This window comes from Prinia subflava, chromosome 24 (genome assembly GCF_021018805.1).
Source record: "Prinia subflava isolate CZ2003 ecotype Zambia chromosome 24, Cam_Psub_1.2, whole genome shotgun sequence".
Lineage (NCBI taxonomy): Eukaryota > Metazoa > Chordata > Aves > Passeriformes > Cisticolidae > Prinia > Prinia subflava.
The window spans coordinates 2,023,822-2,132,709 of NC_086270.1; the positions used below are offsets into that span (position 1 = coordinate 2,023,822).

Here is a 108,888-nt window from a genome sequence, read left to right on the forward strand (position 1 = left end):
GCTGGAAGTGGCACCACCCCCGTGTCGTGGGGGGTCTCCCTCTGCTGGCCTCACCCCAGGTGGGCTCTGTCCCTCTCAGAGCTGGGAGGAGCTGGGGACCCCGATGCTGAGCACCCCAATCCTCTCCTGGACTCACTCCAGGTGGGTTTTCCCGCTATAAAAAGTGGGAATGGAGCTGGGAAGAGATGGGGACCCTGATTCGGAGCACCCCAATCCTCTCCTGGTGGGCTCTGACCCCCTTCGGATGTGGGAAGGGATCCGGGAGAGGATGGAGACCGTGATCCTGAGCACCCCGAGCATCCCAATCCTCCCCTGGCCTCACTCCAGGTGAGTTTTCCCCCCAGAAAAAGTGGGAAAGGAACTGAGAGGAGACGGAGAACTCTGAAGCCGAGAGTTCTGAGCATCCCAATCCTCTGCTGGCCTCACTCCAGGTGGGATCTGTCCCTCTCAAAGTTGGGAAGGGAGCTGGGAGGAGATGGGTACCCTGATTCTGAGCACCCCAATCCTCTCCTGGTCTCATCCCAGATGGGTTTTCCCGCTATAAAAAGCGGGAAGGGAGCTGGGAGGAGATGGGCACCCTGATTTTGAGCCTCCCAATCCTCCCCTGGCCTCACCCCAGGTGAGTTTTCCACACATAAAAAGTGGGAATGGAGCCGGGAGGAGATGGAGAACTCTGAAGCTGAGAGTTCTGAGAGAGTTCTGAGCATCCCAGTCCTCTGCTGGTCTCATCCCAGGTTGGATTTATCCCTCTCAAAGTTGGGAATGAAGCTGGGAGGAGATGGGCATCCTGATTTTGAGCACCCCAATCCTCTCCTGGCATCATCCTAGGTGAGTTTTTCCCCTATAAAAAGCGGGAATGGAGCCGGGAGGAGATGAGGACCGAGCTGTCGAGAGTTCTGAGCATCCCAACCCTCTCCTGCTTCCCCGAGAAGGTTTCCCCGGTGGCAGGGGGGGTTTGGGGCCGTGCCCAGGCTGGGGGTGGGACCCGGCAATAAAAAGAATCCGGTAATAAACGGGAGCGAATTGGAGCCGCGGGGATGTGAGTGACAAACGCCGCCGTTTTCACGTCCTCACAAAAGCCCCGAGTGTCAGCGGGGCTTTGCATGAGTAATTCCATACAATTTTAATGGAGGGCCTCGGGGGAAAATCCATCAAGCGATGGAGTTCCCCTCACGCCAGGGAGCACAAAGAGGTTTGGGTGGAGAAGGCAGAGCTCCAAAACCTCCTCATCCTCCCCGTTTCCCTGGGAAACTCCCCCTGGCAAAGCCCCCGAGGTGCTGGTGGGGTCCGGGGAGGTTTCCCGGCTGTTTTTGGGGTGGTTTGGGCATGGTTTGGTGCTCGGTGTTGGGCTGTCCCCGCTCTGCAGGTGAGGCTGTGGCTCTGCCTGGTGGCAGCCAGGGATTTTGGGGTCATCCCTGGGATTTGGGGTGGCACCTCCCCGCGGGTTTTTGGGGTCATGGAGCTCCTCAAGATTCACAGAGAACCCAACCCAGCCCGGGAGAGGGAGAGTGACAGATCCTGCCAAGAATTAGGAATTTTTTTGGGGAAAAAAATGCCCTTATTGCTATTCCAGACCATCCCAACTCCATTCATCTCCCGTGGCAGGAGATTTAATATGGATTAACAGAGCTCCCCTACGGACGCAGCACCCCTGGTACAGCAGGGTGGTGACACTTGGGGACCTGGGACAACTCAGGACACCTCACCCATCCTCTGCCACTCCCTGGGAGAGGTGGCAGGAACCCGGGAAAGCAGCAGGGTGGGGGGAATTTTGGGAAGGAGCTGCATCCCTGCAGGATCCAGGGGCTCCAGGGGGCCTCTCCAAACCCGTGCCTGGGACACGGAACACCTCATTTATCGGGATATTTCCTCTGCAGGAACGGGAGGAAGCAGCTGCTATCTGTACAAACAAAATTAGGCCAAAGGAGGAAAGTAATTTTGCCAAAGAAATAGGGAGATGCAGGGGGAGATGGAGAGGAGACAGATGAATAAACACGATCTACATAGGAACCGATAAAAATTCAATTTCTGCTCACACACGTCCCGGTCTCACTCACACCCTTCCTCTCCTCCTCTCCACGCGCTCCCCGGCGTTGTCTGCAGCCCTCGTGCATCCATCTGGGATGTGGGAGGCAAACACAATGATCCTCTGCTGTCTTCAGCATGCTGGAAACATTTTTTCCTTTAATTATGGGGCTTAAATTCCCTGTCATTCCAGCTTCGGATTCCGAACTTTTCCCTGGTGAGCAGAGGCAGCCTGGGAGAGGGGTAAAAACCCCTTTATTTGGGGTTAACCCAAGGGTCAAAACTCCATATTCAGGGTTAAAACCCCTCTATTGGGGTTAAACTTCCTCTATTTGGGGTTAAACCCCCTCTATTTGGGGTTAACCCAGGAGTTAAAACTCCATATTTGGGGTTAAACCTCCATATTTGGGATTAAACCTCCATATTTGGGGTTAAACCAAGGGTTAAAACTCCATATTTGGGGTTAAACTTCTTCTATTTGGGGTTAACCCAAGGGTTAAAATTCCATATTTAGGTTAAACCCCTTTATTTGGGGTTAAACTTCCTCTGTTTGGAGTTAATTCAAAGCTTAAAACTCCATTTTTGGGGTTAAAACTCCTTTATTTGGGGTTAACCCAGGAGTTAAAACTCCATATTTGGGGCTAAACCTCCATATTTGGGGTTAAACTTCCTCTATTTGGGGTTAACTGAGGGGTTAAAACTCCATATTTGGGGCTAAACCTCCATATTTGGGATTAAACTTCCTCTATTTAGGGTTACCCCAAGGCTTAAAAGTCCTTTTTGGGGTTAAATCCCATCTATTTGGGGTTAAACCCCCTCTATTTGGGGTTAAACCAAGGCTTAAAACTCCATATTTGGGGTTAAAACCCCTTTATTTGGGGTTAACCCAAGGCTTAAAACTCCTTATTTGGGGTTAAACTTCCACTATTTGGGTTTTTGAGCCATTCCTCTCCCCACTCCAATGTCCCTGTGCCCATCCTGGTCCCCAGTCCCTGCCTTCTCCAGCTCCTCCAGATCTTTGGGAGCTCAGCCCGGGCTCCTGGAGACTTTTCCTGTCCATCCCTCCATCCTCTGGTCACGGAGGGAACCTCTCGCTGCTGCCAGGCCCCTGAGGGACAGGTTTTGGCCAGGCTGCCGTGGCCACCCGGTGCTGGTGGCGGTGGCACCTCTGCCCTTCCTGAATCTGGGACTCTGAGCTCACCTGGAAGGGCAGGAGGCTCTTCCAAGCAGGAGCGGGGCTGATTGCAGGAAAAGATATTCTGCAAAAAGATATCGATTTTTGGAGGCTCACCCCAAAACGTGATCAAGCAGACCACAAAGAAATCGAGTTTCTTCAAGCTGAAATCGAGTTTCTTCCTGCTTGGAGGAGCAGGGAGCGCTTCCAAGCAGGATTGGGGCTGTCCCAGGGCTGTGCAGGGCTGACCCTTCTCCTTTTCCCCCTGACCCCTTCCTCTCTTCCCTTTTCCCACCGTCCTGGCCCCTCATCCCGGTGCTCCAAGGTGTTGCAGAGCCACGCCTGGGACACCTGGGACTGGGGAGGTGCCCGTGGTGACACTGGGAGGTGTCCCGTGTCCCCAGGGAGCAGGGGCTGGCTCGGGGCCAGAGGGGATGGATCGATGGCAGCAAAGCGGAGGCGCTTTCCCATCTGTTCCCAGGGAAATGGAGCATGGAAAGGGCCCTGCCCACGGGGCCAGCCCGGGCTCGGGCCCCTCCTGCCTCCCTCCCAGCCCCGGGAAGGCCGGGCGCGGTTCTGAGCACCCCTGGGTGACACCGGAGCACCCTCAGGGGTGCGGGGCCTCCATCATCCCCAGGGATCCCCGCTCAGGGGACACCCAGGGGTGCGGGATCTGCTCCGGTCCCTTCCTCGGAGGTTTGGGAGGCTCCGAGGAGAGCTGGGAGAGGACACAGAGGGTGCAGGGCACCCACAGCCCTCCCTGCACGCCCACGTTTCCCCTGCACACCCACGGCCCTCCCTGCACGCCCACGTGCGCGGAGGCTGAGCCGAGCTGCAGCCTGGTTTCCCTAGGAAACCAAGCGGAGCCCAAAATCCCGCAGGGAAGCGCTGGAGGGGCTCCAGAGCGCGGCTGGAGGAACTCTGTGCCCCGGCCCTCCCCTGACAGCGGCAGTGTGGTGGCACTGGGGTGGCACTGGCGGCACTGGGGTGGCCGGGGTGGTGCTGGTGGCACTGGGGTGGCCGGGTTGGCACTGGTGGCACTGGGGTGGCCAGGGCAGCACTGGTGGCACTGGGGTGGCGCTAGTGGCACTGGGGTGGCCGGGGTGGTGCTGGTGTCACTGGGGTGGCGCTGGTGGCATTGGGGTGGCCGGGTTGGCACTGGTGGCACTGGGGTGGCCGGGGTGGTGCTGGTGGCACTGGGGTAGCTGGGGTGGCACTGGTGGCACTGGGGTGGTGCTGGTGGCACTGGGGTTGGTGGGGGGCGTTGGGAAGGGGGATTTGGGAGTGAAACATTTCCGGCACTCCCAGGGGTGCCACCCGGGCTGTGGCGTGGCTGTCCCCGATGCTGCGGGGCTGTCACCGGTGCTGGCGTGTCCCGGCCATCACCAGCATCACTCAGAGGGTCCCCTCCCGATCCAGAGGGGTTTTGGGGCTGTTCCTGCAACGCTGATCCCCAAATCCTGCAGCCACGGGGGCATTTTCCTGGGAATACCCTGGGATGAGGGGGAGGAAGGCGTGCCTTGTTCCAGGACTGATCCCCGAGGACCGGAGAGGAAAGAACCTCTCGAGGGTGATGGGGTCACATCCTCCCCCCGTGTGCTCCTCCGTTCCTCCTCCTCCTCCTCCCACACCTCCTCTTCCTCCTCCTCTTCCTCCTCCTCCCCTCCTCCTCCTCCTCCCCGGGCCTTTCGCACGCTGCCAAGCAAGGATGCATTTACCGGGCTGCACGCTCCGAAAGCCGCTCCGCTCCCCTCCAGGCAATTACAGGGAAGCTATTTCTCCTCAATCAGGCGTATTTGAATATGGAAATGATTTTTAATTACTCAGAGTCAATATCATTTTATCACCGAAATGTGTTTGAACGAGGGTTCGCCCGTATTTGCAGGGCGTCTAATGGGCGGAATGTAAATTTGGAGTGTCGTGGTGAGCCAGGGGAAGGCGCTGCCCTTCCGAGGTTTCACTCCCTGACAGGGTAGGGAATCCCGGCTCACCCCTGCCCCGCTGGGAAAACCCCAGGGAAGGGACACAGGGACAACAACTCGTGGCCGTCCTCGTCTCTGCTGGCCCCGAACATGCCCGGGGTCAGCTCCACGCGGAGCCGGTGACAGCTCGGCAGCCTCAGATCCCCGGCTATTGTCTCCTGATTAATTTGCTAATTATGTTCTGCTTTAATCCGAGGGCCTGGCGGCCGTGTGGAAATGTCAGGCACTTGTTTATGCCCCGGGTTGCTGGCGGAGTGACAAAAGGCAGCGTCCCGCAGGTGTCACCGCGCGTCACCTGGCCCCGCTGGCTCCGAGCTGCTGCCACTGCCACCTCCCACAGCCCCGGCGCTGTCCCTTTGCCTCAGTTTCCCCCCACAGGAGCCGGGAATACCTGGATCCATCCCCAGGGCGGGGAGCGCTGGCACGGCAGCCTCAGTGCCAGCTGTCACCGACACTGCGGGGCTGTCACCGCTGCCGGGCATGTCCCTGTCCTCGCTGTCGTGCCTTTGTGCAGGGCTGGCACTGCTCAAAGTCCCCTCTGGGGCCACGGGGGGGTTGGGGGCTATTCCAGAGCCCCCATCCCTGTGCAGCCACACCCAGAGGGGACAGGGCTGTCCCTGTGCCTGTGTGGGGTTGTCACAGGGGGTGCAAAGGTGACCAGAGCACCCTCCCTTATCTCCCAGTGTCCCTGTTCAGATCCTACTGGAAAGCACCGGGGCTGCAGCCCCTGGGGAGGTGCCACCCCCTCGCTACCAAGGGGACAAAGGACGTGGCCGAGCGCTTTCCCAGCCTCCAACCTCCGGCTGCTCCTGCTGAGCAGAACCCGTCAGGTGCCGGGGTTGAGCTCCTTCCTGCGGGGCTGAGCAGGCGCTGACACCCCGCTGCAGCCGGGCTTTCTGCAGCCCTCATGTTTATTAATCGAGATGAATATTTATGCCGAGCTCCTCGCCTCTGGAGCGGCTGCTCGAGTGCAGGCGTGATCTGGCCACGGGCTGGGCAGTGAGATGGCTCCAGTGGATGGAGCTGGAAAAGGGGCTGAGGGTGGGATTGATCCCTGCCAGGCTGCTCTGGATCAGGGAGGAAAAAAGGAGGTGAAAATCCCATCATTGTCCCTCTGGTGCTGTGCTCTTCCCTCAGTCCCACAGGCCCAGCGGGGAGGTCAGCACCTGACCTGGCAGAAATTTCTCTGATTTTTCCCCAAAAACTCTCCCCAGCCAGCCTGGCCTCGGGTCCTTCGTGCTGCCCTGCCCCGTGCCACGGCATCACCTGGCACAGACGGACAAGGATCCATCCTCGGCTGCACAAAGAACCTGGGAATACCAAAACCGGGATGCTGAACTGAAATCCATCCTCCTGGACCACATCCAGAGGCCCCGGAGCCGCTTGGGAGGGGCTTTTCAGTCCAGAACAAACCACTGGGTGAAATTTATTCCACGTCCTTCCTCTGCTCCTCATCACCTGCCCTTCCCTCGCTCTTTTTTCCCGGCCTTTTCTCCCCGACACCAGCGGGAGGAAACTCCACGTGAGGGTCCCCGGGAGGGCGCGGTGGCCTCGGGCAGGGCAGGTCCCTCCGCCGCGGTGGCGGCACCGAGCGAGCGAGCACAGCTCCTCCTGGGGCTCTCCCATCACAGCCGATTATCCTGCAGCCCCCACTCCCCTGTTTGTGGCTGGTTTTGTTTTCCCGCTGGAGCAATTCCCCGCCGAGTTTACGCGAAGCTGTTCCGACAAGCGGCCGTGGTTCCCGGCTGCTCGGGGGCTGCTCTCCCCTCCCTGGGAGGGTCTTCCAGCCGAGGTGCTCCCGATGGAAAGCCGCCTCTCAGGGGAGACAATCCCTGAGGGGATGGAGCCCACCGGGGGCTGCATGAGCGTCCCACACCCGCGGCCAGGAGCTGGGCTCGGCTCTTCCCTCAACCCTCAGCGGGCACAGAGCAGCTGCCACCTCGGTGGCTCTCCCTGTCCCTGATTTCTGTGCCAAATGAAGGGGAAACGAGAGCTGTGCTGCGCTGGAAGCGGCAGTGCCGGGTGCCCGGGGAGGCCCCGTTCGCCTCGGGGCGGGGGGGCTCGGCGGGTGCTTGGCTGTCCCGGTGCGCCCGGTCCCCGCGGCGCTGTTAATGACGGTGGTGGCACCGGCGACCTCGTGTCAGCCTGGCGGGTTATTATGGCTTTAATGGACGGCTCTGATTCCCAGCGAGCCATCAAGCCCCGGTGTCACCACCTCCGCCGCGCCGCTCTAATTACGCCCTGCCAGGAGCTCCGCTCCAGCTCAGCCCCCGGATCCAGAGAGGCCCTGAGCGGTGTTTTCCCGCATCCCAGCAGCTCCCAGGGGTGAGGAGGAGGATGGGGGCTCAACGCCCTCACCCTGGACAGCTGGGGACACCCCGGGAGGGGTCTCCAGCGCTGTTCCTGGGGGGGATGAGCACCCCCCTGGCTGAGGGTTTGGTGGCAGCGGCGCTCCCGCGGTGCTGGGGGAGGTTTGCAGGGATGCAGCGGCAGCAACGAGAGGCTCCGGAGAGCACCCAGTTGTCCTGGTAACAGTGGGTGCCTCCCACTCCCACAGCTCAGCCCCCCGGAGCTGGAGCCCCCCCAGAGCTCCTCTTTGCCCCCCCTAGGGCAGAGGGGGCTTGGCAGGGAGGGCGGGGATGGCTCCGGGGCTGGACAGGTGGCAACAGGAGGATGTGGCCTTGTGGGACAGGGTGACACGAGCCAGGGTGCGCCACGGCTTCAGGGAAGGCCCCACGGGCATCGCATCCCCTGTGGCATCCCGGGCTGCACCCTGCGCCACAACCTGTGCTGCATCCCCTGTTGCATCCTGCATCCCGCGCCGCATCCCCTGTTGCATCCTGGAGTGCATCCCACGCTGCATCCTGCATCCCACATCGATCCCATGCTGCATCCTGCATCCCACAGATCCCATGCTGCATCCTGCATCCTGCATCAATCCCACGCTGCATCCTGCATCCCACATTGATCCCCTGTTGCATCCTGCATCAATCCCACGCTGCATCCTGCATCCCACATCGATCCCACGCTGCATCCTGCATCGATCCCACGCTGCATCCTGCATCCCACATCGATCCCCTGTTGCATCCTGCATCCCACCCCGCATCCCTCGCAGGGCAGGGGCAGCCGGCGCAAGAAGATCCCTTTGGAAATTCCCAATTCCCTCGACCTTGCCGGGCTGCTTGGCCGAGGGAGCGAACACCTCGTGGGACGCCGGGAATGCCGCGGGGAGCGGCGGTTTTGGGACTGTTCATCCACGGAGCTGTGTTTACAGAGCCGGGGCCGGGAATCTCCTCGGGCTCCGGCGGAGCTAATGCTGCTTTTCTGCTCGGGATAAAGAGCAGCCTGCAAAGCTGGTTTGCTTTGACCCGCAGGGGATGAGCGCCTGTCTGGGGACGCTGGGTCAGGCACCCAGGGACTGCAGGGAAGCGCTGGGAAAAGGGAATGCCAGGAAGGGAAGGAGCTGAGCTGCAGGAAGCTCTGGGGTGGATGTGATCCTGCACTTCCAGCGGCGCCGGGCTGGATCGGAGCCGGTGCTGAGCCGCAGCTCCCCAGGGTGCGGAGCAGCTGTCCTGGAACTGCCTCTTGTCCCCTCCACCCACAGTGTCCAGCCGGGGTGGAGGGGACAAAGGCCAGCTCTGAGCACGCCCAGGCCGAGCGCAGCGCCGGGCAGGATGTGTCCGGCAGAGGTGGACAGGCAGCGGCGGGGACGTGCTGCATTTCCAGCTGCGCTGCTCCCGCAGCGTGGCAGCCAGGCCGTGCCGCATCCTGCCGAGCTCCTCCTGCACGGCCGGGGCTCGATGGCCCTGACACCCCGTCCCCTGCGAGCCAGGGCTGCTGGCGAGCAGCAGGAGCCTCACGCCGGTGGCTCAGTCGCCCACGGAGCACCAAAATCCTCAAGTTTACACTGCCTGTGCTTCCCCTTTCGGGGTGGAACCGCAGCTCTGCAGCCCCCCGGGTGCTGGGGGTCCGGTGGGCTCCGTGTCCCCCGGCTAGTGCCACATCTGTGTGTGTGACAGCCCCATTTCTCAGCGTCCCCGAGCCCCACAACTCCCCGAGGAGGCCTGCACGCGCGTGGGGACACAGACGGGGCTCACACTCAGCCCCGAGCCTTGCACACGCGTGTGCAAACCCGCACCACCGCTGCCGAGCAGCCTTCACGCCCCCCCCAAGCCGTGCACACGCAGCCCCCCGCCCCCCCTCCGTGCCCGTGTGACACGACCCACTCCCCGCGTGTGACACGGGCGGGATGGGGGGGGAGTGACACCGGCCACCCCCCCCCTCCCCCCGCTCCGTGTGCGTGTGCACCGCTCCCCCCCCGCCCCCCCTGCGGCCCCCGCCGCCCCCCCAGCGCTGCAGCAGCAGCAGCAGCCCGGGGGTCACCTCCCCCCACCCCCCTCCCTCCCCGCACACACGGCGGGGGCGGGAGCGGCGGAGCGGGGAGAGGGGAGGGGAGGTGTGGGGGGGTCCCCCCGCCGTGCCCGGTGCTGTCACGCCGTGCCCGGTGCTGTCACACCGCCCCGCGCCCGGCGCATGCAGCAAGTGCCCGAGCAGCGCGCGCCGCCGCCGCCCCCGCGCCCCCCGCTCCCCCGGCCCCCCCCCTCTCCCTTCCCTTCCCCTCCCCACCGCATCCGCCGCCGCCGCCGCCACCGGGGCCCGGCGCGCTGCGCGCCCGCTCCCGGCCCCGCGCCCGCTCCCGGCCCCGCGCCCGCTCCCGGCCCCGCGCGCTGCCGCCGCCGCCGCCGCCGCCGCGCTCCCCCGGGCGCGCCCGGGCACCGGCAGCCGCCGCCGCCGCCGCTCGGGGATGGCCAGCCCGCTGCTCGCCGCGCCGCGCCGGGGCTACACGCGCTGCTAACGGAGAGCAGGTAAGGGCGGCCGCGACCCCCTCGGCCGGTGCACCGGTATCTCCCCCCTTCTCCGGTGCACCGGTTCTCGGTGAACCTCCCCCCCCCCCCACCTCTCTCCCGGTGCGGCGGCTCCGCTCCCCCCCGGCGCGGCGCAGCGGGGGCGGCAGCTCTCCGCCGATGCGGGCTGCGGCGCCCGGTGCTGCCGGTTGGCAGAGCCCCGGTTCTACCGGGGAACCCCCCCAGGCAGCCGCCCCAGCTCCCCCCACAACCGCGGCCAACTTTCCTGCCCCGGCGGTGGGGCTGCGGGAACGGGAGTTGCAGCCGCGCCGCGGCACCGCGGGTGCCCCGCTCCCGGTGTTCGGGGCGGGCAGCGGCGGCCCCGGGGCGGCCCCGGCCCTGCCGGGAAGTTGCGCGGGGCTGCGGCGGCGCGGAGGGCTCGGCACCGGGGCTACCGGAGAGCCGCGGCGTGCCCGAAGCTGCCGGTCCTTCCCCGCGGGGCTGCCGGTCCCCCCCTCTCCGGGGCTGCCCATCTCCTCCTCCCGCTCTGCCGGTGCCCCCTCGCCGGTGGCTGCCGGTTCTTCCCCTCTCTGCCGGTTCCCCCGGGGGTCCCGCTCCCCCCTCAGGACTCTGGTGCCCCCCGGGGGTCCCTCCCTTGAAAGGGGTGCCAGGCTTGGGCAGCTCCGCGGCGGAGGGGCGGCACAGGGGGGTCCGTGGGCACACGGGGGTCTGTGGGCACACGGGGGTCCGTGGGCACACGGGGGTCTCTGGGCACACGCGTGTCAGCGGGCACACGGGAGTCCCTGGGCACACGCGTGGCACCGCGGTGCCGCGTTGCACGACAAGGCCACGGGTGGGTGCAGGGCTCCCTGCTGCGGGCACACGCGTGGATGGTGCCAGCGTGGCGAGCGTGGGTGCTCGGTCACCCCGCGTTGTCACCCCTCGGGCAGGGCCCTGGGGACCCTGGCACGCTCCGGGGGGTGCGTGGGCGGGCGCGTCGGCGGTGGCAGGGTGGGTGGGTCGGTGGGTGGCTTCGCAGCCCTCCCCTGCGTGCCGGGGCTTTGTTCGGTGCCAGCGCGGGGGGGCCGCCGTGCCGAGGCACCCGGGGCCCGTGGGCGTGCGGGAGGGCACACGTGGGCACCCAGCGTGTGCCACCGCGGGCACGTGTGGCAGGCAGGTGGCTTGGGGGGAGCTGCAGCCCCTCCCGGGGAGGGGGGACCCGCCAGCCTGGCGGTGCCAGGTGTGTGCCCCACGCGTGTGGCAGCGCCGGTCACTTGTTGAGGAGGACGGGGATGTTTTTTTTTCCCGCAGCCGTGGCGGGGGCAGCGGGGCTGGCGGCGGCGCGGGGTGTGAACAACCCCTGGCTTTTCTAGGTCATGTCACAGCCGGCTGTGCCGGCTGGCAGCCGGGGCCGCCGGTGACGCGGGGAGGTGGCCCCGGGGTGGCCGGGCTGTGGCACAGCGCCCTGGCCGGGGGTTCTGTCCGGGGCGCACGTGGAGTGGGGCCGGCTCTCAGCTGGTGGCACTGGGGCTGTCCCCAGCGGTTGGGGACAGGTTTGTCACTGCCTTGAAGGCCTTGTGGCTGAGCTGAGGGAGGTCGTGGGGAGGCACCCGGCTCCGTGGGCTCACGCGGGGAGGAGCGGGGTGGCGCAGCTGTTGTCGCTGTCACCGTCACTGTCACCTGGCTGCTCTCTGGCCGCCCTCGGCGGGGAGGGTCTGCTCCCCATTGCCAGCAGGGCTCCTTGGTGATGGCACGGTGGCAGGGGATGTGGGGCTGGCTGTGTGGCAGCGCCAGCCCCGCTGTGCCAGAGCTCAGATCCTGGCAGCAGCTCCTCTGCCAGGCCTGCCCGGTCGCTTGTCAAGCCTTGTCACCAGCCCCTGCTTTGATCCGAGGAGCCAGGATCCTACAAATTTGGGCTGTGCTGGAGAGAAAATGGACACGGAGCCGGCACAGCGGGCGCTCGCTTTCCGGCCGGGAGCCGCGTGGCAGAGGGGCTCCAGCACCGGCTGGCACACGCTGCCAGCTCTTCCCAGCTCCCTCTGGTTCTCCTCAACGCCTCCAAGGATCTTTGGCAGTGGAATCTTCTGCCTGGAGTCGCTCCCTGCTGTGCTGGGGATGGCACCGGCGGTGTCCGGCTCTCCCCGGTGGGCTCACGGCCGGTGGAGAGCTCTGCCCTGCACCAAGCTCCTGCTCACCGCTGTGGAACTGATGGGACTTCCAGGGTGTCCCCACTGCTGCCAAATCCCCGCACCCCGCGTTTCTCAGGTGGGATGGGGGCAGCAGGATGGACCCCCCATTTCCCCGTGCCTGGAGGAGGACGATGCTCCAGCCTCGCTCCGGCCCTGGGCTGCTGTGCTGCCTCCAGGCTTCTCCATGGGAATTTGGACTGAGGCCCTGCAAACTCATTTCCTACCACGGGACCATGCCCTGATGGGGACCGGGCTGGCTCGGGGCCACCTGGCTGGGTTGCCAATGTCAGAAGCTCTGTAGCTCCTCGGCGCTCACGAGGGCCATCATGTCCCCCCTGCGCTGCTCCTGTCTGTTCCTCCTTGATGTCCTCCAAGAGCAGGACGGAGCCAGGCCCCTTCTCCTCCCTGGAGCACCTCGGAAGCTGGGGCTGGCTCTGGATGAGATGATGGGTACAAAAAAATCTCCTTTTGGGATGAGCACAGATCCTGCTGCCAGCGCTGGGACTCAAAACTCCCCTTTGGAGCATTCCTGGGTCTCCCAACCCTCCAGAACTGATGGAAAACAAGGACTCACATCCCAAGGATGTGATGAAACTCCTTGCAAGAGGCCGTGGGAGCACCGTGGCTGCTGCAGCCCCTGCAGCTCAGGGGGGGCTTTTCCTCCAGGAACCCCCCCCCAAAGCCGTGCAGGGCCGGGGGGAGGCAGCACCCGCCGTTCCCTGGCAGAGCAAACCCCTAATCCCGGAGGAGATCCCTGTGTGCTGTCTCCCGGCCTTGCTTTTGGAGTGGAGTTTTACCAACAGCAGTTAAGTAAAATAAATAAAGGGGCCTGTGCCTGCCAGTGCTCGCGAGGCCGCGCCAGGCATTGGCAAAGCGGCACCATTAATTACAGCTCGGCACCGCTGCCAGCCCGCCGGCTCCGGGAGAGGCTGCCGGGGGAGCCGGAGCGAGAAGGGAGACGTGGAATCATGGAAGGGAGGGAAAACGTGGCCCTGGACACCGAGGGAATCGTGCCGGAGCTGGAGGAAGCAGCTCGGATGTTGCTGGGTGCCTGTGTGTGCACACGCGTGTGCAAGCGTGTGCCATGCAGGGTCTGTGTTTTCCGGCTGGAGGATGGGATTGCAGGGAGGATTTTTTCTGATCTGTTGGTGGAGGGGCTGGGAAGGCTCAGGACAGCCCAGCTCAGCCCTGGGGGTCCCCTTGGAGGAGCTTTGGAGCCTGGGGAGGGTCCGGGGGGTTGCAGGGTGGGGGGCTCTCGGCGGGAATGGCTCGTGCTGTGCTGTGCCTGTCACTGTCACCTCTGGGTGGGCAGGGATGGGGTCCCATGGGATGGAGCTGTGCCAGGAGCCAGCCTGTTCCTTTTGGCAGGGAAGCGAGGCTGTTCCACGGTGGATCAACCACCCAGGACTCCCCAGCCCTTCCTTACTTTTAATTCCTTTATCCTAAGCCATGTTCATGTTAGGAATTTTCATGCATCAGGCCTCTTTTTTTTTTTTTTTTTTCCGGGGATTTTTTATTTTCTACAGCCTGTTAAAAGGACAATTGGGTTAAACCCACACCCCTCCAACCCCAAACCTCCTTTGCTCTGCCATTAATCCTTTCTCAGATTATTGCTGCCGAGGGGCTCGGTGCTGCCCATTTATCACTTTTTTTTTTGGGACTGCTTGGTTGTCCCTGGCTCTTCCCGGCCGCAGACTGTCGCGATCTGAGCTCCTGCCGTGCCGGGCTGATGGAGCTGGACCGCGATCCAGCCAAAATCCACGCAGAACACCCTCGGGGAAACAACCTGTTCGTGCGTGGGGAGCAGTGCCGTGCCGCGGCCGCATCCTGCTCTTCCCGGAGCGATATTCCAGCAGGGATGCGCCGCCAGTGATGGAGAGACACCGCGCTGCGAGGACGCGGAGCCCGGGCTGCGGCTTCCGCCCGCCCGGCCGCTTCCCGGCTCTGTGATGGCTCTTTAAAAGCTTTAATTAAAGCTTTAAACCCACCCCCTTCCCTGCGCCCGGGCGGGAACAAAGGCAGATGGAAGGGGCTGGAGCGGGCGCCCGCGGCGGGCGAGCGTGCCAGGCTGTGCCCGCCGCGCTCCGGGTGACATCGCGGTCCCCAGGGAGCACCGGCCACCCCCCGGAGGGGTGAGGGGGGTCCCTGGGCGGTCACCAGCTGCCCCCAGGGACCCCGCGGCGCTGCCGGGATGCTGCCGGGCGGTTCATCCCGCACGGAGCGAGGCGGTTCGGGAGGCAGCGGGGGTGATGCCAGCGCGGCCGTGCCCCGGCACCGCGGCCGGGCTGGGCTCCCCCGAGCCGGAGAGCGCAGACGGTGACGCTGCAGGGCGCCAGGTCCCCGCCGCGCTGCCGGGCGGGGGGTGATGGTGACCCCCTGGCCGTGCCACCGCCGGCAGCTCCCGCCGGGTGACTCGGTGGCCCAGATGTTAAAGATCTCCTCGGCCCGGCTCGCAGCTCAGTGAAATATTTTCACTGCAGCAGCGGCAGCAGCAGCGGCGGCGGCTCGGGCGCTGCAGGGAGCGGGGCTGGTGCCGAGCGAGCTCCGGTTCAGCCCCGGCCGCGGCTCGGTGCGGTGCCGGGCTCCGGGCAGCCGCAACCCCGGCGGGTTTTGGGGCTGGGAGGAAGCCCCCCATATCCCAGAACATCTGGATCATGCGTGCCTGGAGAGGTGAGGAGGGGGCTGCGTCCATCCCCGAGCCTTGCAGCGGCCGGCCGGGCAGCGGGCGGGTGGATGGATGGATGGATGGATGGATGGATGGATGGAGGGATGGATGGATGGAGGGATGGATGGATGGATGGATGGATGGATGGATGGATGGACGGTGCTGCCGGAGCGTCCCTGCTCGCTGCTCCTGGGCGAGGGAAGCAAGCACCATCTTGTGTCCCTGCCAGGCTGCGGGAGCCCCAGGAGCTCGCTGCAGAGCAGCAGCGTGTCCCTGCCTGACCTCCTCCTCCTCCTCTCCCTCCTCCTCCTCCTCCTCTTCTCCCTCCTCCTCCTCCTCCCACCCCCACCCCGGAGCAGCGGAGGGGGCTGCGACTCTCTGGGGCACCGCGGGTCCTTGGTGGCCGCTGGAGCAGCTCCGGTGGGGGATGCCCGTGGTGCTTGGAATTTGCCGTGGTGCTTGGAATTTGGTGCTTTTTGGGTCTCTCCTGTTGCATTTCCTGGGGTCTCTGGCTGGAATTGGGGTTTTCTTCTGCCCCAGACCCCCCTGCTCGCATCGGGGAGCTCCAGCCCGGTCTGCCCCCGCTGGTTCCGTGCCAGCCCCTCTCTCCCGTGCCCTGGAGGGGGGGAACGCGAGCACCGAGCCCCCCCTGCGCTGGAGCCAGCCCGGCCTGTTGCATGAGAATCGGGATATTTTTAGCTCTCTGATGTCCCCGGAGCGGCTCCAGCGCAAGCTCGGCCAAGGCTCCGTGTCCCTCCCGAGCCGGGGGGGGTGTCCCGGTGTCACCACCGCTGCCAGGGGTGGCTCGGGAGCAGGATTTGCTGTTTGGGGATGGACAGGAGCATCCCCCGTGCCGTGCCAAACCCTCGGCGTCCCCAGCACACGGCGAGCGGCGACCTCAGCCATTCTGGAATCAACCCCTGCCACGGCACCTGGCCCTGTGGCCGCCTCCTGAACGTCCCCCGGTGTCCCCAGGGCTGTCCCCTTGCCACCGCTGCCCCGGGCACAGGCTGAGTGATGCTGACACGTGCACGGCGGCCTCGGCCTCTGTAGAGCCGCGCTCCGGGCTCACTTAATAAGGCCACCACGTGCATTATTTTATTAATGAGGTATTAAAAAGCTTTTCACGGTGATGCTCTGCGTTCCCAGAGAGGTATCCAAGAAATCTGTGCTGAGCCGTGGCTGCTCGCCCTGTGCCTGGCTCTTGGGACAGCTGTGGGGACACCACGCTGCTGGGGTGTCACCGTGCACCCCCAGCGTGTCACCCCGGGCTGCCAGCCTGTCCCCACCAAGCTCCAGCACAGCAGAATTAGCTCCAAGGGCTTTTGTAGCCTTGTTTGAAGTTGTTTGGTGGCTCCTTGCCCAGGCTGTGCCCTGGGGGGGGGGGGTGAGCTGAGGGTGGCTGTGGGGTCCCTGAGGTGGGGACCTGTGGGTCTGGGTCTCTGCTCTGGTGGTTTTGGGGTGAAACCCTCGCTCTGTGCTGCGCTGTCCCCAACCTGGGGACTCACTGGCACTGCAGGGGGTCTCCTGCAAACGCCACAAGGTGTCCATGGGGACACGGACCAGGTGGGGACATGAACAGGGAGGGGACGTGGGGTCACCGGGCCGGGCTCAGGGCAGGCTGCTGCCCCCCAGCCAAGCCCCTGCCCATGTGTCCACCCGTCTGTCCGCAGGGCAAATGCCATAGGATGACCGCTGCTGGTCCCCTCTTACTGGCTGTGATATCGTCTGTCCTGTGGCTCACGCGGGGCTTCGACCCGGCTCCCAGCGCCTGCTCCGCCCTGGCCTCCGGCGTCCTCTACGGCTCCTTCTCCCTCAAGGACCTGTTCCCCACCATCTCCTCGGGCTGCTCCTGGACCCTGGAGAACCCCGACCCCACCAAGTACTCGCTCTACCTCCGCTTCAACCGCGAGGAGCAGGTGTGCACTCACTTCTCTCCCATGGTGCTGCCGCTCGATCACTACCTGGCCAACTACACCTGCGACCCCCGGGGCGAGGCCAGCCCAGCGCCCTCCCGCCAGCACCCGGAGCAGCAGCAGGACGAGGAGGAGGAGGACGAGGAAGCCGAGCTGGAGCTGTGCGAGGGCGCTGGGCCCTTCACCTTCCTGCACTTCGACAAGAACTTCGTGCAGCTGTGCCTGGCGGCCGAGCCCGAGGCGGCGCCGCGGCTGCTGGAGCCGCAGGCGCTGGAATTCCGCTTCGTGGAGGTGCTGCTCATCAACAACAACAACTCCAGCCAGTTCACCTGCAGCGTGCTGTGCCGCTGGCTCGAGGAGTGCCTGCAGGCTCCCGGTGCCCGCCGCTGCGGCTTCACCCACGCCGGCTGCAGCTGCCAGGCCGAGAGCCCCCCGGTGCCCCGGCGCGGTGGCACCCGAGCCCCGGCCCCTGCGCCCACCCCCGCGCCCCCCGACCCCGGCTGCTGCCCCACCGAGCTGCATTCTGCCAGTGCCGACGAGCTCGACCTGCCCGAGGTGCCGCACGGTGAGTGGGGAGTGGGGAGTGGGGAGAGGGGAGGGACCCCCGCCTGTGCGGTGGGCGGGGGTCCCCTGGGTGCTGCTGGTGGTCGGGGAATGGGTGGGTTCTGCCCGTGCGTGGTCTGTGGGGAATGGGGGTGTTGGGAAGAGTGTGTGGGGTGGGGAATGGTGTAGGGGAGGGGTCCTGGGGATGGAGGGTGCCAGTGGGCACGGGGCACAGAGCAGGGAATGGTGTAGGGGATGGATCCTGCTCTGTGGGACTGGAAAGTGCCAACTGGGAACTTCGTATGGAGCAGGAAACTGAGAAATGGATGGGTCCTGGGGCTGGAGGGTGCCAGTGGGGCACTGGGCACGGAGCAGGGAATCTGCAATGGACTGATCCTGCTTGTGTGAGCTCTGTGGGACTGGAAAATGCCAACTGGGAACTGTACGGAGCAGGAAACTGAGAAATACATGGGTCCTGGGGCTGGAGGGTGCCAGTGGGGCACTGAGCACAGAGCAGGGAATGGTGTAGGGGATGGATCCTGCCCGTGTGCACTCCCCGGGTAGGATTGGTGCCAGCTGGGTGCTGGGCATGGAGCAGGGAAGTCCTGCCATGGATGAATCCTTCCCATAGGAACTCCATAGAGCTGGGGGGTGCAGCTGGGTGCTCTGCACAGAGCAGGAAAGCTGGTGCATGGAGCAGGGAATCCATGGGATGGATGAATCCTGCCTGGGCACACTCCTCAGGGCAGGAGAGTGCTGTGCATGGAGCAAGGAATTTATGGAATTGGATCAGTCTTCTCTGAGCCCACTCCCAGGCCGGGATGGTGCCACTTGGGCAGGGAGCAGGGAATCCATGGGATGGATGAATCCTACCTGAGCACACTCCCAGGTGGGGATGGTGCCACTTGGGCCCTGGGCATGGAGCAGGGAATCCATGGGATGGATGAATCCTGCCTGGGCACACTCCTCAGGGCAGGAGAGTGCTGTGCATGGAGCAGGAAATTCGTGGGATGGGTGAATCCTGCCTGAGCACACTCCCAGGTGGGGATGGTGCCACTTGGGCCCTGGGCATGGAGCAGGGAATCCATGGGATGGGTGAATCCTGCCTGTGCAGATTCCTAGGCTGGGATGGTGCCACTTGGGGCCTGGACCTTGGGCACGGAGCAGGAAATCCATGGGATGAGTGAATCCTGCCTGAGCGTGCCCCCTCAGGTCTAGAAGTTTCCAAAGGGACTCTGTGCATGGAGCAGGGAATCCATACAAAGCTCAGATCCATGGAGCTGCGGCTTGGATGGCTCAGCCAGGCCTGGGCACCCCACGGTGACCCCACCTGTCCCAGGGCTGATGCCACGGCTGCTCTGGCACACCCCGCGTGGCTCCTGGCCTGGCACGGGGCAGGAGCGGGAGCGGCCGCGCTCTGCCTTGGCGGAGCCGCAGAAAACAATTTGCAGGTAAAATGACCCTTTTCCTGTGGCAAATTACCCTTGACTGCTGCAGCCCGGGCGCTTGTTATTCCAGGCAGGATGTCACGGCACGGCGGCCGGGCTATTAACCAGGCGGAATGAGGCCATTTGCTCGTTCCGGGATTGTAGGAACCGGCTGAGGATAAAGCACCGGGACGGCGCTGCCCGCCGCGGGGCCGCCGTGCCCTGGTGCCCCCGACGAGGGGATAGTGGGATTTTGGGACACATCTGGCCAGATGTTCCCGTCAGCAGCCTCGGGGTGATGCGCAGGCAGGAGCAATCCCCAGCTGGGCTGCGCGGGGTCTTTATCCGGCAGATTAGGTGGAGGGGCCGGGCTCGGGGTGTAGAGATAATTTCATCGGGCTTTAGCGTTTATTTCAGGGGCTAAATGTCATTACGGGCAGATCCCCCAGTAAATCCGCGGTCCGTTACAGCTGCAGGGCTGTAAATCGCCTCATCCCGAGGGGAGATGCTTGAGCTGATTCCGTTCGATGGTTCCCCCTTTGGCGGCCGCTCCCCGAGGGTGATTAAGAGCTCAGCGCCGGGGCCAGGTGCCAGCCCCAAGGGCAGCCCGGCTGACCCTGTGCCCGAGGGGTGACACCTGCGGTGGCCGGGGGCTGTCTGGGGACAAATGGGACCCGGGATGGGAGGGAGAAGTGGGATGCAGGATGGGATGGAGGAGTGGGATCCAGAATGGGTTGGAGTAGTGGGATCCAGGATGGAAAGGAAAAGCAGAATCCAGCATGAGATGGAAAAGTGGGATGCTGGATGGGATGAAGAGGCAGAATGCAGGATGGGATGAAGAAATGGGATCCAGGATGAATTGGAGAAATGGGATCCAAGATGGGATGGAAAAGCGGGATCCAGGATGGGATGGACAAATGGGATCCAGGATGGGATGGAGAAATGGGATCCAGGATGGGATGGAGAAATGGGATCCAGGATGGGATGGGGAAATGGGATCCAGGATGGGATGGAGAGGCAGAATGCAGGATGGGATGGAGAAATGGGATCCAGGATGAATTAGAGAAATGGGATCCAAGATGGGATGGAAAAGCGGGATCCAGGATGGGATGGAGAAATGGGATCCAGGATGAATTGGAGAAGCAGGATCCAGGATGGGATGGAGAAATGGGATCCAGGATGGGATGGGGAAATGGGATCCAGGATGGGATGGAGAGGCAGAATGCAGGATGGGATGGAGAAATGGGATCCAGGATGAATTAGAGAAATGGGATCCAAGATGGGATGGAAAAGCGGGATCCAGGATGGGATGGAGAAATGGGATCCAGGATGGGATGGAGAAATGGGATCCAGGATGGGATGGAAAAGTGGGATGCTCCAGGATAGGATGGAGAAGCAGGATGCACCAGGATGGGATGGAGGAGCAGGATCCAGGGTGGGATGGAGAAGGAGGATTCTCCTCCAGGGGATCCAGCACCCCCCAGGGGTGGCTCGGTGGGGTTATTTCCCCCCAGCCTGGCCTGGGGCGCCGGCCATGGGGGTCCCTGCAGAGCTGGCAGGGCTCAGCGCCACCTCCCGCGTCTCCGGCTGCCACGGCCGCAGCGCAAGCTCCGGCCCCTTCTCCAAATTACATTTGACATTTAATTAAGGGCTGGAGCACCCGGAGGTTCGGTGTTATTGCGGCGCCGGAGCCACGGGGGGCCACGCGCTGCCTCGGCCACCCCTCGCGCCACGCCGCTGCCACCGTCCCCCCCCCGGTGTCACCGCACAGGGCCACAGCACAGAGCGCCCTTCATGCAGCGAGGGGGGGTCCCGGGCTCCCACCTGGCCTCCCCCCGGCCCCCCGGGGCGGAGAATGGTCCCCTTTCAGGGGGATGGTGGCACGCAGGGCCGGGGGGCTGAATGGCGCCTGTGAGCCGAGGCTTGGCGGGCGCCCAGCGCTGATCTCAGCGGCTCCTCCGCCGCAGCGACGTGGGGCTGGCACCCGCCCAGGGCCTCCCCACACGGCGGTGACCCCGGGGTCCCCTGCGCTCGCGTCATCCCCGCCACGGGGAGGCTCTGCCGCGGGGGCTCGGGGGTGAGGTTGGAGGCGCGTGGGCGGGGGGCGTGGGTGGGTTGTGGGGTGACTTTGGGCGCGTTCAACCCCGTGCCCCCTCCAAAGACCCCCCAAAGGGGTGACCCACTCTTTTTGATGGCCTCTGGGTGACCCTGCCGTGCCGAGGCCAAATCTGATTTTGGATTTCCCTCGCCCCAAACCCATCCCTGTCCAGGCACCAACCCCCCAGTGAGGTGCTGCTGGGACAAGGACACCGCCAGCCTTGGGGTTCACCTTGAGATCCCCCAAAGGAACAGCCCTGGTGTCCCCAAAATCACCTCCTACCCTTGCACCCACCGTGGGGTGCTGGGGGACCCCCCGGGCAGGTTGGGGTGCGGGGCTGGCCGCAGCCTCCGGCGGTGACAGCCGAGGATTTAGTGCTCTCCAAAGGAAATTGAATTTGGTGTCTCTGTCGAACACAGCCAGCGAGAACGCCCTCGTATATCCTCAGGATTTATGGTTTTCCCCGGGCTCTTGCCGTGCCGTGTGTAATTCTGCCGTGGTGCTCCCCGTGCGGGGGGAATTCAGCCCCACAGACCCCCCCTGGGCATCCCCTGCAGTGTCCCTGGGTCCCCTCTGTGTCCCCAGGCCACCAGGAATTGCTCTGGAATGGGAGGGTGCCAGCGGGGAGCCCTGGAGGGTTACCCTGAGTTAAGGCAAAACTCGGTAAATTTGGGGCTTTTTGACAGCACAGTCAGTGCCAGGCCAGGCTGTGCTCGCTGCCCGGGGCTGGGTGTCCCCGTTCTGTGTCCCAGTGGGAGCCACCATGTGCCCAAAGCACCCTGCCATTGCCAGGTGTCCCCATGCCACCTCCCCTCCGTCCCTTGGGGACATGGCTGCGTTTGCAAGGCACTTGTGCCATCCCTGGCCTCTCTCCTGGCTGTCACAGCAGTGCAGTGACCACAGCGTTTTTGGGGGTGACATCCCTGGGGTGGCACCTGTGCTGCTGTCCCCCATGGCACATCCAGCAGGAGCAGCTGGGATGGATCCAGGGGATCTCCAGGGTCCAGATTTGGGGACAAGAGCCCCTGAGGAGGACAGGGAGGTGGCCAAGGGAGGCGTCCCCTGCGCCTGTCCCCCGCCGAGCCCCGCACATGCCAGTTAATTTCACGCCAAGTGCTCTTGATGGATCGCTTGTTATTTTTGGTGAGCTGGGCCATAAATTTGTGCCACCTCACTGCAGCGAGCTGATAAGTGGGGACAGGAGAGCACCACGGCCTGGCACGGTGGGGACACCCCGGGCTGGGGTCCAGCTGCCACCCCTGTGACACTTCTGGGGTAGCTGTGACACGCGTTTGGGGGTGTGTGCTCGGTGATGCTCGACCTGGTCTTGCTCTCAGGGGTGCTGTGGGTGCTCAGCACGGGGCCAAGCATCCCTGTATCCCCCTGAAATATCCTGTGGTGGGCTGTCCCCATCCCTGTCCCCATTCTTGTCTCTGTCCCCATCCCTGTCCCCTGCCCGCTCTCATGGGGGCGTTTCTCTCTCCCAGGCAATGCGGTGGAGGAGAACCAGAAGGTGAAGACCCAGTGGCCGCGGTCAGCGGATGAACCCGGGGTCTACATGGCCCAGACAGGTACCACGGACGGGCTGGGGGACACTGGTGACACCGGGCTGGTGCACCTGGGCAGGGGTGACAGAGATGGAGCGGCTCCCTTTCGCTTCCTGCCCGCCGACTGCCTTAATTTGCTCCATTTATATATTTTTTTCCTCTGTGCTTTCCTCCGAGGGTTGTAAAGCAAAAAAGCAAAAAAAATCTATTAATTGTTTCGTTCAAATGTATTTATTTGGCAAATCCATCTGGGTAATTTGAGCGTGCTGCTCCCCCCTCCCCAGCCTCGCTGATTTATGGTGGGAGGGCTCGGAGGCGAGCGGGAGATGGATGGGCCTGGGCTCTGCTCCGTGTGCCTGGCGTGCAGAATTCCCGGCCACACTCGGCTGCTCCTGGGGGTTCTGCCCCACTGGGAGCTCCTGGGGGACCCCAGTGGTGACCCTGTCCAGTCTCGGGGTCCCTGTGTGACACAGAGCAGCCCCAGCACGTTGTCACCGCCGCGGGTGACATGGAGCCCGCGCCCTGCCTGTCTCCAGGACAAATGGTCCCCTCTGGAGCCCTCCCCCATCTATCCCTGTTTAATTTAAACGGATGGGCTCTGCTGCCGGGCTGTCCAAGAGCCTCAGAGACATCATCAACCTTAATAAGAGCCGCTTGTTGGAAATGTCACCGTGGGACGGGGTGGGGAGAGCGAGCCATGGAGGGCTGCCCGTGCTGCTCACCCTGTCCGTGCTGCCCCCTGCCCACCCTGCTCACCCTGTCCGTGCTGACCATTGCCCACCCTGTCCGTGCTGCCCACTCTGCTCACCCTGCCCACCCTGTCCGTGCTGCCCCCTGCCCACCCTGTCCGTGCTGACCATTGCCCACCCTGTCTGTGCTGCCCCCTGCCCACCCTGCCCACCCTGTCCGTGCTGCCCACCCTGTCCGTGCTGCCCACTGCCCATCCTGCTCACCCTGTCTGTACTGCTCCCTGCCCACCCTGCTCACCCTGTCCGCACTGCCCCCTGCCCACCCTGTCGGTGCTGCCCACTCTGCTCACCCTGCCCACCCTGTCCGTGCTGCCCCCTGCCCACCCTGTCCGTGCTGCCCACTGCCCACCCTGCCCACCCTGTCCGTGCTGCTCACCCTGTCCGTGCTGCCCCCTGCCCACCCTGTCCGTGCTGCCCACCCTGCCCACCCTGTCCGTGCTGCCCACCCTGTCTGTGCTGCCCCCTGCCCACCCTGTCGGTGCTGCCCACTCTGCTCACCCTGCCCACCCTGTCCGTGCTGCCCCCTGCCCACCCTGCCCACCTTGTCCGTGCTGCCCCCTGCCCACCCTGTCTGTGCTGCCCACCCTGTCCATGCTGCCAGTGCTGCCCACTGCCCACCTTGCTCACCCTGTCCACTTTGCCCACTCTGTCCATGCTGCCCACCCTGTCTGTGCTGCCCCCTGCCCACCCTGTCCATGCTGTCCATGCTGCCCACTGCCCACCCTGCCTGCCCTGCCTGCTCTGCCAGCACTTCCCGGGATGGACCCTGTCCCTCACCCCAGCTGCCACCCCCTGCCCCAATCCCTTCTCCAGCTCCATCTGGTGCTGACCCCATCGAGGCCTCACCTCCCTGCCACCCTCAGTGCCACCCGTGTCACCCACACCACCTCATCCTCCCGGGTGCCACCCGCCCTCTCCCTGGTGTGTCCCGTGTCCCCCACGGGCTCTCAGGGTCCCTGTCTCCCCCAGGGGACCCCGCGGCGGAGGAGTGGTCGCAGTGGAGCGTGTGCTCGCTGACCTGCGGCCAGGGCTCCCAGGTGCGGACGCGCTCCTGCGTCTCCTCCCCGTACGGGACGCTGTGCAGCGGGCTGCTCCGGGAGACCCGCACCTGCAACAACACCGCCACCTGCCCAGGTACGGGGGACACCGGCGACACCGGGGACACCGGGGACACGGCAAGCTGCACTGCAGGGCGGGTGGGGACAGAGGGATTGCGCTGCTGGGGTGTCTGCGGGGTGTCCTTGGGGTGCTGTGGTGGGTGAGAAGGGTGGCTTGGCACGGTTGTGGTGCCCACCCTGCCCTGGGACGCTCCGAGTGCTGCCGGCATCCCTCCATCCTCTGGAGTCCCTCCAGGAAAAGCACAGGGCCTCGATGGGTGCCCTGTGCCCTGTCAGCGGTGCTGCCACCTCGGCATCTCCTTTCCATCCTCTCTCCTGGCACACTGTGAGCTCGTCCTGGGTGTCCCCGAGGCTTTGTGCTGGAGCCTGGGGGATCTGGAGCCTGGGGCTCCCCCTCAAGTGGGGCAGGAGGGGGCTGAGCTGCTCGGCGCCCCGGGGCAGGTGACAGGCAGGGTGCCCAGGGTCTGTCTGTCCGTGGTGGTGTCCGTGCGTCTCATGTGGGACACGGGAATCGGAGGGACCTCAGGGTGCCCTGCCCTGTCCAGACCTGGGGTGTTCCGAGGGATTTTCACCTCCAGGACATGCAGTGTCCACTCCCGTCCGTTCTGGGGAGTGCAGCCTTGTCCTGGCACCCCGAGGACATTGGAGCTCGAGGAGGAGCATCCTTTGGGATGGTCCCTGATCCTTTCCTGGGAGCGCTGAGCTCCCACGGATGCGAGGGGCAGATCCTGCTCCGTGTGCTGATGGATTGGGGTGACCCGTGCGTGGCTTTGGGGGGACGTGCGCCGCCAGTGCCGGGACCCCAACAGAGGGGCTGGAGCAGCGCTGCCAGCTCGGGGATTTGGGATGGTGACGGGGCAGGCAGTGCTGGGAGCTGTGCCTGGCTGAGCCTGGAGGGTGATGCCAGGGGTCACCGGGCACGTCCCAGCTGGAGGAGCAGGGGGTTGGCCCTGTCCTTGTCCCGGGTCATGATGGGGACCCAGTGCCAGTGACTGCAGATCCCGCCGTGCTTTGGGCTTGAGGGAGCTCTCACAGCCCTGGGGACGGCTCTGGGCGTGGAGGACACTGGGCAAAGGATGGACCACGGGGTCCTCATCCTGCCCTTTGAGCCGCTCCTCGCTTTGTGGGAGAGGTCGTGGCAGCAGTGGCAGCACCCCTGGGTGCCAGGAGGAGGAGGAAGAGGAGGAGGCTGGAGCCCCTGGGCTGTGCTGTGTTGCAGTTCCCGGCGCGTGGGAGGAGTGGTCCCCGTGGAGCCTGTGCTCGGTGACCTGCGGGCGAGGGGCCAGGACCAGGACGCGGCGCTGCGTGGCCTGGCGGCGCGGAGGGAAGGCCTGCGAGGGCCCCGAGCTGCAGGCCAAGCCCTGCAATATCGCGACCTGCCCGGGTCAGTACCTCCCTCTCCCCACGCTCCTTCTTCCCGCCGGGAATGCCAGGAGAGGGCCAGGGCCGCGCTCCTGGTGCTGCCAGGGATGGTGGCATCGCCGTGGGGACACAGGGGTGCCGTGACCCTGGGTGCACCATCCTGTTCCCACTGGAAATCCCAGTGGAAAACCGGAGCCGTTGGCTGTGCCGGGGTCTCAAGACCCCAGCATGGGCAGGGGTCCTGGCTGGGGAGCACAGAGGACGTGGCTCCTTCCCTACCTCTACCTCACCCTGGCCCTGTGGTGGCGCAGGGACACTGTGGGGCACAGGGAGGTGACAAAGAGGGTTGGCTGCAGGGTCTGCCTGCACACAGGTGGCAGTGCCACATCTGTCCCTTCCTCCTGCGTGCCAGCAGTGGCTGTGGTGGCGGCTGTGGCGTTTCTGCGGTGATGGGCAGCGATGCCATGTCTTGGACGGTGTCCCCGTGGGGACGCCACGTGTGACATGGGGCAGCTGGCAGGGAGTTCAGGGCAGGAGGGAGCACGGGGGCTGCTCCTGCAGCAGCTCTGGCAGCGACGTGGCACCCACGGCAGCAGCTTTGGCCACGGCAGCCCCGTGGAGATGCTGCTGGAGACCTGAGCTTGGCAGGGAACGATGCCAGGGATGTTGGATTTGGCAGGACCGATGCCAGAGATTCTGGGTTTGGTTGGAAGCATTGCCAGGGATGCTGGATTTTGGTCAAAAGCAATGCCAGGGATGCTGGATTTGGCCAGAAGTGATGCCAGAGATGCTGGATTTGGTCAGAAGCATCGCCAGGGATGCTGGATTTGGCCAGAAGCAAAGCCAGGGATGCTGGATTTTGGTCAAACGCAATGCCAGGGATTCTGGATTTGGCCAGAAGTGATGCCAGGGATTCTGGATTTGGCCAGAAGTGATGCCAGGGATTCTGGATTTGGTCAGAAGAAATGCCAGGGTTGCTGGATTTGGCCAGAAGTGATGCCAGGGATGCTGGATTTGGCCAGAAGCTATGCCAGGGATGCTGGATTTGGCAGGACCAATGCCAGAGATTCTGGGTTTGGTTGGAAGCATTGCCAGGGATGCTGGATTTGGCCAGAAGTGATGCCAGGGATGCTGGATTTTGGTCAAAAGCGGTGCCAGGGATGCTGGATTTGGTCAGAAGCAGTGCCAGGGATGCTGGATTTCATTGGAAGCGATGCCAAGGATGCCAGAAATGCTAACTTTGGTGCCAGCAGCACCCGGGTCCCCACTCTGAGCGTGTCCCTTGTGTCCCAGCCGGTGTGTGGGCCAGTCCCAGCCACAGCCCAGCACTGCCTGCCCAGTCCGGCACTCCCGTAGCTTGGACCCGTTGCCCGGCGAGCCCGGCGCGGGTCACGGCGAGCCGGTGCCCGCGCGGCCGAGCGGCCGGCGTGCGGTGGGAGCTGACAGCGCTCTCCTTGTCCCCGCAGTGGAAGGGCAGTGGCTGGAGTGGGGCGCCTGGAGCCGCTGCTCCGTCACCTGCGCCAACGGCACCCAGCAGCGGACGCGCAAGTGCAGCGTCTCGGCCCACGGCTGGGCCGAGTGCCGCGGCGCCCACGCCGACGCCCGGGAGTGCTCCAACCCCACCTGTCCCAGTAAGGCCCCGCGCGCTGTGGGGGGAGTGGGGGGATGGCCGCGCGTCGGGGCGCGGAGCCCGGCCCGGCCGCGGCGCCGCCGCGGTGTCACCGCCGGTGACACCCGGAGTGCCGGCAGCCCCCTCCGCCACGGGGGAGAAGGAGCTTGAGGGTGATGCCAGGGAGCGCCGGGCACTTCTCAGCTGGAGGAGCCGGGGGTTGGCACTGTCCTCGTGTAGGGTCGTGATGGGGACCCGACGGCTGCGGGTCCCGCCGTGCTTTGGGAGTGGAAGCACGAGGGAGCTCTCACGTGTGCACACGGGGCTGGGGATGGCTCTGGGCGCAGGGAACACCGGGCAAAGGATGGACCACGGGGTCCTCATCCTGCCCTTTGAGCCGCTCCTTGCTCTGTGGAGAGGTCATGGCATCAGTGGCAGGGAGGTGGCGGCCGTGCCACGGTGCCCGTGGATGGTGACAAGGCATGAGGGGCATCTGCACCAGGATGCTCTAGAGGAGATTTAAATCACTGATCCATGGATTTCACACCCCGCGGGATTTCGGCTCACAGCGCGCGGGGCAGCGCCGGTGGTGCCCCGTCCCCGTCCCCGCGGGTGCCACTCCCTGTGTGCAGAGTGTCCCACAGTGTCCCCATCCCCACAGCAGACAGCAAGTGGGGCCCCTGGAACCACTGGAGCCTCTGCTCCAAGACCTGCGACACCGGCTGGCAGCGGCGCTTCCGCATGTGCGAGGGCACGGGCATGCAGGGCTACCCCTGCGAGGGCACCGGCGAGGAGGTGAAGACCTGCAACGAGAAGAAGTGCCCAGGTACGGGGTGCCCCCCACCCCAGCGCCCCTCACCCCGCACCTGGGCAGTGCTGACCCCCCCTTCCACCCCCAGCCTACCACGAGATGTGCAAGGACGAGTACGTGATGCTGATGACCTGGAAGAAGACGGCTGCCGGGGAGATCATCTACAACAAGTGTCCCCCCAATGCCACAGGTGACCCCTGAGGCCCCCAGGGCTGGAGAAGGGCAGGGGGTGGTGGGGTTGAGCACCCCAAACTCCAGGAGCAGAGGGGGGCATTAGGGTGGAGCCACCTGGAGCAGGACAGTGGTGGTGGGTGACATCAGTGACAAGCTCCAAACCCCAAGGACAGGGGGTGGCAGTGGGGTCAAGCACCCCTAAACCCCCCTGGAGCAGAGCAGGGTCTGGTGGGGTCGAGCCACCCCAAAGCCCCAGGGGCAGGGGGTGACATTGGGGTCAAGCCACCTGGAGCAGGTCAGGGGGTGGTGGGTGACACTGGGGTCGAGCACCCCTAAATCTCCTAGAGCTGCACAGGGGGCTGTGGGTGGCACTGGGGTGTCAGGAGGTGATCCCAGTGCCCGCCACAATCCCAAATCTCTGTCACAGGGACTGCCAGCCGCCGGTGCCTGCTGAGCCCCCACGGGGTGGCCTATTGGGGTGTGCCCAGCTTCGCCCGCTGCGTCTCCCACGAGTACAGATACTTGCATCTCTCAGTAGGTGCCCGCTCTGGCACGGCCCCTTCTTTCCCCTGTCTCTGTCCCCGGGGCTCTGTCCCATCCCTGGCACCCCAAGAGCCACCTCGCCTCTCTGGCGTGGGGAAACTGAGGCAGAGCTCCCTGGGTGGGCTGGGAAAGGGGATCCCATCCAAGCTGTGTCCATGGGAAATGGTTCTTGGGATGGGAAGGTTCCCTCAGATCCTATCCCAGGTCTGGAGGGGGGTTCTGGTTGGAGTTGCATTCCTGTGTCCTTGGGAGAAGGCTGTTGGGATGGGGAGGATGTCCCCTGACCCCCATTGATGTCCCCAGACCCTCCTGGATGTCCCCAGATCCCCTGGATGTCCCCAGACCTCTGTGACCACCCACAGATTTCTGTGGGCTCGGAATAACGCCCCATTCCCAGAGCTGGAGAGCTGGAGTCGTGTTCCCATGTGGTTGGGAAAAGGCTGCTGGGATAGGGAGGATGTCCCAAGACCCCATGGATGTCCCCAGACCCCATGGATGTCCCCAAACCCCACGGATGTCCCCAAGCCCCTGTGACTCTGCCCAGACCACCCCAGTTGTCCCCAACCCCCTGTGGACCCCGCACATCCTGCAGCAGCCTTAATTAACACAATTAGCTCTGCAGTGTCCCGGGCGCTCTGGGGACGACAAGGGACAATCAGCACTCTGGGGGGGTGGTGACAGCAGAGCGACAGCGCTGTCCCCTCCCTGTCCCAGCTGCGGGAGCACCTGGCGAAGGGCCAGCGGGTGCTGGCAGGGGAGGGCATGTCCCAGGTGGTGCGGAGCCTGCTGGAGCTCATGGCCCGCAAGACCTACTACAGCGGGGACCTGCTCTTCTCCGTGGACATCCTGCGCAACGTCACCGACACCTTCAAGAGGGCCACCTACATCCCGTCCTCCGAGGACGTGCAGGTAGCGGGCAGGGGGACGGCCAGGGTCCCCTCCCCGGGGGTCGGCTGGTCCGTCGGTCGGTCTGTCGGTCTGTCGGTGGGTCCCCAGCCCCGCTGAGCCCCGGCCCCGCAGCGCTTCTTCCAGGTGGTGAGCTTCATGGTGGACGCGGAGAACCGCGACAAGTGGGAGGATGCCCAGCAGGTGAGCGGCGCACGGGGGTGGTGGTGGCCGGGATGTCCCCGCCGAGGTGGCGTCCCCGCGGCGGTGACACGTGTCCTGCTGCTCCTGTCCCCCGCAGGTCTCTCCCGGCTCCGTGCACCTGATGAGGGTGGTGGAGGACTTCATCCACCTGGTGGGGAACGCGCTGAAGGCTTTCCAGAGCTCGCTCATCGTCACCGACAACCTGGGTGAGCGGCGGGGCTGGGGGCCTGGTTTAGGGCAAATTTGGGGGGAACAAAAGTGACAGTTGGGGATGCAGCCATCAAAAAGTCACCCCAGGATACGTTGGGGGGACCTGAGGGGACACAGGTGACCCCTGTGTCCCCTGACAGTGACCAGCATCCAGCGGGAGCCTGTGTCCGCCGTGTCCAGCGACATCAACTTCCCCATGAAGGGGCGGCGGGGGATGAAGGACTGGGCCCGCAGCTCCGAGGACAAGCTCTTCATCCCCAGGGAGGTGCTGAGCCTCGCCTCGGCCGGTGAGCAGGAGCGCCCAGGTGTGCGCACATCTGGCAGGTGTGCACATCTGGGAGGTGTGCCCGTGTCTACGTGAATGTTCCTGCACATCTGGGACATAGAGGGTGTGTGTGGGTGTGTGTGTGTGGGTGGGTGTGTGCCTGCACATCTGGAGGTGTGTGTGTTGTGAGTGTACACATCTGGAGCATGCAGATGTGCACGCAGGTGGGAACACACACGTGTGAGTGCACATCTGGATGTGCACCCGTGTGTGAGCCTGCACGTGCGAGTGCACACCTGGGAGTGCAGAAGTGCGTGCACATCTGGAGGTGTGCGTGTTGTGAGTGTGCACATCTGGAGCACGCAGGTGTGCACGCAGGTGAGAATACGCACATGTGAGTGCACATCTGGATGTGCACGCGTGTGTGAGCCTGCACGTGCGAACGCACACCTGGGAGTGCAGAGGTGTGTGCACATCTGGAGGCGCACATGCCTGCACACATCTGTCTCCCTTTCACACCCACATGCTCCGGGGCCATGCGCGTGTGCCAGCGCACATCTGGGCGCACATCTGGCAGCCCTGTGCGTGTCCCCTCCCTCCCGCGTGTCACCGAGCCTGTGCCTCTCCCCGCAGAGGCCGAGGAGTCGTCGCACTTCGTCATCGGGGCGGTGCTGTACCGCACGCTGGGGCTCATCCTGCCCCCGCCCAGGTGAGTGGCACCGCCCGCGGTGTCCCCCGCTGTCCCCCGGCCTGTCACAGCCCGTGTCCCTTCCCGCAGGAGCCCCCTGGCCGTCACCTCCAAGGTGCTGACGGTGACGGTGCGCCCGCCCACCCGGCCCGCCGAGCCGCTCGTGCTGGTGGAGCTGTCCCACATCATCAACGTGAGTGTCCCCTCCCGTGTCACCGGGAGTGTCCCTTCCTGCACCATCAGTGTGAGTGTCCCCTCCTGTGTCACCGGGGATGTCCCTTCCCACATTATCAATGTGAGTGTCCCCTCCCGTGTCACCGGGGATGTCCCTTCCTGCACCATCAGTGTGAGTGTCCCCTCCCGTGTCACCGGGGGTGTCCCTTCCCACATCATCAGTGTGAATGTCCCCTCCTGTGTCACCGGGGATGTCCCTTCCTGCACCATCAGTGTGAGTGTCCCCTCCCATGTCACCATGGGTGTCCCTTCCCACATCACCAACATGGATGTCCCTCTTCCCATGTCATCATGGATGTCCCACCACCATGGATGTCCCTCTTCCCATGTCACCAGTGTGAGTGTCCCTCTCCCACGTCACCGTGGATGTCCCTTCCCACATCACCAGTGTGTCTCCTCTCATGACATCAATGTAAGTGTCCCCTTCCAGTGTCACCAATGTGTGTCCCTGTCCCCATGCCATCAGCCTGTGTGCCCCTTTCCACATCCATGTGACTGCTGGTGTCCCTCGTCATCGCTGAGTGTCCCCTTCCCACGTCACTGTGAGTGTCCCCCTCTGTGTCATCCACACAAGTGTCTTTGTCACTGTCATCGTGAGTGTCCCCTCGCATGGTGCTGCCCTTCCTCGTCATCAGCCCTCCTGTGTCATCACACCATGAGTGTCCCCTTCCCCTCCCACACCGTCCATGTGTCACCCTCCTGTCCCACCGCTGTCACCTGCCAGCCCCACGTGGGTCCCTGTCACCTGCAGGCGCTGGGAGCCGGCAGTTCCCAGTTTTTGGCACGGTCCCTGTGCCCACGGCAGGGATGTGCCAGCCCTGGGAGTGTCCCCAAGGGCCACATGTCCTCGTGGGGTGGGGGCAGGGCTGGGGGGAGCCCTAACCTGTCCCTGTGTCCGCAGGGCACGTCCCACCCGCAGTGTGTCACCTGGGACTACTCGAGGACGTGAGTGAGGGGCACGGGGACACAGGGACACTCTGGTGACAGGGAGGGGCTGGCAGTGCTGGGAGGGAGGGGAGCAGGGACAGGGAGCAGGGATTGGAGCAGGGATGGGGAACAGGGACAGGGAATAAGGACAGGGAACAGGGACAGGGAGCAGGGGTCGGGGTACAGGGACAGGGAATAAGGACAGGGAACAGGGACAGGGACAGGGACAAAGAACAGGGGTGGGAGCAGGGATGGGAACAGGGACAGGGAATAAGGACAGGGAACAGGAACAGGGAACAGGGGTGGGAGCAGGGACAGGGGTGGGAGCAGGGACAGGGAATAAGGACAGGGACAGGGAACAGGGAACAGGGACAGGGGTGGGAGCAGGGACCGGGAACAGGGACAGGGAACAGGGGTGGGAGCAGGGACAGGGGACAGGGGTGGGAGCAGGGACAGGGGACAGGGACAGGGACAGGGAACAGGGACAGGGAATAGGGAGGTGAACAGGGATGAGGGAACAGGAATGGGGAACAGGGATGGGGAACAGGGACAGAGAACAGGGCTGGGAGCAGGGACAGGGAACAGGGACAGGGAACAGGGACAGGGAACAGGGATGGGGAATAGGGACAGGGAACAGGGATGGGGGAACAGGGACAGGGACAGGGAACAGGGAGGGGAACAGGGGTGGAAACAGGGATTGGAGCAGGGATGGGAACAGGGGTGAGGAGCAGGGATTGGTAAAGGGGTTGGAGCACTGATGGGAACAAGGATGGGAGAGCAGGGATGGGAACAGGGGTGGGAAAAGGGATGGGAGAGTAGGAATGGGAGCAGGGAAGGGGGAACAAGGATGAGAGCAGAGGTGGGAGAACAGGGGCGGGAGCAGGGATGGGAGCAGGGATAGGGAGGAGGGATGAGGGGCACTGACAGGGGAATAAGGGTGGGAGCAGGGGTGGGAGCAGAGAAGGGGGAGCAGGGATGGGAGAGCAGGAATGGTAACAGGGATGGGAGAGCAGGAATGGGAACAGGGATGGGAACCAGGGTGGGAGAGCAGGAATGGAAATGGGGATGGGAACAGGAATGGGAACAGGGGTGGGAGAGCAGGGGTGGGAGCAGGGATGGGAGAGCAGGGACGAGGACCAGGGACGAGGAGCCCGGGACCGTCCCTCCCCGCATCCCAGCCCCACTGGCACGGGTGAACTGAGCTCCCACGGGATCGATGTGGCCCCGGAGCCGCGGGGCCGCCCGCGCCAGGCTGCCAGATGTGATTTGTTAGCGCTGGCAGGAATGAGGGAAAGTAGGGCACGGAGGGGGGCGGGCAGCGCTGCGGGCTGGGGGCGGGCACTGCCAGCCCCCCTGCCCAGGTAGCCGCGGGTGCCCCGCGGTCCGGGGTCACCGGTTCCAGTTCCTCCCCCAAACTGGTCGGGAGGTGTCTGTGATGAGCGTGGCAGGTCTCAGCCAGGCCCCAGCGACAGTCCCCAGCTGTCCCACAGGCACAGCTCCCGGTTTTCCTGACGTGCTGGGAGCTGTGGCTGCTCTCCCTGGGCATGGCAGTGTCACCCCTTCCTCCCTGCTCCCTCCCTGGGGGTGTCCCCATGGCAGGGGGGTCCCCATGGTGGAGAAATCCCTTTTACAGGAAGGGTCCCCACGGCAGGAGGGTCCCCAATGGGGGCGGGTCCCCATAAAAGGAGGGGTCCCCATAAAAGGAGGGGTCCCCATGGTGGAGAGATCCCTCTCACAGGAGAGGTCCCCATGACCCGAGGGGTCCCCATAATGGGGGATCCCCATGGTGGGAGAGGACCCCATAAAGGGAAGGGACCCCATGGAAGGAGGGATCCCCATGGAGACAGGGAATCACCGCCCCCTCGGGAGGGGACACGGGTGCCAGGGGGCTGCTCCCGGCACTGTCCCCGCCCCTCTCCGTGGGGTTTCTTCCCCTCCCCAAACCTGTGTGGGATGATTAAACCTGAAGCTTTTCCACCGCTCCCAGCAGGATCGGCCTGGGATGGCTTCACTCTCTCCCCGAGCTCGGGGGGTGCCCTGGCAGTGCCCCCTCCGTGCCTCCCCCCGGGCAGGACCAGGAACGGGTTAACTCCGGAGAGGCGCGAGGGGCTGCGTGTGTTTGATCATTTCAAATTGCTCTCCCTCGCTCTCTCCCCATTAATCAGGGATGCTGGCTTGGGAAACTGGGACACGGAGAGCTGCCAAACCCTGGAGACCCTCCCGGCGCACACCAAATGCCAGTGCCGCCAGCTCGCCACCTTCGCCGTCCTCGCCCAGCTGCCCAAAGACCTGGTAGGGGACAGCGTGGGGACAGCCACGAGCCTGCTGGGGACACAGGCTGTGGGTGGGGGGTGACCCCCGGGCTGGGCGGGGATGGGCATGGAGCATTCCCTAGTTGGACCAGGTGGGCACTGGAGGGTGGGGGTGTCCCCCACCAGGCAGGGGAAGGGTCCCAGCACCCCCAGCACCCCCAGCACCCCCAGCATCCCCAGCAGGGCGGGTTTGTGTGGGCAGGGGCTGCCTTGGTCCCCAGAGCTCACTGCTGTGTGCCAGGAGGGGAGGGGGCAGCCCTGGCCCCCCACCCCTTTGATTTTCCACCCTCATCCCCCCGTTGGGGTGGAGTCCCCAGGAAGGCTGTGCCACCGCTGTCACCCCGGCGGTCCCCAGTGAGGGGGTGGAGAGCCCAGAGGGGGCAGAGGGCTGGCAGGGAGCAGTGGGGGGACGGGGGGCCTGAGCCAGCTGTCCCCGGTGTCCCCCCCTAGGCCATGGACCCCTCGGGGACGCCGTCAGTGCCACTGATGATCGGCTGCGCCGTGTCCTGCATGGCCCTGCTGACCCTGCTGGTGATCTACGCCGCCTTCTGGAGGTGACACGGGGCACACGGGGACCTGGGGGACACCTGGGGCGCGAGGCCCTGCGGGGAGGGGGTGACCGAGGGGGACACGGCCCCGGGGAAGGCTCAGCACCTGTGGGATTAACGGGAAGGGAAAACCTGGCCGGGAGAGGGTGCCCGGGCTGCCTGGCACTGCCCCTGCCCCAGGACAGCCCCACCCTGGGGTGGCAGGGGACAAGGGACAGGGACAGGGACATGGGAGCAGGGCAGGGACAGGGACATGGGAGCAGGGCAGGGACAAGGGACAAGGGACAAGGTCAGGGACACGGGATAAAGGATAAGGGACAGGGATATGGGACAAGGGACAGGGACAGAAACAAGGGACAAGGGACAAAGGATAAGGGACAAGGATATGGGACAGGGACAGAGACATGGGACCAGGGACGGGGATATGGGACAAGGGATGGACATGGGACAAGGGACAGGGATAGGGACAGGGACAGGGATATGGGACAAGGGACAGGGATAGGGACAGGGACATGGGACCAGCGACAGGGATATGGGACCAGGGACAGGGACAGGGACAGGCTGGCCCCCTGGCCCCACGCCGCTCCTGCCGCAGGTTCATCAAGTCGGAGCGCTCCATCATCCTGCTCAACTTCTGCGTCTCCATCCTGGCTTCCAACATCCTCATCCTGGTGGGCCAGTCCCAGATGCTCAGCAAGGTGGGTGCCACCACCACCCTGCCACCCTCAGCGGGGTCCCAGGCCACTCTCCTCGTCCCCTGCTGGCTCCCGGCAGCAGATTGGATTTGGATTAACTCGATCCCGGGATTAAATCCCACGCGCCGCCGGTGCCTTTGACACAAACCTCGCCGGGCGTGGGGGTTTAACCCCCACGGGGCCGTGTCCCCCTGATGTCCCCCATGTCCCCGCCCTGCAGGGCGTGTGCACCATGACCGCCGCCTTCCTCCACTTCTTCTTCCTCTCGTCCTTCTGCTGGGTGCTGACCGAGGCCTGGCAGTCCTACCTGGCGGTGATCGGCCGGATCCGGACACGCCTGGTCAGGAAGCGCTTCCTGTGCTTGGGATGGGGTAAGAGCCCGGCCTGGGTGGGAGGTGGGCACCCCCTGCCCGCCCCTGGTACCCCCCAGGCTCATCAAAGGGGAAACTGAGGCACAGCAGAGGAAAGCAGTCCCAGGTGTCTCAGCTGTGGCACCCTCAGGCCATGGGGAGCTGTCAGAGCAGCCCCACCGCTGTCACCACCCCTGGGGCTGGCACGGGGTGGGGACAGTGCCACTTTCCCCCGGCTTCTCCAGCCTCGTGTCCCCTCCCCAGGCTTGCCAGCCCTCGTGGTCGCCGTCTCCGTGGGCTTCACGCGGACCAAAGGCTACGGGACAGCGAGCTAGTACGTGGGGAGAGGGGACACGGGGGCCGCCGCGGGCTGGCTGGGAGCAGGGGACAGTGACAGGGCTGTCCCCTGACACGCCACCGTCCCCTGCAGCTGCTGGCTCTCACTGGAGGGCGGTTTGCTCTACGCCTTCGTGGGACCCGCTGCTGTCATCGTGCTGGTGAGCTGCCCCCGAGAGCTTCGGAGCCCCCCAAAACCCACCCGGGGTGGGGAGCTCGTGGTGGCTGCTGTCCCCAGCAGGGGGGTCCCCAGCAGGGGGGTCCGTGCCAGCCCTGAGCCCCCCCTCCCGCAGGTGAACATGCTGGTGGGCATCATCGTCTTCAACAAGCTCATGTCCCGCGATGGCATTTCAGATAAGTCCAAAAAGCAGCGAGCTGGGTAAGTGCCCTGCGCCCCGCGGGGGGGTCCCTGGGGCTGCCCCCCGCCCCCCTGCGCCCTGCCGGGGGTGGGCATGGAGGTGCCCCGGCAGCGGGCAGAGGGGGGGGCAGATTCCACCGCAGCAGTGGGCGGCGGGGCCGAGCCCGGGGTGAGCGCAGCCCCTTGTTGGGGGCTGCTGGAGGGGCAGAATTTGGGGGGCAGCCACCCCACGCCCCCCCGCTCCTTCCCGCGGGGAAGGGCAGCCCGCAGGCCGCAGCCCCCCCTCCGTGCCCGCCCCCTCCCCTGCCGCTTGGCCACCCCCCCTCGCCATTAACAGCTGCCGCCCTCGACTAACCCGGCGCTCTCTTTCTCTCTCTCTCTCTCTCTCTCTTTCTTCTCCTCCTCCCATTCGCTTCTTGCCTGTGTCCGTCCATCCATCCCTCCATCCATCTGTCCATCCATCTGTCCGTCCCCCTACCCCCGCCTTGCTCCCCTCCCTCTCCCGGTGCCTGCATCCCCCCCTCGCCCACCCCGCGTGGCCCGGTCCTGGCCGCGGGGCGCCGGGGGGGCGGTGGGCTGCTAGCTCCAAGCCCCCCCCGTGCGGCAGCCTGCTGCTGAAATGCACCAAGTGCGGCGTGGTGTCCAGCGCGGCCATGACCTCCGCCACCGCCAGCAGTGCCATGTTAGTGCCCGTCCCGCGCCCGCCGCGCCCCCCGCCCCGAGCACAGCGCGGGGAGGGGGTGTGGGAGCTCTGGGAACCCCCCAGAAGGGGTTTTGGGGGGTGGGTGGGGGTCCCCGAGGGGGAAGGAACACAGGGACGCTGTGTGCTCGGGGCGGGGTGCGTGTCCCCATCACGTCTGCATGGCATGGCTTCCCATGGCAGGTCACCTCATCGCTGGGGGTTGGGCGGGGGGCTCTTCTGGCCTGGGGGTGGGGGGCGCGGGCTCGGGGGCGTCCCCGGGACCCTCATCCCGGCGTATGAGGCTGCAGAGGCTGCCGAAGTCCCCCCGCTCGAGGGGGTTTAGTCGCAAAAGAGGCAGCCCCAAAATTCACAGCTAAAAAGAAAAAAGAGAAAAAAATTTCCAAAAATTAAAAAATCCCCCTCTCTGCTGTTCTGGTGGCCACGGGAGGGTGGCGGTGTCCCCGCGTCCCCCCCAGCACCCTGTGGCTGTGTGGGGACAGGGACAGGAGCCCACAGGTGCCCTCAGGTCCCAGCCAGCGCCGGCTCGGGGACACCGAGGCAGAGGGGACAGCTGTGTCACACAGCCCCGGCCACGCTTGTGGGGCGCGGGGCGAGGCTCGGGGGGCTGCCGCGGGGGAGTGGGGCGGCGCTCGGGGGGGCTGCCCCGGGGGCGGCCGCGCCCCTCGGGCTCACCCCGGCCCCTCTCTCCCTGCGCCAGGGCATCGCTGTGGAGCTCCTGCGTGGTCCTGCCTCTGCTGGCGCTGACCTGGATGTCGGCCGTGCTCGCCATGACCGACCGGCGCTCCATCCTCTTCCAGGTCCTCTTCGCCGTCTTCAACTCCGTCCAGGGCTTCGTCATCATCACCGTGCACGGCTTCCTGCGCCGAGAGGTGGGGCGGCGCCGGAGGGGCGCCGGGGGACAGCCCTGGCCGCGGGGCCGTGACCGGCTCTGTCCCCGCAGGTCCAGGACGTGGTCAAGTGTCAGATGGGGGGGTGCAGGAGCGAGGAGAATGAAAACTCGCCCGACTCCTGCAAGAACGGGCAGGTGCAGATCCTGGTGAGTGGGTCCCCCCTCATGGAGACCCCGCCGCTGCCCCTGCCGGCCACGGTGCTTCATTTCCCCGTTCTCTCCCGCTCTCTCTCTCTCCTCTCTGTCTCGCTCTCTCCCCCTCTTTCTGGATTTTTATAGACAGATTTTGAAAAGGACGTTGACCTGGCGTGTCAGACAGGTGAGCTCTCCTCTGTTGTCGCCGCGTCACACCTGGGAGGGACGGGCAGCACGAGCCGGGGGGGGTCTCTCCTGTGTCCCCCACCCTCCGTGGGACCCTCAGGACTGGCCCTGACCCCCTCTCCCCTCCCACAGTGCTGTTCAAAGAGGTGAACACCTGCAACCCCGCCACCATCACGGGCACCTTGTCCCGCATCTCCCTGGACGGGGACGAAGACCCCAAGCTCAACACCACCTCGGAGGGCGGCCTGGGCTTCTCCAGCCTCCCCGGGAACATCCCCCCCGCCAGCATCCTGGTGCAGGTGCCCAAGATGACTCCCAACGTGGTGGCCGGGCTGGGCGAGCTGGGCGAGCCGCCGGCGCAGCAGCTGGGCCTGGAGGCGCCGGGTCCCGTTTACCTGTGCACGGAGAGCAGCCTGCGGCCCCTGGAGTACGGCTGGATCCGGGCCCCCGAGCCCCCCCGAGAGAGCGATTACATGATGCTGCCCCGCCGCACCGGCAGCCTCAAGCCCTTCCCCCGGGACGAGGCGCAGCTCGGCGGCGGCGCGGAGGAGGCGGTGCCCGGCGGGACGGGGCGCCCGGCGGCAGAAGGGGACGCCTACCCCGGGTTTGTGGCCGTGGATCACGTTAACGTGAACCTGAACCAGCCCTACGCCACGGTGAAGGCTCCCTACGGCCTGCAGTTCAAGCAGCATCCCACGGTGAGGCAGATCCTGGCCTCGGAGCTGTCGGAGCGCAGCCGCACCATGCCCCGCACCGTGCCCGGCTCGGCCATGAAAGTGGGGTCTCTGGAGGTGAGCGGGGGGCTGCTGGTGCCCGTGTTCATGGGTTTGGGGAGGGGTGAGTGTGCCAGGACACCCGTGCATGTGTAGGGTTGCTTGAATTTCCCCCGTGCTCCTCCCTGGCCATCCCACCCTCGGCGGGATGAGCGCCGTGTCCCCAGCCGGGCATGGAGTGGGGCTGGCATGGGCCCCCAAACCCTGTTCCCCCTCATCCCGGGCCTGCAAAGACTTTTCCCTTCTCTTCTCCGTCTCCTCCCCCTGCTCCTGCCTGTCCCCCTGCCAGAGGAAGAGGTTGCGGTACTCTGACCTGGATTTCGAGGTAAGCGCTGCCACCGAGGTGTCACCAGTGCCACCGTGGGGGACTGTCCCAGTCTGTCCCCACTCCCTTAACCCCGCTGGCAGCTCCTGAGCTCTGAGGGGTTTAGACCAGGCAGTGACAAGCTCTGGATTAAAGCACCGATGATGAGCGTGGAGGGGGCTCTGCTGCTGCTCTGGGGTGCCCCAGGAGGGCAGGGATGGGGACAGGGACAGGGACAGGGACGGGGACAGTGCCGAGGGGCGGCGGGCAGCGCCGATGGCCACAGGCCCCGCTCTGCCCCCGCAGAAGGTGATGCACACACGGAAACGCCACTCCGAGCTCTACCACGAGCTCAACCAGAAATTCCACACGCTGGACCGGTACCGGGCCCCATCCACCGGCTCCTCCAAGGTGAGGTCCTGGAAGCTCCATCCTGCCCTGGTCTGCACCCTGCAACCTTTTACCTCCTCCTGCACGGACTGTGGCACCCCGGGGGGATTGGGGGCACCCAGGGGCGCTGCCGGGGCTGAGCTCTGGGGTTTTTCCGCAGCGAGAAAAGCGGTGGAGCGTCTCGTCGGGAGGCGGGGACAAGAGCACGGGCAACGTAAGTGCTGAGCCCCTCCCGGGGGTTGTCCCATCCCGTCCTGGAGGCGGCTGTGCCCCGGGGCTGCGGGCCAGAGCCACGCATCGCCGGCCACAGCTGCCCCTCGCCCCGCAGGACGTGACCAGCCCCGAGGAGCAGCGGCCCAAGGCTCCGGCCGCGCCGCCCAAGCCATGGAGCACATTCAAGGCGATGACGCTGGGCTCGCTGCCCAGCGCCCAGCGGGACCGGCTGGAGCTGTGCCGGGCAGACTGGGACAGCCCCTGCGCCGGCCTGGACGCGGCCGACGGCGATTTCCAGACGGAGGTGTGAGCCCCGAGCCCGCCGCCGCCGCCTCCGCCCCGCCAGCCGCCGCGCTGGGTCCGCTCCGTGCTCCGGGGCAGCCGAGGGGGGGTCCCTGCCTAGCCGGAGCCGATGTCCCCCCCTCGGGAGAGCCGCTTCCCACTCGTCCTCTCGCGGTTCCTCCTCCTGCCACCCCCCGGACGCGGGTGTGGAGGGGACCCGCGCCCTCCTTCCCCCCGTCCCAAAATGCTCCCCCACGCTCACGCCTGCACCCTCCCCCCGGGGCAGGACCGGCCGTCGAGGCCCTCAGACCTTCGTTCTTTTCTACCGGGATGTTCCTTCACGCCGTGCACCGTGTGCACGCGAGCGGCCGCCCCCCGGGACCCCCCCGCCCCTCCCAAAACCCCGGGACCCCCGCGGCCGCCCCCTCCCAGCCCTCCCCACCGTCCCCACCCCACGGGGCAGGTGCTGTCGTTGTTGGAAATAAAAGTTCACTCTCTGTGGTGCCGTGGGGCCGCCGCCGCCGCCTCGTGCTTCGCCCCGGGGGTGGCTGTCGTTGTCACCCAGTGGGGACCACCCCCTTCTCCGTCTGCACCCCCTGCCCCCCAAAAAATCCCCCCACCCCCGAGCGGGGCTGACCCTGCACCCACGCGCTGAGAATGATCACGGGAGCTGGGAGCAGTAATTATACAGTAATTAATCTGTGAGCTAATTAGGAGCTTTGGAGGCCGCTCCAGGTGGGCTGGCCGGCACTGCTGGAGCATCCAGAGGTGGAGCAGGGGCAGCAGCTGTGGGTGGGAATGCGGCAGGGGCTGTGGGGACAGCGGTGCTGCCGGAGGGGACATCTCAGCACATCTGGGACGAGAGGTTTTGATCCAGGGAGTGAAACCCTCCCGCCGTGAGTGCCGCGGCTCTGCCGTGGTGGGAGCAGATCCTTCCCCTGGGAAAAGCCTCCTGAGGGCTTCCCTTGCACAGGGAATGGCAGGAAAGAGCAAAGGGCACTGCCCAGTTTGGGTGGTGGCCGCTGCCCAGTTTGGATGATGGGACAGGACGGGAGATGCTGCTCCCAGCCCCAGCAGTGCTGGGGACACTGGGACAGGATATGACAGGAGTGAGGGGCTTCACCGCAGCCCCCAGGGCATGGAACCCCCGAGGGTACTTCCAGTTAAGATGGAAGTGCCGATTTCACAACCCAGTTCATCCCAGTTGGGGTTTGGGGCACGGGAAGAAGCCCTTTGGGGGTTCCAAAGGTGGCGATGGGAGTGAAGAGGAGGGGGTGGAAGGAGCCAAATTATTCCAGTGCCTCCTCCTAAGGGGGATCCAGCTGTGTGGGGACGAGCACGAGGGGTGCCCGTGCCAGGGGTCAGGACTGGGGGTGACAGGTCCTGGCACAGCCAGGGGGTACCGTGGGGCTCAGCCCGTGGAGGGTCAGGAGCACCGTCCCCTCCCTGCGGTGTCCCCACGCTGGTCCCCAATCCTGCTGGGAAAGGCAGCCACACCCTCCGGCTCTGGTTTCTGGGAGCCGCCAGGCGCTGGGATCCCCCCGCCCCCAGCTTTGGGGGATCCGGGGCCTGCTCCAGCTCCCCTCCCCTCCTTCCCAGCCAAACACAGCGCCAGGGTTTCCTGGGGCATCTGTTGGCAATTAGCAGCTTTTATTACTCATGGAGACGCCAGATGGGGCGAGGGAACGGAGCCCGGGCGGGAGGCACAGGCTCGTGGTGTGTCCCAGCATGAGGGGACAAGGGACAGCCCCCAGTCCCGTGACACGGGGGTGGCAGCGTGGGACAGAGCAGGTCCCAGAGCTCTGGAGCCATTTTCCATCTGCAGCTCCCGTCGGAGCCAGGCTGAGTCCCCCCAGCGCCAAAAATGTGCAGTTTGGGGGGCGGAAATGATGGAGAAGCGTCTCCGAGGCTGCGCGGCCGCGGGGAGACGGGAGCTCCGGGAAAGAAATTTCACCAAAAAGAGGCAAAAGTGCTGTCCTAGCACCGCGGGCACAAACGGCCCGAGGAAGCTGGAAAGAATTCCTGCAGGCGCTCTCCTTCCTGGCTGCAACGAGGCGGTGTGGGGAGGGGAATTGTGCCTGGATCGGTGCAGGAATTAATGCTGAACCGCTGAAATCCTCACCGCAGGAATTCCCCCCTGAGCCTCGTCCAGGCCGGCAGCTGCCTCTGGTCCGGACGGCGTCACCCCAACCCTCATTCCCGGGATTTGGGGAGCCTTTGGGGGGGAAGCTGAGAACTGGGGAGCCCCAGGGTAACGCAATCGCCGCGGTGACGTTCGGGGCTCCGAGGCAAAATTGTCTCCAGCCCAAAAACTGTCGGGCTCTGCTGCGGCTCGTGTTTCTTGGCAGGCGGCGCGGCAGTTTCTTGGAAGCGCAGCGTGCCTCTGCTTTTTCCATGCTGGGATGGTGGGCAGGGGCTGCGGGATCCTGCGTTCCATCCCCCCGCTCGGCTCCGCTCCAGGCAGAGTCCTGGGGAGGCGGGATCGGGCCTCTGGAAATGCCTCTTTCCCCTCTGGAAATGCCTCTTTCCTCTCTCCCCTCTGGAAATGCCTCTTTCCTCTCTCCCCTCTGGAAATGCCTCTTTCCTCTCTGGAAATGCTTCTTTCTCCTCTGGAAATGCCTCTTCCCTCTCCCCTCTGGAAATTCCTCTTTCCTCTCCCCTCTGGAAATTCCTCTTTCCTCTCCCCTCTGGAAACGCCTCTTTCCTCTCCCCTCTGGAAATGCCTCCTTTCTCTCCCCTCTGGAAATTCCTCTTTCCTCTCCCCTCTGGAAATGCCTCTTTCCTCTCCCCTCTGGAAACGCCGATCCCGCGCACTGCAGCAGCAGCGGGGAGCAGGAGTTGCTCCGAGCGGGGTTTTCCACCCCACTGCCACCCCCGGGGCTGTCGGGATCGCTTTGTGCCACCGTGTTGGGGACAGCCGACCCAGGGGAGCGGTCTGGGAAGCGAGGGAAACTGAGGCACGGGGAGGATGCCTCGATTGAACTCCCTCCAAAGCGTTTTGTGGATGAGTTGAGGATCCTGGGAGCTGGAGAGGGCGGGATGAGGCCGCCCTTTATCCCTGATGTTCTATGGGGTTGGGGTGGGGTGTGGGGCCAGTTTTAGGGCCGTGCCCTCCACCCACAGGACACATAAACCTCCACCTGCCCCAGGCTCAGGCCCCAAAGAACAGCTGGAGGTGAACAATCATCCCAAACGCGGGAATGAGGAAAGTTTCGCTGTGTTTTCATTGCCGCTTGCTCTAATTACCCTTAATTACCGCAGCAGGCACCTCGCGGGAGCCTTGTCACCACGTCGCCGCCGCTACTGGCGGGGCCGAGCCGCTGGGGTTGCCCACGACAGCTTATTTACCGCCTCTGCCTAAGCAGCAGTTGTTAATTAGCGAGTTTATGGAGATCCGTGTGCCTGTGGAGCTGCAGCCTGAATAGATCCGTCACAATTTGGGAGAAAACGCAGCTGAGCCGTGCCGAGGGTGCTGTGCCACCCCAGCACCGGGACGCAGCCCTGGAGATGCTTTGCGCTCCCCAGACCCGAACTGGCATGAACTGGGCTCGTTCCCTGCCTGTTTTGGGGGGGATCAGGGCGGCCTGGCACGCACGGGGGTGGCGGGATGGGGCAGAGCGGGGCAGCCAGGCCCCGGGGCGGCATTCCGGGCTGGCACGGCGCGGTGGCGCGGGGCTGGGCGCTGCGGGGGCGCCAGGAGCCGGGATGGGCGCCGGATCCCCCCGGGGCTTGGCAGGGAGCTGGGAAATCGGCAGCTCTGCTGCTGCTGGGGACGTGGGAGCAGCGGCAGGGATGGTGGCAGCGATCCCGTCTCGGCGCTCTGACCCCGGGCACCTCGCCCTGAGCCAGGCTGTCCCCAAGCCACCCCGAGGGCACACCAGCTCGGTGTCACACACAGCGCGCTGGCTGCCTCCGAGCCTCGGGCTCTGCTCGGAGCTGGGGTCGTGTCAGAGGAGGAGCATCCTTGAGGGGACACGCTCCTTCCTGGGGACAGACAGCGGTGCCACCAGCGGTGCCCGGGTGCCCCGTGGGGAGGGAGAGCTGCTCCGCAGGGATGGCAGCCAGGGAAGGGGCTACACCCCACCCCCGGGATTGGGGTTCCCCCTCCTGGGCCGGGATCCAGCGCCCGGAGACGGGGAAGGAGCGGGGGAGGGAGGGAAGGCTCTGCCGGGGGAGGCGCCCGGGGGTGGAGGAGGAGGAGGAGGAGAAAGGCGGGGATGCGAAGGCGGGCGGCGGCCTGGGCCCCCCCGGGTTGTGGGGGGTGGTGCGGAGGGCGGGCAGCTCTTGGGGGGGCGGCTCGGGCCCCCCCCGGAGGGAGGCGGGGAAGGCGGCGGCGGCTCCCGGTGTCCCGGAGCGGAGTTCCCGGTGTCCCGCGGCGGAGTTCCCGGTGTCCCGCACCCCCCCGTCCCCACCGAGCCCCGCGCAGGTGAGCCCCGGGCAGCCCCGCACCGGCGGCGGGCGGAGCCCGGCGGAGCTCGGCCCTGCGGCGGGACGGGACGGGACGAGAGGGGATTCCCCGGTGATCACCGGAGTTAATCACGCCCCGGGGCCGCGGGGATCCGCCGGTGCGGAGGGTGCGGCGCAGGGAAGGCGGGCGGCGGGCGGGGGGAGCTGGGGAGCGGAGCGGGGGGCGTGCAGGGTGCAGGGCTGGGTTCAGGCAGTGCCAGGCCGGGGGAGCCGGGGGACAGCGCAGGGGGCAGCCGGTGAAGGGGTCGCTGTTTGGGAAAGAGGGGCCGGGAGTCTGGGAAGAGCTGGGGGAGCGGAGAGCCCCGAGCAGGCAGGGCAGAGCCCGGGGGTCCCGGGGGCTGTGCGTGGGATGAAGAACAGGGATGCACGTCCCGCTCTGGCAGCAGCCCCTGAGCCGAGCGTGTCCGGTCTGCCCCGGCCCCGCTCCCTGCCTGCAGCCCGAGCCTGCCTCGTGGCAGGAAGCAGGAGGGAGGCCAGGTCGGGGTGACCTGCAAGGACCCCCGGGATCCACGCGGGACCGGGAGATAAATCGGGAGGCACCGAGACCTTCCTGAGGGGTGGGTGCAGGCAGGAGGTGCCCGGTTTGAAGTTCAGTCACTGCATTTCCCGGTGTCTGGAGGAGATCCCGGTGCTGGGGTTTGACACCCAGGGGTGCCGGGATGCCGAGGCTTGGGGTTGGTGTGCAGCAGACACGTGGGGGCCGCACTGACCCCCCAAAACATCACCGAGCAGTGGCCGGGAGGGTCAGCGCCACTCCGTGCTGGTGGCTTTCCTGGTGTGGGCAACCTCGCGGGCTGGTGGCCGCCAGGTGCCCACCCCGCTGCTGCCCGGGGTCTCTCTCTTGCAGGGAGCCCTGAGCCTCTGCCCCGGGCACCATGAGGGGTCTCTGGGCCCTGGCGCTCGCCGGGCTCGTCAGCGCCTGCCGGGGGATGGAGCTGCTGCCAGAGGAAGGTGAGGACCACCGGGAGAGAGGGCTTGGGAGCCCCTCCCTCCTTGCGTGCCCCTGCGGCGCTGGGTCAGAGCCAGGGGTGGCAGAGCAGCTCAGGGACACGCCGGGAGCTGTGCCAGGACACGAGTGCCAGGACACGAGTGCCAGGACACGAGTGGCGGCTGCGGACTGAGCGCCGGGGCTTTGCTCAGCATCCCATGCAGGGAGAGCGAAGCCGGGCGAGCCCGGCCGCGGGGAGCCAGCCCGGGACACCCCGACAGCCCTGGCCACCGGGGAGGGATGGGGACTGGCCACTCTGCGGGCCAGGGGACACTCGGTGGCAGCGCGGGTGGAGCCGGGGCCGGGCGGGGCAGGTGAGCCAGGGCGGCTCCGGGCAGGGTGAGGATGCACAGAGCTCCCGAGGGAGGTTTGGCCCCCATCTGTGAATGGGGAGGAGATTTGGTGGCTGATGGAGGGCTGGGGGTGTCCACGTGCGGCTGGGGACAGCGGGACAGCTCTGCCGGGGTGTCCCCGGCCTGCTGCGGGTCCCGGGGCGGGATGAGCTCCGGGCTCCGGGGGAGGAGCCGCTGGAAGCGGCGCCGTGGTTGCATCAGGCTCGGTGGGGGTGGAGCCCGGGGGGCCCGGGTCACTGTCACAGGGAGGGGACCCTGTCACTGTCACCCTCTCCTGTGCCCGGCACGGCGTGTCCTCCCGCGCCCCGGCCTTTCCTGGGGGACAGAGGGTCGGCCAGGCGAGGCTCCCCCTCGGGATCAGCAGAGAGGCTTCAAAGGGACCGCCCCGGGGTGATTTATGTGTCCCCTGCCCTGCTGAGGGTGATGTCAGCGCCGGCGGGAGGGGACTCTGCCCCCGGCTGTGACATTCACAGCTCCCGCTGCTGTGGCCGTGTCTGGGGTCCCCAGGGCCGCAGCATGTCCCCACACCGCTGCTGGCCCTGTGGCACAAGCCACGGTGGTGCCAGGCTCTTGGAAAGAGGTGGGCAAGGGCTGGGGGGGGTCAGAGACCTCCAGGAACATCCAAGGAAGAAGTGGGAGAATCCTCTGTGCCCATCCTGCTCCAGGCCCGCTTTGAGTGCAGACAAAACAAATCCCTCTCTCTCCCCCCCTTTGTTTACTCCTTTATCTCGCACCTCCCAACATCTGGCGCATCTGGAGGTGCTGCTGGGGCCGTGATTTATCCCCGCAAGCAGCAGCAGCACCCCCGTGACCGCGCCTGACGCGGCATTTCCTGCGCCTCAGCCTCCGGCTGCAGCCTCCTGCCTGTCCCCGAGGGCCGCCAGCTCCGAGCTGCCACCGGGATGGGACAGGGACAGCTCCCGGTGGCACTGTGGGTGTCCCTGGCACCCGTCTGAGCCTCCTGATGCTGATTCCAGCCGCGGGGCTGGGAAAGCATTTCACCTGTGGGAGGCAGCAGGGTGTCCCCTGTCCCCTCTGTCCCCTCTGAGCTGCTCCTGGGGCGTTCCAGCTCCGCTCCTGCCGGCTCCCGGCAGCTGGTTCTGGGATTTGCTTGGTCTGTGCTGCCTCGGGGGGCTGGGCCCAGCTCCTGGCAGCACCCCAAGACCCTCCTGGGCTTGGGGAGCTGTGTGTGGTGCCACCCTGCTTGTGCCACCGTGCCTGGGGACGCTGCGGTGACAGGGATGTGCTGGTTTGCCTCACAGGGGAGCTGTGCCCGCCGCTCTGGGACGAGGACCTGTCTGGGGACAAGTATGAGAATGTCACAGGTAAGGAAAGGCCCTCTCAGGGGTCCCCTGCCACCCCGGGATGGGCTCTGTGCCCTGTCCCAGGGCCAGCTCTCATGTCTCCCGCTGTGTCCTGCAGGATTTAACCTGATTAAAAGGTTCGACCTGATGAAGATCTCATCCATCAAGAAGATCCGCAGCGCACGGGGGCCGGCAGTGCTGCGCCTGGGCAGCGTGCCCCTGATCCAGCCCACACAGTGAGTGGCCTTGGGTGACCCAAGGGGTGGCCTTGGGTGACCCGTGAGGTGGCTCTGAGTGACCCTCAGGTGACCCAAAGCTCCTCCAGGCACCATCCCTGTAAAATTGTAAAATTGGGGTCTGGCAGAGCTGGGTGTGCCTTGTCCTTAGCTCATGCCAGGGGTGCCAGGTGGCTCTGTGTCACCCGTGGGGACACTGGGGACCTCGGGGGCTGCCCCAGCACCTTCCTCCTCGAAAGTCAGCCCCGGCCTGCCACGGTCCTGCTGGGTGCTGGCCAGACCTTGCGCAAGCAGGGCTCTGTGGCTGCTCTGTGGTTGCTGCTCTTGGCAGAGCCCGCGGGGTCCGGACCAGCTCCAGAGGCTGCTCAGCCCCAAGCAGCGCTGTGGGGCTGCTGGGGGGGCACGGGGGGCCCTGTGGGGCTGCTGGGGGGCAGGGGGGGCCTGTGGGGCTGCTGGGGGGGCACTGGGGGCTCTGTGGGGCTGCTGAGGGGGCTCAGGTGGCCCAGGGGGGGCACAGGGGGCCCTGTGGGGCCACTGGGGTGCACGGGGGGCCCTGTGGGGCTGCTGGGGGGGCCCTGTGGGGCCCTGTGGGGCTGCTGGGGGGGCACAGAGGGCCCGGGGGGGGCTCAGGGGGCCCTTGTCCCCTCCCTCGCTGGTGCCCACGGTGCCAGGGCTGGCAGGGACACTGCGGCGTGGCAGAGCGGGAGCGGATCCACGTCCCCGGGAGCTGTTCCTGCAGGAAACGGCTGCGGTTTGTCCCCACGTCCCCCCGGGGCTGGCACAGAGCTGGGCAGGGCACGGGGCTCTCCCGAGGGCCAGGACATCCCGGCTGGGCAGCCAAAGCCTTGGATGGCCTCGGGATGGATGGTGGATGCCCCGGGCTGGTGTTGCTCTTGGCTGGAGCCTTCTGGAATCTCAGATCCAGTCTGGACATGGGGACAGCCCCAGGATCCAGGCTGGGAAATGCTGTGGGTGCCCCCCACCCTCCTCAGTGTCCAGCCAGGGTGTCCCTGTGCCCCCTGGAGAGCAGAGGGCACCGCTGGCCGTGTCCCAGTCCCCATCCCTTGGTCCGGCTCCAGAGCAGTGGCTTGGAAAGCCGTGGGTGTGGAGCCAAGGCCGGGAGCAGAGCAGAGCCCGGAGCGAATATTTCCAGAGGTTTAATGGGCTGTGGGCGAGCTGGGGAAGGAAAGGCTGCCACAGCTGCCTGGGGGATGATGGATGCATTTCCTGCCTTCCCAGGGATGAAATTCTGGGATAAGAGCACGGCCCTGGGCGCTGCAGCCAATCCAGCAGGGGCATCTTTGGGGCTGAATCCACTGTGGTGGCATCTGGGGTGCCACCAGTGGGGCACAGCTCATGGCAGGACCCCCAGGGGGGGTTTTGGGGTGATGCTGCCACCTGAAAAGTGCCCTATGGACAGGTGCCACCAGCCTTGGTGCCACCCCCAGAGCACCCCAACACCTGTCCCCCCACAGGCAGGTGTTCCCCCGGGGGCTGCCCCCCACCTTCACGCTGGTCCTCACCTTGCTGCTGAAGAAGAACAGCACCGGCGAGCACTGGTACCTCTTCCAGGTCACCGACCGGCAGGGATACCCGCAGGTAGAATTCCCGCCGGGAATGGGGCTGGACACAGCAGGGAAGGGCCAGGAGCCGGCTCTGAGCGTGGCGCTGTCCCCTCTGTGCCCAGCTCTCGCTGTCCGTGCACGGCCCCGAGAAGAGCCTGGAGTTCCAGGCCAGGGCGCCGGGGGCCGGCTTGGTCAGCGCCGTGTTCGCGGGCAGAGCCGTGGCGTCCCTGTTCGACGGGCGGTGGCACAAGGTGGCGGTGGCCGCGCAGGCCCGCTCCGTGTCCGTGCACCTGGACTGCGCCTCCATCTCCTCCAAGCCGCTGGGCCCGCGGCGAGCGCTGGCCCCGGAGGGCAACGCCTTCCTGGGGCTGGACGCCGTGCGGGGCAGCCCGGTCCGGGTGAGTGCCCGCGGGGCCGGGGCGGGGCCGCTCCGCCGTGCCGGGGCCGCCCCTGACCCGCTGCCCGCGTCCCGCCGCAGTTCGACATCCAGCAAGCCCAGATCTACTGCGACCCCGAGCTGGCCAGGCTGGAGGGGTGCTGCGAGATCTCGGCCAGCGGGGTGAGTGCCCCTGGGTGCCCCGAGTGCCCCTGAGTGCTCCTGAGTGCCTCTGAGTGCCCCTGAGTGCTCTGTGTCTCTGGGTGCCCCTGAGTGCTCCGTGAGTGCCTCTGGGTGCCCCCAGGTGCTCCCGAGTGTCCCCAGGTGCCCCCGAGTGCTCCCTGAGTGCCCCCATGTGCCCCTGGGTGCCCCCGAGTGCCTCTGGATGCCCCTGGGTCCCCCTGAGTGCCCCTGGGTGCCTCTGAGTGCCCCTGAGTGCCCCTAAATACTCCCTGAATGCTTCCCGGGTGCCCCCGGGTGCCCCCTGAGTGCCTCTGGGTGCCCTCAGGTGCCTCCGGGTCCCCCTGGGTGTCCCTGGGTGCCCCTGGGCGCCCCTGGGTGCCCCCTGGGTGCCTCTGAGTGCCCCTGGGTGCCCCCTGGGTGCCCCCTGGGTGCCTCCGGGTGCCTCCGGGTGCCTCCGGGTGCCTCTGGGTGCCTCCGGGTGCCCCTGAGTGCCCCTGAGTCCCCACCCCTATCCCGGCTGGACCCAGGATCTGCCCAGTGCACTCTCAGGGTTTTCCCCACAGGGGAAACTGAGGCGTGGGTCTGTCCCCTTTGTGTCACCGCCCCGTCCCGCCTGTCCCCACGGCAGCCACCCCGCTGTGTCCCTGCAGTGCCAGGCGGAAGCGCCCAAGACTCGCCGGCAAGCGGAGCTGGCGCAGAGCAGCAACCTGATCGAGGTGGTGCCGCAGCCCGAGGGCCGGGTGTTCACCCGCTGCTTCTGCCTGGAGGAGCCGCTGGGCACCGTGAGCTCCGCAGCGCCGCCTCGGCCCCACCCCGCTCCCGGGCCTGGCCCAGACCCCATCCCCACCCCTGGCCCCGGCCCAGTCCCATCTCAGTCTCCATCCCCATCCTGGACCCATTCCTGTCCCTGTTCCCGTCTCTATTCCCATCATGGATTTCCGTTCTGGGTTCCCATCCTCTTCTCTGTCTCTGACCCCATCCCCATTCCCGTCCCCGTCCCCATCCCCATCCCCATCCCCATCCCCATTCCCATTCCCATCCCATCCCATCCCATCCCATCCCATCCCATCCCATCCCATCCCTGTCCCCATCCCTGTCCCCACGTTGATCCAGCCCCTGGAAAATCCCTGCCTCCCTTTCCCCCGCTGTGAGGCTCGGGAGGGAGGGGAAGGCTCCCGCGGTCCCACCGCAGCCTCATCCCTGCGCTCCCGGGCGGGATAACCCGGGATTCACGGAGAGGGAGCCCCCAGGCTGGGATAATCCAGGCAGGTGCCACCCCCTGCTCTTCCCTCCCGACAGGAGCCAGGGAGACCCTCGGGAAGGACCAGCCTGAGGGACGAGCCCAAGGACAAGGTGAGGCTGTCCTAGGTCCTGGCACGCCCAGCTCTGCTCCGGTGCCACCCCAGGGTGCCACCCGCTGTCCCAGCCCCACTGTCCCTCTGTCCCTGCCACGTTTGGGATCTCCCGGGTGCTTCCAGCGCTGCAGGAGCGCCGGGAGGAGCGGCTGCTCCTCTTCCCCGAGCGGGGACTGAGGCCCCTCTTGCTCTGTGCTGCTGCTGGAGCCATCCCAGCCACGGCCAAGGGCCTCTTTGTTCCCTCCGCGCGGCTCCGGAGCACTGCCAGAGCCGGGGAGCATCTGCAGCGCTCCTGTTCCTCATCCCCGATCTTCTCTGGGATCCCTCATCCCACCCAGGGATTCACTGGATCCCTCATCCCGCCCAGGGATTCACTGGATCCCTCATCCCACCCAGGGATTCACTGCAGCCTCCCGGGGGTGGGATCCTGCCAGGGCTGAGGGCTGCGCGCCACCGGGACACAGCCAGGTCCTGCCTGTCCCCAGGGCCACGGGGACACAGCCAGGTCCTGCCTGTCCCCAGGGCCACGGGGACACAGCCACGTCCTGCCTGTACCCAGGGCCACGGGGACACAGCCACGTCCTGCCTGTCCCCAGGGCCCCGGGGACACAGCCACGTCCTGCCTGTCCCCAGGGCCACGGGGACACAGCCACGTCCTGCCTGTCCCCAAGGCCACAGGGACACAGCCACGTCCTGCCTGTCCCCGGGGCCACGGGGACACAGCCACGTCCTGCCTGTCCCCAAGGCCACAGGGACACAGCCACGTCCTGCCTGTCCCCGGGGCCACGGGGACACAGCCACGTCCTGCCTGTCCCCAGGGCTGTGGGAGCAGCCTGGTTTGGCCTGGCAGAGCCGTGGTCAGGCCTCAAACCTGCAGGGAGAGCCCTGCAGCATCCCCAAAGCCCACAGCACCCCAAAGCCCACAGCACCCCAAAACCCCACAGCACCCCAAAACCCCACAGCATCTCCAAACCCCACAGCACCCCAAAAGCCAGGCCAGAACCCTGCCGCCTCCCCAGGGGGGAAACACGGCGGCTTTTCCCTTCCCCATCCAGGAATTCCCGGTGCCCAAGGAGCTTCAGGCTGGGGGATCCCCACGGGTGTGGGGTGCCCAGGGGAGCGGGGCTGTGGCTGTGGGGTTTGGGGTACTGTGGGGTTTTGATGCTGTGGATTTTGGGTTCTGTGGGATTTTGGGGTTCTCTGGGGTTTGGGGTGCTGTGGGGTTTTGGTGCTGTGGGGTTTGGGGTGCTGTGGGGGTTTGGGGTGTTGTGGGGTTTGGGGTGCTGTGGGGGTTTGGGGTGTTGTGGGGTTTGGGGTGCTGTGGGGTTTGGGTGCTGTAGGGTTTGGGTGCTGTAGGGTTTGGGTGCTGTGGGGTTTAAATGATTTGGGTTTTGGGGTGCTGTGGGGTTGGGGTGCTGTGGGGTTTGGCTTCTGTGGGTGTTGGGGTGCTGTGGGTTTTGGAGTGCTGTATGGCTTGGGGTGCTCTGGGGTTTGGGGTTCTGTGGGGTTTGGGTGCTGTGGGGTTTGGGTGCTGTGGGGTTTTGGTGCTGTGGGGTTTTGGGGTGCTGTGGTTTTTGGGGTGCTGTGGGGTTTGGGTGCTGTGGGGTTTAAATGATTTGGGTTTTGGGGTGCTGTGGGGTTTTGGTGCTGTGGGGTTTTGGGGTGCTGTGGGGTTTGGGGTGCTGTGGGTTTTGATGCTGTGGGTTTGGGGTGTGTGGGGTTTGGGGCGCATGGAGCTGCTCCAAGCTCCCATTCCTGTCTCTTCCAGTGCCCTCCCTGCTCGCCCCAGATGGCATCAGGAAATGTGAGTGTGGCACTGGCCATGGGCTGATCTGTGAGCGGGGGGTGACAAAAGCCACCGGGGGTGCTGTCACCAGCCCCCCACGACCCCACAGCTCCTCCTGGCCTAGGGCCCTGCAACATCTGGAAGGCCCCTGATCCTTTCCAGATGTGGCCCCATTCCTACAGCAACCGCTGGCTGCGCTGTGGGGGGGTGGCAGGGGGGTGGCAGGGGGGTGGCAGGTGTTTGGGACCCCTGGTGGCCCCTGGTGGCACTTGGGGACAGAGTGTGGGGAGGATGGGGACCGTGGCGGGCTCAGGGCTCTGCTGCCCTTGGGGGACACGTCTGTGCTGTCTCCACAGGCCACCCTCGGTCCCCCAGGCCCAAAGGTAGGTTTGTCACCCCCCAGGACACCCAGAGCTCCAGTGGGAAGCTGTGGGCACACACGGGGACGTGGGGACACCCTGTGCCCCTTTGTCACCCACCCTTGTGCCCCTTTGTCACCCACCCTGTGCCCGTTTGTCACCCACTCTGTGCCCATTTGTCACCCTCCCTCTCTTGCAGGGCACCAAGGGCGAGCGGGGCCTCCCTGGCACCGCCGGTGGCAAAGGGGAGAAGGGTGACCGTGTGAGTGTCCCTGCTGTCCCTGTCCCTGGCCTGTCCCCTTCTGCTGGGGGGTCCCTCCCTGTGGGATCCCCAGCACACGGGGGTCCCTCTGCCCTGGGGGTGCTCCCGTCCCCCCAAATCCAACACCCCTGAGCCACCTCCCCCTCTGCAGGGCATGGACTGCGTGCGCACCCACCCCGGCGGCCCCGTGCAGGTGAGACCCCCCAAACCCTCCCCAGACCCTCCCCAAACCCCCCTCCCCATCTCTGCCTCCCCTCTCACCTCCTCCTCCTCCTCCTCTTCCTCCCAGTGTGCCGAGGGGCCGCGGGGCGAGAAGGGGCAGCGTGGGCAGGTGGTGAGTGACACTCAGCTGTGGGGACACTGCGGGGACACTGCGGGGACACTGCGGGGTCCCTCCGCCCTGGGCTGGCCTGGGGGGGTCCAGCTCTGTGGGTCCAGCTCCGTGTGGGCATGAGAGGAGCAGGAGGGGCCCAGCTGGGCAGGAGCCCCCCTGGGCACCTGCAGGAGCCGCCCTGGGCACCTGCAGGAGCCCCCCTGGGCACCCACTTTGTCCCGTTTTTGCCGTGCAGGGACTCCCGGGCCCAGCTGGCTCTGAGGGGCAGAAGGTGAGCCCAGCCCACCTGAGGGTCCTGGCATCGCAGCAGGGACACCTGGTGTGGTGGCAGAGCTGCCAGGACCTGCCAGTACCCACCTGGGTGGTGACACCACGGTGACATCTGTCTGTCCTGCAGGGCCAGAAGGGTGAGAAGGGTGACGGGGGACTGCAGGGCAAGCCGGGGCGCCCTGGGCGTGATGTGAGTAGTGCTGGGTGGTACCTGAGCACCCTCTGCCACCCCCTGGCACCCCCTGGGCACCCCTGGGCATCCCCCAGGCAGGGGGTCCGGCCACAGGAGCCCTCACATCCCCCTCCCCTCCCGGCAGGGCCGGCCCGGAGAGATCTGCGTGGTGGGGCCCAAGGGGCAGAAGGTACGGGAGGGGTTTGGGGGTGATGGGGTGGGAGATGGGGCCCCTGGTGGCACTGCCAGCACTGGCACTCCTCCGCTGTCCTCCAGGGTGACCCTGGCCTCGTGGGACCTGAGGGGCTGGCCGGTGAACCGGGACCCCCGGGCAAGCCTGGCTCTCCAGGGATTGGCTTTCCAGGGAAGCCGGTGAGGACCCCTGTGCCAAGGTGGTGTCCCCACGGTGGGCACTGCCGTGGGAGGGGCGAGGTGCCACCCCACAGCCACAGCTGGCCGAGCAGGACTAACGTCACCCTTTGTCCCTTTCAGGGTGACCCCGGTGGCCCCCCGGGTCCGAAGGGAGAGAAGGTGAGTGGAGGGAAGGGGGTCCCAGCTGCCCCCCATGCCATGGCAGGGAATCCTCCAGGGCTGAGCTGGGGCCATCAACCACTCAAACTCTGCCTGGGTGGCCCAAGGACCTGGCCTGGGGGGCAGGAACCCCCCTGGGGGGACAGGGGTGTCACAGGCGGCCCAGGGCTGCGGTGCTCCCCCGTGCTGAGCTCAGGTTTTCCCATCTCTGGCTCCAGGGCAGCCCGGGAGCTCCTGGACCCGGAGGATCGCCTGGGACACCCGTGAGTAGCGGGAGCCGGGAGCCAAAACCCGGGGTCAGGGCCAGGTTTCTTGGCTCGGGGTCGGGGCTGTTTGGCCGGAGAGGGGACGGGATCCGAGCCCGGGAGCCGAGAGGGATTTGGGAAAACCGGGAGCCAAGAGGGCTTTGGGAAAACCGGGAGCCACACTCAGGGCCAGGAGCATCCCATGACACGGCTGGTGGCCGGCTGAGGGTGCTGGGTGACACTGATGGGGCACCCATCAGCAGCCCCCTCCCCACTTTTCTCCTACAGGGTCTCCCTGGAGTCCCGGGGCTGAAAGGAGACAAGGTGAGTGCGGTGACAGGGACAGGGTGGTTGTGGTGAAAGGGACAGGGTGGCTGCGATGGCAGGGCCAGGGTGGGTGCGGTGGCAGGGCCAGGGTGGGTGCGGTGACAGGGACAGAGTGGCTGTGGTGACAGGGACAGGGTGGGTGCGGTGACAGGGACAGGGTGGCTGCAGTGGCAGGGACAGGGTGACAGGGATGGGGTGGCTGCGGTGGCAGGGACAGGGTGGGTGCGGTGACAGGGACAGGGTGGCTGTGGTGAAAGGGCCAGGGTGGCTGCGATGGCAGGGCCAGGGTGGCTGCGGTGGCAGGGACAGGGTGGGTGCGGTGACAGGGACAGGGTGGCTGCGGTGACAGGGTGGCCTGGGTTGGCACATCCCTCGGCCTCGGGGCTGCCCGGGGGTCACCCCCAGCCCCCCAGCCGCGGTCTCACCGCTCCCGCCGGGCAGGGCGAGCCGTGCGAGGTGTGTCCCACTGTCCCCGAGGGGATCCCACTCGGTGCCATCGGAATTCCCGGCAAGCCAGGCCCGCGGGGAGAGCCCGGAGCGCCCGGCAGGGACGGGACCTCGGTGAGTCTGAGCCCGTGGGCTGGAGGGCAGAGCGGTGTCACCTCCGCGTCCCTGATGTTCCCTCTGTCTCCCCCTTCTCAGGACACACCCGGCCCAGCGGGACCCAAAGGAGACAGGGTAGGTGACACGGGGTGGTCTGGATTGTCCCCAGCTGGAGCTGGGGGACATCAAGCACCGCCCAGCCCCTGCTTTCCCTTCCCAGGGGGATCCCGGCATCCAGGGGATGAAAGGGGAGAAGGTGAGTGTGTGCCCCTCTGTGCCACCCCCCCAGCTCGGCCACTGCAGCCCCTGAGCTGTCCCCTCGTGTCACCGCAGGGGGACTCGTGCCACCCCTGCGATCTCCGCGTGCTCGCCGCGCTGCGCCGCGGCCCCGCCGAGGGGCTCCAGGGGGAGCCGGGGCTGCCGGTGAGTACCGGGGAGGGACCCCCCTCTCCCGTGCCGGGGTGACACCAGGGGGAGCTGTGGGGACGGGGAGTGACCATGTGAGTGTCCAGCAGGGAGAAACGGAGCTGTCCGGGCTGGCTGGGCTGAAGGGAGAGAAGGTGAGTGACCGCTGTCCCCCTTTTCACATCCCTGGAAGGAGCGGGAATGGTTGGATCATCCCATGGGGACGGGGCAGGCTTGGCTGATCCTGGTCCTGGTCCTGGTCCTGGTCCTGGTCCTGGTCCTGGCCCTGGCCCTGGCCCTGATCCTGATCCTGATCCTGGTCCTGGTCCTGGTCCTGGTCCTGGTCCTGGTCCTGGTCCTGGTCCTGGTCCTGGTCCTGGTCCTGGTCCTGACCCTGCCTCTGTCCCTGCTCCATTCCAGGGGGACAGTGGCCCTGTGGGACCCACGGGCAGACCGGTGAGTGGGGACACTGCGGGGGGCTCAGGGTGGGGCTCAGCCGAGTTTTGGGGACCGTGGTGTCACCCCTGCCGTGTGTCCTTGTGCAGGGAACCCCGGGAGAGAAGGGAGACCCGGGCGTGCGGGGGCTCAAGGGAGAGAAGGTGAGGCCAGCACTGGGGACAGCCCTGTCCCCGCCCTGTCCCTGCCCTGTCCCTGCCCTGTCCCTGCCCTGTCCCTGCTGAGACCTGGGCATGGGACAGCGCTCAGCCGGGGAGGGCAGGGGGCCGTGAGCCCTCCTCTCCCGCCGTGTCGCGGTCCCCAAAGCCACCTCCCAGCCGGGCTGTCCCTCCGCAGGGCGAGCAGTGCGGGCAGTGCCCTCCCACCCCCCAAGCGCTCCAAGGGACGGCGGCACTGGTGGCAGTGCCGGGGCCACCGGGAGAAAGGGGTCCCGGTGGCCCCCCGGGCAGAGCGGTGAGCGCCCCCCGTGCCCTCCGCGCCCGTTTTTGGGGGGGATGCCCCACCCTGACCCGTTCCTGCGTTTCCCCAGGGCAGACCCGGCGACGCTGGCGAGAAGGGACAGAAGGTGAGAGGGGCTTGGGGTGGCAGAGGGCGCTGTGACCCCTGTGCGCGGTGTCCCCGTGCCACCTTTGTCCCCTCTCTTTGCCAGGGCGACGCTGGCAGCCCCGGGGACCCGGGCACCCCGGGCATGGCCGGTGTCCCAGGGCTGTCAGGTGAGCCCGGCCTCAGGGGACCAGCCGGCCCCAAAGGCGACAAGGTGAGACCCCAACCTTTTGTGCAGCTGTCACCCCTCAGCGCGGTGTCACCCGCCCCTCCACGCCTCTCCTGTCCCCTCCCCGCAGGGAGACGCGTGCGAGCCCGGCCCCGCCGTGCCCGGGCACCTCTCGGACGTGGTGGGCACCCCGGGAAAACCCGGCCCCAGAGGGGAGCAGGGCCCGCCGGGCATCGGCCAGCCGGGCAGACCCGTGAGTGTCCCCTCCCCGCGGCCCCCGGTGGCACCGGGGTGTGTACTCGGGGTGACCGTGCTGTGTTTTAGGGGAAGCCGGGGCTGCCGGGGGTGCAGGGCCCTGCCGGGCCCAAGGGGCTGCAGGTGAGTGGGGTGCAGGGGGTGGGGGTGGGGTCCTGGGGACACCTCCCTGTCCCTTGGGGTGCAGGTGTGGGGTCCTGGGGACACCTCCCTGTCCCTTGGGGTGCAGGTGTGGGGTCCTGGGGACACCTCCCTGCCCCTTGGGGTGCAGCTGTGGGGTCCTGGGGACACCTCCCTGCACCTTGGGGTGCAGGTGTGGGAGTCCTGGGGACACCTCCCTGCACCTTGGGGTGCAAGGGTGGGGTCCTGGGGACACCTCCCTGCCCCTTGGGGTGCAGGGTGTGGGGTCCTGGGGACACCTCCCTGCACCTTGGGGTGAAGGTGTGGGGTCCTGGGGACACCTCCCTGCCCCTCTCTGTCTGTAGGGTGAGCCAGGACCACGAGGGATCGGCCAGCCGGGGCCGCAGGTGGGTTTTGGGGTGCCCGTGTTGTCCCCCGCTGTCCTCCGCTGGCTCTGGTGGCTTTCACACCCTCTGCTTTTCCCAGGGAGACCCCGGGAGCGCCGGACCCCCCGGACCCCCCGTGAGTAGGGTTTAGGGTGGGTTTTTGGGGTGCCCAACCCTGCCAGCCCCCTGTGTGGCTTGTGGTGGCTTTGGGGACAATGCTGTCCCCTCACCGAGGGGAACCAACACCCCGTCCTGCCCCCAGGGCCCCCCCGGACCGCAGGGACCCCCGGGGACGGCGGCAGAGAAAGGTGCCAAGGTAAGGGAGTGACCCCCAGCCCTGGGCGTCCCCCGGGCCCCCCATTCCTGCTGTCCTTCCTCTGCAGGGATCTCCGGGCCCCAAAGGTGCCGCGGGACCCCCTGGACCACCGGGGAGCAGCGTCACAGGGCCACCGGTGAGTCCTGCCCTCCGGGACGGGCAGTGCCACCCTGCTGGCGCCCCGGTCCTGGCTGAGCTAGGGACTTTCCTCACCCTCCTCTTCCTCACAGGGCCCCGAGGGGCAGCGGGGGCTCCCCGGATCGCCGGTAGGTGCTGGGGGGGCACAGGGGGCTGTGCCAGGGTTATGGGTGGTCACACGGTGGGTGGGGGGCACAGGGGGCTGTGCCAGGGCTGTGGGCAGGGGGCACCGGGGGCTGTGCCAGGGCTGTGGGCGGTCACACGGTGGGTGGGGAGCACAGGGGGGCTGTGCCAGGGCTGTGGGCAGGGGGCACCGGGGGCTGCCCTAACTCCCGTCTCCGTTTTCCTCTGGCAGGGGGAGAAGGGAGCCCAGGGACAGAAGGTGAGTCGGGGTCCGGGTGGAGCCGTGCCCCCCATGCCGCCCCCTGCCCGCGCTGCCCTCACCCCCTCTGCCCACAGGGAGACCCCGGGGAGTGCTCCTGCCCCTCCAGCCCTCGCCAGGACCCCAACTACAACGGCATGCCGGTGAGTGTCACCCTCCCCTGGCTCAGTGTCACCCTCCCCTGGCTCGGTGTCACCCTCACGGGCACCTCCCGGTTTCACCCTCCCCAATCCTCTCATCCCCAGGGAGCCCCAGGATTATGGACCGGGCTGTCCTGGCAGCCCCAGCCTGGCCCGCAGGTCGGTGCCACCCCCGCCGTGCCCCTCTCACCCCACCCCCGTCACCCCTCGCCTCTCTCTGATTGTTTTTTGGGGTCTCGCAGGGCCCCCCCGGAGCTCCCGGCCCCCCCGGCCCGCCCGGTGCCCCCGGCCGCCAGGTGAGCGATGGGAGAGGGGAGAGAGGGGCCGACCCCGATCCTCCAGGGCAGGGTTTGAACATTCCCTGCTGGGTTTAGGGAATGCCGGGACACAACGGCTTGCCCGGACTGCCCGGACCGGCTGGAGACCTGGTAGGTGGTGACAATTGCCACGGCAGTGTCCCCTGGCCTGGTCCCCCATGGTGGGGACAATCCCTCCCTCCTTCATCATTCCATCACTCCATCCTTCCATCCTTCCATCATTCCATCCCTCCCTCCTTCATCATTCCATCATTCCATCATTTCCTTCCTCTATCCCTCCCTCCTTCCATCATTCCATCCTTCTCTCCTTCCATCCCTCCCTCCTTCCCTGCCCCATTCCTCCCTCCCTCCCTCCCTCCCTCCTTCCATCCCTCCATCCCTCCCTCCATCTCTCCTTCCCTCTTTCCATCCTTCCCTCTCTCCATCCCTCCCTCCTTCTCTCCCATATTTCTCCCTCTTTCCCTCCTTCCATCCTTCCCTCTTTCCTTCCCTCCCTCCCTCCTTCCCTCTTTCCATCATTCCCTCCTTCCCTCCCACATTTCCCTCCTTTCCTCCCTCCCTCCCTCTCTCCTCCCTCCCTCCTTCCCTCCCTCCCTCCATCCATCCCTCTTTCCATCATTCCCTCTCTCTCTCCCTCCCTTCCTCCCTCCCTCTTTTCCAGGGCCCCCTGGCCGTCATGGCCGAGAGGAACATCGAGGTGCTGAAGGTGAGAGGGCGGGGATGGGGTCCCCCTCCTGCCCCGGGGGTCCCCTCGGGGCTCCCCTGACCCCCTTTTCCCCCTCCCCAGACTCTCTGCGGGGACTGTGCCCAGCTGCAGGCAGCCCTGGAGGCTCCCGGGGGTGAGAAGGGGGACGGGGGCATGCCAGGCGCCCCCGGCACCGAGAGCTGCGCCCGGGTGAGCATCCCGCAGCTCCGGGCGGGAATTCCGGTGCCCGACACCCCCTGGAGCCACGGGGGTGAGGCTGGAGAGACTCTCCCGAGTCCCGGGGAGTTGGATTTTTGGGGAATTTGGGGAAACGCCGCGCTCTGGGGGACTCTGGGAATGCGGGCAGCCCCAGCGGGGCTCCCGAGGAGGGGCGGGCTCACCCCCTGCCCCTCCTGGGTGACCCCGGGGTTCTCTTCCAGTGCCTGGCGCAGTTCCCGCGGGCGGAGGAGGCTCGGGTGAGTGACGCTGCTGTCCTGGTGCCACCCCCTGGTCCCCCGGGAAGGTCCCTGCTGGGCACCCAGGACTGTCCCCCGGCCGGGGGGGCTTTGGGGGGGCTCAGCGAGTGGTGGGCAGTGCCATCCCTGACATGTCCCCGCTCCCTGCAGGGTGACAGCCCCGACTGCGCGGGTGACCCCGGCCTGCCGGGTGCCCCGGGAATCCCGGGAGAGAGAGGAGAGCAGGTGGGTGAGCTCAAACCCACCCATGGACCCTCTTCTGCCATCCCAGCCCTTCCCGGGGGGCTGTGGCACGTCCCGCGGTGTCCCTCGGGGCTGTCCCCACCTGTGTGGTCACGCCTGGCGCCCCCACCCCTCCCCAGGGCTCACCGGGACTGCGCGGACCCCCAGGACCACCCGGACCCATCGTGAGTACCCCTGCCCGGGGCGGGGGGCGGTTCTGGGGGGCTCAGAGCCCCTAAAAGCCGGTTGCCAAAGGGGCTGGCGCCCCGCCCCGAGGCCGTGGGGACGGGCAGAGGGACGCGGCTGTGGCCAGGCTCAGGTGGGACAGGGCACGGCGCGGATGTCCCCAACCGAGGCTGGAGAAGGAGCTGAAGGTGCCACCAGGCCGGAGGTGGAGCAGGAGCCCTGTGGCACTCCCAGGGCTCAGCCCAGGCTCCCCGGCGCCTTTTCCAAGCTGTGACCTCCCTGTTTCTCCCCTCAGGGCCCCCCAGGCTTTCCTGGAACGCCGGGCGCACCCGGACTGCCCGTAAGCTCCGCTCTGTGCCCTGTGTGGCTGCCGCTTGGTTTGGCTGTGTCCCTTGTCCCTGTCCCCGCCGGCAGCAGCCGCAGCACGGCTGCCCCTCCCCTTCCACTCCATCTCCATCCTGCCATTCCCACTCCTCCATCCCGAAGCAGAGCCGGGCTCTGCGGATGATCGTCCTCAGCTCGGGGACCTGGTGCTGGCACTTGTCACCTGCCGGGTGCCTCCAGCACCACGAGACCCGGCGCGGCTCCGCGGCTCCAGGTGTGCCAGGCATCTGCCACCTCTGCCGGGTGACCTGTCACAGCTGCCCTGATGGTCACCAGGGACACCCCAGGTGTGGCCAGGAGGACCCCGTGTGTGGCCGGTGCTCCTCGTCCTCCTCTGGTCACTCCTCTGTGGTCACTCAGCCTCCATCGCCATCTTCATCTTCATCTCCATCTTCATCCTCGTCTCCATCTCCATCCTGCTCCCGCCCTGCTGCTCCCCACAGGAGCCGGTGGTGGGGCTGTGCCGGTGGCTCTCGGAGGATCCTGCGCTCCTGCTCGTGTCCCCTCGTCCACTAATGTCACCGTCCCCCCACGGGCTCTCCGGGGCTCTCTGGGGCTCTCTGTGGGCCGTGCTCTGCCGTGTGCCAGCGTGTCCTGTCGTTCTGTGTCACCTCGGCACCACGTCACCCCACTAACCCACCCTGGAGGTCCCCATGGTGCTCCAGGCTGTCCCTGTGTCCCCCTGGGATTTCGGGGGGCTCCAGGCTGGACCCAGAGCTGGGCACGCCCCGCAGCCCCCCAGGGCTGAGCTTTCCATGTCCCCAGGGTCACAGCGCCAGGGTTTGAGCGTCCCCACCACGCCTGGGCACTGCCCCTGGTGCCTGCAGGGGTGGAGGGAGCCCAGGCAGGGTCCCGGCAGGCTGGCACAGGTCACAGACCCCGGGGGCTGTGCCCAGGTCCTGCTGCCAGGTGGGCACAGCCCCGGGAGGGGCTGTGGGAGACCCCCCTGCATCTTCTCTCTTCTCCCCACAAAGGGACTCCAAGGGGAACGCGGCCCCACCGGGCTCGCCGGAGCCAAAGGGGAGCCGGTGAGTGCTGGGGGGCCGGGGGACAGGGGGACACTGGTGGCCCGTGGGGGCTGGCACCTGGCTGGGGCACTGCGGGTGGCTCAAGGTCACCATCCTCACACACAGGGACCTCCAGGACAACCCGGCTATCCTGGGGCCACGGGGCCCCCCGGCCTTCCCGTGAGTACTGGGGGCTCCAGGCAGCCCCTGCCAGCCCCTTGTCCCCTCGGGGGTCCCCATGGCCCTCCTGGTGCTAAATGAGACCCCCCATGTGGCAGCTGGGGGACCCTGGTGGGCACAGAGCGTTGTGTTCCTGCAGGGCTCATCCCATCCCATCCCATCCCATCCCATCCCATCCCATCCCATCCCATCCCATCCCATCCCATCCCATCCCATCCCATCCCATCCCATCCCATCCCATCCCATCCCATCCCATCCCATCCCATCCCATCCCATCCCACGCATTCCCAGTGCCCCATTCATCCATGCCACGACCATCTGCACCCTGAGCATGCTCTGTGTCCCCACATCTCCTCTTCTCTGCCCCAAATCCCATCCGTACCCCAAATCCCATCCATACCCCAAATCCCATCTGTATCCCAAATCCCATCCATGCCCTGAATCACATCCATGTCCCATGTGCCACATCCACCGAATATCCCATGTCCCATGTCCTTCCCATGCCCCATATCCCATCCCTGCCCCATATCCCATCCTTGTGCCATGTCCCATCCAAAGCCCCAAACCCCATCCCGTGCCCCATGTCCCATCCCTGCCCCATATCCCATCCCTGCCCCATATCCCATCCCTGCCCTATATCCCACTTATGCCCCATGTCCCTTCCCTACTCCAAATTCCATCAATGCCCCAAATCCCATCCCTGCCCCAAACCCCACCCATGCCCCAGGTCCCACCTCCCTTCCCCAGGGCATCAAAGGCGAGCGAGGCTACGTGGGCCCCCCCGGAGAGAAAGGGGAGCTGGTGAGTCCCCCAGCACCCTGCTGCAGCCCGGTGGGGCTGGGGGCTCCCCTGGGTGCCCCCTCTCTCCGTGGGCACCGGGATCCCCCCAGCCACCCCCCTCTGATCCTATTCCCGTCCTTCCCAGGGACCCCCCGGCGTGGACGGGCTGCCTGGGCCCGTGGGGCCGGCGGTAGGTGCCCACCCTGGGGGCTGTGGGGAGGGAGGGGGCCGGCTGTGGGTGCTGTGGGGTGCTCCCACCGCCTCACCCCGAATCTCCGCAGGGCCCCAGGGGTGAGCGCGGGCTCCCGGGAAGCGCCGGAGAGAAGGGGGACCAGGTGAGTGTCCCCAAAGGGGGCAGGACCGCCCAGGATCCCCGTGGGGCAGGGGGTGGCTGTGGGGTCCGGCTCAGCTCTTGTCTCCCTGCAGGGTTTCCAGGGCCAGCCTGGCTTCCCGGGACCACCGGTGAGTAAATCCCACCGGGAATTTGGGGTGCATCCCGCTGGGAATTCCAGCACCTGGGAGAGGGTGGCCATCCCTGACTGTCCCCACAGCACCAGGGATGGGGGGACAAGGGGACACAAGTGGGATGAGGTGCAGGGAGCAGCCCCAGATCAATCCTACTAAAATAAGCCAGGAAAGAGCGTGATTTATGGGATTTATAGGATTTATGGGATTTATGGGATTTATGGGCTGGGCTCTTCTACTGGGATCCCCCCGTCACCCGACACCCTTCTTCCCTTTAGGGTCCTCCTGGTTTCCCAGGAAAGGTTGGTCCAGCCGGGCCACCAGGGCCTGTGGCCGAGAAGGTGAGTGCCAGGGACAAGTGCCGCCAGGCCACGGCTCTGTGGTGTCACCGCTTGTCCCTCGGGCTGTGGCCCCTGCTGTGCCTGTGACCTCCCGTTGGCTCCTGCAGGGCAGCGAGGGCATGCGAGGCCCCACGGGGATGCCGGGACCCCCCGGGCCCCCTGGACCCCCGGGAATCCAGGTAAGACCCCTCTGTGTGTCACCCTTGGGTGCTCCCGGGAGCGCCACTGGCTGTTCCCATTCCCTGGGGACCTGTTCTCATTCCCAGGGATCTGTTCCCATCCCCAGGGATCTGTTCCCATTCCCCGGGGATCTGTTCCCATTCCCATTCCTGTTCCCTGGGGTGCCCTGAGCATGTCCCTTGGGGTCCCCAGACCTGTCACCTCCCCCTGACACTGTCCCCTTGTCCCCACAGGGCCCTGCTGGCTTGGAAGGGCTGGACGGCAAGGATGGGAAGCCAGGGCTGAGGGTGAGGCTCTGGAGCTCTCCGGGTTTTGGGGCAGGGGACAGCCACCCTGAACCCCCTCCCAGGACACCCCTAACCCATTTCTCTTTCTCCCCAGGGTGACCCTGGTCCCCCAGGGCCACCAGGGATGATGGGTCCTCCGGTGAGTGACACCCCTCCTTGTCACCCCTCCTTGTCACCCCTCCTTGTCATCCTTGCAGCCGAGACCGGGGTCCCCTCAGCCGGGACTGTCCCCCCGTGTGTTCCTGGGGACACTGAGCTGCGGGTGGTGGCCCTGGGCCAGCACTGCAGGGTCAGGGTCACCTGCTCTGCTCTGCTGGCACCACCCTGGGACCCCCACCCAGCTCTTTTCTCTCTCCAGGGCTTCAAGGGCAAGACAGGACACCCCGGGCTCCCAGGACCGAAGGTGAGCCATGGTGGCACCCGGGGGTGACACCCCCAAGGCCCTCGGGTCTGGCCAGAGCATCCTGTGTGTTTTGCTCTGCCCCTGATGTCCCCTCTCCCTTTTTTAGGGTGACTGTGGCAAACCCGGTCCCCCGGGGAGCACGGGCCGGCCGGGAGCTGAGGTGAGCGAGGGCTGGGTGACCCCCGGGCGGGCTGGACCCCCCCCTTCCTCCTCCTCACCTTGCCTTCCTCAGGGTGACCCCGGACCCATGGGACCCCAAGGCCGGCAGGGACCCCCAGGGCTCATCGTAAGTTGGAGACGCGCCCATGGGTGGGGTCTCAGCGGGGACTCGCTCTGGTGCAGGGGGGTGGGGACATGGCCTGTGTCCCCCATCTGAGCCCCCTGTCGTTGTCCCCAGGGTCCCCCCGGCAGCCCGGGACAGCCGGGCCCCGCTGGCCTCGCTGGAGTGGTGAGTGCTGCCAGGGCCGGAGCCCTCGCTCCGGGATTTGGGGTGGAGATTTGGGATTTTGGGATCCCCGTTCCCGCCCCGCGCTGATCCCGGCGCTGCCGCCTTCCTCCCGCACGCAGGGGCTGAAGGGCGAGCGCGGCTCCGCGGGGGAGCGGGGTCTGCCGGGAATGCCAGGACAGCCGGGACCCCCGGGACACCCGGGACCACCGGTGAGTGCCACCCGTACCCCGGAGCGCTGGCGACACTGCGGGGTGGCCCCGCGGTGTCACCACCTCACGCTGCCCCTCCTGGACCTGGCAGGGGGAGCAGGGAGCGGACGGACCCATCGGGAAAGAGGTAGGAGCTGCCTTCCCTGGACACAGGGATGGATCGTGGCATCCCCTGGCCTGGCCAGGGTGTCCCCAGGGTGGTGACATCCCTGCCACGCTGCTCCCGTTTTCCAGGGACCCCCAGGAAAACCGGGCATGGCGGGACCGGCCGGACAGAAGGTGAGGGGGGCCCGGCTGTGCCACCACGGCCACCGCGGTGTCCCACGGCTGTCCCGGCACGCCGGAGCTGAGCCTTTCTGTCCGCAGGGTGACGCCGGATCCCCCGGCGAGAGGGGATACCCCGGGGAGAAGGGCAGAGCCGGGATGCCCGGGGGGCCGGGGAAAAGCGGCGCCATGGGGCTGGTGGGGCCGCGGGGACCCGCGGGAGAGAGGGGACCCCCGGGCTCACCGGGCCCCGCGGGCAGCCCCGGGCTGCCGGGACCACCGGGGATGATGGTAAGGACGGGGGGGCGTGCAGAGGGGCAGGACCCCCGTCCCGGCGGCGGGGCGCGGTGGCCGTGTCCCCTCGCGTGTCCCCTCGTGTCCCCGCAGGGAGATGTGGTCAACTACGACGAGGTGAAGAGGTTCATCCGGCAGGAGCTGAACAAGATGTTTGACGGTAACGGGGCGGGGACGGAGGGTGGGGACGAGGACCGGGGACCCCTCCCCGTGTCCCCGCCGGCGCTGAGCCCGGTCCCTGTCCCCGCAGAGCGGATGGCGTACTACACCTCGCGGCTGCACTTCCCGGTGGAAATGGTGGCATCCCCGGGCAGGCCCGGTCCCCCCGGCAAGGATGGGCTGCCCGGGCGGCCGGGACCCCCCGGCTCCCCGGGGATGCCGGGGCAGATCGGCAGAGAGGGGCGGCAGGGCGTGCCGGGCATGCGGGGTACGTGCTGCTCCCCGGGGCTCTTCCCGGTGTCCCTGGGGTTCTCCCGGTGCTCCCGGGACGTTCCCGGTGTCCCTGGGGTTCTCCCGGTGCTCCCGGGACGTTCCCGGTGTCCCGGGAGCTTTCCCCGTGTCCTGGGAGTGTCCCCATCAATGTCCCTGTGGTGTTCCCGGTGTCCCCAGGACGTTCCTGGTGCCCCTGGGGTTTTCCCAGTGTCCTCATCATGTTCTTGATGTCCGTGGGGTGTTCCCGTGTCCCCAGGACCTTCCCCGTGTCCCTGGGGCATTTGCAGTGCCCCTGCGGTGTTCTCGGTGTCCCCAGGACATTCCCGGTGTCCCTGGGGCATTCGCAGTGCCCCTGCGGTGTTCCCGGTGTCCCCAGGACATTTCCGGTGTCCCTGGGGCATTCCAGTGTCCCCGGGGTGCTCCCGGTGTCCCTGGGATGTTCCCGGTGTCCCTGGGGCATTCCCGGTGTCCCCGGGATGTTCCCAGTGTCCCTGGGGCATTCCCAGTGTCCCTGGGGCATTCCCGGTGTCCCCAGGGCATTCCCGGTGTCCATGGGGCATTCCCGGTGTCCCCAGGACATTCCCGGTGTCCCCAGGACATTCCCGGTGTCTCCGGGTCATTCCCGGTGTCCCCGGGTGCTGCGGCCTTGCCGGTGTCTCACCCCTCCCCATCCCCCTCTCCCCCAGGTGAGCCGGGAGCCAAAGGAGAGAAAGGCGAGAAAGGTGTGGGGCTGATGGGGGACAGCGGCCCCCCGGGACCCCCAGGTGAGCGCCCCCAGCCCCAAGCTGGGCTTTGCTGCCACCCCCTCCCCCTGCCACCCCACCCCTCCTTCTCTCCCTCTCTTCCAGGTCCCCAAGGGCCACCGGGCTATGGGAAGATGGGTCCCCCGGGCCCCGTGGGGCAGCAGGGCATCCCCGGCATCCCCGGTCCCCCCGGTGCCACGGGGCAGCCGGGCAAGGCGGGGCACTGCAGCCCGGCCGAGTGCCTGGGCGCCGTGCCCATGGAGCAGCCGCTCTTCCAGCCCAAGAACGTCAAGGGTCCCTTCGGCTGAGGGGTCCCGCACCCCCGCGCCCCCCAGATTTGCTGTTAATATTGTTAATATTGTGTCCCCGCTGTGCCGGGGCCGTGCCCGTCGCGGGGGGCTCGGGGGTTGTACAGCTGTGTGGCAATTGTGGGGGCGGGTGGATCCTGCCCCAAAAAATACACCAGTGCTGGTGACCCCCGCGTCCGGCTCCGTGAGTGGGCACGGGGGGCTCTGCCTCCCCTGTCCCCTGCCCTGCCACCCAGGGGTGCTGCTCGGGACGGTGCTGAGGCCACTCGGGTTGGGGACGCGGTGGCCCTGAGCTCCCTGTGACCCTGGGACTGAGGGGGGAATCCCAGTCCTGAGGGGGGAATCCCAGTCCTGAGGGGGGAATCCCAGTCCTGATGCCAGGGGGTCCTTGCTGTGTCTCAGGGGCGATCCCAGCCGTGATTTGGGGATATCCCTGCCCCGTTCCTGGGGACACCCCCGCTCTCATCCCAGTCCTGGGTGATCTGGTGGGATCCCAGCCTTGCCTCTGGAGGAATCCCAAACGAATCCCCGTGGACATCCCAGCTCGCGGCTTGTGGAGATTCTAGGCTGAGCCCAGCCCTGCTCTTGGGCTGAGCCTGAGCACGCCTGGAATTCCTGGGAATCCCAGGCCACCATCCCAGCCCTGCTGCTGAGGGATCTCGCTCCTGCTGCCAGGGGAACCCCCGCCCTTATTTTGTGGGGTGGCCAGTCCCATTCCCAGGCTGGCCCTGGCCGCATTCCCGGGCTGATCCCGGATGAGCTCCCGGAGAATTCCAGCCCCGATCCAGGATGAGCTCCCAGAGAATTCCAGCCCGGATCCCGGGGGATCCCCAGAGAATTCCAGCCCCGATTCCGGGTGAGCTCCCGGAGAATTCCAGCCCCGATCCCGGGGGGCTCCCAGAGAATTCCAGCCCCGATCCCGGATGAGCTCCCGGAGAATTCCAGCCCCGATCCCGGATGAGTCCCTGGAGAATTCCAGCCCCGATCCCGGATGAGCTCCCGGAGAATTCCAGCCCCGATCCCGGATGAGCTCCCGGAGAATTCCAGCCCCGATCCCGGGGGGCTCCCGGAGAATTCCAGCCCCGATCCCGGGGGGCTCCCGGCGCTATCCCCTCTCCCTGTGGGCCCCACCCCTCCCAGGCGCCGTTGCCCCTTTAAGGCCGCCCTCGGGCGCGCGCTTCCCGCGCGTCACCGCTCTGACCCGCCCCGTCCAGGGGGCGTGGTCACCGCCAACGCAGCCAATGTTTGCTGTGTGTTCATGTGACGTCATTAGGGCGTGGCCGGGGCGGAGGAGCCGCTATGGCGTATCCGGGGCAGGTGCGGAACCGGGACCGGGACCGGAACGGGGAGCGGGAGTGACTGCGGGGATTGGGACCGGGACCGGGACTGGGACCGGGACCGACACCGAGACTGGGACCGGGACAGGGACCGGGACCCCAATGGGGACCAGGAGTGGCGGCGGGGACCGGGACCGGGATTGGGACCGGGACCGGGAATGGGACCGGGACCCCAATGGGGACCAGGAGTGGCGGCGGGGACCGGGACCGGGATTGGGACCGGGACCGGGAATGGGACCGGGACCGGGACCGCAATGGGGATCAGTAGTGGCGGCGGGGGACAGAGCCGGAACCGGGACCGGCACTGAGACCGGGAATGAGAGTGGGACTGACACCGAGACCGGGACCGGGACTGGGACTGGCACCGGGACAGGGACAGGGACCGGAACCGGCACCGGGACCAGGGGAGTGGGAGCGGCGGCGGGGAGCCCGACCGGGACCGGGGGGCGGCGCCAGGGACCGGGATCGCGACTGTGACCAGGACCGGGACTCTGACCGGGGCGGGGATCGCACCGGGGGCCGGGAGAGGCGCGCAGGGGCTCCAGGCTGAGCGACACCAGCTCCGTCCCCGTGCCCGTCTCGGTGCCCGGTGTCCGGTGCCCGCCTCACACCGGCTCTGTCCCCTCCGCAGGGCTTCCCCGGCGCAGGACAGCCCCCCCCGGTCGGCCCCTACCCCGGGGCTCCCTACGGCGGGGGACCACCCCCGGGACCCTACGGGCAGCCCCCACCGGGGGGTCCCTACGGCGGGGGGCCGCCCCCGGGATCCTACGGGCAGCCCCCGCCTGGGGGTCCCTACGGAAGCCCCTACGGTGGCCCCCAGCCCGGGCCCTACGGCGGGGCAGCCCCGGGAGGTGAGTGCGGGGCGGTTCCCGGGGCAGAGTTGGGGTCCCCAGCCCGGTGCGGGGTCGGGGGGGCGCTGGGGAATGCCCCGGTCCGGTGCCCGGGGGAGAGGTGGGGGTTGAGGGGGTCCCCGGCTCAGCAGGAGCCACCACGAGAATGAAACTCAGTGTCCCGGTTTATTATTTTGAAATCGTGGAGGAGGAGAAGGAAGAGGAGGAGGGAAAGGAGAAAGAGGAGGAGGGGAAAAGGAGAAAGGAGGAGGGAAAAAGGAGGAAGAGGAGGAGGGAGAAAGGAGTAAGAGGAAGAGGGAAAAAGGAGTAAGAGGAGGAGGAAGAGGAGAAAGAGGAGGAGGAAGTGCCAGGCAGCCCTAAAACTTTACAGCCCGCGTCCGTCTCCCGGTGCTGCCGGGTCTGTGGGGCAGCCCCGCAGCTCCGTGTCCATTCCAGAGCTCCCCCCGGCTCTGATCCCCAGCCCATCCCCAGCTCCAGCCGTGCCCTCCCTGCCCTGCTTTCCCGGGGTTTTACGGGGCTGTAAATCCCGTGGGAGGAGAAGCCGTGCCTGGCTCTGGGAGCCGCCCCTGGGGCCAGCCCAGCCCGTGGCTGGTCCGAGGGGAAGGTGGCAGCGCCGATGGCCTCTCCCCACGCAGGGAATGCCCCCCCGGGGGTGGATCCCGAGGCGTTTTCCTGGTTCCAGACGGTGGACACGGATCACAGCGGGTTCATCTCCGTGAAGGAGCTGAAGCAGGCGCTGGTCAACAACAACTGGTCCTCGTTCAACGATGAGACCTGTCTGCTCATGATCAGTGAGTCTGGGGTCTCCTTCCCCCTCTTCCCTGCCGTTAATCTGGTTTGTTTGGGTTTGGGGTGAAGCCCACCCCGGCAGAATTCCCCTTTTCCCTGGGCATCGCTCCCGGCTGGAGCCGGGGCTGGGCAAACCGAGCAGCCCCCAGCTCACACGAGTGAAGGGCCCAAAATCCTGCCTGGAAAAGGAAATCCCAGCTCTGCACAAGAGGACAGGGAGGAAAGGGAAGGGAAAGCCCAAAAAATGCAGAGACTGCCCCAAAACCTCAGCTTTTGGTGCCGTTCCTTACCAGCCTTGGGGGCTGAACAGTCCCAGTCGATCGCAGTCCTGGCGAGGGGGGGAATTTGGGGATCACAGCAGGATTCCAGGGAGCCGTGGCGCGGATCCTGAGCTCTCTGGAAGCTTCTGCAGCTTCCCCACTCCTCCCTGCCCTGCTCCTGCCCCTCCCTGCCCAGACATGTTCGACAAGACGCGGTCGGGGCGCATCGACGTCTACGGCTTCTCGGCGCTGCTGCGCTTCATCCAGCAGTGGAGGAGCCTCTTCCAGCAGTACGACAGGGACCAGTCCGGCTCCATCAGCTTCAGCGAGCTCCAGCAAGGTGGGTGAGGGCCAGAGGCACCACCCTGGCCTGGCCTGACCCTCCCAGAGCCACTGCCTGGCTCTGTTCCCAGCTGGGAACTGGAATTCCTCCCGGAGTGGTCGCTGCAGCCAGGCTGGGGGGCTCTGAGATCCTTTGGGAATTATCCACTGGATGAATCAGGCTGGCACGGAGCTCCCCAGGGCACAGGAGGTGACAGAGCTGCAGCAGGGCTGGGGCACAAACTTCCTTTGGGAAGCCCAGAATTCCCCCTCAGCGATGAGTGGCTGGTTTTTTGGGAGGAGCTGTGGGGTGTGTGTAAAAGGGAAAAATGCCTGGAATTTGTGGTTTGATTCCTCTGGAGAGCCCTGCCCGTGCACACCCCGAGTGGGAAGGGTGGTGGGAGTGGGAGGAGGTGTGGGACACAGGGGAGGAGGACACAGGGGAGGAGGACACAGCCACTCTCTGTCCCTTTGGGAAGGATTAATCCCATTTTTAATTGCTCCCAGCTTTCTCCCAGATGGGCTACAACCTGAGCCTGCAGTTCAGCCAGCTGCTGCTGGCCCGGTACTCGCAGCGTTCCTCCAGCCCCAGCATCCAGCTGGACAGGTTCATCCACATCTGCATGCAGCTGCAGAGCCTCACCGACGCCTTCCGCGAGAAGGACGCGGCGCAGCAGGGCAGCGCCCGCCTCAGCTACGAGGATTTCCTCACCATGGTGGTGACACGCATGCTGTGACACCCCCTGCTCCCGAGGATGGGGATTGTGGAGCTCTCCAGGAGCTTCTGCCATCCTCATCTTCCCTCTGGGGAGGAGTTCACAAGAGTTTCCCCCCGCCCCGGGCCAAATTTCCAGCTTGATGCGCCCCAAATCCTGCCGGGGTTTTGGGTTCCGTGTGCCAGGGAGTTGGGATGAACCCCACGCCAAACTGGGGCAGCCAAACCAGCTCAGATCCCCGTGCCAGCCCCGAATTCCCAACTCATCCCGAGGTGCCTGCAGCAGGACATCCCTGTTCCGGGGAGGAAGAGCTGAGCCTTGGGTTGGGAAGCAGCAGGAAAGGGGAAAAATGAGGACAAAGCCCCTTCCTTCCCTCCCTGAGCGCCCTGGGATCACATCCTGCCCCTGGGAACGCTTTCCTAGGGGTCTCATCCCAATTTCTGGGAGGCTGCAGGAATGGGATGCGCTGCTGCAGCCCCATGGGATCTGTTGCCAATCCTGAAGCCAAATCCAGACAATTCGAGCTCAGTTTTTCCAGCTTTGGAATAAAAGGCGTCGTGCTCCAGCTGCTCTGTGGTCTCTGTGTGCAGGGGGGCTCCGGGGGACATTGGGTGGCTCCTGTCCCCCTCGGTGGCACCAGGGGACACGTCCTGTGCCTCTCTCCCTGCTCCCAGGGCTGGACACCATTCCCTAAAATCAATTCTTGGGAATTTCATGTCAAAATATAGAAAATGAAGGATCGGGGCACAGAAAAATCCAACCAATGCCAAAGTTTTCTTCCCAAGTGACGTCCAGGGGACGATCCTGGAATTTCCCTTGAGGAATCTCCAAGAGATTTGAAGGAATTTTTATGGAATAAAAGGTGAAAAGGTCTGAGATGAGAGGGGAGAGCCCGAGGTCGGTGTTTTCTGTGACCTCGGTGTTTTCCAGCCCCGGGCAGGACTGGCTGTTCCCAACCATCCCCGAGCATTCCGAGGATATTTCTCCCCTGAGCATTTCCAATATTTCTGTTGCGTCAGAGCTCAGCCCTGCTCGGGCTTGAGGGCTGTAAATATATCTATAAATATATAAAGATGTATTTTATAGAGGTATTTTATATATTTTATACACACCTTGATATGTATTATATATTTTTATATGATACGTAAAAATTATATATTTTTATATATCATATATAAAAATATAAAACACATATCTGTAAAATAGATATAAAATCCATATATAAATATATATATACACAGCATGTTTTTATATTTATACACACATGCATGTGCATATATATACATACATATAAACATATTAAACTGTTTACATGTATATATATACATTTAAATAGATATAAAGGCATGTTTATATATATGTGTATATGTAAATACATTGATACACTTATATATGTCATATAAAAATTTTATATATAATATATAATATATAATATATAATATATAATATATAATATATAATATATAATATATTATATATAATATATTATATATTATATACTATATACTATATACTATATACTTACTAATATGTTCGATTCTATATATAATATACACTATAATACGTAATATTAAAAATATATAATTTATTATTTTATATCTATCTAATATATATATTATATATAATATATATTAAATGGGTGTGGTTATGGATATGTACACATAAAAATCTATACAGGGTGTTTTTTGCAAATATATCAACATACAGATATATATACACACAGAGAGATGTATATATATATAGATATATTGATATAGATATATAGAGAGATATATAGATATATCAGGGGGGTGTTCATATCTGAACTCAAACAGACACATGTATAACTATATATATATATATATATATACACATGTACAGATATATTTATACACATCTATTCCCCATCTATACATATAAATACGTATTTTAAATATATATAAATATATATTTTAAAAAAATATAAATGTATCTGCACACATCCCTGCAGTTTCAGGAAGGCGCCACCAGGTGGCCTCGCACCCCGCGCTGCGCGTGTCCCCCTCGGGACCCGGGGGTGACACGGGGAGGGGACACGGGAAGGGCGAGGGACGGCCAGGAAAAGGCGACAACAGCCCCAGCGCCACCCCAGGGGTGGCTGCGGGGACGCGGGGACTGTTGGTGACACGCCTGGATGCGCTGGCGCGTCTCACCGTGGTGGCGTTTGCAGTGGCACATTTCGGCCGCGGTGGCACGGCCAGCTGCGCGGTGGCTGTGGTGGCAATGCCCGGCTGTGGTGGCACAGCTGGCCGCGGTGACACAGCTGGCCGAGGTGACGCCCTGACCACAGTGACCCCCCCTGGCCACGGCGACCCTCCTGACTGCGGTGACCCCCTGGCCGAGGTGGCACAGCTGGCCCTGGTGACCCTCCTGACCACAGTGACCCCCTGGCCACGGTGACCCTCCTGACAGTGGTGGCACAGCTGGCCGTGGTGGCACAGCTGGCCGAGGTGACCACTCTGGCCGAGGTGACCCCCCCTGGCCGAGGTGACCCCCCTGGCCATGGTGACCGCCTGGCCATGGTGACCCCCTGGCCACGGTGGCACAGCTGGCCATGGTGACCTCCTGGCAGTGGTGACTCCCTGGCCACGGTGGCCCCCCTGGCCGAGGCGGCACAGCTGGCCGCGGTGACCACCCCTGGCCGAGGTGGTGGCCCTGGTGGCCCTGGTGGCTGCGCGTGCCCGCGGTGTGTCCAGCGCTGGCCGCGGTGACCGGAGCGGCGTCGCCGGAAGGTGGACAATGAGCGGGGCCTTATCTCACCCCCCCAGCCCTTCCCGAGGCCACGCCGGGCCCCCCACACGGGGGTGACAGAGGCCACATGTCCCCCCCCGGAGCACTGAGCGCACGCTCTGGGCTCTGAGGCTTCCGTAACTTTATTTACAAACCATAAAAAGCAAAATAAATACACAAAAAAAAGTCTTAAAAGTACAGCCCTTGTGTTGGGGGGGTGTGGGGGAGGTCACGGGCTGTGCTGGCTGCGGGGACCCCACCTGTGCCACCACCAGGACGGGGACACCACGGGGCTGAGCCCTCCCTTGTCCCTGCTGTCCCCGGGGTGGGGGGTGGCAGGGCCATAGCACCATAGGGACGGGCTGGGGGGGACGGAGGGGACCCCATCCTGGCGACACCCAGCCCTGGGGGCTCAGGGGACCCCCTCGCTGGGGGATTTACACCCCCAGCTCCAGCGCTGCCCTGCTGGGAGGAGCTGGTGGGGCCCGGACGGGAGGGGCAGGGACATGGGGGTCCCCTCCCAGCCCCCTCCATCGGGGAAAGGGAGGGTCCAGCCGGGATCGGGGGGGTGCAGCTGCCTTTGAAGAGCCCCCCGCCGCCACCGCAGCCCGGCCGAGCCCGGGGCGGGGGGATTAGCGGGTCAATCCCACGGGAGATGGGAGCAGCCCCCGGGGCTCCCCCCAGGCACGTCCCGCTGCACCCAGCCGCTGAGTCAGCACGGCGGGGACGCGCAGCCCCCGGCCAGGGGACCCAGGGGACAGCGCCAGCCCCCCGCCCGCCGTGCCATGCCCGCGGTGGGGACAGGGACACGGCGGGGCTCACTTGTGGGGCATGTCCTCCATGCTGACGCGGCCCCAAACGCCCACCACGAAAGTCTCCACCTCGCACTCGTTGACGCCGCGGGCGATGCGAAAGTGGCCGCCCTCGCCCCACCCCGTGCCCCACGAGTTGGCCGCCGTCTGCGGAGGGGACAGGGGACACGCTCAGCGTGGTGACCCACCCCACGACATCAAGCTGGACCCCACACGGGACCCCAGCTGCCCCAAAGCCCCCCCGAACACTCACCCAGTATTTTTGGGTCTGGCCATCAGGAAGCTGCTCCTCTCCCCACCTGCAGCGGGACACGACAGTGAGGGGGGTCCCCAGGCCCCCCCAGACCGTGGGATGCCCCCCCCAGGGGATGAGGGGGGCGCTGACCCTGCTCGTTTCCTGCCCCCGGCACGTCCCGAGGGCCAGGCCGAGGTTTTGACATCCGCTCCAGGAATAGGGGCAGGAATATTTAGCCGCAGCAGGAGGAAGGAAACAGCGGCACAGGGCGGCCGGCCCCGGTGCCCTCCCCGGGGTCTGCACCTCCCGCCCGGCCCCGCCGCCCTCCTCGGGGTCCGCACCTCCCGCCCGGCCCCGCCGCCCTCCCCGGGGTCCGCACCTCCCACCCGGCCCCGCCGCCCTCCCCGGGGTCCGCACCTCCCGCCCGGCCCCCTCCTCCCGAACACCTCGCTTGTGTCCCCTGTGCCACCGTTCCCCCCCCAGCCCGGGGACACCCCAAGGGAGCATTTCTCCCACTCAGACCCCCCCTCCCCGCACCCCCTGGAGCCCCCCCAGGCCGCCCCCGCACCCACCCGGTGATTTTGACCGAGTGGGTCCCGTGTCTCTGGTGCTTCGGGCCCTTCCCCTGGGCCACCGGCGTGTGCCGATAGATCCCGCTCTTGTACATGAAGAAATCCTCGTGCACCTCCAGGATGGCTGCGGGGAGCGGGACAGGGCTTGGGGACACTGCCACTGTCCCTAAGGAAGGGGGGACACGGGCACAGGGGGGCACAGGGGGGCACGGCCTTCCCAGCGGGAGGGAAGGCAGCGGCCGGATCCTCCCCGGGGCGATGCAACAACACTCAGGGGAGGTTTCAAAAAGAAAAATAAAGTTAAACAAACGCAGCTGCCAAGACGGTGATTAAATCTCAGGAGTTAATGAGCAACCCGGTGCCCGCCGGGGTGGGCAGCGTGACGGGCACCGGTGCAGCAATGCCCGGGCACGCAGAGGGAGCAGCTGAGGGGGGTTCTGGCTGCCCCACAGCTCCCCCAGCTCGGACAGAGGGGTTTTCACCCCCACCTTGCTCCCCCAGCCTTTTGGGGTGCACAGAGGGGTGCTCCCGCCAACTCCTTACCTTGCACCGGGCCGTTCTCCAGCAGCTCCTTCATGATCTCCTTCTCCTGCAGGCACAGAACAGGGTGGCACCGGGTGGCACCGGGTGGCACCGGGGCCAGGACCCCCAGCACTGCCCTCCCCACCCCCAGGGATGCAGCAGAGCTGCTCCAGCACCCACAGGCGGCCGCTGCGGAGGTGCCGGGCGGGGGAGCCGCTCCCCCCGGGCTCCGCAGTGGGATTTTCCCAGCCGCATTCCCAAACTCGGTTTTCCCGGGTGAAGCAGCCCGAGCCAAGCCCTCTCCCCTCTCCCGCTCCGCCCCGGGCCCGGCGCTCACGCTGGAGGAGAGGCGGTAGGCGGGCGTGGACTGGTAGATCTCGTTGGAGTGGGTCTGGGGGTTGGGGCACCGCGCTGTCGCCTGTCGCTTGCCCCGGCCCGTGGAGCGGCTGTGCATCATGCAGGGCGCGGCTGCCGGTGGGCTCTGCTGGCTCGTGAACGGGTAGCACTCGTCTGTCACCACCCTGAGCACCGGGACAGCGATGTAGGAGGGGAAGGACCACCCCAAATCCCCATCCCAAACCCCATTCCCATCCTCATCCCAAGCCAAACTTCCAGCGCCATCCCAAACCCCAATCCCACCCCTGTACTGGACCTACTCTCCATCCCCACACCAAATCCCTCTTCCATCCCCATCCCCAAACCCACTGTCAACCCCACCCCAATCCCACTTCCATCTTCACCCCAAACCCCACTCCCATCCCCGCTCTGATCCCCACTCCCATCCCTGTCCCAACCCCACTCCCATCCTGCCCTGGCAGCCCTCAGTGCCCACCTGTCCAAGGGACAGGATGAGCACGGTGATGTCCTGGGCTCTGCCCAGGTGACTAGAGCCTCAAACCCCCTTTATCCCCTCCCATTATCCCCTCCCATTATCCCATCCCACCCCACCCTATCCCACCCCATCCCATCCCACCCCACCCTATCCCACCCCACCCCACCCCACCCCATCCCATCCCACCCCACCCCATCCCATCCCACCCCACCCCACCCCATCCCATCCCATCCCATCCCCACCCCATCCTACCCCACTATCCCATCCCACCCCATTCCCATTATCCCATCCCATCCTCCATCCCATTATCCCATCCCATATCCTACCCCGTTTTCCCATTCCCACCCCGTTTTCCCATTCCCACCCCGTTTTCCCGCCCCATCTCCGCTCACCCTCTCCTCCGCAGGTACCACCAGGCCCCGTCCAGGCGCCCCCCGCTGCAGCCGCGCTGGTTGCGGGTGTCACAGGACAGGAGGTTTTGCGGGGACAGCGCGGGGGTCATGTGTCCCATGGAGTGGATGGAGATGCGGTCCGAGGCCACGGCTGCGGACGGGCGGGAGGTCAGCGGGAGGCGGCTCCGTCTCTGTCGCCGCTGTCCCCGCCCGGCCCGGCCCGGCCCCGCTCACCGGCCGTGGAGAACGCCCAGGAGCCCGCGCAGTTGCCCTGGTCCAGCGGCTCGTGGATCATCCCGGGCCACTTGGCCGCGGCATCGAAGTGACGCGGCAGCACCTCGTTGGAGTCCATGTTCATCTGCGGGGCAGAGCCGGGGGGCTCAGCCCACCGGGACCCCCCGGCTGCTCCTGCCATCCCAGCCGTGCTCTGAGCAGTGTCCCCAGCCAGCTTTAGTGTCCCCACACCCCACGACCTCCTCCTGCCACCCCAGCCCTCCTCTGAGCAGTGTCCCCAGCCAGCTTTAGTGTCCCCCAGCCCCACCGTGGGACCCCTGCTCCTCCTCCTGCCACCCCAGAATATCCTCTGAGCAGTGTCCCCAGCCAGCTTTAGTGTCCCCACACCCCATGTCCTCCTCCTGCCACCCCAGCCATCCTCTGAGCAGTGTCCCCAGCCAGCTTTAGTGTCCCCCAGCCCCACCGTGGGACCTCTGCTCCTCCTCCTGCCATCCCAGAATATCCTCTGAGCAGTGTCCCAAGCCAGCTTTAGTGTCCCCCGGACCCCACGACCTCCTTCTGCCATCTCAGTCATCCCTGGAATCCTCTGAGGTGGTCCCCAGCCAGCTTTAGTGGTCCCCAGCCCCACAGTGGGACCCCTGCTCCTCCTCCTGCCACCCCAGCGATCCGCTGAGCAGTGTCCCCAGCCAGGTTTTGTGTCCCCCAGCCTCACTGTGAGGCCCCTCAGGACAGGGATGTCACCCTGAGTGACAAAGATTTGGGTTCAAGACAGGGATGTCACCATAAGTGACAAAGATTTGGGTTCCCCCTTATCCCAGACAGGCCACACCTCTCAATTCTCCCTAAATTTGGGCTCCACAGCCCCAGCAGCTCCTTGGAGAACGCCAGCACCCGGTGTCCCAGCAAGGCCCCGGTGGGCACCCCGAGGGCAGAGCCCAGGGTGACACAGCCCTGGGTGACACAGCCCAGGGTGACACAGCCCAGGGTGACACAGCCCTGGGTGACACGGTGGCCTCACGGTGGCACCTCAGAGCCCCTCGCGGTGGCCTCTGGCTGGCCCAGCCCTTCCTCTCGGCAGCGGGGACGGTGCCCCCGCCCCGGCCTTCCTGGGGAGGACACGGCCACAACTCCCCGGCTTCTCCCAGCGCAGGAAGCGCCTCTAAAATTAAACCTCAGGCTCGGAGCGCGGGGCCGGGCGTGCACCAAGCTCCGCCAGCACCCCAGGGACCCCCGAGGGGTGCCCACCCCGGGTTTGGGTGCGGGCAGAGGCAAAGCGCTGGAGCAGCCGGCCCTGCTGAGTCAGCAGCGGCCGGGCCGGCGTTCCGATGGGAAACCAGCACGGAGGAGAGGGGGAAAAAACAACACTGGCAGCGCGGGGATTGTCCGGGGGAATTTGCTGAGCTGCTGTCTCCAAACACAAGGGATGCCCCGCGGCGGCGTTTCCCCTGCCTCCCCCTCCCTGGAAGCCCCTTCCCAGCGATGGAAGGGCAGGGACAACCCCTGGCGTGCCTCAGTTTCCCCCCGGGGGGACTCACGTGCATCTCGTTCATGTTCATGACGGTGGGGGAAGGTCGGAAGGTGCCCAGGCGGTGCCGGATCCCGTCCTCCAGGGTCATCCCCCAGAACTGGCTGTAGTTGGCGGCTCTCCAGCTGCGCGGGAAGAGGGGACGCGGGGCAGGGGTGACCCCAAAAAGCACCGAGGGGTGAAGCAGCCCTGCCCCATCCCGGCGCCGCCCGGTCCTCACCCGTAATTGCCTCTGTTGACGGCGTCGATCAGCTCCCCGTCCATCAGGCACGCGTGGTCCTCGCACTGCCACTGCCCGCCGGGGCCGCAGGTGCTGCCGAGGGGACACAAATGATGTCCCCAGAGTCACCGGGGGGACCCTGAGCGGGCGCTGCCCCTCCCGAATTGGGCAGCCCGCCAGGGGCTCGGGGCTGCTTTTGTCGGGGGTCACCAGGGTTGGCACCTTAGCGTGGTGGGCAGCCCTGTGGGTGACCCCGAGTGGCCTTTGGGTGACACCGGGTGGCCTCTGGGTGGCCCCGGGAGCTGTCCCCCCTCTTCCCCAGCCCCCGCAGGAGCCCCGAGGGCAGACAGGCCATGGGACAGAAAATCAGCTGAAAAGCTGCCAGGGCTGCAGACATCACAGAGGGGCTTGGACAGCAGCCCGGGCGCGGGGGTCGGGGCTGGGTGTCCCCATGAGTCACCCGCTGTGACCAGGTCACTCCTACGGCCCCCGCGGGGACAGCCGGGCCGGGGGGGGGGCTGCGGGGTGTGTGACGGGTCCCCTGGGGAGCCCCGGGCCGTGCTCCCCCCGTGCAGTGAGCAATGCTTGGCATTCACCCTCCTGCACATTTCCCTTTTATGGCGCTGAGCGCGGCCGTGTCCCGCCAGCCCCCCCGTGCCCACCCCGCCGGCAGCACCTGGATCCCGGCATTCCCCCATCCATCCCTGAGCGCTCCCGGCGCTCCGTGTGACACCCTGGGGACCGGGGAGCACCTCGGGGTGCCACCAGCTGGGTGCCCCCACACTCTGCGCCACCCCCACAAGGTTTTTACTCCCTGCCAGCCATGGCAGGACCCCGGCAGGGACAGGGGCGAGGGTGAAGCGCTGCAGAAATTCCTGCTCTTCAGGAGCCACGTGTGGAGGAGGAGGATTTGGAAGAGATTTCCCCCCTCCCCAGCGCTGGTGGGTCAGAGATGCTCCCCCAGCAGCAGAGACATCCACGTGCGTGGCTCGGGGACAGCGACATTCCCCGGGAACGGGGACACCCTCCATCCCTGCCGCCGTCCCGAAGAATCTCCAGGCCGCCCCAGAGATGTGCGGAGGGTCGGGCTGGCTTTTCCCCCGCAGCCCCCGCACACGCATGTTCGCACACGTGCCCGTGCCCTCGCACACGCCCCAGACGCTGCCTTTGATTTCCCCTTATCTGCCGCATCGCCCCGCAGGCTTCAATCGCTGTCTCCGGCAGCTCCGCGCCCGCAGGTTCCCCTCTCCCCCACCTCCGCATGCCGGTAATACCGGCACTCCCCGAGAACCTCCAACAGCGAGCCCCGGGGGCGGCACAGCCGCGCTCCGGCCGCTGGCACCGAACCGCGGCTGCCCGAGCGTCCCGCCAGGTCAGGTCTGGGCGAGCCGGGCTCGGACCAGCGTGGCCAAAACCCCCCAGGGCAGCGGCTGGGGGCGAGCGGCTCCCGCGCAGGCATGCGCCGAAATTTGGGAGCGGCTCAAGGCCCTTTGGCTCCGAATTTGTCGGAGCAGAGGCATTTTGGCAGCAGCTCCACCACCCAGCTCGGGCCCCGCTCTCCGCCGAGCCCTGCGGTTTACAGGAGCCCGCGGGACGGCGACACCTTCGTCTGGTGACGTGCTGGTGACACTCCGCAGGTGGCACACAGCGGTCACTCACCACAGGTTGCAGTTCTCCCTGTACGTGGCCCCGGTGGGATAATCGCGTCCAGCACGGGCACAGCCTGGATGGGAACGGGAGAGCCCCCTGTGAGAGCTTGGCCGTGCCGGGGGTCCCACCAGCACCCCCAGATTCCCGGGGGGACAAACCAAAGGGAAAATCAACGCGGTTCTTCAACCCTGGCCACCCCCAAAGTTCTGCTGGGGGTCAGCGGGAGCTCCACGGGGCAGGGGGGGAGCTCGGCGCCGGGAGGGTTAAACGCGCTCAGCCTGGCGGGACGGGGATAAAGGGGCCGGTTGTGCCCGGGAGCTGGCGCTGCTCCGCGGGGACTTCTGAGACCGCCTTGTGCTGCGAGCTGGGGGCTGCCCGCGCCCCCTCCGCGCCCCCGGCCGCCCCAGCTGCCGGCAGGGTTAAGCCAGGGCCAGCATCTGCCTGCCCCAGACGTGACCGGGCAAGCTGGGACGGAGCCCCCGCACTTCCCCTCACGTCCCTGCTGTGCCCACAGGCGCTGCTGGAGCGCAGGGAACGGCCTGGGGGGTCACGGGCTGCTCCTACCACTCTTTTTCTGGGAGTCCACTCCCATCCCGGACACTCTGCAGGAGCTTGGAGGGGTCCGGAGCACCTCAGGAATGTGGGGTGCCACATCCATCACCCCAAGGAGCGCCAGCAGCATCCCACAGCAGCACCCCGGGGCTGTCCCCCAGCACCCTGGGGCTGTCCCCCAGCACCCCGGGGCTGTCCCCCAGCACCCCCAGCCGTGCTGGGGTGGCTCTCCTCACCTGAGGCTTTGGGGAAGGGCGCCGGGATGCCCAGGCAGTATTCCCAGAAGTCGGGGCAGCAGTCGGACACGGTGCGGTTGCAGAAGAGGTCGCAGTAGCAGAGGGTGTCGTGATAGGGCACGGTGCAGGCGTCGTCGCGGCCGTGGCAGCACACGTCCCCCCGCTGGCAGTACGAGCCCCCGGCGTCGTACACCCCGTGCTGGTACAAACCGGGGCCCAGCTCCCGGCGGGTGCGGACCCGCGAGGACGCGGCCACCTGGGCCACCTGGGCCACCAGCCAGAGGCACAGCAGGGCCCGCATGTCCCCGCTCATGTCCCCCACACCTGCAGGGGGAGGGCAGTGAGGTCACGCCAAGCCCCGGTCCCGCCGCGGGTGCTGCTCCCACCCTGCCCTCGCCAGGCTCCTCAAAACATTCCTGGTTTTGTAACTCCCCTTGTGACCGCGCAGCTCAAGCTCCAAAACGCTGCTCGGCGTCTGAGGGGCCCCGTGCTCGCCCCCCTCTTATCCACCGGCTCCAAAAACAGGGAAGGGGCTCCCCGGGACACTCGGGGGAGCCCGATCCCAACGCCACCCCCCCGTCCCCATCGCGGGCAGTGCCAGGAGCTGCCCGGGCTCAGCCCGCGGGGCCGAGGGGGGCGATGGGGACCCCAAAAGAGGCCGGTAGGGACAATCCGGGGGGCTCACGGGGAAGGACCCCCTCCTGCCGGGTCCTTCCCGTGGCCGTACCCGCTCCGCCTGCACCGTGGGGACTCCTGGGGCCCCGGTAAAGCGGGGAGAGGCTGGCCCGGGAACCCACGCGGTACCCACGGGATCCCACGGGATCCCACGGGGTGAGACCCCCTCCCCGTTCCCGGCCGTACCTGCCGCGCCCGCTGCGCAGAGACCGCGGGAGAGGCGCGGGGGGTTCCGCTGCTGGGATCCCTCACGGAGCTCATGGGGCGGGAGCCCCTCTCTAATCCTCCCTGGCACCCCCCCAGCCCCACCCCGTCCCCCCCGAGCCGGTCCCGTACCTGCCGCGCCCGTCGCTCCGCCGCCCCGCGCCCGCCGCCGGCCCCGCCGCTCCTTATAGCCGCGCCCCGGCCGGGAGGGCGCGGGGAGGCGCCGGGGCAGCCGCGGCCGGCCCGGGGCGGAGCGCAGCGGGGCGGGGGTCGGGCCTGGGGCTGTAGAGAGGAGCCCCGAACTTGTCGCCCTGTCGCCCCCAATCCCCGGCGACACCTCTGTCCCCACGGGGCCGGGGTGTCCCCGGCTCCTGATCCCCTCCCGGTGCCCCCCGGCACTGCCCTCGCCAAATGGGGGGTCCTGGCTGTGAAAGCAGCACCCCCTGCTCCATGCAAGGGGGGAGCCGTGCCGGGGGGCTCCCCATTCCCCAGGTGTGTGGAGGGGAGGGGAAGGGAGGGGTGGGGAGGGGAGGGGGCTGCATCCCTCCCCCTTCCAGGGGTGTGCGCAGCTGAGACGGGGATACCCCAGCCCAGGGCACGAGTTGGTGTCACCCGGAGCCAGCCCCATGTCCCCGCTGCCAGCGCCCAGCCGCTCGCTCAGGGACCAGAACCGGGGGGTCCTGGCCACCCCCCAGGCTCCGGTGCCACCCCCGCGGCCCCAGCACCTGCCGCGGGACCGCAGCCGCCCGCCCGCGGCTCCGGCTGGCCCTGCCTCGCCGGGAGCATCTCCCGGCGCTGCCAGAGGATTCCTCGAGGGTTCCTCACGGCGGCCAGGACGGGAGCACGGCCGCGTTCCCTGCACGGCCGCGGGCCAGGGGCTCCCGGCGGAGCCCGCGGGGGGTTCTGCGGTCAGGGTGGGCTTCAGTCGGGGGAACCGAGTGGGAGTGGGGAGCAGCGAATCCCGCCGGGCGCGGGGGCTGCCTGCTCCCCGGGACCCCGGGGTGCTCTGGGAGCTTGAGCGGGGGTCCTGTGGAGCCCCATCCGCAGGGTGCCCCCCTTCCAAGCGCTCCTGGAGGGGCCTTTTCCTGTGCGCGCGTCCTTGGGCAGCGCAGGGCTGGAGGCTGCAGCGCCGCAGGAAGGAACTGAGTCCAGCCCAGAGTCCGAGTGTCTCCAGCATGACTGGACTCGTAGGAATCCACAGTGAGTCACGAATTCCCCCAAGACCCCCGGAGAACAAAGCAAAGCCACTGGCACAAAGGACATCCCCGGCCACCGCTCTGTGTCCTTGTGTCCCCTCCTGGCCCCTGACAGCTCGGAGGACGCCGTGGGGCTGCGGGAAAGGCTGAGCGTTCCCGTAACAGCCCTGTCCCCCTGCCAGCTGATAAGAGGCGCTGGCAGCAGCCGCAGCCCGAGTGTTCGGAGCATCCCCTCACCCCGTTCCTGCGGCTGGGCTCGGCGGGACGCGGCCAGCTGGCCCTGCCAGGTCGCAGCTCCCTCTGTGTCGCTCTGACGCCGGCGTCTCTCTGTCCCCTCCACGGGGAGTGGCAGCCCGGGCACACGTGGGGCAGCCGGGGTGGAGGGGGACAAAGTCCTGGCGGGGCACCTTGTGCCCGTGTGACGGCGGGAGGCAGAGCCGCGGGGTGGCACACACACCGCGCCCTGCCTGTGCCACCATCGCGGCCGCGCGGGGGAGGGACAAGGTGGCAGGACCCCGTCCCCACTGCTGGCATCACCCCACGGCCGGCTGGGCTGGCCCCGGGTGCCCCACGGACACGCAGGGGCTGTGCCGAGGTGACACAGCGGGGCGCGGGGTGACGATCCCGGTGCTGCGGGGATGGATCCCTCCAAAGGCATCGGGAAAGGTGGGGACACTGCCAGAGGCCGGGCAGCGCCCCTGTGGATTTTGGGGGGCTGCAGCGCCCCGAATCCCCCCCAAAGCCACCCCCCTCCAGGGGGGTCCCACACATCGGGGTCTCGGCGGATGCGGGGTGCTGGAGTCCCCGCGACACCCCCAGCCCCGGCCCGGGGCAGTCCGGGGCAGCGGGGCGGTGTGAGCGGGGCAGGGAGGTGCTGCCCCCGCAGGGCTCGGCTCCGAGGCGATCCTGGAGCGAGTTTCTTGGCAGGAGGCAGCCAGGAAAGGCAGGGACCGACCCGCGGCCGGCCCCGGCTTCCTCCGCAGCCAGTGGCACGGGAAGGGGCCGCCTCAGCCCCCGACGTCGCAGGGTGGGGGCCGTGTTGTCCCCGGGGGGTGACAGCTCACAGCCACGGGGTGAAGCTTTGCTGTCCCCAGAGGGGTCTGGGGGCGCTCCTGGGGAAGGGGACGCCACCCTCACCCCCCTTGAGGTGGCCTTGGGACCACCCTGGGTCATGCCCCCCATGGCCTTGGGGTCGCCGCCGTTTTGGGGGGGACACACCAAACAGGCAGGTGGAGCACAGCCCCTCCCGGGGCAGCGACCCCTTCCCGGTAAGGTGCCAAAAAAGCGGCGACATCAACCCTGCACCCCCCACACAGGATGGAGCTGGGGAGGGACAACGAGCTGGGGTCTCAGGCCCCTCTCGGTGGGTTTCGGCAGCTTAAAGGGTCCGGGAGGCGTCCGGACATTTGTGTCCCCCGGCCGGACATTTGTGTCCCCCGGCCGGACGTTGCTGTCCCCGCGGCTCGGCGGCAGGGCTGGAGTGCCACCTCTCGGGAGCGCCGGGACACGGACGGCAGCAGGCGGGCAGCCTCTACTCCAAATTTTAATGAAACAAATAAATTAATCAAGTGAGGTAACTACAGCCGGCTCGAGGAGGGGAGGGTGGGCTGCGGGGACCAGCCAGCCCCGGCAGGGGGGTCCTAAGGGTCAATTCCTGCGTGCGGCTGCGGGCAAAACTGTCACATGCACCTCGCCCCACGGCCACCACCCAGCGCTGTCCCCTCGTGTCCCACCCCGGGGTGAGGGGAGGGGGCCGGGGGGTGCAGGAGCGGGGTGGGGGGCTCAGGCAGCTCCGGCACGGCCCGCGCTGGCCACATGCACTAAGGGGGCGAGGAAAGCAGCAGGGTGGGGGTCCCCGCTGCCCGGAGAGGAGGCACGGGAAAAGGGGGGGTGCGAATCCCACTGCCCGAAGCCTGGAGAGGGGGGAGCAGCCCGGGACTGACCCCGGCACTGGGGGTCACCCCCGAGCCTCCCCTGCAGCCCCAGCCTGGCACAAGCCCGGAGCTGCAGGACTGGGAAGCAGCGCCGGGACTGGGAGCGGGGGTGGCGCAGGGGGTCGGGGCTCTGCTGCAGGTGACATGCAAGGACACCGCCCTGTCCCCACCAGGCACGACCCCTCCAGGCCCGGCCCGTGCTCCCCGGACCACAGAGGGGACAGGGACACGGGCAGGGACAAACCGAGCTCAGCAGGAGCCAGCCGGGAGGGAATCCTCTATGCAGGGGCTGGGACAAAGGGGAGGGACGCTTTGGGGACAGCCTGCACCCCTGCCATCCCCACAGCCCCTGCGCAGCTGCCTGGCTCCAGGGCCACCCTGGGGTGGGGATTTCCCCCCTCAGGGCCTCCAGGGCCCTCCTGGGCAGCACAGCCCAGCCCTGGGAGCTGGCAGGGGGTTGCTTATTGCCTATGTCCCCTCGGGTTGCTCTTCCCAGGGGTGTTGCATATTAAGACATTATTGCATAAATAAATATATATATATCTTCTATATATATATTGCCCTGGGAGCATGCACGGGCAGGCAGGAGGCTCTGCTGTGCTTCTGGAGAGGCGCAGCCTGGTGAGGGGGGACAGTCCCCTCTGTTCCCCCCACTGGGGACCCCAAGTGAGGCGGGTAAACCACCCTGGATCGTGCCCCCACACCCCTGCCCTGGCAGCAGGAGGGAGATGGGACCTTGCATAGCTGGTGGTGGCCCCGGCTCAGCTTTGGGGGACCAGGCAGGACCTGTCCTGAGGGCTGGGGTTCAAACCAAACCCCAGGGGAAGGGGCCAGCCCGGAGCATCCCCACCGCAGCTGGGGAGCACCCAGGACCCCGGAGCTGGGGGGGTGTCACCCTGCAGGAAGCCAGGAACATCCCAGGAGAACCCCAGGAACATCCCAGGAGAACCGCAGGAACATCCCAGGAACATCCCAGGAGAACCCCAGGAACACCCCAGGAATATCCCAGGAACATCCCAGGGACATCCCAGGAATATCCCAGGAACATCCCAGGGACATCCCAGGAACACCTCAGGAACCTCCCAGGAATATCCCAGGAGCATCCCAGGAGCACCCCAGGAGCGTGGGCTGGCCATGCCACAGTGCCACAGGCACCCCGCTGCAGCCGTGTCCCCGCAAAGGAGCACTTGGTCCAAATGACACGGCGAGGGACAGCGAGGAGACAACGCCGCGCCCCTCCCGGTGCCCCATCCCGTGGCGGGCAGGCTCCGTGCCGCCGCCTTCTGCTCAGTCCATGTTGGCGCTGGCCGACCTGGAGCTGCTGAGGGTCTGCGCGGACGCGGAGATGTCCTCGGGCTCGGCGGGGCTGTGGTAGTCGGAGGTGATGTCGGGCTCGGCGGGCGGCGCCCGCAGCGCGGCCAGGCTGAAGGAGTTGGTGGAGCCCTTGCGCAGGCACTGCGAGTACAGCCCGAGCAGCAGGTCCAGCTTGTGCTCGATGGATTGCACCTAGGGGGGCGCAGGGTGGGGCTGAGCCGGGCCCACCCCAATGGGAGGGGTCCCGGGGGGCTCGGCTGTCCCCCCTCAAAGGGACAGTGACATTGGCGGGGTGTCCCCTCCTGACCTGCCGCTCCACTTTGACCACCCGCCCCATCATGCTGAGCTCGTCCACCAGCTCCGCCTCCAGCGCCGGCTTCTCCCCCTTCTCCCGGACCTTCCTGTCCGCAGGGAGCGCCCGATCCCTGCCCACGATCTGCTCCACGCTGGCGGGGAGGGAAGCGGCAGAGCCCGCCCGTCACTCCCAGGGGCTCGGGAGCCGCTGGGAATGTGGGAGAAGCCCCCCAGGGTCACCCTCACCGCGTCTGCAGGCTCTTGATCCTGCCCAGCATGTCCAGGTGTCCCGCCGAGTACTGCTCGATGACATCCTTGACATCGTAGGGACGCAAGGTCTCCTTGAACTTCCTCTTGGCCACCAGGAACTTCAGGATCCTGCGGGGACAGGAACGGGGTGCCCCGGGGGGGCTCTGTGCACTCTGGGGGACACGGGAGGGGACACGGGAGGGGGACACGAGAGGGGACACGAGAGGAGGACACGAGAGGGGACACGGGAGGGGACACGGGAGGGGGACACGGGAGGGGACACGGGAGGGGGACACGGCAGGGGACACGGCAGGGGACAGCCTCACCTGACGGCCCGGATGAGGGTCTTCACCGCCGGCATGATGTCCTCGAAGGTCAGCTCGCAGGGGGAGCTCCTCTCCTCGCCGCTGTCCTCCGGCGGGCAGTCGGCTGTGGGTGCCGAGAGCGGGGGGATGGCAGACCCCGAGGACCGCCCCCGACCCTGCAGCCCCCCAAACCCCCGCCCCGGGGCTCACCCTCCGGAGGGGCCCGCGGTTTGAGCCTCAGGGATGCTCGGAACCGCGTGCGGTCGTTGAAGCTCCAGCTTTTCTGCACCTTGGTGGGGCTGGAGGCCTCGGCCACGTCCTCGGTGCTGGGGGAGCGGTGCAGGGGCGGCCCCAGGGGCTGCTGCCGCCCGCGGCTGCCCTGGCGCTGAGAGCTGCTCAGCCGCATCCGCTCCTTCAGGCCCATCTTGTTGCTGCGAGGGGACAGCGGGAGGGCGGTGTCGGGGGCGTGGGGATAAGGACAGGGTGGTCCCTGGGGTGGGGGTGGCCGTGCTGAGCTCACAGAGAGCCCCCGGTGGGTGGTGGGCACCAGCCAGGCCAGGAGCAGGCGGCTCCTGCGGGGGTGGCTCTGGGGCTGCTCCTTTGAACTCTTTTTTATGGTCCCGAGAGCAGAGGAAGGAGGTGACAGACGGGGAGAGAGGGGACAGACAGGCGTGGCACAGGGGACATGTGGCAGAGCCGCCTCTGAGCTGAGCAGAGCTCTGCTCCTGCTCCATCCCTGCTGGCACAGGGTGTCCAAACCCAGCCGAGCTGCTTCATCCCCCTCCTCCTCCTCCTCCAGGCTGCACCTCCCAATCCAGGCTCTGCTCCTGCCCTAACTCGAGTTCTCCCAAACCCAGCTGCAGTTTTGGGTTGGGGGGAAGCAGCAGGCGTTGTTTATGCAGGACCTACACAAACCCCCCGTATTTTGCATGATGAGAGACCCCAAACGCAGCTCAAGGGGACACACGGGGACAGACCCCAAAGCTGTGGAGGACACGGGTGAATCCCTGTCTTGGGCTGCATTGTGAAATGTGAAGTGTGTGTTCTATTTCATCTGGGGAATCCAGCTGAGGTGTTTTTCTCTTGTGTGACCCATTCCTGGTGACTCTGGGGTGGGAGGGGATGGGTGTCTTCTGTCCATGGGCAGCTGTTCAAACCAGCTGGGGCAGGGTTCTTTATGTTCTTTATCCCTTCCAGGACCCATCCTCCCTCCAGGGGATCTCTGCTGTCCATGGGCAGCTGTTAAACCAGCTGGGGCAGGGTTCTTTATCCCTTCCAGGACCCATCCTCCCTCCAGGGGATCTCTGCTGTCCATGGGCCATTGAGGGTCACTGCAGGGCTGATCCAATTCCATCATCCATGGGAGATGCTGCACCCAGGGGAGGAGCCCAGCATTCCCACCTGGATAAACCCTGGCATTCAGAGCCCAGCACAGCCTGTGTGCACTGCATTCCCACCTGGATAAACCCTGGGATCCAGAGCCCAGCACAGCCTGTGTGCACTGCATTCCCACCTGGATAAACCCTGGCATTCAGAGCCCAGCACAGCCTGTGTGCACTGCATTCCCACCTGGATAAACCCTGGCATTCAGAGCCCAGCACAGCCTGTGTGCTCTGCATTCCCAGAGGAAAACCAGACCCATCTCACACCACTGCACCTTCAGAGGAAACTGCACCTGCTCCAGGATCATCTCTGCTCCAACAGAGCCACATCTGTCACTGCAGGAGGATTTATTTGGACTGCTCCCACCACCCTGACCAACAGCGTGTCAGGCTGTGCTCTGACCCTGTCAGTGGTTTTTGTACTACTGCATTTTAATTTTAATTTTCCTAGTAAAGAACTGTTATTCCTATTCCCAAATCAACCAAGACAATCCCACACCCGCTGCAGGACAGGCTCCATGAAACCCGGGCGTTTGGGGACATTCCTGAATTTCCTCAGCAAGGGCAAGGCAGGGATCCAGGCAGGGATCCAGGCAGGATTGAGGCAGGGATACAGGCAGGATTGAGGCAGGGTTCAGGCAGGATCCAGGCAGGATCAAGGCAGGGATCAAGGCCGGGATCAAGGCAGAGATCCACAGGATCCAGGCAGGATCCAGGCAGGTCACAGAGCTCCCAGCCCTCCCCCGTGCTGGCAGGGGTGCTGCCACACATCCCACACATCCCGAGGGTGCCAAGGGCCGTGTCCCAGGAATCAGGCTGCAGCACACAGCTGGGACGGGATTTACGGGATTTATCCGGGTGCCGGAGATCGCTGCAATGGGGAAACTGAGGCAGTAAGGGACGGTGGGGACAGCCAGCTCAGCCCAGGCCATGCACAGCCTCCCTGCCCCGCTGAGGCACCCCCAGTTCAGCCCCCCCGGCCGTGTCCATGCTGCAGGCACCCATGCAGGGAATGCATCCATGCACCCCGAGCTGCCCGGAGCAGGACGGGCAGGACGCGGTACCTCCGTCTCCACGTGCCCCAGGTGTGCAAGAGCCTCCTCTTACCACTAAAGATGGGGCTGGAGGGGCAGGGCAGAGACACAGGAGAGAAGAGAATCAGCCGCGGCCGGCGGGGAGAGCAGTGCCCTCCCTGTCCCCGCAGCGCCACCGCCAGTGCGACACCGCCGGAGGGGCGGGAGGTTTGTGTAGGTCCTGCATAAACACCTGAGCGGCCTCTCGGCTCTGCCGCGAGGATCCGGGGACAGTCCCCGAGCAGAGGGACCGCGGTGGCCCCGCAAACCCCGCCGGGCTCTGGTGGGGGCTCCCCGCGGCCGGGGGCGAGCGTTACCTGAGGCGTAAACACCTGTGGGGCTGCGCGTCCTCCTCATTCCAGCTGGGGGGTGGTGGGGGCGCGGCGGGGTTGGGGGGATGAAGGGGAGGAGGAGGAGGAGGGTGAGTGGGAGAGGGGAGGAGAGAGAGAAGATGAGATGTTATGAGAGGTGATGCTCGCAGGGGGGGGAGATGGGCGGGCTCAGCCCCTCCCCCGAGGGGGTCTCGGTCCTTCCCCTGCCGGTTCCTGGTTGGTCACCGAGCCCAGGGAGGAGCCCCCCAAGCCCCGAACTCACCTGGGGGAGCAGGAGCCCCACACCTGCAGCCTCAGCCCTGCTGATCACGGGGGAAACTGAGGCACGAGGCCTCTCCCCACCTAACCCTCTGGCCTCGTGTCCTGGTGGGGTGACCAGCGTTGGTGGCACACTGGGACCCCTCTTCAGGCAGAGGGGACAAGGGACACGGTGCAGAGCAGCCGCCACCACCAGCAGGGCAGCCTCAACCCCTCTCCTCTCTCCTCGTGGGTGCCGGGAGCCATTCCCAGCCCCAGGCTTTGGGATTTGCTCCTTCCCAGGCTCTGGAGCTCCCCACAGCTCCATCCCACCGGGATGGCACCGCTGCCCCTTCCAAGGGATTTCCTGCCACTCTCGGTCACCCCGTGCCACATCCCGGGGTCACGGGCACACGGAAAGGGCAGCGAGGTGACCTCACAGAGGCACAGCAGCCCAGAGCGTCCCTTTGGGTCAAATCTGCTCCTTCTGGAGCTGGAATTGGGCTGGGAGCAGCGGCAGCAGCACGAGGGATGCCCAGCACCAGAGGGGAGCAGGGCCAGTGTGGGGTGGTGGCACCTCGGGCTCTGGTGACAGTGACAGTGACATCTCAGGAGGGCACAGAGGAGAGACAGCAGAGAGGAGGGAGAACTCAGGGGTTGCCCCCTCCTACCTTTCCCCTGAGCACACGGCCAGGCTGAAGCTTTTCTGGGCAGGGGTGAAGGAGTGATAGGGCGGTGGGGCTCTGTCGGGCCATTTTTTCACCTCTGAATTCCTAAATCCTCCGTTGCGAACCCGGTGCAAATGCTCAAAGATAAGGACCAGCTCTCTGAGGTCAGGGTGAAATAAAAATGGGGAAATAAAAAAATTTTAAAATTAAAATTTCTGCAGCAAACAAAACTGGCAAAGCGAGGCTGAGCAGCGCTGGGTCCTCCTGAGCGCGAACCAAAGCAAAACCAGAGCAAAACAAAATAAAACAAAACCCAAATCAGCATTTTTTTGTCCAAAAGACGGTTTCTTAATTGGGGGTGATGGGGCTGGGGAAAGGTCCTGGGACAGGAGTGCACAAAAGGAAGGGTTGGACGTGCTGAGGGGGATGGATCAGGCAAGGACAAACCTGGGATGGGGACACAGGGACATGGGGACATGGGGACCTGTCACCACCAGATCCTGGGTGCTGCTGGAGCAGCCAGAAGGGGAAAGCTCAGATCCAGAAGGGATCGAATCCACTGCAGGGAATTCACTGCTCCTGGCACAGCAGGAGGGGCAGCAGAGCCCCCAGTGATTCCCAGGATCCAGGGTGATGCTCGGGAAGTTGGGGCTCAGGGCTGTGGCTGTTAAAAGCCCCGACTTTGGGAAAAATTAGGGATGGGACAGAGGGATGAGTTTGTCACACGGGCAGAGCAGAGCAGGACACTCAGGCAGGACAGGCAGGGATGCTCACAGGGGTGTGGCAAACCCTCTGGATCTGGAAGAGAGGTCTGGAAAACCTTTGGAGAGCCTTTCATCCACCCACAGTGGCAAAATCCCAGCGGTGACGGGAGGGACGCGCTGCAGGAACGGGACATGGGGCTCCCACTGGATCCCCCCTGCCTCCAGCTGGGTCCACACCTGGATCCAGCTGGGTCCACACCTGGAACCAGCTCCTGACCAGCTGCAGCTCCACCACCACAGCCGTGGGGCTCCTGAGGCATCACCCATTCCCTGTGGTGCTGGAGGAACGCATGGATGGGGTGGGAGGGCATGGGATGAGTGCTGGGCGCTGTGAGGGTGATGAGGATGAAGAAGGCTCCTTCACCAGACTCCCGTCCTGGGAAGGCGTCGGTGCTGCTCGACCCCACGGATCCCCCGGGGGTTCCACAAGGCCCCTCCTGCTTTCCCAGGCTGTTCATCCCCTCGGGGACCCCCCAGGAGCCCCCCAGCCCTCCCCCTTCCCGCCTACCTGAAGGCGGGCAGGAGGCTGTCGTAGTAACACCACGTGGCCGTCAGGTAGCCCCGGCTGGCGTCGGTGGAGTACAGGCGCCAGGCAGCCTGCACGGGGGCGAGATTCCCGGGAATCGGGATCATTTGGGATGGGAGAGACCCCCCCGGGCCCCTCCACCCATCCTGGCCCCCACAGGCAGCAGCGACCGGCCCGAGGGGTCTCGGTGCTGGATGTGGGGCAGGGTTTGGGTGCTGATGAGCAGAGCAGAGGGGGCAGCAGAGCATTCCCAGGAAGGGATGGGACACGGGACACAGTCCTGGATCGGGTTACCTGGATCAGGTTGGCGGCCGGAGTCCTCCTCTTCTCAAAATGCTTCTGCCGGTGCTGCTCCTGCACTTTGAGGGCGAATCCAGAGCCCAGGATCCCCTGGGGACAGGAGGGGACAGGGCCGTGGGTGCCGGCACACGCCCAGCCCCGCTCTGCGCCTTTCCTCCCCTCTTTTTTGCCCTCTCCCGGCCCTACTCACGGCGGGCAGGGCGAAGAAGGAGATGCCGAGCAGGGCAAATCCGGCCGCCAGCATCCGGCCCAGCCACGTCTGCGGCGCCTTGTCCCCGTAGCCGATGGTGGTCAGCGTCACCTGCCCGGGGACACAGCAGCGGGCGGCCTGGAGGGCGCTCCCCCACCACGGCCCCGTCCCACCCTCCTGCTCCCCTCCCGGGGCCGGGGGGCCGCGGCCGGGCCGAGCTTACCGTGCCCCACCACAGGGAATCGGCGTAGGTGGCAAACTGGACATTGGCGTCCTTCTCGGCCAGGTACACCAGGAAGGAGGCGAAGATGAGCACCAGGAATCCGATGTACCAGGCCGTGATGAGCTCCTGCGGGGCGCAGCGGGTCAGAAACCCCGGGGGAGCCCCTCGGGGGGCAGCCCTGGGGGTTTTTTCTCACCTTGCTGTGGGCGTAGACCACGGAGCCCAGCAGCTTCCAGGTGCCGCCGCGGCGGTCCATGCGCACCATGCGCAGGATCTGCAGGAAGCGCATGCTGCGCAGCGCCGACGTGGCGAAGATGTTGCCCTGCGTGCCCGCAGCGATGACGGCCACCGAGGCGATGAAGACGATGAAATCTGAGGGGGAGGCAGAGCTCAGGGTGGGGGTGATCTCAGGGTTGCTGTTCCCTGAGATTCTCTTGGTAATGAGGTTTTCAGGCTTCTCTAGCTCTAAGGGTCTCACACTGGAGCCAGAGCAGCCAGGCTGAGTCCCCAGTTTGTGTTTCCAGGGTTGTTTATTCTTCATTATCTCAGTTCTGTCCCAGCTCTGCAGGGCGTCCCCAGCAGAGCAGGACACGGGGGGGACTGGGCAGGTCAGAGGGTCCCGGACCCTTTGTACCATTCCCTGACCCAACCACGGCCACAATGAACTTTTTATTTACAAAATCTTACCAATACTCACTGCTCATGTTAATATGGCATTTCTACCCTAAACCAATCTTTGTGACACAACTCAGCAGAAAATGGGGGACGAGAGCAAGAACAAGGAGCACAGGGGCCACTCCCCAATTCCTCCATCTTGTCTCTTCAGCCCCATATACTAAAAATCCCAAATTCTACATTTACATTCTATGATAAACTAAATACTGCTTATTTTGAATTCTCCCAGCTTGTGATTGTTCACACACTGTGGGCATTCACTGCCATGGCAGGGATCAGAGGCAGTGCCCTCCTGGGCTCTGTGTGAGGCTGCCTGAGCCCCTTGGACAGACCCCAGACCCCCTGCCCGGTCTCCAAACCCTCCAGGGTGGCCACAGGGATGTCCTAGACTCCGACAGGGTGTGTGGGTCACCCCAAACCCCCGGATCCTGCCCCGTACCTATCACACAGAAAGGTTTCCTGGCGAAGCGGAAGCGGCCGCGCCAGCCGCGGTAGCGGCAGCAGCAGCCGGCGGCCCACACGCGGATGATGTACTCCATGCCGAACACCACGATCATCACGAACTCCTGCAGGGGGGAAAGGGGTGAGAAGGACAGGGAGAGCGGAGGGGCTCAGATTTTAGGAGGGGGAAATGAATTGGGCAGAGAGCAGCGCGTGGTGTCCCCCCTAAAGCTGCAGGAGCTGCGCCGGGGGGTCGGGGCGGTGAGGCCGGAGCCGTCGGGGCTGTCTGAGAATGGCTGCGCTCCTCCTCGCCCCGAGCTGGGTCCTTTTCCTCCGCTGTCAGCATTGTCCTCCTACCTCTCGCACAAACAAGCCCCCGTTCTGCTTACTCGCAGGAAAAGTCACAAGGACCTTCCCAATTTAGTCCCCGTCACTCGGAAGAAGTCCCTGCGTCAGCTCTTCCTGACAGTTTGGGGGAAAGTTGCCTTTTTTAGCCCCTCGTGCCCTGCCTCTTCCAGCGGTTGGTGCCTGCAGGGACAATGGTGGGACGGGCCACACCGAGCTGTGGTGACACCCACGGCCGGGCCACCCCCGACGTGCCGTGGTGACATCGGTGACATCCCGGCTGCTGGTGGGGTCACGGGGGTTCTGTCTGTGGTTTTTTCCCCATTCTTTTAGGGTATAAAACAGAGAGAGGGAACCCGAGCAGCAGCCCTGCTCCGGTGTCACTCACCAGGATGAAGAGGCACTCGTTGGCCAATTTCTGGTGCTCCTGGATGGTGGAGAAGACCGACAGCACCAGGCAGCTGAAGACGAGCAGGAATCTGGAAGGGCAAAGCGTCAGTGGGGACACAGGGACAGCCAGGGGACCCCAGCCCGCAGTGCTACCCCCTGCCCACAGCCTGAACCCCCCAGTCCTCCCTCCACAGAGCCACTGGGGACGCATTTTGCCCCTAGATGGTGGCATGGAGCCTTTGGGGAGCCCAGGAGCTGCCGTGGGGCTCGGTGCCAGCTCTGCAGCTTCTTAATTAAAGGCAGGGAGGGAGGCAGGAGGGTCCCGCCCTGTGGAGGGCTCTGGTGCTGCAGGAGGGGACCAGAGCTCCTCTGGACTGTCCCCAGCATCACTGCCACCGTGGGGACCTGCCAGCAACACCTGGGAAGTGTCAACCCACGGGAAAAGTCCCCAGGAACAGCTCTGAGGCTGCTCCTCCTCCCCGAGCGCCAGGCCCAGGCATGAGGGGCTGTGGCCCATTTAAAATAAGGAGGGGAATTAAAAAAAAAAAAAAAAAAAGAAAGAAAGAAAAAAAGAAAGTCGGCTCTGAAGCTGGAGCAAATGAAACCTCCAAAAATACATTTTTTTCCCCTGATCCAGCGATTCTAAAAAAGGAAAGCGGAGGGCTTGTGCCACCGGCCCACGTGATGGCGAGCCAAGGGCCACTCACTGCTGCGTCACCGCGGCTCCGGGGTGGCACCGGGGGCTCCAGCCACGCCGCGCCGGGTGGCACTGCCACGGCCTGGCTGAGCCCTGGTGGCCCTGGCACCGTGTCCTGGAGCTGGTGGCACCAGCGCTGCATCCTGGTTGTGACAAAGGGGTGATCCGGGGGCTGTGGGGGGCTCAGGAGCACATTCCCATCTCTTTGTGGCACTGCCACAACCTGGCTGAGCCCTGGTGGCCCTGGCACCATGTCCTGGAGCTGGTGGCACCCACCTCACCCCCAGCACAGCGTCCTGGTGGTGACAATGCCCAGGGGTGATCCGGGGGCTGTGGGGGGCTCAGGAGCGCATTCCCATCTCTTTGTGGTGTTGATGGGGAATTTTTGGGCAGAATCAGCTGCCTGGGCCATGGAAGGGGTGAAACCTGTCCCAGCTGTCCCAGTGCCACTGGGGAGGCTCCAGGGGACACAGCGGAGAGGGGACAATGCTCTGTCCCTCAGTGGGACCATCCAGGACCCCTCCCCACTGACCCCACAGCCCCGTGTGGGGCCGGGGGCTCTCAAAGCATGGCATGAGGGGGCTGGGGGACAGGTGGGTCCCCTGAAGGGGACAGGCTGGGTCCCCTGAAGGGGACAGGTGGGTCCCCTGAAGGGGACAGGTTGGGTCCCCTTCCCCCCAAAATGCTGCTGGAGCTGGGACCGACAGCAAAAAAATCCCTGGGAGTGGGAAAAGAGCTTGATGCAGGGCAGGGAGGAGGGAGAGCTGGGGCCAGGAAGGAGCCAGGGGTGTCACAGCCGTGTCACCACCCTGGACAGCCACAGAGGACAACGCCGCCGTCCCGGGTACTCCCCACCCGCAAGGCAGGAGCCTGGAGCCGGCTCCTTCTCCCTCTGAATTATTAATTGGAGTTTTTTCCTGCGGCGCAGCAGTTCTGGAATTAACCCCCGCCGGGAAGAGCAGCACCCCCGCGGCACGGGCAGGAGCAAAACACGGCCCAGGGCAGAGCTCTGAGCTCCGCGCACCATCAGCAATAAAAGATTACCCGGGCAGGATTTAGCAGGCAATTACACGGGCAGCGGAGCACAAAGCAGAGGAGAAGGCAGAAATCTCCCAGGCTGCAAAGATTTGTGCCCCTCGCCTCATCCAGCGAGCAGGGAGGGGGTGCCCAGGGCCTGGGGACACGCAGGGACCTGCTGGGGGTGGCTCTGGAGCCCCCCAGGTCACCCACGGTGACAGAAACCTGCCCGGCTGTGGGGTGGGGAATCCTCCCTGCCGGCATCCCGTGGGATCCGGGGGAGGATACGGGCATGGGGGCTGGCTGGGAAAGGAACTTTCTGGAAACACATCACCTGCTAGGAATTAACTCCAAAGCCTGGGCAGACGCCCCGTCCCGGCGGCCGGCAGCGCCTAAGCGGCTTAGGAAGGGTCAGATGCCTGAAGGCAGCGAGGGGAGCCAGGAACCGGCATCCCCCCAGCCCTCTCGGGCAGGATTTCTGCTCTCAGCCGCTCCTAGAGCAGCCAGCGGGGTTTTCCACCCTCAGCCCTCCATCAAACAGCCCTGAGGAGCGGCAGTGCCAGGCTCCCATCCCGATTCGCTGCTTTTCCCACCCTGAAAAACCGAGGGATACTGGCAGGGAAATGGGGAGGGGGAAGAGAGAGTGGGATGGGAGCCTTAGGGATTCCTCACTGCCCTGGTCCAGGATCCCGGGGGATGGAGGGAGCAGAGGCCGAGCCGGTGCTTCCCCTCTCCCAAATAAAATTCCCATCTCCAGCCCCCTCCCCGCAGGGTCCCCCCGCCTTTCCCAGCCCGTGTCACTGCACGGACACGGGGACAGCACCCAGCAGTGATGAAACCTCCCCGAAACAATAATGAAAACCCGGCGGGGAAGGCGAAATCTCCTCAATTAATCTTCATTAGGGTGGGCTTTGCCATCTGCTGCCGCCCGAGCCGGCCGAGGAACAGGTGAGCCGGGAAAGCTGCTGAGCTCAGGGGGAGCAGCGCCAAGTCGGCCTCCCTGGGTGGGCAGGCAGCCACCAGTCGGCTCCCAGTGCCCCCCAGACACCCCTGGGCAGGGAGGCTGCACCCCAAAACAGCCGAGGGACAGGGACCCTCGGAACTTGTGGGGCAGGGTGGGGATGGAACAGCCCGGCCCTCCCAGGATTTGCCCCCCAGCCCTTGGGATTGGCAGTGGCAGGGCTGTCCTGGTCCCGAATTCCTGGGATTGACACAGGAGTGACACTCGCACTGGCAGGACAATCCTGGTCCTGCTATGCCTGAATTCCCGGGACTGGCACGGGGGTGACAGTGGCACTGGCAGGGCTGTCCTGATTTCAAATTCCCAGGATTGGCACAGGGGTGACAGTGGCACCGGCAGGGCTGTCCCTGTCCCATTTTGCCCAAACTCCCAGGACTGGCACAGGGGTGACAGTGGCACCGGCAGGGCTGTCCTGGTCCCGAATTCCCTGGACTGGCACAGAGGTGACAGTGGCACCGGCAGGCCTGTCCTGTTCCTGAATTCCCAGGATTGGAATGGGGGTGACAGTGGCACTGGCAGAGCTGTCCTGTTCCTGAATTCCCGGGACTGGCACGGGGGTGACAGTGGCTCTGGCAGGGCTGTCCCTGTCCCGAATTCCCAGGATTGGATTGGGGGTGACAGTGTCCCCGGCAGGGCTGTCCCGGTCCCGAATTCCCAGGATTGGATTGGGGGTGACAGTGTCCCCCCCAGGGCTGTCCCGGCCCCGCTTTCCCCGAGCCCCCTGGCGATGCCCCGGGCGGTGCCAGCTCGGCGATCACGCAGCAGAAGGAAAACACCGCAGGATGAACAGCTCAGCCGCGGGATGAGCGATCAGACAGGCCCTGGCAAGGCACGGATCCCTCCCCTGGTGCCATCACAGGGCCTCGGCCGCACCCTCCAGCTGTGCCACCGCTGGAAATTCGGGATTTGGCCCAAAGCTGCCCAAATGCAGCCCGAGCGGGGACGGGGATGGAGTTTCACCCCCCGGGCTCCCCGAGCCTCGAGGTTCAGCTCCGCCTGCAGCTGTATAAACAGCTTGTCCCATAAATCCGCGTCCCTCGGCCCCGCGGCCCTCGGGGAGAGGTGGAGCGGGCGGCCGGGGGATATAAATAACCGGGCTGTGGCGGGGTTGTTTGGCCCGTAACCATGGCACGGAGCGGCCCGGGAGAGAGGCAGAAAAGCTCCGAGCGTTTCCCCGCGGGCAGGGAAGGCGCAGCCGGAGCCGGGAGCGGCCGGGGCGGCGGCAGAGGCACCGCGGGGCCCGGGGCGCTTCTCCGCGCTGCGGGGTCGGGGTGCTGCTGGCAGAGGGTGAGGCAGAGCAGGACGTCCCCAGCACCCTGAGGAGCAGAGCTGGGGTGCTGAGCCTCTCCCTCACCCACGGGGTGACACCCAGTGATGTCCCACATGCCAGCCCGTGTCCCTTTGGGGGGCCGATCCTGCTGGTGGCATCCCCGCGGCACCCCCGGCCCCGCCGTGCCCGCGGCGAGCACGGTCACAAGGCTCCCGCGGCCGCTGCCAAGGCGCTCACACGGAGCAGCCGGGATAGTTTTGCTCTTGGATCATCTGGCAAGGGCCCGGCTGGAGGGGGGAAGGAGCAGGAGCGTTTTCCGAGGCGCCCCGGCAGAGGGATCCGGGCTGTCACCCTCCCCCGGCACCTGGGGGCCCGCAGGGCATGGGGACATTCGGGACACAGGGATGTGAGCGGCCTTGAGAAGTCCCCCCAAAGCCCCTCAGAGAATGGAGGGGAGGTTTGGGATCACTCCTGGAGGGGACAAAGAACCAAAAACTCTCCGCGATCACCCCTGCACCCCACCGGGGCACCCAAACTGCACCGGCCTGGGGAGTCCAGCGGGAGCAAGGAAGAGAAGGGGAAAAAAGGAAAAAAACCATAAGGAAAAAAATCAATGCCCCGTTTCATGTTGCGCCGAAGCTGCTTAATTTTATGCCCTGGTGACACCACATCGGGCTGGGGAAAGTGCTGTGCCGGCTTCTCCTGCCGCTGGCGTTGCCCCTGGAGCAGCTCCCGTTTCAGCCCCGGGCAAGGTGGCCCCGGGGGCAGCGCCCCTGCTCGAAGGGCAAAGCCACCAGGCCCTGTGGCCATGCCACCACCCTGGCTGGGGACACAGCGGTGACAGAGAGTTAAAAGCCTTCAGCGAGCTGAGTTCAAAGAGGTGGAAGAGTTAAAATGAAGAGCTTAGGAGAGGTTTAAGAGTTCAATTCGAGAGGTTTTTCCAAGCAGGCGGTGGAGAGCACAGAGCAGGGATGGAGGGATCCTCCTGCCGCCATCCAGGGCTCCAGGCCTGGGAATTGCCCCGAGGGTGGTGGCACTTGTCGTGGTGGCATTCCAAGCGGGGCAGGGAGGTGTTTTCCCGCTCCCCAGGCAGTGCTGGAGGGATGTGACAAGGTCGGGGAGTGGCGGCCCCATCCTGCCCTGCATCCCCGTGTGGAACAGGGGTGCCCCGGGAGGGACGGGCTGCCACCACCCTGTCCCTGGGGGGACAGGGACACATCCCACTGCCACCTTCCCGCTGGAGACCAATCCTGAGTGGCACAGCCTGTGCCTGGCACCCCTCACCCAGTGCCAGGGGCGCCCTGCCAGGAGCTGCCACCCCTCTGTCCCCACAATGCCACCAAACCCCCAATGGGGACAAGGCTCCCGTCCCCTCCCTGCCTCAGGGAATTCCTCTGCCCCAAGAGGAGAAATAAACCCCGAACAGCGGCGGGCAGGGAGCTGGGCCTGGCACGGGGGACGCTGCTCCAGGCGGGGGATTGCGGTTCTTGCTGGTGCTGCTGGCTCAGTCTTCCCTAATTCGCTCCAGGTTAAACTGTTCTGGATGGAAATGTTCCTCCAGGAGCGGGAAAAGTGCTGAGCTGAGCTGCTGGTGCACCCAGGGTTTCATAACCACCGGCACCAGCTCCCAGAGCCGCTGGGAATGCGGGGGGCTGGCGGGAAGAGCTGGAATTGGACACCTGGAAAAGCCCAGGCTGCAGGAGCCCCCTGGCACTGCCCACGGGACACGCAGCAGGGCCCGTGCCAAGCCCGCAGCGGCTTTGCTGGGAGCAGGGAGAGGAGGAGATTGGAAAAAGGAAGTTCTCATTTTGCCTCCTGGCTCTAAAGCCTCTCGCTTAATGCTCTGGGCTCCCTCTCGGATTTGCTCCGTAAGCTCCGGGGCTGGGAGCTCGCAGGGCCAGCGCCTCTCTTCGCGGGCAGCGAGGGGCTGGAGGGGCCGGGGACACCTCGGGATCTCGGATTTCCACCTGCACGGGCTGCCAGGCCCTCGCCATCCCCTTCCCGGAGCGTTTGGGGACATCCAAGGGACCCCCAAAGTGTCTCCAAGCTCTCCCAGCCCCCGGGCAGAGCTGGCAGCAGGCGGGGGAGCTGCGGGAGGGATGGAGCCACCAAACCACCGAGCCCGGGGCAGGCGCTGGGATAAGATTTGGGATCAGTTCAGCGACAGAAAGAGGCTGAAGGGGGTCAATAAACGCCACGGGCCAGGCCCCGCTGCGGGAGGGAAGCGCGTCACTCCTCAGCGGGGATTTCAGCAGTTTTCAGCGCTGTCTCGGAGCCAGCCGGGGCTCGAGGGGCCTGTCCTTGTCACCTGGGCCGGGGGCTCCGTCCCCTCCCGTGCCTCGGCGGGGGGAAGGGGAGGGGGTAACACCTTCCTCCTCTTTTGTTAAAACCCGGGAATTGCGGCACACAAATCACCCCCGACAACTTCAGTGCCGCCGCAACAGCTTCGCAGCTCCCATCTGCTGCGAGAGAGAGAAAAAAAACCCAACAAAAAACTTGGAAGGAGCCAGAAATGAGCAACATTACGGGAGAGGCTTCACAGAACAGATGTCCACACCTTGCACCCACTGCGGCGTCTTCCCACAGCATTCGGGGGGTCCCTGGCAGGACTCTGCCCTGCAGCTGCCTCAGCCCTAAAATTAAGCGAGCAAGTGAACAAAAAGCCTCCCCAGCAGAGGCTGGAGACGTTTGGCTGCTGCTGCCGGCGGCTGCACATCTTGTGGAACCGAGCCCGGCACCCCGGAGCTGCGGGCCAGGGAGGGACCGGGGGGTCCTGGGGGGCTCTGCAAACGGAGCCGCCTGTGCCTTGTGGTTGTTTTGGGGTAAAACAGGCTGGAACTGGGAGGAAGAACTGGTGGAGGGAGCTCAGGGATGGACATCCCAGCCGGGAGATGAGCAGGGGCACATCTCTTCCACATCCCAAGGGTGTAAATCCCGATCGCCTCCCCCGGCAGGGGCTTTGGCCGCCTTTCCCTGCAGGAGCGGCTCTTCCCATGGTGGGATTTTCCACGCAGGAATTCTGCCTGTGGGGAGGTGCGGTTACAAACGGGCCCCGGGCTCGTGTCCCGGCTCCCTGGGGAGCTGAGGTGCCCTCTCATCCAGTGACAAATTCCTGCTGCCAGCTCGATGTGCTAACTTAGGCAAGACCCATTTTCCTGCCTCTTAACGAGCTCCGGCTCCCGCACCCCAGAAACGACGCAGCCCCGCGGCACCGCTCCAGGCCACAGGGAAGGAGGCAGAATTTTGGCTCCCGCCCCTCACGGGAGGTCTGTGCCCACACCTGGCACACGGGAGGCAAAGAGGGAAAACCCGTCCTGCTCCACGGCTGTGCTGTGGTGTCCCAGCAGTGTCCCCAGCAGTGTCCCCAGCAGTGTCCCCAGCAGTGTCCCCAGCAGTGCCACCGGGCCCTGGCTTGGCGCAACCCCCCAGAACGGAGCCTCCTCTTGTCCCTGCAGCCCCCAGGTGTGTTGGGGACCCCCCAACTCTCTGTCACAGCCCCCCCGAGGCAACAGCCCCGAGGGGGTGAAGCTGTTGTGAGCCCGCGGAGCCGTGGGATGCTCCGAGGGAAGCTGGAACGGCACCTCAGAGCTTAGGAAAACACAGGGAGAAGGGAGAGGAGCCCGGGAGCTCCCGGGAGCATCCCTGCGGCCCTGGAGAGGGATTTCCCGCGCCGGGGGTCGGTGGTGACCCAGGAACGGGCGCAGCTCTCGGGGTACAGCAGGGACAAGATCGCCGCTGTCCCCATCCCAGCCGGACACGGCTCTGGGGTGGCGCTTCTGCCTTGTCCTGGCACTGCTACAGGACCAGCCGAGGGTCCCCGGTGCCACCCAGCCCTGCCACCCCTCGCGGGCCGCCCGCCTTTGAGGGTCCCCCCAGGCTCAGAGCCCCCAGCCAGGGACAGCGGCGGAGCGGGACAGTGACGCGGCTCCCCCCGGTGCCACCGGGAAGGGGCTCTGGGCCACGCCGGTGACCGAGTCCCGTCCCCGGGGACGCGCTCAGCCCCTCGCACCGGACCCTCTGCAGGACCCTCTCCCCCGACACCGGCACCGGGTCCGGGGCAGGAGCGGCACCGGCGCGTCCCCCACGCAGAACGCAGCGGAGAAACTTCCCGGAGAAGCCCGGCGGGGCTGGCTGGGAGCCCCGCGGCGCTCCCGGTACCCCCGGCGCTCCTTGGCCGGCAGCGCCCGCTCCCCGCCGCCCCGGGACCCACCGGGCAGCCTCCGGGGGCTGCGGGACCCCTCTGTCCCCCCGGTGCCCGGTACTCACATGAAGACGTGGTAGATGAAAGCCCAGCCGCGGGGCCGCTCCAGCACGTTGTACAGGCAGTTCTGGAGGCGGCGGCGGCAGCAGCGCGGGGCCCCGGCGGGGCGGGGAGCGGCCCCGGGGCGCGGCCCCGCCAGCAGCCCCCGGCGGCGGGGCGGGGGCGGGGGCGGGGGGGTCCCGCTGCCGGGGCCGGGGGTCCCCGCGCCCTCGGTCCGCACCGCCGTCAGCGCCGCCCGGCGCTCCCCGCCCGCCGCCGCCGCCCCGGCCATGGCCGCCCCGCTCAGGCCGCCGCCCGCCGCATGGCCCCGGCCGCCGCGGGACCCCCGAGCCAGCCCCGGCCGCTCCCGGGGACACCTGCCTTTAGCCGCCCGCCGCCGCCGCCGGGCCCTCCCCCGCCGCCGCCCCGCCGGCCCGGCCCGCCCCGCCGTACCTGGCCCCCGCCCCCGGGGCTCCGCCGGACGGGGCGGGCGGGGAAAGCGCCGTGCGCGGCCGAGGGGAGGGGGTGGCTGGGCTGGTGTGAGCCCCGCTCCGGGTCCGGGACCCTGCTGGGGACGGGAGAGTCCGGGGGAATCCCGGGAGTGAGGATCCCGCTCCGCATCCCAATCCACGCCCCGCACCGAGTCCCGGCTGCATCCCACAGCTCATCCCAAACTGCGCCCTGCACCGCGTCCCGACCCGAATCACATCCCAAAGCAAATCCCAACTTCATCCCAAAGCACAGCCCAGCTCCATTCCAAAACACAGCCCAGCTCCATCCCAAACCGCAGCCCAGCTCCATCCCAAAGCTCATCCCAGCTCCATCCCAAAGCACAGCCCAGCTCCATCCCAAAGCTCATCCCAGCTCCATCCCAAAACACAGCCCAGCTCCATCCCAAAGCAAATCCCAACTTCATCCCAAAGCACAGCCCAGCTCCATCCCAAAGCACAGCCCAGCTCCATCCCAAACCGCAGCCCAGCTCCATCACAAAGCTCATCCCAGCTCCATCCCAAAACACAGCCCAGCTCCATCCCAAAGCAAATCCCAACTTCATCCCAAAGCACAGCCCAGCTCCATCCCAAACCGCAGCCCAGCTCCATCCCAAACTGCATCCCAGCTCCATTCCAAAAAAGCCCAACTTCACCCCAAAACACAGCCCAAATCGCATCCCACACCACATCCCAAATGGAATTGCATCCCAAACCAGGTCACAGCCTCCTAAACTGCATCCCAAATGGAGTCCCAAACTGGATCCCACACCCCAAACAGAGGGTGTGGAACATCCTGGAGTGAGAGTGAACCTCCCAACAGCCACAGGATGGAGCATCCCTGGAGGAGATGGAGCAGCCCTGGAGGAGATGGAGCATCCCTGGAGAGAAGGAAGCAGCCCTGGAGGAGATGGAGCAGTCCTGGAGGAGATGGAGCAGTCCTGGAGGAGATGGAGCATCCCTGGAGAGGATGGAGCATCCCTGGAGAGAAGGAAGCAGCCCTGGAGGAGATGGAGCAGTCCTGGAGGAGATGGAGCATCCCTGGAATAGATGGAGCATCCCTAGAGAGGATGGAGCATCCCTGGAGGAGATGGAGCATCCCTGGAGGAGATGGAGCATCCCTGGAGAGGATGGAGCATCCCTGGAGAGGATGGAGCATCCCTGGAGGAGATGGAGCATCCCTGGAGGAGATGGAGCCTCCCACCCCTACCCATCCTCCACAGACTCAGCCTCCAGCCGGGCTCCAGGAGTTTCCCAACCATCACTCGCAGCCCTTGGCTCTTCCACCTCTCATCTCCCACCAGCACCACGGGAAACTGAGGCAGGGGAAGGGAATTCCCTTCCCAAGGTGGATCACTGAATGCCCCCAGCCCCTCCAGGTTCTCCCGGAGCAGGGATGGAGTCCAGGGCTCTGGGCAGTGAATTATTTAGTGGCAGTCAGAGCTCCTGGCGCAGCGCGGGCCCTCGTGAGCACTGCGGGCTTTAGGAGGCCTCGGGAATCTCACACAATAAATGGTTTGATTTCCTCGGAGGAAATGGTGCTGTTAAACCCACAGCTCCCCTCCAAGCATGCCACAAAAACCCCACGCAGACGGGATAAGAGCCGTAGAGGTTGAAATCCTGCAAATCCAAACGAAATTCCCCCCTCCATCCATCCCTAATTCCTGCATCCCCCCGAAAGTGCTCCCTGGAGCATCCCCAGCCCGTCTGGCCCCTCTCCCGTCAGCGGGAGCACCCTGACCTTCATCCCGCTGCCTTTGGAGCAGCGCATTCCCCTCGCTGGAGGCTTCGGTTTCACCTGGGATTGATTAAAACCTCGGGGCTGCGGCGGGGGCAGGGCTGAGGTGACCTGGAAAGGACCTGGGTGTTCGAGGGCCAGGTGGCAATGGGGACATTCCTGGGGCTGGGGGTCGCCACACGCAGCGGGCAGGGCCCGTTCGCACCTTGTCACCTGCCCAGACCGCGGGAATCTCCATTGATCCTGGAGCTGGGAGGGTTTGGGATGGAGCCAGCAGGTCTGAATCAACACGGCACCAACCCATCCCTCGGAAGCGGTGGAGGTTTTGGGAAGGAATCCCAGGATTCGCTGACTTTGCCCCGCACCTGCCCGGCCTCGGGGGTCCCACAGAGCCACCCGTGTCCCCCGCCCTGATGAGACTTTGAGGAGGATTCCAGAGGCCGGGAATGGCCTCTGTGCTTGGAGCCTGCTGCCCTCTCGGGACTGCAGCTCCAGTTCCTGGCACGGACCCGCGGCCGGGATTTGCATCCACAGGATTTCCAGTAAGTTTTGCAGGCTTGGAATGCGGCTGCGGGGCTGCGGGGCTGGGGACAGGGGCTGTGACACCGGGGACAGCCGGGAGCCCTCAGCGGGACACAGGGACAGGGCAGAGCCCCAGGCTGGCTCCTCTCACGGGGGTGTTTGGGGGACACCGTGGAGGGGAGGGTTCATCCAACCCCTGTGAGCCTGAGTGGAGTGACCGCGATGGGCAGAGCTGGGGACAGCAGCTCGAGGGTGGCATTGTCACCATGGGGCGCACGCTGGTGACAGCGGTGACAGAGGTGACAGCGGTGACAGCGGTGACAGCGCTGGGGGAGCGGGGAGGGCTGCGCAGCACCTGCTCCAGCCGGAGGCTTGGCCTCATCCCAGGGTAATTAACTCCTGGCAGCGGCGCTGGCACCGCTGGCTGGGACAAAGCAGAGCTGGGACAGCCCGGGCTCCTGCGGGGCGGGGAACCCCCGGGTAGGGGCTGGGGATGGGGGCTGGGGATGGGGACAGGGACAGGGACAGGGACAGGGACAGGGGCAGGGGCTGGGGACAGGGACAGGGACAGGGGCAGGGGCTGGGGCTGAGGCTGGGGCTGGGGCTGGGGGCTGGGGCTGGGGATGGGGATGGGGCTGGGGATGGGGATGGGGCAGGGGCAGGGGCTGGGGATGGGGCAGGGGCAGGGGCTGGGGATGGGGCTGGGGTTGGGGATGGGGGCTGGGGATGGGTCTGGGGGCTGGGTCTGGGGCTGGAGCAGGGGCTGGGGCAGGGGCAGGGTCTGGGGTTGGGGCAGGGGTAGGGGATGGGGCAGGGGCTGGGGGCAGGGGATGGGGCTGGGGCTGGGGCTGGGGCAGGGGTTGGGGCTGGGGGCTGGGGCTGGGGGCTGCTCCACCCCAAAGCCGCCCCACAGCCCGGTCCCGGTGCTCGCCTGCGCTGCCCCCGAGCTGGGAGCGGCTCCCGGAGCTCGGGCACGGCCCGGGAGGAGCGGGAGCGGCCCCGCTCTGCCCCAGCGGGGAGCGGCACTGGGAGGGGGCTCGGCTCCTCCTCGCAGCTCCGGAGGGGAGGAAGGAAGGATGGATGAGGACCGAGCGAGCTCCGGGCTCGCCCGGGACAGCTCCCAAACCCCTCCAG

General features: G+C 65.9%; 5 protein-coding genes across 8 annotated transcripts; 3 read left to right on the forward strand and 2 right to left on the reverse strand.

Annotated features, from left to right (window-relative positions):
- The first annotated feature begins 16,488 nt into the window (after window positions 1–16,488).
- ADGRB2 (adhesion G protein-coupled receptor B2) lies at window positions 16,489–41,046 on the forward strand. The gene is made up of 28 exons (XM_063419031.1): window positions 16,489–17,360; window positions 22,351–22,434; window positions 24,129–24,293; window positions 27,913–28,074; window positions 28,148–28,249; window positions 28,661–28,767; window positions 29,491–29,685; window positions 29,797–29,865; window positions 29,963–30,071; window positions 30,216–30,362; window positions 30,974–31,049; window positions 31,119–31,221; window positions 32,164–32,207; window positions 34,355–34,481; window positions 34,952–35,055; window positions 35,645–35,747; window positions 35,965–36,115; window positions 36,359–36,428; window positions 36,525–36,591; window positions 36,724–36,809; window positions 38,189–38,360; window positions 38,432–38,527; window positions 38,660–38,699; window positions 38,834–39,492; window positions 39,764–39,799; window positions 40,085–40,189; window positions 40,329–40,382; window positions 40,497–41,046. Exons 1-28 carry the CDS (start codon window positions 16,529–16,531, stop codon window positions 40,689–40,691), a joined length of 4,260 nt encoding a protein of 1,419 aa, XP_063275101.1. The 5' UTR covers window positions 16,489–16,528; the 3' UTR covers window positions 40,692–41,046.
- Window positions 41,047–44,933: 3,887 nt separating this feature from the next.
- COL16A1 (collagen type XVI alpha 1 chain) lies at window positions 44,934–68,413 on the forward strand. 3 transcript variants are annotated; one of them, XM_063418716.1, is made up of 71 exons: window positions 44,934–45,089; window positions 45,978–46,081; window positions 47,734–47,796; window positions 47,894–48,011; window positions 49,487–49,610; window positions 49,699–49,974; window positions 50,055–50,135; window positions 50,786–50,917; window positions 51,435–51,488; window positions 53,259–53,294; window positions 53,633–53,659; window positions 53,835–53,897; window positions 54,049–54,090; window positions 54,187–54,231; window positions 54,467–54,502; window positions 54,629–54,691; window positions 54,819–54,863; window positions 54,950–55,045; window positions 55,166–55,204; window positions 55,423–55,467; window positions 55,738–55,773; window positions 56,218–56,337; window positions 56,419–56,454; window positions 56,540–56,575; window positions 56,653–56,742; window positions 56,832–56,879; window positions 57,145–57,180; window positions 57,270–57,323; window positions 57,517–57,633; window positions 57,710–57,745; window positions 57,830–57,937; window positions 58,023–58,145; window positions 58,217–58,270; window positions 58,633–58,674; window positions 58,754–58,789; window positions 58,916–58,969; window positions 59,037–59,105; window positions 59,200–59,235; window positions 59,463–59,489; window positions 59,567–59,632; window positions 59,735–59,788; window positions 59,872–59,925; window positions 60,004–60,057; window positions 60,608–60,652; window positions 60,734–60,841; window positions 61,072–61,107; window positions 61,258–61,332; window positions 61,470–61,514; window positions 61,811–61,855; window positions 62,874–62,927; window positions 63,033–63,086; window positions 63,834–63,887; window positions 64,012–64,056; window positions 64,148–64,201; window positions 64,293–64,328; window positions 64,610–64,672; window positions 64,780–64,851; window positions 65,086–65,139; window positions 65,234–65,278; window positions 65,498–65,542; window positions 65,649–65,702; window positions 65,775–65,828; window positions 65,940–65,990; window positions 66,110–66,199; window positions 66,291–66,326; window positions 66,434–66,478; window positions 66,566–66,754; window positions 66,851–66,917; window positions 67,008–67,184; window positions 67,876–67,953; window positions 68,038–68,413. In XM_063418716.1, the coding sequence occupies exons 2-71, from the start codon at window positions 46,006–46,008 to the stop codon at window positions 68,238–68,240; spliced, it is 4,821 nt and encodes a 1,606-aa protein (XP_063274786.1). In that variant the 5' UTR covers window positions 44,934–45,089; window positions 45,978–46,005; the 3' UTR covers window positions 68,241–68,413. The 3 variants fall into 3 exon arrangements, with proteins under 3 accessions (XP_063274786.1, XP_063274788.1, XP_063274787.1); XM_063418718.1 differs by having other exon boundaries at window positions 56,835–56,879; XM_063418717.1 differs by lacking the exon at window positions 44,934–45,089 and adding an exon at window positions 45,216–45,237.
- Window positions 68,414–69,403: 990 nt separating this feature from the next.
- On the forward strand, window positions 69,404–73,081 carry PEF1 (penta-EF-hand domain containing 1). Its single transcript, XM_063418719.1, has 5 exons — window positions 69,404–69,557; window positions 70,209–70,428; window positions 71,064–71,219; window positions 71,674–71,817; window positions 72,306–73,081. The coding sequence occupies exons 1-5, from the start codon at window positions 69,540–69,542 to the stop codon at window positions 72,533–72,535; spliced, it is 768 nt and encodes a 255-aa protein (XP_063274789.1). The 5' UTR covers window positions 69,404–69,539; the 3' UTR covers window positions 72,536–73,081.
- A 2,320-nt stretch (window positions 73,082–75,401) lies between these two features.
- TINAGL1 (tubulointerstitial nephritis antigen like 1) lies at window positions 75,402–85,792 on the reverse strand. 2 transcript variants are annotated; one of them, XM_063418908.1, is made up of 12 exons: window positions 84,056–85,115; window positions 83,045–83,368; window positions 82,266–82,329; window positions 80,607–80,699; window positions 80,397–80,511; window positions 78,862–78,985; window positions 78,628–78,778; window positions 77,741–77,924; window positions 77,425–77,470; window positions 76,882–77,005; window positions 76,328–76,373; window positions 75,402–76,221 (listed from the first exon to the last, which is right to left on the reverse strand). In XM_063418908.1, the coding sequence occupies exons 1-12, from the start codon at window positions 85,098–85,100 to the stop codon at window positions 76,081–76,083; spliced, it is 2,457 nt and encodes an 818-aa protein (XP_063274978.1). In that variant the 5' UTR covers window positions 85,101–85,115; the 3' UTR covers window positions 75,402–76,080. The 2 variants fall into 2 exon arrangements, with proteins under 2 accessions (XP_063274978.1, XP_063274979.1); XM_063418909.1 differs by lacking the exon at window positions 84,056–85,115 and adding an exon at window positions 85,357–85,792 and having other exon boundaries at window positions 75,413–76,221.
- A 935-nt stretch (window positions 85,793–86,727) lies between these two features.
- On the reverse strand, window positions 86,728–105,416 carry KCNQ4 (potassium voltage-gated channel subfamily Q member 4). Its single transcript, XM_063418944.1, has 14 exons — window positions 105,033–105,416; window positions 96,760–96,850; window positions 96,025–96,151; window positions 95,107–95,282; window positions 94,911–95,036; window positions 94,688–94,798; window positions 94,492–94,587; window positions 94,180–94,268; window positions 92,911–93,066; window positions 89,426–89,646; window positions 89,237–89,339; window positions 88,908–89,039; window positions 88,675–88,813; window positions 86,728–88,559 (listed from the first exon to the last, which is right to left on the reverse strand). The coding sequence occupies exons 1-14, from the start codon at window positions 105,296–105,298 to the stop codon at window positions 88,341–88,343; spliced, it is 2,052 nt and encodes a 683-aa protein (XP_063275014.1). The 5' UTR covers window positions 105,299–105,416; the 3' UTR covers window positions 86,728–88,340.
- Window positions 105,417–108,888: the final 3,472 nt, after the last annotated feature.

Coding starts and splice junctions, on each gene's coding strand:
- COL16A1 (XM_063418716.1), top strand. CDS start 46,006: ATGAGGGGTCTCTGGGCCCTGGCGCTCGCCGGGCTCGTCAGCGCCTGC. Junction 50,136..50,785: donor GCGAGATCTCGGCCAGCGGG/GTGAGTGCCCCT, acceptor GTGTCCCTGCAG/TGCCAGGCGGAAGCGCCCAA. Junction 59,106..59,199: donor GCAGCGTCACAGGGCCACCG/GTGAGTCCTGCC, acceptor TCTTCCTCACAG/GGCCCCGAGGGGCAGCGGGG.
- PEF1 (XM_063418719.1), top strand. Junction 70,429..71,063: donor CGGCGGGGCAGCCCCGGGAG/GTGAGTGCGGGG, acceptor CTCCCCACGCAG/GGAATGCCCCCCCGGGGGTG. Junction 71,220..71,673: donor GACCTGTCTGCTCATGATCA/GTGAGTCTGGGG, acceptor CTCCCTGCCCAG/ACATGTTCGACAAGACGCGG.
- ADGRB2 (XM_063419031.1), top strand. CDS start 16,529: ATGTGTCCACCCGTCTGTCCGCAGGGCAAATGCCATAGGATGACCGCT. Junction 29,686..29,796: donor CGTCCTCCGAGGACGTGCAG/GTAGCGGGCAGG, acceptor CCGGCCCCGCAG/CGCTTCTTCCAGGTGGTGAG. Junction 31,222..32,163: donor AGCTGTCCCACATCATCAAC/GTGAGTGTCCCC, acceptor CTGTGTCCGCAG/GGCACGTCCCACCCGCAGTG.
- TINAGL1 (XM_063418908.1), bottom strand. CDS start 85,100: ATGCTGGAGACACTCGGACTCTGGGCTGGACTCAGTTCCTTCCTGCGG. Junction 80,512..80,606: donor GTCAACAGAGGCAATTACGG/GTGAGGACCGGG, acceptor CTTCCCGCGCAG/CTGGAGAGCCGCCAACTACA. Junction 78,779..78,861: donor CTGGGCGTTCTCCACGGCCG/GTGAGCGGGGCC, acceptor GCCCGTCCGCAG/CCGTGGCCTCGGACCGCATC.
- KCNQ4 (XM_063418944.1), bottom strand. CDS start 105,298: ATGGCCGGGGCGGCGGCGGCGGGCGGGGAGCGCCGGGCGGCGCTGACG. Junction 94,799..94,910: donor ATTCCCTGTGGTGGGGCACG/GTAAGCTCGGCC, acceptor GTCCCCGGGCAG/GTGACGCTGACCACCATCGG. Junction 94,588..94,687: donor CCTTCTTCGCCCTGCCCGCC/GTGAGTAGGGCC, acceptor TCCTGTCCCCAG/GGGATCCTGGGCTCTGGATT.